At 40.8% G+C, this 144,179-nt stretch overlaps 2 protein-coding genes across 2 annotated transcripts in view; both read left to right on the top strand.

Moving 5' to 3' along the window:
• LOC134568847 (probable peptidyl-tRNA hydrolase 2) overlaps nt 1–15,189 on the top strand; it is a 17,012-nt gene extending 1,823 nt beyond the window's left edge. The window contains exons 2-7 of the mRNA XM_063427534.1: nt 3,266–3,384; nt 3,517–3,594; nt 7,721–7,795; nt 10,203–10,300; nt 13,414–13,528; nt 13,959–15,189. Coding sequence (XP_063283604.1) covers nt 3,271–3,384; nt 3,517–3,594; nt 7,721–7,795; nt 10,203–10,300; nt 13,414–13,528; nt 13,959–14,048 — 570 coding nt within the window. The 5' untranslated portion in view covers nt 3,266–3,270 and the 3' untranslated portion in view covers nt 14,049–15,189. The remainder of the gene's footprint in view (nt 1–3,265; nt 3,385–3,516; nt 3,595–7,720; nt 7,796–10,202; nt 10,301–13,413; nt 13,529–13,958) is intronic.
• A 28,023-nt stretch (nt 15,190–43,212) lies between these two features.
• Nucleotides 43,213–136,225, top strand: SETD5 (SET domain containing 5). Its single transcript, XM_063426740.1, has 24 exons — nt 43,213–43,504; nt 86,718–86,779; nt 97,495–97,678; nt 99,966–100,071; nt 100,704–100,921; nt 101,661–101,719; nt 106,475–106,662; nt 107,791–107,829; nt 108,713–108,955; nt 109,834–109,982; nt 112,236–112,353; nt 115,204–115,313; nt 115,568–115,817; nt 116,239–116,490; nt 117,177–117,497; nt 117,745–117,987; nt 118,183–118,306; nt 118,794–119,050; nt 120,331–120,387; nt 122,363–122,839; nt 124,559–124,857; nt 124,938–125,071; nt 131,647–131,723; nt 132,570–136,225. The coding sequence occupies exons 3-24, from the start codon at nt 97,608–97,610 to the stop codon at nt 133,143–133,145; spliced, it is 4,368 nt and encodes a 1,455-aa protein (XP_063282810.1). The 5' UTR covers nt 43,213–43,504; nt 86,718–86,779; nt 97,495–97,607; the 3' UTR covers nt 133,146–136,225.
• The last annotated feature ends 7,954 nt before the right edge of the window (nt 136,226–144,179 follow it).

The raw sequence follows: 144,179 nt of genomic DNA, 5'->3' as shown, positions 1-144,179 counted from the left end.
ATAGTGCAGGAGGTAGAGGTGGCATGAATAGTGAAGGAAATAAAGGGGGCAAGCATAGTGCAGGAGGTACAGGTGGCATGCATGGTGCAGGATGTAGATGTGGTATGCATAGTGCAAGAGGTAGATGAGACAGGTTGCATTCATAGTGCAGGAGTTACATGTATACTGCATGGATGTAAGGAGGTACAGGTGATACAGATAACATACATGCATGGTACAGGTATAGATAACCTGCATGCATGGTGCTGGAATGGGAGAAGATAGAGTTGCATTCATAGTGCAAAAGTTAGAAAGGTAGAGTTGGCATTATAATGTAGGACAAGCATGTCAAACTGAAAGGCTAGCACGGGCCACATAAACAAGGTTTATGCTTACGTGGGCCGCAAAAAACAAAACCTTACATTTTCATAGAAACATGGGTTTGTTTTGAAAAGCTGCATCCCCCTCTGTACTAAATCCCAGTCCCACCCCCTCTGTACTAAATCCCAGTCCCACCCCCTCTGTACTAAATCCCAGTCCCACCCCCTCTGTACTAAATCCCAGTCCCACCCCCTCTGTACTAAATCCCCTTTCCCCCTCCCTCTGTACTAAATCCCCTTTCCCCCTCCCTCTGTACTAAATCCCCTTTCCCCCTCCCTCTGTACTAAATCCCCTTTCCCCCTCCCTCTGTACTAAATCCCCTTTCCCCCTCCCTCTGTACTAAATCCCCTTTCCCCCTCCCTCTGTACTAAATCCCCTTTCCCCCTCCCTCTGTACTAAATCCCCTTTCCCCCTCCCTCTGTACTAAATCCCCTTTCCCCCTCCCTCTGTACTAAATCCCCTTTCCCCCTCCCTCTGTACTAAATCCCCTTTCCCCCTCCCTCTGTACTAAATCCCCTTTCCCCCTCCCTCTGTACTAAATCCCATTTCCCCCTCCCTCTGTACTAAATCCCCTTTCCCCTTCCCTCTGTACTAAATCCCATTTCCCCCTCCCTCTGTACTAAATCCCATTTCCCCCTCCCTCTGTACTAAATCCCATTTCCCCCTCCCTCTGTACTAAATCCCATTTCCCCCTCCCTCTGTACTAAATCCCATTTCCCCCTCCCTCTGTACTAAATCCCCTTTCCCCCTCCCTCTGTACTAAATCCCATTTCCCCCTCCCTCTGTACTAAATCCCATTTCCCCCTCCCTCTGTACTAAATCCCATTTCCCCCTCCCTCTGTACTAAATCCCATTTCCCCCTCCCTCTGTACTAAATCCCATTTCCCCCTCCCTCTGTACTAAATCCCCTTTCCCCCTCCCTCTGTACTAAATCCCCTTTCCCCCTCCCTCTGTACTAAATCCCCTTTCCCCCTCCCTCTGTACTAAATCCCCTTTCCCCCTCCCTCTGTACTAAATCCCCTTTCCCCCTCCCTCTGTACTAAATCCCAGTCTCCCCCTCCCTCTGTACTAAATCCCAGTCTCCCCCTCCCTCTGTACTAAATCCCAGTCTCCCCCTCCCTCTGTACTAAATCCCAGTCTCCCCCTCCCTCTGTACTAAATCCCAGTCTCCCCCTCCCTCTGTACTAAATCCCAGTCTCCCCCGACCCCGTACTAAATCCCAGTCTCCCCCCCCGTACTAAATCCCAGTCTCCCCCTCCCCCTGTACTAAATCCCAGTCTCCCCCTCCCCCTGTACTAAATCCCAGTCTCCCCCTCCCCCTGTACTAAATCCCAGTCTCCCCCCGTACTAAATCTGTCCCCCCCTGTACTAAATCTGCCCCCCCCTGTACTAAATCTGCCCCCCCTGTACTAAATCCCAGTCTCCCCCCCCTGTACTAAATCCCAGTCTCCCCCCCCCCCCCGTACTAAATCCCAGTCTCCCCCCCCGTACTAAATCCCAGTCTCCCCCCCCGTACTAAATCCCAGTCTCCCCCCCCCGTACTAAATCCCAGTCTCCCCCCCCCGTACTAAATCCCAGTCTCCCCCCCCGTACTAAATCCCAGTCTCCCCCCCCGTACTAAATCCCAGTCTCCCCCCCCGTACTAAATCCCAGTCTCCCCCCCCCCCCCCCGTACTAAATCCCAGTCTCCCCCCCCCCCGTACTAAATCCCAGTCTCCCCCCCCTGTACTAAATCCCAGTCTCCCCCCCATGTACTAAATCCCAGTCTCCCCCCCCCCCATGTACTAAATCCCAGTCTCCCCCCCCCCTCTGTACTAAATCCCAGTCTCCCCCCCTCTGTACTAATCCCAGTCTCCCCCCCTCTGTACTAAATCCCAGTCTCCCCCCCCCCTGTACTAATCCCAGTCTCCCCCCCCCCCTCCTCTGTACTAAATCCCAGTCTCCCCCCCTCCTCTGTACTAAATCCCAGTCTCCCCCCCCCCCTCCTCTTTACTAAATCCCAGTCTCCCCCCCTCCTCTGTACTAAATCCCAGTCTCCCCCCCCCCCCGTACCAGATACCAGTCTCCCCCCCTGTACTAAATCTTAGTCTCTCCCCCCCCCGTACTAAATCCCAGTCTCTCCCCCCCCCCTGTACGAAATCCCAGTCCTGTCCCCCCCCCTCTGTACTAATTCAGCCGTCCCCCCGTCCCCCTCCATACTAAATCCCAGCACCTCCCTGTATTAGGGATCAACCAATAGTGATTTTTAGAGCTGATACCGAAAATCTGTGAACTTTCAGGCGGATAGACGATAGCTCACCGATATTCTGTACATTTACTGTTTTGAGGGGGGAATTTTTTTTTGCAAATCTTTCTTTTTTTTATTTTTTATTAAGTGGTAAATGTACAAAATACACATGCCAGTCAGATTTTTTGGATGTTTTCAAGAATATTTCTGTGTGTGTGTGTAGTTGATGTAGTGTGTGTGTAAATATGTGCGGTAGGAACCCCCCATTCCCAGGGACTTCTCCTCTCGGGCTGAGTAATTTTGGCTTTAGTAAGCATGGCAAACTTGGGGCTCGCTCGGCCGCAAAAATATTCATCGTGGACCGCGAGTTTGACATGCTTGATGTAGGAGGTGATATGCATGTACACGTGAATCCTACATACGGCAGTCCATTTTTTATTTTCATGCACTATCTCGCATCACATTGGAGGGATATTTGTTGAGCAAAACAGTAGATCTGACTACCACCGATACTAGAGAGAAAGCAAATTAATATTAACTATGTCTTAATGGGGTGTTTGTTTAGTTTGCTGTTTACTTTTTACTATGTAGAAAATATATTATCAACAAATTGCATTCAAAACGTATATACCAAGCAATACTGAGAAATGTAAACATTTTTTTTCTTCTTCGTTGGAGATCTAATGGAGACATGCGATCAGGAAAGCTCGGAGACGGCAGAGGGAACAATGAATGTTAATGTAGACTATTTACAGCAGCTTAAAGATCTTGATATTCCTGAAGAAGAGGCCAAAAAGGTAAAATATTTATTCACTTTTTTTTTTATATATATATATATATAATTGTTGTGTATTGAATCATTTGTATGTTCAAGACAGACTAAGCTGTATTATCTGATCACCCTTCATTCCTTTCTTTCTTCTGTTTAGGCACTTATTCTAACTGGAAATGTCTCTGCAGAAGAGGCTGCCATATTTTATTTTGACAGTCTAGAGGACCAGAATCCAGTAAGTAATTTAATTTACACATAATAAACTAAATGGGCTTACTCAAACCAGTAACTGGGGGATAATTAAAGGTGAATTGCATATTTTAGGCTAAAGGTTAAAAAAAAAAAAAAAAAAAAACAACTGGACCCAGTATGTGCATTTATTTTTAATTTTCACCTTGTCTTTGTGTGTAGAGGAAAAAACAAAGAATAGTGTAAATTAGGGTTACCGGTAATTCGATTAATTTAAGAGGAAGATGCACTCCACTGTATTTGTAAAACAAAATATTACATCTCATTGAGAAGGGTGGAAGGTATCTTAACATACCTGCCACTTCTTTTTTTTATTTATTTTTTTATTCTTTATTTTTGTGGTGCATTCAATGGGTACAAACTCTTGTAATGCCACAACAGCAGTAACAAGAAAGGTGGAGAACATAGTTTTACATACATATGGCATAGATGATTACTGCACACATTTTTATAGGAATTAGCATAGTCACAGGCTTATCTACCGTGTCTAGAGTATATGCAAAGGTGTGTCACCGTTGGCGAACTAGACATAATGGTAATCATACTTAAGTGCGTTACATAACAGGTATTTAACTAGCATGCTTTTGTACTTAGGAGAGGTTTATAAAACATATATACATATACAGTGCCCCTTAGACGAGACAGCGGGTCCGGGTGTAAGCCGACCAAGTGTGTTGTGATAAAGCAATTAGGTGAGCATTTAAAGCTATTTATCTGGTATACAGGCTCAGAAAGTATTGTACTGAACTGGAGATCTAAGAGGGTGTGATCTAATCTGCTCAAAGTTTAAGATGGTTAGGTTAAGACATTTCAAAACTCTAATGCAGCAAGACATACTAATAGGTTTGAGTAGTCTCATGAGCCAACTCGAGATGCTACCCTCAACTTTTAGGTGGTAGTCCCCCCACATCTATATGCAGAAACACTTCTGCCCCCTTAACTTGCAGCGTCCATGTTTATCAGGAGGACCGGAGTGTCCGTGCCGATATCAGCCGATGCCCTGCGGGGGGGATCCAGAGTCCCGTGGTACTATCTGGGATGTGCTCAGGGGTATACCCGAGTGGGGGTCTGCCTCTGTACAGTGCTGGCATAAAGGATTCGATGCGGTCTGTTCAGGCCCCCTCAGCCGTGTCCAGTTCTGTAGACGCCTCAGAGTTGCTTTTTCATGCCGTGTAAGTTGGTCTAAGTTTGCCGGGCGGTTTCTGTGGCTTCTCGCTGTCGGCAATTTCAGTCGCTTGGGCTTGCGGACTCTTCGTCTCTGCCTTTCGCGGCTCGGTTTGTGAGTTCTGGTTGCTCGTGGGGGTGCACGCTCTTGTTGGGAGATTACCGGCAATTCTGCAGCAGGTTTATATGCCCCAGCCTGTTGCTCCCTAGATGTTATTGTCATCCAGAACTTGGCGATTACTTTGTCTAGCTTGGCCTCGAGGTCAGGCTTCTCCATGTTCAGGACGCACGTGGCGGCCATGTTGCCTAGCTTTGATTCTTCCCGCTGCTCACAGGGTTTCACCGTAGGGGTACATGCGGGAAGGTTGCCTCTCTGGGTTGGACCGGGATAACCCCTGTCGGTCCGGGGGGGGGGAGCAGGGCATCGGTGGGACCGTCCCTCCAGTGCATGGGCGAGGAGAACGGCCGCCTCTCCCCGCTCCCACCATGGGCTTCCGACCTTACACACACTCAGTAAGGGTATCAGGCTTGTCACCAGTTCGCCCCTGATGTAGGTGGCGCACCCCGGTATCGTTTTTATCTCGATTGTGGCAAGTATTTGTCGAAAAGTGGCAAGTATAGCGGGAGCCCAGCTTACATGCGACTTCTCAGCTTGCTGGCTTGGCCCCGCCCCTCATACCTGCCACTTCTGTTAGCTCTGATATGAAAATCTTACTCTATCTAGCAGGTATTTTATAATATAGGTTAACTAAATTACGAAATTAATATTCACAAAAATGTCAATTTGAAATTATAACCTTAAATACCAAGTATAAAATAGACTTTACACTCATTGCTTCCTTTTTATTAATTATCAAAATAATTTATTTAATGAGGCTGAACAAACTAGTTTAGTACAATGAAAAGTTACATTGATTAAATGAAAAGATGACCCTTTCTAATGTAATAGAAATGGCACCTCTTATATGTATATCATGTTGCCAATCCTTTATTTGAAGATGTGGTGTCCTGCAGAGTGTTCCAATAAGAGAGAGAAGACGACATTTTACAAAGACTTAACTAGTCTTCTATTCTCTACCTTTGATACTCAGTCCATCCCATCTCATGTGATGTTGCTTAAGACCACATGGCTTCCTCCAGGGTAAAAGGGGTATGGGGTAGAGAGGGGGTAATATGTTTCAGTTGGTATCTCCATACTGACCAGTTGCTTCTTACTAGGGCATTACATAAAACTACAATCCTGTAACTGATCACAGGGTAACTAGCCATTGCAGTCCTTCTACAATGTGCTAATCAAATAGAATGTATGCAGAAAGCTTGTTCTCTTCTTGTCATATTTATAGTTAAATCCCCCCTCTCATAATATTGTAAAGCGCTACGGAATCTGTTGGCGCTATATAAATGGCAATAATAATAATGACTATAGCAGAATTTGAGGTGCTTGCATTGGTTTTACTAACTCTGTGAAGCTTACTGAAATAGAAGCAAACCTCACTGGCTGTCAGTTTCTGTCTCCAATTCTAAAAGTGCAGATTTCTATTGAAGTCAGCACATTTTTTCTAAATGGTCAAAACAAGAGACTCCAAGTTTTTTGTGTGTCTGGAGTTTTTCTGTAAGGCTAAAATATATGAACATTCTCCAACTTGGTTTTATTTGCAGCCATGATGTTTGACCTAAAATGTGAATATCGCTGTCAATTCTAAAGAATTCATAATGAATCATGCTTGTGGTTTGTACGTATGTTTTGCATTTAATTTCCTAAACTAAAAATTACAAATGTCACATGGATCTAATCGTTAAAGGGACACTATAGTCACCTGAACAACGTTAGCTTAATGAAGCAGTTTTGGTGTATAGAACATGCCCCTGCAGCCTCACTGCTCAATCCTCTGCCATTTAGGAGTTAAATCCCTTTGTTTATGAGCCCTAGTCACACCTCCCTACATGTGACTTGCACAGCCTTCCATAAACACTTCCTGTAAAGAGAGCCCTATTTAGGCTTTCTTTATTGCAAGTTTTGTTTAATTAAGATTTTCTTATCCCCTGCTATGTTAATAGCTTTCTAGACCCTGCAAGAGTCTCCTGTATGTGATTAAAGTTCAATTTAGAGATTGAGATACAATTATTTAAGGTAAATTACATCTGTTTGAAAGTGAAACCCGTTTTTGTTTTTTTCATGCAGGCTCTGTCAATCATAGCCAGGGGAGGTGTGGCTAGGGCTGCATAAACAGAAACAAAGTGATTTAATTCCTAAATGACAGTGAATTGAGCAGTGAAATTGCAGGGGAATGATCTATACACTAAAACTGCTTTATTTAGGTAAAGTAATTTAGGTGACTATAGTGTTCCTTTAAACGCTGAATTTGATTGTGCAGAATTGGCTGATCAAATGAATCCTGTTGCTGCCGTTCATTTAAAAATATCTCAACTGTAAAACAAACTCGTTTTCCTGGCACTATAGTGCCCTGAGGGTGCCCCCACACTAAGGGTCCCATTCCTGTGGAGCTGAAGGAGGAGGAAGGGGTTAATCCCTTACCTTTTTTCCAGCGCCGGGCTCCCTCGGCGCTGGGACTCTCCTCCCTCTTCTGACGTCACCGTCTGAATGCGCATGCACGGCAAGAGCATTCTCAATGCTTTCCTATGGACGCTGGCGTCTTCTCACTGTGAAAATCAGTGAGAAGCGCCTCTAGCGGCTGTCAATGAGACAGCCACTAGAGCCTGGATTAACCCATAGGTAAACAAGTGGGTAAAAGGATTAATTTAACTGCCTAATGCTAGAATTTTATTTCAAGACGTGGAGGCTTAAATTGTGCGTAACTCTCTTTACTTAAACACAGCAGCAAAGAAAAAACTCAATAAAACGTGGTTTAGTCAAGAATAGAAAAATATCATTACATGTGTAATATTTCTATTTGTTTTGCTCTTTTAATGCATTGTACATTTTTTAGGAAGGGGATGAAGATCAAAACTATTACAAAATGGTGTTTGTGGTGAATATGGAGCTGCCAATGGGCGTGGGAAAGGTAACTCTTTTTTATTTTGCTGTTCTGTTAATACACAATACAGAGTATATAGATATAGGATCCTTCTACTTTGGAATTACATGATCCCTGGTTTCCTAAGCCGTAAGAAACAGCTGACAGCCACACATTACCGTTCCCAGTTATACAGGAACTAAGCATTAGAACCCTCCCCCCCCCCCCGTTGTTGTTTTTGTATACATTACTATTATTGTTGTTAACCATATTTGAATTGGTGTTTACAGCAAATCATAGATTGTACAACGACTATCCACCATACTGCATAATCTGGTGTTTCAACAGATATTGCTACATTTGGTGGTTCAGCACACAGATAATCAGTGTGCTATAACACATTCTTGAGAACATGTACTAAAACCACACGTTATTAGTTTGTAAAGGCAGATCAAGCACATTCATTACCCAGTAGTTCACCTGATAATCCAAAATGGAAGCAGGTTTTACGAGTCAGCTCAATGGTGACTTACTGTATAATTTTATTTATAATTTATAAATGATTTGTTTAAAGACCCACTAGTCTTTGTTCTTCAATAAAAATCTTTCTGGTACAAGCAAATTTTATCTTGCCTTCAAAGTCTGGAATAAGCACTAAATACCATTTAGCCACTGATTTGTATTTTTTTTTTCTTTCAATCACCAATTAAGTTGGGAAAAACAATGGAGGAAATACAGTATTAATCATTTAGAGGTGTCTGCCACAGTAGAAATGCTTAAGTTAAAAATAGCATATGAGGATCTAATTCTGTTTATGGCTGAGCTCAAACACATGTTCTCAGATCCTTCCCACTGACAAAAAAAAAATAGATTGTGTTGACAAGCTACAGTGTGAGAGATGCATAGAGGGGAGCAGTGGTGTTGCCATGGTAACTGGCATAGCACTGCTTTTTTTTTTTTTTTCCTCTGTTTCTACATTATTAGTGAAACAGAGAAAACGGATTCCTGAATATTGTAAATGCCAATGCAGGAAAATAACAATAATACAAAACCTGGTTTATTCACCATTATGCATCCTATAGTTTGGCTATTTTAGTGTAGGGGCAATTGTTCTTGAAGAATGGCAGCACACTGTGTTTTGGGGCTGTGAGGTATGAGATGTAAGTGCCTCACTAAAAATGGTATGAAATGTCCGTGGTGTTCTATTTTAAATTTGTAACCATAGAAGACATTGCCAATCTCATCGAACCATTAAAATATGTTAAAGAGGGAAAAACATTGTATTTCTCTCGCCAATTCTATATCATTTTGTGGAGAAAACTCTCACTTGCTGATGGGCTTCCCGACACAGTGCTGCAGTTAAAAGCACTAATGATGAGAGGAATGACATGGTGGGCTAGTGCCAGGGAAATAGCAGATTCACAGCTGTTACAGAATTCTAACTGTTAATGTAACGTCACCAACTGTGAGATTGTAAAGCATTGTGGGAGTTGTAGTTATTCAACAGATGGGATCCCTGTTCTTTCCACCCCCATATTAGTACATTTATTTGATTTTGATATACATGAGATGTAACTGTTATGTATGTTATAGACCAAAACATGTGTGACACGTCATGATTCCCTTTTATTCCAGAAGTTTGGTCCTTAAGGGGTTAAGGTTAAGCATATATTTTTTTTTACAATTATGATATCAAGCTTGTTATATGTTTACAAAAAAAAAAAAATTGTTTTGTTTCCCTTATAAATGCATGATTTTGAGGTATTACAAAGATTCTGTATACAATTAAAAGGTGAATACTGCTCCCCGGTGGAGGTGGATGTAGCAATTAATTTGCAGTCCCAGAGCTCTCTTATGTGAGGAACTGCAAGTGTTCAATACCGTATATATTAAAATTAACAGGCTACCAACATAGCAATCATAAACGTTTTATATGGGACATAAATCCAAATACTAGATTTCAACCTCAATGTACGACTGAGGATATTGGGGCCAAAACACATGTCCTATCCCTGTAGGCCCAAATAAAGATATTTTTCTGCAATATACATTTTGGCTTATTGAGTCCATCTTTCTAAATGATACAGTATAATTGGTAATATTTTTACTCCCTCTGGATATTTCTACAATCGATGAATTTTAGGGAAAGATTTATTAAAGCAAAAACATATGCTGTTCTGGATCAAAGTGCTATATCAGAGCAATCACCATGGAAACCTATAGAATCATTTTCAACATTTAGCAATTTGCACCCAAAAGAACATCTGTTTTTTGTTCTTAAATTTCACCGTATATGTCTTCACTTAACGTACGTGCCCAATAATCCAGCACATTAAACGGTTCATTGCTTACTTCACATGTACTAAGCTGAAAATTAATTCAATTGAAAAAAAAAATGTCATTTGGTTTTGTGATTTTGCAAATAAAGATTGTGAAATCGATGTTACTCTCCCAGGTCGCGGCACAGGTGGGACATGCAGCAGTTGGTTTATATCAGCTCCTACTAAAGGAATCAAAGACGAGGGATGTGGCCTGCAAATGGGATGAATATGGGTATGTTTACTAGGAAACCTCACAGAATAAGTGTTTGGGGTTTTTTTTTTCCCCTCTTTTTAAAGGAAAACTTATTTTTGCTCTTTTTAAAAAGCATCAAATTGTGTGTGTGTGTGTGTGCTAGCAAATGTATAGATTGGTAGTAATGCCAATTTAAAAATGTGTATTTATCTCTCCTGTCTATCAATTCTTAGCCATAGACTATGGTAAAGAATTGATAAAGGATAGCAGAACATACCACCCACAGACGGTCCTTCTGCTCACCTTGCATATTAACCACAATGCAGGCTGTGAATGAAATGAATCCGTACACATTTGGAATTTAAAACATGAATACATATGGTCATGTCATGTATAGCCTTTCACTTTGTCACAGAACACTATTTCTCATAAATCCTGACCCTAATACTATCGCTTACTGTAAACTTTATTACTGACAGTTTTATGGACCTCCTCGTACACTGGTAATGGGGCAAAGGTGTGTGGGTAGGGGTAATGCAAAGTTCAGAAACGTGATTACATATATATATATATATATATATATCCCCCCCCCCAAAAAACGTGCTTTATCAAAAATATTATCTGAGAGCAACATATAATATACAATAGGGGGTAATGGGGAGAACTCATGAACCAGAGCCCTATCACCCCTGGTTCTGGGTTTGAAAAGCTCCACCGCAGAAGGAAGTATTCCACACTGTGCTGACTGTGCAAGATCTGGATGGTATACTCCCAATAAGCAGATGATTCTATGCACTACAGGACAGAGAGAGGCAGAAACCACTAGTATTGTTCTCAATTATTATAAAAAAAAAAGGTTAGAATCTCTTACTTTGCAATTGGTGGGTATGCCAGTAAAAAATACCAACATACAAGCATTTAAGGACAGTGTAAAATGGCTTCCACCATTCAATACAGTCACTTCCGGGTTTGCCAGTCTCGATCATGTGGTCTCTTCCAGGTCCGCCTCTCCTGTGATGTCACACGTGACGCGTTTCGATCGCGTGGGCTTCTTCTGACCTCGTCACGTGTGATGTCACAGGAGAGGCGTACCTAGAAGAGACCACGTGATCGAGACTGGCAAACCCGGAAGTGACTGTATTGAATGGTGGAAGCAGTTTTACTCTGTCCTTACATGCTTGTATGTGGGTAGTTTTTACTGGCATAGCCACCAATTTTTTTTTGTTTAGAACTATTTTGTGGTCAGTTCAAGCGTGCTCAATTTTGGTAATATTATTCTTATTTGCGTATACATTTTTGTGTCCCTGTGGTACAGTGCAGCTGAACGGAGTGCCTCATCACCTCTATAGCGCTTAAACACTTTTTGGTTTCTATTGAAAGCAACATGTATCCACAATGTGTAAAGAAAATGTAAATGTCTTGCTTTAACATTTATTTCTAATGTTGATATATCTTATTATGTGTTGTTTTCTAATGTATAGATCATAGGGAGATAAAGTGGGGATACCCAGAATTGGCTACATTTCATAGACCTAGATTGTCACCTCATTTTCAACAGCCGTAACTCCCACTGCAATGGAGAAAATTACTCCACGGATTTACTAATTTCTCATCAGTCAAGAATTAAAAGTTAAAGACAATTGTTACCGCATATCCAATTTTTTTTTTTTTTTTAATAAGTTTATGAAAAAAAAAAAGATTAGGAAAACCTCATCCCTACCTTAGTATTTAACAGGAGATACCGATATTGCCGATAATATATAGCAGGACCGCCAGGTCGATGTCAAGCCAGGCAGTCCTGGAGGGCCCGCAGCAAGCTCTTACTTACCTTCCCAGCAGCTGCCTTCAGCTCCCCTGTGTATACACACTACACAAACAAACACACTCTGCATTCATTATATACACACTCTGCATTCATTATATACACACTACACAAACACACATTCTGCATTCACTATACACACACTCTGCATTCATTTTATGCACACTACACACTGCATTCACTTTACGCACACTACACAAACACACACTCTGCATTCATTATATACACATACTACACAGACTGCATTCACTATCCGCACACACTGCATTCACTATACGCACACTAAACACACATACTGCATTCACTAATCAAATACTCTCACTGCATCCACTACACACATTCTTGAAAACTTAAATTCTGACTGGCGTGTATATTTTGTGCATTTACCTTAATAAATAATAAACCTGTTCAGTTAACAGTAGATTTGTGTAGAAATAGTTTGTTTATTTTTTTTAAACGGTACAGAATATCGGTAAGTTCTCAGCTATCGGCCTGAAAGTTCAGAGTATCGGTATTGGCTCTAAAAAACAGAACCCTCAGACTCACATGCCTGTGGGAGGACCCGGGAATATAATATATAATATATTTTCAAAGACTGATGAAAGGATTATTATATTTAAAAAAAGAAGAATTATTTTTCGGTGACAGCTGTCCTTTAATTTCAAATCATAGGAGTCAAATTAGCCAGACATAAAACATAGCTGACTACTTAATGACACTATCAGGATTTCAGTGCCAGCTGTTTGTCTTGATAACCTCCTCGTGGATTGTAAGAGGCCCAGTCCTTCTGGGACACTCTTATCCTTTTGATATAACTTTAATAGGGATTGTTTATAATGTATGTCTCTAAGTTGACCCTATAAAAATGCCAATATTGCTTCAGTCATTAATGCACTGAAATTCAGAAAAACCTTGCTCATAAAAGGTTTCCTTTATCTTTTTCTTCGTATTCATCTATTACTGCTTATTTCATTACTGCTTACATGAATTCCATTATGTCACATAAGCAGTTTATCTGATAAACTGCTTACGCATATTGTTGCCTTAAAAAAAAACCATGACATTTACCTGGCTATCCTCATATTAGTAATTCTTAGATCTTTTTCTTCTGTATGCTTTATTAGACCTGCACCTGTTTAACATGTATGTAACATGAGACATCAGTGTTTTGCTGAGACTTCTTTTTTTACTCTACTCTAATTCATTTAATTAACAAGTGAAAGATGGATTTCTGCTTATCATGTGAAAACATGATATACTGTATATTATTATTATTATTATATTATAACTAAATCACCTGTTTTTTATTTATTTTTTCCCCTCCGTGTAGGGCGAAGAAGGTTGTCCTTCAAGGTTCTAACACCACTCACCTATTGGAACTGCAGGCTTTGGCACTTAGTATGAATTTACCAACGTATATGGTGCAGGATGCAGGCAGAACCCAGGTACGTGGATAAGACAGCTGAAATACAAGTCATGACCCATTACGCCCAACAGCTGTGGGTGTGTCAAAGCTGCACTCACGTTTTACTGGTTTCTTGTGATCTGATATGAGCTCTTGATGTGTGGCCCAGACTAAAGATTAATTGTGCAGCCTGCATCATATTATTCATATTCGGTAACAAGAGAGCAGCGAGAGTTTTGTGCAGCAGTTAAATGAACACACTTACTGCTCCACAACTTGCACACAGGAGGACTGAACTTACTCTCCCTATTAAGTGGAGTGGGTTAGTTTAGATTTAGAACTTTAGATAAGCAATTGATGTAAATATGGTAAAAATAAATTCCAACCGTTTAATTTTGTGCATGAATCCTGTTCACGTCCATTTAGTGATGGTGATTCTCAGAGACTGCTAACATTACATTTCACATCAGATTGCAGCTGGGTCATATACGGTCCTTTCCGTCATCGGTGAAGAAGAATGTGTAAATAAAGTGACAGGAAAACTCAAGTTGCTGAACTGAATATGTGTAGGTACCTGAATGGGATCGACCCTGCAAGACCAGTGGAACTGGTGGAAGGAATACTGGCACAACCATCCCCAACACTTCGCCAGACCACATGTGCATAGCCTATGTCTGCATGGGCAAGTGTGATGGGGCTGTAGTCATCGGATCCTGCACATGATCCTTTATGTTCCAAAGCCCTCTTAAGCAAGTCAGAAATCAAAACACAGGGCTGGCAGAAAATCCATAGCCATTGGTGCAAGCAAAGATCACTAGTGAATACAGTTAAGCACCTCTTCAGCCAATCTAACTTTGTATTAGTGCTGTATAAACTATATTGTCTGGTAACAAACAGCTGTACATTAACACTAAATCAATTTGTATTCCATGGACAAGTATATAAATCCATCTTAAACCCCTCCACCCATCCTTAAATGTATGGGGCTGTTGTGTTGTTGTTTTTTTCATATATTTTTTGGGGGGCTTTTTTATGCCTCTTGACATTTTCCTGCTTCACGTTTGTAAAAATTGCCACAAACTATTGAGGCCACAAAATATTAAGGACAAAATTGTAGCCACAGTTGCCAACAATTATGCACTTTCTCTTTCATATAAACTGTTGAGTATGCATTGAACTTGGCAGCGCTGATAGATGTTTTATCGTAATAATTGTCTGACCTGCTCGCAGCCTAAAGAAAACTTGCTATGCATACTCAAAAAAACTATTTTATTTTTTTATTTTTTTTTGCCAACACTTTTCTGACAAGGTTTTGGCGCAATTTATTTCCTCACCAATTTAACTCATTTGTGAATATTTCTGCCACCTTTTTCCAGTAGAAAAGTGTCAGACGTTTTCAGCCACTATAAATTTGGCGGTCTTCTGAGAAATGGAAATTTCTGTCAAAACTAGCAGAATTTAATATGAAGAAAAGCATCATGTTTCAGATAACTAATGTGATCACAATAATAAGAGAAATTAGCTGCCTTTTTTCAGGACACTTTGATAAATATCCCCAATCTTGTTTTTCCTCCTCCAATGCAATGCATCACTTTCTGGCTGTGCTAGGAATGAACTGGATGCTGATGTCCGTGGCTAAATCTATTTGTACAATCTAATGTACATTTAAAATAAATCCTGTGACAAATGGGTGAATTTCAACTCTTTTTCAGTGATATTATTTCTAGAACAGTGAGTTACCTTTTAAGTTGTTTACGGTAGTTCACAGTATTGCCAATGATATAGTTATATTTTCCCATAACTACCTATAAAGTTATGTTTTCTCTATAAGTACCTTAAAGCAAATTCTTAGAGTAGAAATGCTACTATTTTGATAACATGCAACTGGGTCTAATACAAGTCTTGGAAGTATTTTAATTTTGTTTCCTCCCTGCAGAAAGCTTTTGAACATGCCCCCCTTCATAAATGTTTGGTGCTGAAACGTATACAAATGTAATGACCAATTCTGAGCATTCCTGATTCTCAGAAGGGTTTGTAATGAGGTTGACTTTGGTCTCAGAACGATGGCCGTTGACATTTTTAAGCCTCCGGTTGATCCTCCTTTGTAGGATGTTTCTGGGCAGATTTTAAAAACAAGTCTGCAAATGCTTGTGCTTCATTTGGGTCTCTTAAAAAAAATAAACATAGAAAAAATAGCACGCCTGTAACACGTTGTTTAGTCTAGTCTAAAAATGTTTATTACAACTGGTCAAATAACTTGGGAGGGAGGTAGTGAGGGGGAGGGTGGGGGGGGGGGGGGGAGTGTTTTGTGCTGTCATTTTGTATAGAAAAGCTAAAGTAAACTGTTCCTGCTTTTTGATTAAATTTTTCCAGTTGTGTGATACTTGTGTGAATTTTTCTGTTTTTTTTTTTGTTTTTGTTTTTTATGCAAACAATTTAAATTTGTTCTAATAATCTCATAAGAAGCACTGTTTACATACCCATGAATGGTATTGCACATTTTATTTACATGAACACCCTAAGCAACCTAACCATTAGTGTGCTTTTGTGGTTATGAGGCTGGGAGTCAAACCATTTGCAAACAATGGACACTCAGCCAGTGAGCCAGCACTGCACAACTAAGCCAGGGAACTCATGGGAGCTTGTGGCTCTCCTGGAGGCTGTGACCAGCAAACTGTGGACCACAAACCAAATGGTTTAACTACTTACCCTGGGAGGGAGGCAGAACACATAACTACTGTAGTGTACTGTTCCTTTAACAATATGTTTTGTTGTTCACTTAACAGCCGACTTGGAAAATTTACTCAGAAGAAGTTGGATTAAAGCAGTTTTATGAATGTGTTTTTTTTGTTTGTGCATGCATACTTATATAAATGTGGTGATGGCCAGATTGCAAACATATTGCTTAGATTAGAAATGATCTCTAATATTGGACCTCCTTGGTCTCTACTGCTATTTATTCCCGATGTTGCTGATTTTCAGGCTGGCACATATTTTTAAGCTGTATATTTGCTGGCATTTTTAATGTGGAACTTTGGAAGGTCTCTTTGTTGCTTGACTATCAAATGGCAGCATCAAGAGTGTGGTTGAGTCACTGTCTGTTCTGTATAGAACTCATTGCAAAGCCTAGTTTTGTGGGGGGTTTTGCAAAAAAAATGCAAGAACTTCAGCTCTATAGAATCCATCAAAATGTGGGTCAACTCCAGCCTCCAGTGCCTCTTTAAATCTATGGATACCATGACAGTCGAGGTGGGATTTATCAAATTGTTGTCATCTAAAGTGGGGTAGTAACCATGGAAACCATTGGATACATTATATGGTGAGCCTTCCTCCCTTTATATTTTTCACCACTGTGATTAATCTCCCCTATTGAGTTTAAACAGCTGATCACTACAGGGGGTGTGAAAGTTGTGTGAGTTTTGGTTGGTTTTTTTTTCCCCCACTGAAAACAAATTGCAATTTGCTGCTGCAGATGAGAAATAAAACTTTAAGGAACAGGCTAGGAAAATATTTCAACAAATGAATCGAAATGATATTTCAATTGTTTTCCATGGAGCTATATAATTACTGAGAATTGTCATGCAAGTCATAAGGCCACATGTTCACAACGAATAGTTTTTAGTCTTTTTTTACCTGGGAACCGCATTATGGCCATAAGATAAGCTTTGAAACCTATTATTCAGTTAGAAAACTGGAACAGTGGCTAATTTTTAAATTGTAATTTAATATATGACAAAAGTGCAACTTCATTAAACTATTGTGGGCACTTACCTGCTGTCAGGTAAATATTACCAACTAAATATAACCTAGAGGACACCAACCTATTTTTTTAGGAAACCACTTTTTATTTTCTGTGATCACAAGACGTGAATAAGCTTTAAGCAAAACATAAAGGCAATATTAGAGAAAGCAGCCCTATCATTGATAACCAATAAATCGTGTAGGGACAATGGTAGTAGTCGACCATCTCTTAAAGTAATGAAATATGCTTATCTGCCCAATTATAAGGAGATCCTGTAACATCCTTCAAGTATTGCAGTTCTGAGTGATTGGGTATGAGGGTAGCACGTATGTGTTTAACCAATAGAGTCACAATGCATTCACTTTCCATTACCCCATTTTTATTACAGACTAATAGAGTGCAATGCTTTATACATGAGCAGATCTACAAGGATTCTGTTTTGACAAAAACAACCTGCTGATAAATCTAAAAATCTCTGGTAACGTTTATAGCTAATTCAGACTAGTTCAGGTGAGGTTGCAGGGTGAAGAAGGGTACATCCTGCTGTAAATTCAACGCTCTGTGGTTTAATTACTATAAAGTGAATTTTGAAGAATCAAAAATGAATTTAGGTTAAAATACCGAGTTGAACACTTCTTGAATGCCTCCAAAACTCTGATTCAGGCGCTCTAGAGGAGCACTCGCCCTCTGACATGCCAACAATGTCCTCCTAAGGTCAAGAAAATTAGAACTATGAAGGATATGATGGCGTCCTTATAATAGAGACAGGAGCGTTATTGCTCCAATTAAGCCCCATGGATGGATACCCTGGATGGGGGCCGCAGAGGGGGGTAGGTAATACCCTCTGTGTCATTTGATCCCTTCTATCCTTTGCTTTTTCTGTCTTTTCCCCCTGTTTCTCTTCTCTATTCCCATTTCTCTCCCATGTGGAGTGTCTGCCCTTTACCCTTCCTTGCTCTCTTGTTCATAATTCTTAGTTCCCTACTGAAACACATCAGCCTCGGGTTTAGTCCATTGCTGCCTTTGCTCTACCCGAGTCACATTATCTTGCAATTTAAGACGGCAGAATATTGTGCACCACTTGTTTATCATTCACATGTTCTTTTCGTTACGTCTTTCTCTTGCTGTGTTTTTTGTCTTTGATTAAGCAAAAAAATCTTAATTAAAGACTGACAAAAAAAAAAAACACCCACGTTGTAAAAACCGTTGCATTACAGAATTTCTCCCCCACCCCTCCACATACTTACACACATTTGTTTTCCAGAAATTGTGCCTCAATGTGCAAGTGAGAGGCTTTTTTTTTTGGAAACCTTAGTGTAATAATGCAGTAATCAGGTTTTCAAATGTCCCCTTATAAAGAGGAAGTCATCCACCAGAGGGAGTGCTTGCCTACTTCAACGACAAAACAGACTTCCTGCTCTCTTTTTTTTTTTATAATAATAAAAAGCTTAAAAAATGTACACTCCTTTTATAACAAAAAAAGGGAACTGCAAGATTTGTTTGCATTGCACTTTTAATAGGCATTTTGCTGAATGTTCCCTAAGAAGATTATTCTGCTAAAATACTGTATGTTGATTGTCTGCCTGCAAAGGGCCTGAATGAATTCACAAAGAGATAGTTTAGCCACGTCAACAGGAAAGGGAGAAGAAAAAAAAAAATCGTCCCGCCTGCATTCCTTGCTATTTAAGGATGACTCTGCAAAAGTAAGGCTCTCACGGCTTGGAACAAAGGGTTTCTTATGTAAGACACAATCTACCTAGGAAATAAACACAGAAAATCAGGCCTGGCGTTGTTTGCATCTCGGAACTGATTAAAGTAGTTGACAGTGAGACCTACATTATTTATTCAATATTTAAAAGGATTCTGAATCGTGGATTTACCATGCACTTTTCCTACGTTATAAACAATATATATATATATATATACACACACACACACACGTATACTCTTAAAGACCCGCCTCTAATTGTCTCCCCCATCCCCCCCCCCCCATGCTCAGACAGTGACATCATCTTCAGCCAGGAAGTAGCATTGTTCGCTCAACCAATCTGTTGTCTTGCATGCATTATCATGACGGATTTAGTGAGTGGGCAAAGATACTGTGATACATTATTCCTCCTAGTGTGCATGGCAAGTGCAGATACTTCCTGGATCAAATTTAATTTAAATAAAGTTGATCTGCTTATGCGAGTGAATATAAACAGCTGGTGCATGTGACCAATTGTTGACCAGTGGGTGAGCTGCCATGAGCAATTGTACAGGCGGCCACTGCAAAGGGCTTTATAGGGACAAGCTGACTTCTTGTCATGATCTCTTATTCCTGTTACAAGAGGTTTTGGTGTTAGGCTGCACTTATTTGGGGATTTTGCACAGCTGATGTTACAAAAATGATTTTTATTTTTTTTAATTGAAACCGTGCAAGTTGCAGACACGTCACTCCCTCTCACTTGCAATAAGTTACTCAAATTTAGATGGATTTCAACATCAAAATTACTAAGTCCCGGAAATGATTTCATACCTAAACACAGCTCTGTGTCTGCCTTGACTATTACAGAAATGAATTGCACAATGGCTTTTTCACAGGCTTTGCAGCAAAGATGTATGCTGGTGTTACGTCTCTCAGAATTTTAAATGCACACTTTTTATACCCCAGCTCCTATAGATTGTAAGCTCTTTTGAGCAGGGTTCTTTTGAACCTATTTTTGCTGTCAAAATATGTAATAAATTGTCTTATTTGTTGTTAAATTCCCCCTTAATAAAATTGTAAACCTTTAAAAATACCAATAATGATGATAATAGTCCATGGGTGGACAGAGTCACAATTCATAATGCAAAAGTGAAATGTGGATCTGCCTATAGGTGCTAGGCAGAGACCCATTTTGTTATAATGAGCTTCAGTCCTTATGGTGCCAATTAAACGTTTGCTTTGTGGAAGTTTCAGTTCCCAGCAATATTCAATATAAAACAAACATAAAAATCATCTTAAGCCAAAATTCTATTTTTCATTTGTTAAAGGAGGTGGAACATTGATTTTTATTTATGAAGTGCTTTGTGTTCTTTGATTTGTACATCCTTAGCAGACTCCTTAATTACCAGAACCTATAAGATTGTGATCTTAAAGTTTTGTACCAACAGACAATACCATGATTCATTCTTTAAACCCATTAGGATATTTTTTATATGTTCTGCATCATGATTTATTGCAGATGCAAACTAAACCTTAGTAAATGGGTAACTATGCAATGGTCGGCATGTGTAAAGTTCACACAGCGAAGATAACAGATAAAATAGACGATTATGAACCTGGAAATATTTAGGCAAGCCTACAAATGTACTTTGAGTTACCAAAATGAAGGTCAGTCATCGTGTCCAGTCTACTGCCATGTGTATATATAGTTCAATCAACAGGGTATGCATATACATTATTAGAGTTATTCAATAAAGTAAAAATTGCTGGGAATTCAAAGTGAATTTCAAAATTAAAGGATCACTATCGCGTTAGTAATACAAATGTGTATTCCTAACTCTATTGTGCCCTAGTGGTGACTGGCCCCCATCGGCATTGTTTACTTTCCTTTTATCCTTTGCAAAGCTGGTCCCTGTGTTTCTGCTCCACCTCTTTGGCTGAGATCATCGAGCTTGATGATCTCAACCAATCCAATGAGGTTAGTGCGCATGAGATGAAGTGGTGACTATGGCGTCCCTTTAAGGCCAAAATAGCTGCATTGGAAGAAAAAAAAAATAAGTGAGCTATGCTTCCAGTTCAGCTACTTAGGCCTTTAATCTAAAATTCAATTTGTATTCCAGACAATCGTCACTTTAGTGAATAAACCTTTATGCCTTCCAGGATTATTGAAAGGAACATTAAACCATTCAGGACCAGCTAGGTAACCCCCTTGCTATTTTAACAGTCCTCACATGGCATTGGCGATCAAGGTTTAAGCATGGAGACGTGTGAGGCAGGCAGAAAACAGGCTAAGCATAAGGTTTTCTTTAACCTAATCAAGGGCTGGGCAAATACAGTCCTTTGGCTTCTATCAAACTGCAGACTTTGACTTCTAACACACTTCTCTAAAATGATATAAATATAACACTATAACCTATTAGTAAGTTGTCCAAAAGCAATCTTCCAGTCCTCACTAAGCTTCCAAGGCTAGCTGAGGATTAAAGGAGTTGTATTCCACCAAGCTGATCAGTACTAATACAGTCTATAGCGCAACAGTTCTGAGCCTCATAAATAACCACTACAGCCCAACGTAATGCTTGTGGTGCGAGGGAGGATTTACTTGCTGCCACCCCCAGTTCTATTTCAGACAATATTTGGAGGGTTGACACCAACCAAAGCTCACCAAGAGGTACTAGCAATATAAGTGATGTTCATGTTTAGACGATATTCATTGCCATACAAATATGGATGCGATTGATATTGCTAAATTAAAAGTGGAACTTCAACATTAGCAATATACCAAGCTTGGGTCTGTCCTGGGCACCCAGGGTACCCTTGGTTTGTTGAAAACCACTCAAAACCAATTTGACACAGAATAGTGCCAGGGGCATGCTGGCACTAGGACTACTGTAACAGACTATTGTTGTGCTTAGAATGTCCCTTTACATTGTACTTTAAATGTATTTATTTTACAAAATCCAACTACAAAAGTTTGATTAATGTATAAGAGTAAGCATGCTCAAAGAAGAACGTAATCTAAATGAGATTTACTTGCTGCTGATACCACCGACTAATCTATGCAAGTGGTAACCTTTGTTGACACAATCTCAGTGACGTTCACATTTGTCTGCCTAGAATATCAGGGACCACTGGCTGTTTTGTGGAGGCAAATGGGAGGGTTTACCAGGGGTTCACGAGCATCAAAATTACAAGTACACTCAAAGCACTTTAACAACATATGCTAAATGAACATGGTGCATGTCCCTAGGTCCAGGCACCCAGTTGCTCATGACTACAACAATTTAAGTAGCCTTATCCTATTATAACAGGGGTACATGTCCTAGGCAAACATAGCATTTTGTATCTATTCAGTCGTGATCTTAGCCATTTGTCGAAGAATCACATTAGAAAAGTCTTCTTGAGGAATGATTCAGAATCACATGAAGATTAATTAGTATCAGAAGTCAGGGTTTGCCTTGTCTGCTATCTCCTCCCGCTTTCTGAAACTCAATCTCTCTAAAACTGAGCTCTTTGTCTTTCCTCCTCCTAATACTGATCCTCCTCTTTTGCTCTCCCTTCAGGTTAGTGGTATCCACATAAGTCCATCCTTGCAAGTGCGCTGTCTTGGCGTCATACTTGATTCTGGCCTCACCTTTGAGCCTCACATCCAGTATGTTGCCAAATCCTGTAGATTCCATCTTAAAAGCATAGCCCGCAACCGCCCCTTTCTTACGCAAGATGTTACCAAGGAGCTTGTCCATGCTCTACTAATTTTCTGCATGGATTATTGTAACATCTCCTAATTGGTCTCCCAAAAGCCGTATTGCCCAGCTACAGTCTGTAAGGAATGCTGCCACCAGACTGATTTTCCTCTCTAGACGATCCTCTCACACCTCACCCCTCTGTCAGTCCTTACATTGGCTTCCTGTATCCTATATGATTAAATTCAAAGTGCTAACCCATACATATAAAGCACTGAACAATTCTAGCCCCTCTTATATCTCTCCACAGATTCTTAGGTATGCCCCTTCTCAGTCTCTCCGCTCTGCCCGTGACCTTCTCCTGTCCACTGCTCGCACCCGTACTGCCAATTCACGCTTGCAGGACTTCTCGCTGGTGGCTCCCTTCCTATGGAATAGCCTGCCTACCGCCATCAGACTCTCCCCTAGTCTTCAATCGTTTAAGAAGTGCCTTAACCCCTTAAGGACACATGACATGTGTGACATGTCATGATTCCCTTTTATTCCAGAAGTTTGGTCCTTAAGGGGTTAAAACCCATCTCTTTAGGAAAGCTTATGGACTCCCAGAGTAACCTCTACCTTACATACCTGTCTCTTGCTCTCTCCTAAAGGGCAGCACTCTACTCTCTCCCCCAGCTCTGCTTCACTCCCACCTTATTTGATTGCTATTTCCTGTCCTGTTGTGTTTTATACCCCACCTCCTATAGACTGTAAGCTCGTTTGAGCAGGGTCCTCTTCAACCTATCGTTCCTGTGAGTTTTCTTGTAATTGTCCTACTTATAGTTAAATCCCCCCTCTCATAATATTGTAAAACGCTACGGAATCTGTTGGTGCTATATAAATGGCAATAATAATAATAATTAAACTGTGAACAGCTTTCTCTCCCTGCACCCTGATTCCTCTCCTGAAACTGTCATCAAAACAAAACACTAAGCCCTCAGTGAATGCTATCCTGGCAACCTACTTTTCTACCCTACCCTTGCCTTTTGTGTCATATTACCCCACTCCTTCTAGCATGTAAGCTCATTGAGCAGTGCCATCAATCCCTCTGTTCCTGTGTGTCCAACTTGTCAGGTTGCGAATACGTGTCTGTTAGTACACCCATTGTACAGCGCTGCGGAACTTGTTGGCGCTATATAAATAATAATAATCATTTGAAATCTTTGAAAGTATAAAAGTGTTATCTAGCATTATTTGCTTTTTTTTTTTTTTTTTGCCTGTACAAGATATCATTGTTCTTGCTTTCTCACATGTGTAGTGATTAAATGGACACACGAAAATATAAAAGAGAATTTTGTGACCTGCACAAATATGTGTGTTCCAAAAACAGCTTTAATGTTGTATTAACCTTTGCTTGAACGCAGCTTTATTTAAAAAATCTTGCAAAACAGGTCTGCTAAAAAAAAAAGAAAAGGTAAAAATTAACAAACACAGAACATGACGCTGGAGACAGTGCATTCAGTAGGTGAGTGACCAATCTCAGAATGTTGTGTCACCACAATAGCATTTGCGATAAAGCACGAGGGTGAAAATGTTACTTTTTTTTTTTTTTTCAATAGTTTTTTTCCAGTGAAGGCTATTTATACCTGGATAGATTAGCCAGTGTGTTGATTGGGAACTTGACAGGTGATTTCATCAGATCGTATTCAACATATTTCGATGCAGCTGTACCTGCAAGGAACCATGGGAGAAAGATCCCTTACATAGGCTGCGTTAGACTGGCATATGTTACAGCAGATCATTACTATCCATATACATTGCACAGATTTGCACAGATAATGTGGGAGTGAAACTTCTGTATTATCTTGGCATCGGTGGCAAAGCAACCAGGCCTTGCGTGCCAGTAGATCTGGTTTTGTCAAACAGCTTTTCATTTTACACTGTTAGCAGTACAACTATCACAATAAGCAGAAAATAAAAAATAATCTTATATTATACACACGAAAAGAATGCTTTTTGTGCACAACTTGCAGTGGTTATGGAGCTTGGCAAAATTCAAGCTTGACAAAATTCACCAGTACCGCGATGACCATCTGAAATTTAATTCCATCATCTGAGTTTAGCTGCAGTCTCCCCGGTTGTAATGGCTTCCAGATCACAATAGTTCAACTCCCCAAAGCACAAGCGCAACTTAAACACAATGCTAAAGATGGATGTACTTGAGGCTGCGGCCTGTAGACAGATTTGTGAGTGTAGCAGCTGTAGCAGCTGTAGCAGTTAACACAATATACACACCTCCCAGGTTCAGTAAACAAACAAGCTCAATAGTCTATCCACACATACGCATGCATTGGAGGAATACATGAACATGTACCTTAAACAATTGAGTTGTTTGAATGTTGGGCCCTATCATCGCCTCTGGCAAGATATCCTGCTAGACAGGCTAAGGTGCAACATCATCATAAGGGCACTATTGTTCTCTTGTCACGTGCAATAAACATTTTATTCATTAGTACTTTTCCTTCACAATGCTATCAGGTTTTTCACTAAACTCATTGTGGAAAAGTTACAAGAGAATAGAATTTTTTTTTACAATTTTAGAGTTGGAGAATAGCTGAGATGAAATAGAAGTGTGAGTATTGTGGGCTAAAAATTGTAAATTCTTCATATCCTTTTTAAGTTAAAGGACCACTATAGTCACCCAGACCACTTCAGCTCAATTAAGTGGTCTGGGTGCCAGGTCCCCCCAGGTTTTAATGCTGCAGCTGTAATCATAGCAGTTTCAGAGAAACTGCTATGTTTACATTGCAGGGTTAATCCAGCCTCTAGTGGCTATCTTCCTGACAACCGCTAGAGGCGCTTCCGCGACGCTCAAAGCGAAAATCGCATTGAGCACGCAGAACGTCCATAGGAAAGCATTAAGTAATGCTTTTCTATGGGTGGTTTGAAGCGCGCGGCCAACGCATTCGGCTCCACTCGGGAGCTGACGTCGGAGGGGGAGGAGAGGTCACCAGCGCCGAGGGAGCCTGGTGCTGGATTAAGATAAGTGGCTTATGGGGTTTTAACCGCTTTAGCCCAGCCGGAGGGGGCCCCTGAGGGTGGGGGTGACCCCCCCCCCTAAGGTCTATATTGTGCCAGGAAAACGACTATAGTGGTCCTTTAACACACCTCACCTGTTCATTCTTGGAACTGTGCAAACTGTGCAAATAAAAATATTTAATAAAAATATACATACACGATGCAGTGGGATGCTGTGAGGCTTTCCACTGAAGTGATAATTGTTGGGAATTCAAATTAAAGGCCAAAATATTCAAACAGAAAGCTAAGCTGTCTTCTCAAGCTTGGATATTTTGACCTTAAAATACTGTTTTAGAAACAAACAAAACATTGTTATTGGATAGAGCAACCCAGCAAAACTCACCTTAATCTACCGCTGAGGGAGTTCTCCCAACTGTAGGACATGCTCAGCATTCTCTGCGTGGTGATGACAGACACCAGATATGCACAGAATTAACACGAGGCTCTGCTGGCAGCACAGTGCTTTAACTGACATACAGACTCAAAGCACCATAACTACTTCAGATTAATGTTATGGTCATGATGCTTGGAGTAACCCTTTCAATACGAAATTCACTTTGAATCCATGTGTGCATAAGCCGGTTTGTTATACAGGTGCAGGTGGTCGGTAATAATTTTAGGCAAGTGAATTCCAACGTTCCTGAAGGGAGAAAAGTATTTACTGTGACCCAGTAAATGCCAGCATCCAGCTGATAGTGTCCACAGAGCTTCACATCAGTAGTTTGAAACGTTAAACACACGCCTGCTGTCTGCAGCTGTAACTCTACCACAGATCATAAAATATTCAAGGGAATGAATCTTCTTTGCTAATCTTTTATTTCTATGGACACCAGGAAAAGGCGTAACTTCCATTCACTGTCTAGCTTCAGCATGAACAATCAGAGAATATACTTAGGCGAGGCTATGTACTAAAGTGTGAACTGAGGGGAATTCAAAACAATTGTAAAATTTTAGGCCAGAAGACTGAACTGTAAACATTTGTGATTTTTCTGAGAATTTTCTGAAAATTTTCTCGGTTCGGTGTTGTGGTCTAAACCCCTGATAATGTTAAACCATCTGATAAATTAGTAGATTGTTTTTCAGTTTTACAGATTGGGCAATAAATTGTATGAGTTATAAATAATAAAAGTACACTTTCTGGTCACAACATTTATGTCCACTGTCCTATTTAAAAAGGACTCATCACAGGATAGAAAGTTGAGTCCAAATTTACAAACACTGCTTCTTCTTCAGTTGGGCTATCTCTCAAGGTACGTGGGCAAGATCTACCATGTTCTCCATGAAGCAAATAATGTTTCCATTCTGGTGGTTTGCAAATTAAAAGTGTTGCACCCTTATCACAAACACGTTCAGATGGGGATGTTTGAGATTGAAGTAATCTCTATATATACGCATGCAAACATGTATGTATCACTAAATCCAAAGGCCACTACTCCATACTAATTCTTCTTGACCTCTCAGCGGCCTTTGACACCGTTGATCATGCTCTCCTTCTTCAAACTCTTCAATCGCTTGGTCTCTGTGACTCTGTCCTCTCGTGGTTTTCCTCTTATCTCTCCCAACGCTCATTCAGTGTCTCCTTTTCTAATGATACCTCCTCCCCTCGCCCTGTCTCGGTTGGAGTCCCCCAAGGCTCCGTCCTTGGTCCCCTTCTATTTTCTCTTTATACTGCCTCTCTTGGCAAACTTATTACCTCTTTTGGATTCCACTACCACCTGTACGCTGATGACACCCAGCTATATCTCTCCTCCCCGGACCTCTCCCCTGCTGTCCTGCAACGTGTCACTGCTTGCCTTTCTTCCATCTCTGACTGGATGTCCTCCCGCTTTCTGAAACTCAATCTCTCAAAAACTGAGCTCCTTGTCTTTCCTCCTCCTAATACTGATCCTCCTCTTTCGCTCTCCCTTCAAGTTTGTGGTACCAACATCAGTCCATCCTTGCAAGCGCGCTGTCTTGGCGTCATACTTGACTCTGGTCTCACCTTTGAGCCTCACATCCAGCATGTTGCCAAATCATGTAGATTCCATCTTAAAAACATAGCCCGCATCCGCCCCTTTCTTGCACCAGATACTACCAAGGAGCTTGTCCATGCTCTAGTAATTTCCCGCATGGATTACTGTAACCCTCTCCTGATTGGTCTTCCCAAAAGCCGTACTGCACCCCTACAGTCCGTAATGAATGCTGCTGCTAGACTGATTTTCCTCTCTAGTCGTTTCTCTCACACCTCACCCCTCTGCCAGTCCTTACATTGGCTTCCTGTATGCTATAGGAGTCAATTCAAAGTACTAACTCACACCTATAAAGCACTGAACAACTCTAGCCCCTCTTATATCTCCTCACAGATCCATAGGTATGTCCCTTCTCGGTCTCTCCGCTCTGCCCGTGACCACCTCCTGTCCGTTGTCCGCACTCGTACGGCCAACTCGCGCTTGCAGGACTTCTCGCGGGCAGCTCCCTTCCTATGGAATAGCCTGCCTACCCCATCAGACTCTCCCCTAGTCTTGCATCTTTTAAGAAGTGCCTTAAAACCCATCTCTTTAGGAAAGCTTATGGCCTCCAAGACTAACCAATACCTCACATACCTGTCTCTTGCCCTCTCCTAAAGGGCAGTCCACCTTATTTATTGGAAATTCCTGTCCTAATGTGTTTTACACCCCACCTCCTATAGAATGTAAGCTCGATCGAGCAGGGTCCTGTTCAACCTATTGTTTCCTGTAAGTTTATTTGTAATTGTCCTATTTATAGTTAAATCCCCTCTCATAATATTGTAAAGCGCTACGGAATCTGTTGGCGCTATATAAATTGCAATAATAATAATAATAATAATCACTTCTAAAGAGTACAAAAACAAAGAATATGAGAACTCTAACAATGGACAAAAGCTTAGAGAAACTCTGTAGCTTACCCTTTGGCAAATCCCTGTTCAGGTCTCAAAATAGTTTTTGCTCACTTGTGCCATTACAGATAGAATATGGTCCGAAGCATATCAGACTGATCTCACCTGTAATGGTAGTCCAGAACCGAAATGCCGGCAAGTTCTCTCTGCACGAGAGATACAGCAACCTCTGAACATCGTTTCAGCCTTCTTTGGGCCTCATCAGTGAGGTGTAGCTGATACCCCTCTGGGCACAGTGAATACGGGGTGCACGTCTGGATTATCCTTTTAATTTAGGGAGTGCCAGGTTAATGTATTGCAACACAAAAAAACAGAGAATATGAGAACTCTGAAAACTGACTAAAGCTTAGAGGAACTCACTTCTGCCATTACAGAGAGAACATGTTCCGAAGCATATCAGACTATTCCCACCCGTAATGGCAGACAAGAAAGAAAAAACAAGCAAGTCTTCTCTGCACAAGAGATACAGCAATCCCAGACGATTGTTTCAGCCTTTGGCCTCATCAGTGAGGTGTAGCTGATACCCCGATAAGGCACAGTGAGCTTGGGGTCCACTCGAGAGTATTCTGCACAAAGACTCTTTGTTATATAGCCCTGTGGTTACATTAAAAGTAATGTTAGTACTTAAATCGTCGTTTATTCTCACATAATCCGCCTGATTTGGGATATAGTCAATCTCTTTGGGGGAAAAAAGTCTCAGACTTTAAGGAAGCCTGTGAGATCCAAACTTATTTATTGTAACCTTATGACAGTCTGCATCTCCAGGCTGTGTAGGCAACTAAACAATATATTTCCTGTCAGTCTCAAAGATCAGCAGTTTGATATTTGTCCATGACCTTTATTAAGTAGCATCACTTGTATGATGATTTTAAGATAATAATAAAATTAACAAAGTATTTAACGAGGAAAGATGATTAGAATCTTACTGAAATTAACTCAGTGATTTTGATAGATTAACAGAGATCCATACAGAAAAATAATTCAACATTATATATCATTTAACAAAAAAAAAATCTAAATTTTATTTTTAATGGTTGTAATTTCTAGCTACTGAACACCAGTGATTAACAGCGACGTGTAATTTCTTGGTATCCTGATATAAACATTTCAATGTCTCTGCTGTGAAAATACATATACTTTTTATTTTTTCCAAATAGGGGAAGCATTTGTATGCAGAGCATGTACAGACAGATACTGCAATGTCGTAGACAGCAGAGCTGCCTCCTCTGTACTGCAAGAGAAATGCACACATCAATGGCTGGAATCCCCACCAATTAACTCTGTTACCATCCAAGCGTAAATACATTATTTATTTTCGATGGTGGTCTGGTTCCCTTAATATAATTAATGTATTGATTTATGATAAGGGTGGAAAAAAAATACTAAATTATTTCACATGATTAACCTATTTGAGAAGGTAATTGTGTCAGTGTTTGTAAAAAAAATTAGGGTTTTAAAAATTAACTGAAATAGCAAGAAATTGAGTGTGAATCAGTAATTTGGAATTTTATAACAAGACACGGAGGCTCATATTGCATATCCCTTTCTTTACTGTTGACAAATAGCAGCAAAGGAAACATACAGAATGAAAAAAGAATGAACATGTGATAACATAGGCCCCTCCCCCTCAGGTCCCAGTATAACAGGCAGCACTTCCCTTCCATTTCCCTCTTTCTTTGCTGCTCTGACACAAAGATAAGTACATGCCATATTTTCTCTTATATACTATTCATTGATATTTTAATGGATTTTTATTTAATTTGTATTTATTTAGTCTTTTATTTCTAAGGTTAGTAATTGTGTCGTTATACACTAGCCTCAGGGCCCAGACCTCCCCTGCTTATGTAACCTTGTCTGTTTCTTCTGCTCGAGCGCCTCTCTGCGCACTTCTTCTTGTTTCATTATTCCTCCGCGTAGCTTGCGGGTGCCGCGAATCCCGCGAGATTCCCGGCGGCCATTTTCTGTCATTCTGTCCCTACCTCTTAGTGTGTCGCTGGTCTGGGCCCTGGTGAGAGCGTTTTTTCCTTTGCTTAGATTGTTTGGGTGACTAACCCATACGTCCTTGATCATGCCTAAACCCAGACTATCTACTGGGTCCGCTCACTCTGGGGAGTCGGATTCCCCAGTAATCAGAACTGAGGCCCCTGTCACCTCAGATATTTCGCCTTCTATGGTGGATGGGACTACCCAACCCGATGGACCACAGTTTCTGGCGCTACAGCGCTCAGTGACAGACGCCATTATGGCTGCTATGGGGTCTATGTCCTCCACCCTCTCCCACACCATTTCACAAGCCCTCTTGCCCCGTCCTTCAGACGAGCAACTCTCGGGCACCTCGACACCCCAGGGAGAGGTATCTAAAGGGGACTTCAAAAAGGCTGCCCGTAAATCTAAACACTCCTCTGCCTCCAGAAACACCATGACTGGCGTACCTTCGGTCGCCCCAGAAAGCGTGTCCCATCCACGCAAAAGAGCCTTTCCGCGCCAGGCAGAACGGGCGCGGCTTTGGAAATGTGCTAGAGCACAGATTGAGAGCGGCACCGACTCAGAAATCGGGTCAAATGAGGAGGCTATGAACGAGTCAGATTCCGACTCTGATGCGGATTCCGCCGATGGCGCTCTCGACCTCCTTTCCTCTGCTCAGGCAGAGATGCCCGGAGGCGAGACGGGGACCAGGAACCCTGCGGCTGCGGGGCCATCCCTCGTGGATCCTTCGGGGGTCCCACTCTTCGACCCGGATGACCTTCATCATCCGAGGTCGGCGGAGTGGCTCCCAGCCGACCACGTTGCCACATATCTGGAAAATTGGGTCAGAAAACCCTTAAGCAAGGCGGCCCGCAACAAATTGAGGGCGGAGTGTCCTAGGCCTCTGGTGCCCAACAAGGTGTGTGACACCCCAGAGGTTGATCCAAAAATGACCCAGTTCCTCACTAAACTGGGCTGGAACCCCCGTAAAGGACTAGAGTCCGCTTTGAAGTCCTGCCAGGACAAGCACCTGGACATATTCGGGCCTTTGGCCAAATTATTTGACTTGGCGGAAGACGCCAGAGCGGAGAACCGCATGGTCGACCCTGAAGACCTTAGAGGTTGGGTCCAGAGAGCAATTTGTATTGCTGGGAGCGTAAATACCTCCCTGTCTATTGAAAGGCGTAAAGCCATATTGTTCAAAATTGAGCCAAAACTAGCCAACCTCGCCCTTACGGAGGCGGGCAAAGACGCCCAAGGACTCCTCTTCGGAGACTCCTTCATCAAAGACTTGGGGCGTTTTGTGGGGGCATTCACGGCTCTAGACAAGGCCCAGGCCTCCATGAGGCGAGTATTCCAGGGGCGGGTCTCTACCAGGGCCGGCAGAAGCAGGAGCCGTCTGTCCGGCCGCAACTATCCCCAATCCCGTGGCACGGGAAGAGGCTCCTTTCAACAGTATCACCAATACCAGGAGACCTCCCGCCCCATGTTTTTTCCATCCCGTGGACGTCAATGGCGATCCAGAGGCCTTCGGAGTAACCCAAACTCCAGACGACCATACGGTGAGTTGCCTTCTACCACACATTTCTTCTCCGGGTTACATAGGGGGCAGACTCCAACATTTTTTCCCAGCCTGGTCACAAATCACTTCAGATCCCTGGGTACTGGCCACTATTCAGGGCTTCCATATAGAACTCACCTGCCGCCCTACACACATTCCCCCTCCTCGACCGATCCGCTTTTCCATCCAGGATCGCGGTCGGATCGACGAAGAACTTTCATCCCTCCAGTTCAAAGGGGCTATCGAACTAGCACCCCCCAGCCCTGCGGGCGTAATAAGCAATATCTTCCTAGTGGAAAAGAAAGGCGGCCAATCGAGGCCAGTCATAAATTTGCGCCCCCTCAATGCCGTAGTCAGGTACCGCCATTTCAAGATGGAGGGTATTCACCTGCTAAGGGATCTCCTCCTCCACGGAGACTGGCTAGCGAAACTGGACCTAAAAGACGCGTACCTGACAGTGCCAATAGCGGAGGCCTCTCGGGACCTCCTACGCTTTTACTGGCGACACGAAATATGGCGATTCACCTGTCTGCCCTTTGGCCTATCCTCAGCCCCGTGGTGTTTCACAAAACTTCTACGGCCCGTTATGGCCTGGCTACGCAGTCGAGGAGTTCGGCTAATCGTCTACCTAGACGATATTCTACTCATGGCTCAGGAGCGCTCCACCCTCCTCTCACACCTACGACTAGCCATAAACCTCCTGTCACGCTTAGGTTTCATAATCAACTGGGAGAAGTCATGCCTGACCCCCGCCACCCGCTTGGAATTCCTAGGTTTCCAAGTGGATTCGGGGGCAGCGACGCTGAGTCTCCCGATATCCAAGATTCGTTCCATCCGCAAAGAATTGCGCAGGGCCCTTATCCGACCCCAGCTCACCTTACGCCAATTGGCACGCCTCATAGGCCTACTGGCCTCTTCAATCCAGGCCGTGTTCCCAGGCCCACTCCACTACCGAGCGCTACAGCGCCTAAAAATCGCTCACCTAAGAGCCGGGGCATCCTACGCAGACCTAGTCTCCCTGGACAACGAGACGAAAGACGAGTTGCGATGGTGGATTCTCAACCTGTCTGCGTGGAATGGCAAAGCCATCTTCGGCTTAACGCCGGAATTCACGATCGACTCGGATGCGAGTCTACACGGTTGGGGAGCCCACTGCGAGGGCATCTCAACTGGGGGCCGGTGGTCGGAGTCCGAAGCCCGACTACATATCAATGCCCTGGAGCTTCTGGCAGGCTCCTTCGCCATCCGCAGCTTCGCCAAGGACCGTGCCCTATCATGTATTCGGCTCCGCATGGACAATGTTTCGGCGGTGAGATATGTCAACCACCTGGGTGGTACACAGTCGGCGGTCCTGGCCAGGTTGGCGAAAGATTTTTGGGAATTCTGCCTGGAACGGAACCTGATGGTCTACGCAGAGTACTTACCTGGCCTGCACAACGTCCAAGCGGACTGGGGTTCACGTTATCTTTCAGACACCAGCGACTGGAGATTAGCCAGGAAGGTGTTCTCCAACATATCATCTCTTTGGGGACCATTTACCATAGACCTTTTCGCCTCCCGGCTCAATACTCAACTCCCACGCTTCTTCAGCTGGAGGCCGGACCCAATGGCGGAGGCAGTGGATGCCTTCCTACAAGAGTGGAAGGGAGGCCTCCTCTATGCCTTTCCCCCATTTTCCATGATCCCTCGCTCACTCCTGCAGACCCGCAAACACCGGGCGGAGCTAGTCATGGTCACCCCATTCTGGGAGACGCAGTCTTGGTTTCCCCAAATGCTCGAGATGACGTTGGACTATCCTCGACTCCTGCCGGGTCGCCACGACCTGCTACAAGACCCGACGGGTCGCTATCATCCCCTCCGGCTGGAGGGCTCTCTCCCACTTCTGGCGTGGCGAATCTCCGGGGACCCTGGGAAATCCAAGGAGTTTCGGACGCAACTAGACTCTTATTGGCTGCAGCATGGGCTCCCGGCACTAGACGGGCATATGGGTCAGCTTGGCGAGCTTGGGCTAGCTGGTGCATGGCTCGGAACGAGGATCCCGTTTCGGCCCCTGTAACAACGATCCTGCAGTTCCTGACGTCTCTCTTCGAAGCCGGTAAGGCTTACAGGACCATTAACCTTTACCGTTCCGCTATCTCGGCGATTCACCAAGGCTTCGAGGGCCGCCCCGCGGGACAACACCCTCTAGTGTGCCGACTCGTCAAGGGCTCTAGATTTTCAAGGCCACCCAGGCCCCGCTACTCCACGACCTGGGATGTTTCAGTTGTATTGGCTTTCCTCTCATCCTGGCCCGCTAACGCAGGACTCTCCCTCAAACAGCTGTCGGCCAAATTGGTGTGCCTGCTCTGTCTCATCTCATGCAAGAGAGTCTCGGATGTCAGTGCACTGGACGTCGATGCCAAGTCATACACCCCGGACGGGGTAACTTTTAACATCAGCAGACGCACTAAGACTTCCATCAAGGCGGTATCCTACCCTAGTTTCCCTGCCTCTCCTTCGCTATGCCCAGTGACCTGCCTTCGTGAATACGAATCTCGCACCGAACCACACCGATCTACTGCCTCCCGTCAGTTGTTCTTATCTTTCCGCCCCCCTTTTCACCCAGTTTCCAGCACTACCTTATCACGCTGGGTGAAATGGCTGCTGGCCCAAGCGGGCATTGACACTACAGTGTTCGGCGCCCACTCAATACGAGGGGCTTCGGCCTCTTCTATGATGTCTGCGGGCGCCCGCCTAGAAGACATTATGAGAACAGCTGATTGGTCTAGGGAATCTACCTTCCGAGAATTCTACTTTCGGCCGGCCCCACACACATTCGCTGTAATAATGGATCAGCTTTAAACTTGCAATATGAGCCTCCGTGTCTTGTTATAAAATTGCATGATTTTGCTATTACATGACGAAAAGTCATGATTTTATTAAAGACACGGAGGCGAGTATTGCCCCACCCTTTTTTGTTACTCTCACGCTGGTAAGTATATATCTCCCCACCCATATTACTCATACCACGATACACCACATGTTATAGTTTGGGACGGTAAGTGGGGCCGTCCTTATACTTGTTGTTTTCAATATTACTGGATATGTTAACATTGATTGTTTTGTGGGATTGTATATACAAGGGTCTTTGTTCTCACTGGTGTAACCTTGTACTAGTTACAAGTATCGACTTTAACCTGTTGGCTCCTGCCCTTTATGTCTCCACAGCTTAATCTGGCAAGACGTCTAGCAAGGGTCCGGTTTATTGGTCTCCTCCCGCTGTCCTCCATCGGTCCTATGGATTCTACGGCCACACTTCCCAGTTTGTGATGTTATACCTCCTCGGTTTTTTCTGTTATTACCTTGGGACTTTATTCTCGCATTACTCTAGTTATGGACATTGTTCTTTGGTCGCATCTGCAGAAAGAGGGAAATGGAAGGGAAGTGCTGCCTGTTATACTGGGACCTGAGGGGGAGGGGCCTATGTTATCACATGTTCATTCTTTTTTCATTCTGTATGTTTCCTTTGCTGCTATTTGTCAACAGTAAAGAAAGGGATATGCAATACTCGCCTCCGTGTCTTTAATAAAATCATGACTTTTCGTCATGTAATAGCAAAATCATGCAATTAAAATATGTATGAGATAGGCATGACTAAAAGCTCCTCCCCTGCTAGAAGTACAGAGCTATTCCGATCAGATTACTAAACAAATACCATATATCTGGTTTATTACTGCATACCTCCTCCTAACATTTCAGATTGACAAAGAGGGACCCTTTCATTTTAAGGATGTCGGTGCAGCCAGGGGCAGGGCTGTTCTGGGGAATTTTAGGTGACTTATTTATAACAAATAATGCAACTAAAATGTAATTTGTAACAAGAGCAATGTGTTTTATTTGCACAGACTGGTTTCTAAACACATGTATTGTAGTCTAAAGACACATTAATGGGAGAATTATTGCTGTTGAGCTCTGTTATACACTCAGACACACCAACAATGTGAAGCACCTAGAAAAGATGGACACTAGGCTAGCAAAAGACAGGGGAATTTGGGCCCAAAATAGGGACTGTCCCTACTACATAGGGACACTTGGGAGGTATTGTGTGTAGTGTGTGTGTATTGCATACCACTCCCATCATAAGATATGTCCTGCTGTTAATATTCCCTTCCATCCCATACAAACAAACAACTAGTCACCCATTATAGCACTTTGTGAAGGACATCTCAGTGCTTAGAAAGGCATGGAACCATTACAGTACATTTATTATAGAATGGCAATATGTGTGCAAAGGTTGCTATCCTGACTACCTGCAGTAGCAGTGTCATAAAAACCCTTGTCACAGTATGGTTGGGGCCCTGAATAAGAATACAATACAGTATTGATTCTGCATAGTGTATAGATTGATATCATTTATATTGTATTGCGTCTGGATATTTTCAAGCAGAGAGCTGAACCAAATCAGTTTAAATGTATCCTATCTGATGTGACTGTAGTGGCATAGAACCCCTGACTCAAAAATGTGCCTAGAGTTTTTCCTTATTAATATTCTATCAGCTGTTCAGAAACACTGTACAGATTGAAACGTGCAAGATCCTGTACAGTGTAAGAGGAAGGAAAGAGCTACTGTTATTTAGAGGCCCTCTCTGCAAAGCAGATAAAAAAAAACAGACCAAAGCCCTGGTGGAACAATCTGTTTTTCTGCTGGGTAAGAACCAGAGGGGGAGCTCTAAACAGAGCCTCATGAGCACCATGAGGTATGGCCGACAGGAAGATCTCTAGCTCTTACAGCACAGAACTACAAATCCCATGATGCTTTGCCAGCTTCTAGGCCAAGACCTGCTGTAGTTTAGTTTTCCAACATATCCCCAGAAAAATAATTGCCCCCAGATTTTTCTGGAGAAAGGCAAAAGATGCAAAAAAACACACACCTCACAGTTGTTTGTGTTCAGGGAAATCCAAACAAGAAAATGTGCTTGTTTTACACACATGAGCACATAAACAACATTTTTCAGATTCAGAACATGAATACAACTTAGCATTGAAAGATAGGGGTCATCACTTATTTGAGGGGTTATATAAATGAGTAGAGGCTGGGAGCTCTAAAGAGGAATATAATAGCAAATTAATTAGCAATATTGTGAAAACAGGCACAATGGCCTTACAGAGGTTGGCTGGACAGTCCTATTAACATTGCCAAGCACCTGTCTCTGTTTGATGGGCTAATGTCTTCGATGCACCTTCGATTATTTACCCTCTATGGATCAATTCTCAAGCTTTCCTCCAAAGACTGCAAGCTCCATGGATCAAAGTACTCTCTCTTGACCTCACCCCAAGCTGGAATGTTTGTTTTTTTCTCAAAATTCTTGAAAACGAGAGAAATCTCAATGTATCCTTCCTGGTAAAACATTTTATAAATAAAGATTCCATTTGGGTTTATTCAAACTGCCTGCTGTGTTTTTTCTGATAACCAACTTCCTAAATTTTAGTTGACATTAGCTAAGATGGAACAAAGTGACCTTTTATTCAGAAGTCATCAGAGATTTTTTTTCGTGCTGTTTTTTTGCCCTAAGTATTTGACCTGCAACTTTTTTTTTTTTAAATAAACCCATAGTGTTGTATATAAATAAAATGATAGTTTTACAAGTGATTGTTACTGAATCTAAATGTTGTACAAAATGAATCTATATAGCAATCAAACACAATATTTGCATTATACTGAGAGAAAACGGTAGTATAATCTTGCATTTCCATAGAGGTCAAATAACAATGAATACAACAGACAGAGCTACCATGTTTAACCCCTTAAGGACCAAACTTCTGGAATAAAAGGAAATCATGACATGTCACACGTCATGTGTCCTTAAGGGGTTAAACATGTTGCCTGTGAAACTACAGCGTCACCTTAAAAAAAATAGATTAAAAAAAGCATTTATAGACGTTCTAGTGGTGAATAACTTGTGGGCCTCAATGTTCTGCCTCTATCCCCACAGCCCCGGACCGGTACACAAAATATTTTGTACAGTTTTGCCTCAAGTTAATTTTGGCCTGAAAAGCCTTACATTCTTTACAAAGCTACAGCTGTCCAAGAATGATTGGAGTTACAATATCAGTAAGGAAGTACATAATTGCGACTCCTTATTCACAGGGATAGTGTCAACACATTAATAATTAGTTGATTATTTGTTTATTGGGACATTTTTTTTTACTCATGAAAAAAAAACCAAACACTGCACTTTATTAACACAGTAATGTAATTTGTACTACATACATTTAAAATGTGTAATTTATATATATATATATTTTTTTTTTTTTAACAGAGCAAGACAGTCTTTTAAAATGGTCAAGGGAAGGCAGTGGTATTCTCTCATGCAGAGCCCCTGCAATACAGTCTGTGAACGCCCACACAACCACAAATGCTGTGATATTCCCAATGGGGTCGCACACATCTGTAAAATTAAAGCACCCCAGCCAGCATTAGCTGGGTTTAACCAAATACTCTAAGAATTAATGCATTGAGTTTAATTCCTTTTTTAATATACAATGTCATGAAATGATAACGGAATAAGACTAGGTAGCGAATTATGTTAACTGTGGCCTGCACTGTATACAATTGTGTATATTTTTAAGATGTCAACGTGCTCTGCATATCAGACAACTAATGGCACTAGAAGCATATCACTGCCCTCTGTAATTCCCTGATACATAAAAAAAGATCCATGTGTACCTGTGGACTATAGAAAAAATATATATATTTTTTTAAATGAAAGAAAATTATATTGTCAGTTTTATAGAGGTCGGAAATAACAAATTATATTATAAACCTCTTAGAATTGTAATAATGTATCAAGATCTACGTGTTAACTAGCAAACCACCATATTTGCAACAAGCTGAATCTTATATATGCCATCATAAATATGTATTCATTCTATCTATCTATATGTAATAAAACAGGAATCCCTTGTTTAATTTCAAAACACGTTTTTATTTTTTTATTTTTAATTATTTGTCAACTATCAATGATAACAAATACAGCATTGATTTTGCAATCATTTTTAATTTTTTAAATAAAAAAAAAAAACTGCATGTGATATCAGGTTACATTTGTAACTATTTGTAACGGATCACTTTTGGGTTTGGGGAATCTTATCTTAATAAATCAATTATATGTTGAGAAATCAAAATCAAAGGCCCCCCAACACGTAATAAAATATTTTTTTAAACCTAGATAAAGTTGATATTTAAAAAAAAAGAAGCAAAACAAAACTATAAATGTACAAGGGAACCTTTGGGTGTGTTAGTTTGTTATGTATACAATTCATTCCAAAACAGAATAGATTGTCATTGACAACCATATAAACTTGTATCCTGGCATGTCCCCTTTCTATATCTGCAGACTGCTTGTGTGATCCCTCTACAAAGAGCTGAGTATTGAAGGTGTCTCTAAGCTACAGAGTAAAATCAGAAGAAAAAAAAAGCAATGAAGCTGGTAGAAATCGAATAATATAGTGGGATGAGGGGGACACCTTAAGGTAGTCCGGCTGCGGTCTGTATCCAACTCTCAGCATCCTCTCGCTTTCTGAGGATGATGGGAGTGGGAGAACATTAGCTCCTGGACACTGTAAGGAAGGAGGTGACTAGGGTTAAAGTGTGCCTCACCCGGTAGAAGCCAAACCTCTTCCTGCCACGCAGAGCTTCTTGTGTCATCAGATCTCCAACACCCCAACAGGGGAGCCAGCTATAGGTTAATAATAATAAATATAGGCAATGTATATATATATATATATAAATAAATAAATATATATATATATATATATATTTATATTAATTATATATATATATATATTTGTGGAAAAAAATGCAGAAATCCAGACGTGAGTTGGGAAAAAAAAGAAGCATCCAGAGAGAAGGGAGGAGGCTGAGCTCCACTGAGTGATCAGGGAGGGCATGCAGCTCCTCCTAGCCCTGTGACAGAGGCTCTGCATGACACACAGGGCGCTGGGCATTCTAGAACTCCTACCAGGCGCAGAGCATGTGGCACGTAGTGATGCCTTCTAGTGGACCTGGCACCCACAGAACGCACAGCACTGCTCTGCTCATCCCAGTGACAACAACCTCACAAGCCAGCGATGACCAAGCAGCCAACCCCTCCCTCCCCCTACTACCCCTGCTGGGCTGCCCAAGAAGCCCCGTGTTTGTTGTTGAAGGTTCCTGGAGAAGACAGGCCAAGTTCAAAGACCATAGAGCTCCAGTAAGGTCCTCATTTGAGATGGATGTCCACCTACAGCCTCCTCCCCAAGGAGAGGGGAGGGGGTCCCAGTGACCCTCTCACAACCTATTTAGCCTTGCAGATCCATCCTGTTGTTGTCGTCCCCCCCCCCTTTCAGAGCCCCCACTCATGTCTGCACGTGGGAGGAGAGCTGCAAGGAAATGTAAAGGGGAAAGAAGATTAGGAGAAGGAGGAGCTGATATCTCAGGCCATCCTTTCCAGAGACTCTCAGGACCCACCTCCTCCTCCATGTAAATAGGGTAGAGGTGGGCAGAAGACTGCAGTTTGTTGTGCTTGGTGGGGGCTCATCATGAAACCCAGCTCTCTGGCTAATCTGCATTTTGGGCACTCACTGTAACCCTTCCCTTTCATCATACAGATTATTTTGAACACTCAATATTATGTTGTGAAATAATAAACTCTCTGAATTTCAAAATCCCTGACATATGTCTGCTGTGTATGGAAGAAGCAGAATACATTGTTCTAGAATGCTCCCCCTCTATGAAATATAAACCTTCTTATCCAGCCCTGGGCTATAATTAAAAAAAAAAAAAAAAAAAAAGAAACCTTTGCAAAATGTGTACGCTTGCCCTGCCTCGCTGTCACCTTTCACTTTTATTTACGCAGATGAAATATGGTAAAATTTGAAAACAGGAAATATAAAAAAAAAAGTTATCAAGCCACAGCCCTTGGCTTTTAAACCTAGAAAAAAATGATATAGTCATACAGTGTTGCACAATATGCCAGTGTCTAAAAATGACAATATTTGCAAGATTCTAAGAGGAGCACATGGCACCGGAGATGTTGTCTGGGTTAAACTGCTGTGGAGAACTGTGAAACAGTCAGATTGGAAACATTTTGAAACCCAAAAGCTATTTATTTCAACTACTCTAATTTCCCACCGAGTGTTCAAAAAAAAAAAAAAAAAAAAAGAACACAAAGCTCACATTTCAGTGAGAAACCCTCCAAATGACCACTGTTCAGATCTTAATTTGCTAAACAGTAATCAGTGATGAATGGACAAAGGAAGTGGGAAATTTAAGGTTAAATAACCAACTGGAAAAATTCTCACATTGTCCCATCTTGGCCTAAATTTTGCAATGCCATTTTCAACACGCTGTTTAGTAGTTAAATCCCTAAGTACAGAAGAGTGGCATGATTCCTTGTAGGAGGAAGACAAGAAATAGGATAAGGTGGGTGATGGGTACAAGAAAAAGTCGCTGAAGTGGAGAAAAAAAAAATAGAAAAGGTGGTGTGGAGAGAAACAGAATTCAAGAATAATTATCTGTACAAATACATAAACATATAAAAATATGGAAGATTATTACCATATTAAGTATTTTTTCTGCTGTTTTATATTGATAAAATTGAAAACAAAACCGTAAGATCTTTTTTTGTTTTTTTTATATAGGGGTGGTTAAAGATATTGTAAACAGATACATAATTAGATAGATGATGACAGACAGATGGGCTGCAAATTATTCGTTTATTTTTACTTTATTCTGGATCGTAACAGAACCAGTGCTTAGCATGTACAGCTCAGTTCCTTGTCTCGACTTGCCACATCAACGCTCTAATGAAGGACGAATGTAAAATGTGCATTCAAGGCTTCTTTTGGTAAACATTTCACCCACAGCAGTGCAGGAGCATGCATTGTTTTGTGTCCTTCATTAAAACAATAATTATTTAGGCCTGTGCTGAGTGCCTGCCTAAGACGACCTGCGAATAATGGAAAATAATGCAAAATAGCCATCATTATCAATTTTTTCCATGATAATATCTACCCATTACCAGTCACATTATTCGTCTTTTAAACAAATGTTAAAATTGAGGTTAAAATGGCTGCGCTGAGAGTATAAGCAGAATAGATTTGATTCCTCACTCCCCCAAATGAGCTCTTTTGGCCTAAATATTGATAATTCAGTTTTTAGTTTAGTTTGCTGCTAAGCGAGTAACCGTAGCTGCGTGGGCTGCTTTTCTGGGCCCAGTTTTTAAACCGAGGTTAACGTTCGGAGCCACAATAACCCTTTCCTGTCTTTTTGTTCCCTCTAAGCCTTTTCTGAAACGGAAGATTGGGCTGGATCTAAGCTCTACAATAGAACTGTATTCACTTTAAAACAAATCATGTAGGTCACTCACTCGCCTGCAAGAGGACTGGCCGAGAGGGCTACTATAATACAGAAGGGTCTATAATACAGAATTGTTATGTAGTGGGTTAAAACAAATGCAGAGCGACGGAGCTTTAAATAATAATAACTGAGCTAAGGTTGCTTATCAAGGAGTATATTATCAGAAATTAAAAATAGGAGAACTGGAAAAATTCTCTAAGTCAGCTATGCTTTCACTTAATTAATTTTGTATAAAAATGTTAAATATTTGAGTACACAATAAATTCTTGTCAATTCACACTAATAAGCCAGGATTGTTTATTCACTATAAATATGGCAAATATATAATAATAATTTAAAAAAAAAAAAAGATCCAGGATGGCTAAAATGATTGTGATTTATGTTATTTTCTATAATTCCTCATTAAGGAACGACACGTCCCATATAGAGCTGCTAAACACTAGGCAGGGTTTATATAACATCCTCTCCCCTCGGCTTCTCTCCTCCGACTGTGGGAAAAACAGCTCAGAGCGCGGGTGTCACTGCGTCTCGTGACTGCCTCGCCTTGACGGACACCACTAGCCGCCCAGTAGGCGTGAGGGTGGCGGTCGGCCATCCAATGGCACGGCAGCTGGTGGGCGTGGTCACGACGCCCCTCCTTCAGTTCCCGCCGCCCCTGCCGCCGGAGCCGGGGATCCCCGTGTGGTCAGTTGAGTTTCCGCCCGTGGAGGTAGAGAGTGTGCGGGGGGAGGGGAGGCGGTGTGTGGATCGGCTGTCTATGCGGATTGGGGGGGTGGGGGAGCTGGCTTGTTGGGGGAGCCCCCCCAAAATTACACAAACTAAGCAACGGAGAGCTACGGCTGGCAGGCCTCTCATCCACTGGAGCCCAAAGGATATACAAAGCCTGGGAGCCCTCGAACGCTGGCCCGCTGGAGCTGGAGCTGCTCCCGGGCTGAGGCTTTCAGGAAACACCGCGGCTTCACTAGAGGCCTAGTAGCTTTTTGGACCCTGGGAAAGTGTAAAGCGGGATTTTGCTGTGGGACCGAGGTGGACATACTGTGGGAGGGACGGGTAAGTGACTTTGACATTCTCCCAGGCATATTCTATCTGATTTTTACACAAAAAGTAGGTTGTTTCCTTCAAACCTGTCAGGGTCAGCGCTTTGTAGAGCCAGGTACTCTGTGTGGCTGGGTATGTGTCAGGAATGCAGTGTGAACTTGTTTGTGGTTGTTTTTCAGTTACTTTTGCAGCTTTTAACCACATTCTCACAGCAGTGAATGATTTCCTGAGGTGCTGTGTGGGACCCTGATATGGCAATGCCAGGGTGCCATGGACTCTGTGTAACCCTAAAATGGCAATGCTAAGGTGCCCTGTGCTGTGTGGGACCCTGAGATGGCAATGCTAAGGTGCCCTGTCCTGTGTGGGACCCTGAGATGGCAATGCTAAGGTGCCTTGTGCTGTTTGGGACCCTGAGATGGCAATGCTAAGGTGCCCTGTGCTGTGTGGGACCCTGAGATGGCAATGCTAAGGTGCCCTGTCCTGTGTGGGACCCTGAGATGGCAATGCTAAGGTGCCCTGTGCTGTGTGGGACCCTGAGATGGCAATGCTAAGGTTCCCTGTGCTGTGTGGGACCCTGAGATGGCAATGCTAAGGTGCCCTGTGCTGTGTGGGACCCTGAAATGGCAATGCTAAGGTGCCCTGTGCTGTGTGGGACCCTGAAATGGCAATGCTAAGGTGCCCTGTGCTGTGTGGGACCCTGAGATGGCAATGCTAGGGTGCCTTGTGCTGTGTGGGACCCTGAGATGGCAATGCTAGGGTGCCTTGTGCTGTGTGGGACCCTGAGATGGCAATGCTAGGGTGCCTTGTGCTGTGTGGGACCCTGAGATGGCAATGCTAGGGTGCCTTGTGCTGTGTGGGACCCTGAGATGGCAATGCTAGGGTGCCTTGTGCTGTGTGGGACCCTGAGATGGCAATGCTAGGGTGCCTTGTGCTGTGTGGGACCCTGAGATGGCAATGCTAGGGTGCCTTGTGCTGTGTGGGACCCCGAGATGGCAATGCTAGGGTGCCTTGTGCTGTGTGGGACCCCGAGATGGCAATGCTAGGGTGCCTTGTGCTGTGTGGGACCCCGCGATGGCAATGCTAGGGTGCCTTGTGCTGTGTGGGACCCTGCGATGGCAATGCTAGGGTGCCTTGTGCTGTGTGGGACCCTGCGATGGCAATGCTAGGGTGCCTTGTGCTGTGTGGGACCCTGCGATGGCAATGCTAGGGTGCCTTGTGCTGTGTGGGACCCTGCGATGGCAATGCTAGGGTGCCTTGTGCTGTGTGGGACCCTGCGATGGCAATGCTAAGGTGCCTTGTGCTGTGTGGGACCCTGAGATGGCAATGCTAGGGTGCCTTGTGCTGTGTGGGACCCTGAGATGGCAATGCTAGGGTGCCTTGTGCTGTGTGGGACCCTGAGATGGCAATGCTAGGGTGCCTTGTGCTGTGTGGGACCCTGAGATGGCAATGCTAGGGTGCCTTGTGCTGTGTGGGACCCTGAGATGGCAATGCTAGGGTGCCTTGTGCTGTGTGGGACCCTGAGATGGCAATGCTAGGGTGCCTTGTGCTGTGTGGGACCCTGAGATGGCAATGCTAGGGTGCCTTGTGCTGTGTGGGACCCTGCGATGGCAATGCTAAGGTGCCTTGTGCTGTGTGGGACCCTGCGATGGCAATGCTAAGGTGCCTTGTTCTGTGTGGGACCTTGAGCTGGCAATGTCTGGGTGTCTTGAGCTCTGTGGGACCCTGGCCTGGCAATATCAGGGTACTCTGGACTGTCTGTGAGCCTGATATGGCAATATCAGGGTACTCTGGACTGTCTGTGAGCCTGATATGGCAATATCAGGGTACTCTGGACTGTCTGTGAGCCTGATATGGCAATATCAGGGTACTCTGGACTGTCTGTGAGCCTGATATGGCAATATCAGGGTACTCTGGACTGTCTGTGAGCCTGATATGGCAATGCCTGGGTGCCCTGTGCTGTGTGTGTGACCCTGAGATGGCAATGCAAGGCCCTGAGGAGCTTTGTGTGCCCTGTACCTTATACTGGGTAATGTGAACCTCTGGACTGGCAATTAAACTCTAATGGACTTTCTTTGGACAGCCCCACTCACCTGGATCCCAGTGTTAGCAGTTTTATTTTTTATATTAAGTGTGAACCCCAGTACTGGTAGTCCTATCTTCTAATGGGACATGTGAATCCTGGTATGTATTCCCTGTTCTGGCAATCTCATCCTCTAATGGGCTCTGTTAAATTCATGTGCTGGTAAACACGCAAATTAACTGTTTGTACCCTTGTGCTTGCAACCTTTCTCTGTGTATAAGAACCCCTGTACTGGCTATACCACACTCTTAAGCTTTGTGAATCTTTGTATGTATCTTTGCACTCCCAAGCACTCTCTTAAATGGGTTCTGTGAATCCTTGGATTTTTCAAATGGGCTGTGTAAACCCATGTACACCTTTGTTGGCAAATCTATTCTCTGGTTGTGTGATCCTGTAAGCTGTGCTTCCATATGTTTTAATACCATTCTGTTTGATCTACGTCAGTGATCTGTGTTGATAGTTTTTTTCTTATAATTATGTATATATTTTTTAATCACGTTTTGATTGGGGCTACAATCAAGAGTTAAGACTTAGGAAAGCAGGATCATTTAATAGTCAAAGAGGACTTCAATTGACTGTGGTGGTATTGCTGTGCTGGTAGTCCTATTTTCTAAACTCTGTGCTGCCAGTCTTACTCTGTATGGTTATTTGAATTTCACTGTGTATCAGGTTTTTCTGGGGATCCAGAAAACCTGATGCAGCCAGCCCCATAAATCTCTTTGCTGCTTAGTATACCCCTGTGTGTTTCCTTGTCCTGGCAATCAGTGGCAAGCACTCTGTTTTTATCCTTGTTGAATTCGTACTAATCTGGGTCTCTGTGTACCCCTGTGCTTGCACTTATATTTTCTGTGGGGCTATATTTACTCGTGCTGGTGATTGCAGTCTCTGTGGGGGTTTTCTATCCATGTGTTGGTGCTTCCTCTCTGCGGAACTGTTTCTACTCTGTGCTGGCAGTCCATGCATGTATACATGTGATAGCAATTCCCTGTTTCTGCAGGGCTGTGTGTATCATCCATGTGCTAGCAGTTCCACTCGTTGTGGGACCTTAATAATGGTTGTGCTTCAAGTACTCCCCTTTGTGGCTCTGTGTCCATGTGCTACCAATTCCAGTTTCTGATGTTGTGCATTCCTATGCTAACAATATGTTTTCTAGAGCTCTCTGTACCCCCATGTTTAGAAACCTTTTTTGTTACAGATACCCCTGTTTATCGGTTTGTGTGCCTCTCTCATGGCAGACTTATACTCTACGGTCTGCATGTACCTATGTTCCTTGTGCTTCTAGTCTCCATTTTTACAAAGCTGTATGGTACCATGCTTTGGCAGTCATACTCTCCATACATTTATTATTTTCCTTCTTCTGGTGCCCCCACTCTCTGTGAGACTGTATGTACCCCTATTCTTTTAATACGATTTTTTAACAAGGCTTTCGCACTGCTGACCATACCATTCTCTAGGGAGGTTGGTGCATATCCATACAATACATATTATACTTTCTGTGGGACTGTGTTTGGCCTAAATTAGTACCCTGTGTTTTGGGATTAGTCTTTCTGGTGTAAATGTGCCCCCGTGTGTATGTTCTATGGGATGGTATGTACCTCTCTGTCATGCATTGCCATTATCACACTTTTGGACAGTTTATCCCTTTATTCCTGGTTGAAGTCTCTATGGTTCTGTGTGTACCCATTTGCCTTACATGGCTGTTCTCAATGCCATTGTGTCTACCATTGTTCTGATAATCCTTATCTGTTATTTGTACTGTTGGTGCGATTTGCAGCCTATCCCAGTCTCTCTGATGCTGCTTGTACTATTATGTTAGGTTTACCAAGCCATACAAGGTTGTTTTTCTGTTCCCAGTCTCTGTTGGAAGTGTATACTCATGCTGGCAATTGCAGCATTCTCTCTGTACTCCTTTGTAGGCAGTCCCAATCTGTTGTGGCCCTGTGTAATCCCACATGTGCAGCCCCAGTCTCTTGGAGTCCTGGGTACCCTCATGTTGGCAATCTTAGTTTCTGTGGGGACATGGGTAACCCCGTTTGGCAATCCATGTCTCTGTTGAGCTCTTCATACCCCTATGTTGGGAATCCCAGTCTCTGTGGGGCCCTGTGTACCCTTTTGGCAGTCCCAATCTCCATGGTGCCATGTGTACACCGATTGGCAGTCCTAGTCTCTGTAAAGACATGTGTGTCCCTGTGTAGGCAATCCCAGTCTCTGTGGGGGCAATGTGCAGCCTATTCCAGTCTTGATCAGTCTATTTGTACTCCATAATGTTCAGTGAATAATATCCTGTGTGTGTCAGCCTTCATCCAGTTCTGGTCTCTGGATAGTTTTATGTATCCTTGTGCTTTCAGTATTGGGACCTTTTCATGGAGTTAAAATTAATATTATTGACATACATAGCGCCAACTTATTCCACATCCCTGTACAATTTTGTTTGTTTATGTATTTGGGGTGCAAGGAGTAGACCTTGATGTTATTGAAGACATGCTGTGCTGAATGCTCGTAAGATTTAATTGATTGATTTATTTTAGACAATTTTGGGGGCAAGGATGGATTTCCTTCTGTAAAGATTCCTGGCACTCACAGTGGTGCCTAATATGGGGTTCTGCGTTACTGCAGTAAACCTAGATTCGCACAGCCACCTTCCATACTTCCCAGTCTGTACTGTGAGGCTGTTCAAAATGCACCCTCCCCCGCCCCCTCGCACAAGTGTCCAGGAGGAAGGAGTATCTGCTGGTTTAGTTTAACCTCCATTTCTTTTGTAATGCCGATAAAGCTGAAAAGTGGTTTGCGGGGCCTTGGGTTCTGCTCAAAATTCTATTTTGAGACCTGCTTTGCGCTAACAAACTATAGTATAAAGCATTTTATTTAACGTAATCTTGCTATCATGTTATAAACTTTATTAGTGATGTAGCCTCAAAAGACGAGGTGCTTGCTGGCAGTCTATTTGCATGTTTTCTTACCACTTAGATGAGATCTAGCTTATTATTTTTTTGACAAACTGAGAACTGTTCTAGGCTTTTGTAAGAGTAGTTTGTTATAATTGGACCTACCATATCAATGCTAATTTCCGTTCAGTGTTTTCACATGTACAACCAACCTTTACACCTCCCCCCTCCACAGTGCTAAAGCCAGTCTTTTGGAATTCCTTTCATGATCCTTATTCTTTTCGTCTCCATTTACATGGAACAATCCTCAATGCGATGTGATGCAGTGTATCTGTTACTGCAAACACAGGGTACTTTGTATTTTGGGTTACCCTTTTTGCTGTTCAGTATAGCTCTCTTCGAGGTATCTTGGTTCATGGGTTTATTGAGACTGTAGAGGTGGTCTCCTCAAATGTGACTTCAATTATTTAAAATAATACCGCGTAAAAATATTACCATTATTATTTATTGGTGGATTAAGCGGGTGTATTTTAATTCTTGCTGCATTTTAATATATCTTGCAGTTGTTTGGGCTCTTGTGTATTACTGGTAGTTTGGCTGCTCAAAGATGTTTTTGTCTGTTCAAGGTCACCAAGACATGCACCAAAGTTTTTAATTCACAGACTGGTATTATCACCCATTATGGGAACCAATACTGAGGCAGAACAACCAGCATATGTTTTCCCAGGAGTAGTTGAGAGTTGTATAGACACCCATTTAGCTGTTTTGACATTGCTTACAAGCTTGTTACTGTATTCATTATATACTTCTTGATAGCTTGATTTGCTATTTGTTATTTCCATGTATTTTATATTGCTTGCCCCCCATACTTATTTTGTAAAAGTTGAGGCAAAGTAATTTCAATGTCTTGGGACCCTCTGGTACTTAACTGCACCAAAAGGTACACAAGTAATCCCCTAAGAAGGTTTTTCTTTATGTAATCTAGACTGGAACAAGAATATGTATTTAATATGATTGAACCATGTTATTTGTGTCTGTGTAACAGATTTTCTGTCTGTTATTAAAATGCCGTATTTAAAGTTTGCAGGACAAATCTACTGCAGTGTGCTAAATTTAAAGCATTCATTTTTCTCCCTCAGATTTCGCAAGGGGTATGTGATTAACAGTTTGCTTGCTGGCAGCAAGGCTGTGCCAAATGGATACAGAGACATTTTAACAGTCTTAATTGTAATGTTAGTTCTATATTGCATGCAGTGTGGCTCCAGTCGTTAAGCAAATGTTATTACTACGTGCGTTTTTGGAATATGTTGCACAATATTGCTTTGATTTAACCCCTTGAGTGCTTTGATTTCGGTGTTTTGGGTTGACAATGACTTTGGTTTCAAAAGTGTTAATACGATACTCCAGGAGCTTTTGGGGAGGAGAGTTTAGGTATAAGCCCACCCCACTGAAGAGCTATTTTTTTTTCTTTTTTTCTCCATATATGTGTTTTTCACACTCAGAGTATTGTGGGGTGATGGGTGTTGCTGAGTTAGATCATGTGCAGGAGATTCAGAGCACGGCCCTGGAGCTGCTGTTGCTATGTGAGAATCTCAAGTGGCTGTCAGTCTCTAGGGAAAAACACAGCGTCCATTAGCACTGCTGGTCCAGAAAAGGGTTGGCAGCGCTGTAATTTGGTGATGGCTGGTTTGTTTTAGCCATCTGTGTGGGTTTTTTGCTTGTTTGTATGCCCGCCCCCCCCCCCCCTTCCAATAGCAGCATCTCTATAGTTAACAGCCTAGCTATGGTATACAATTATTTATATAGCGCCAACATAGTCTGTAGCATGGCACAATAGTAAACAAGACAATACTTACAAAACATGATTGACATACTGGAACAGTAGGGCCCTTCCTATACAGCCTTCCAATCTAAAATATGAAGGTATAACGTTTAATGTCGGTTTCACCATTTACTTATTTGAGTGCAAAAAAATATAAAAATCTGCCGTACTTTCTGTATGTAGAGCTTTTTTTGCTCACAGATTTGGTTACTGAAATATTGACCTATAAAGCTTCCACTGAGCACCACACTGGCAATCATCACTTTCTTTTTCTTTAACCCCTTAAGGACACATGACATGTGTGACATGTCATGATTCCCTTTTATTCCAGAAGTTTGGTCCTTAAGGGGTTAAAGGGACACTATAGTCACCTGAACAACTTTAGCTTCATGAAGCATTTTTGGTGTATAGAACATGCCCCTGTAGCCTCACTGCTCAATCCTCTGCCATTTAGGAGTTAAATCCCGTTGTTTATGAACCCTAGTCACGCCTTCCTGCATGTGACTTGCACAGCGTTCCATAAACACTTCCTGTAAAGAGAGCCCTATTTAGGCTTTCTTATTGCAAGTTCTGTTTAATAAAGATTTTCTTATCCCCTGCTATGTTAATAGCTTGCTAGACCCTGCAAGAGCCTCCTGTATGCGATTAAAGTTCAATTTAGAGATTGAGATACAATTATTTAAGGTAAATTACATCTGTTTGAAAGTGAAACCAGCTTTTTTTTTTTTCAAGCAGGCTCTGTCAGTCATAGCCAGGGGAGGTGTGGCTAGGGCTGCATAAACAGAAGTGATTTAACTCCTAAATGACAGTGAAATTGCAGGGGAATGATCTATACACTAAAACTGCTTTATTTAGCTAAAGTAATTTAGGTGACTATAGTGTTCCTTTAACCAAGAGATGCTTGCAGCTGTTTTCCATTGCTACAGTGTTTGGTGGAAAGTTTGTGAGCTGTTATCGGAATATCAGCCCCCTAAAATATAATGCTTTTGTACTGATCACTGCCTGCTTCTGTATGCTTGTTCAACCCCTGGTTTTGTCCTGTTCCTTGGGAACTATGCTTGCTTGTCATATTTGTACTTTATATATTGTTTTATGGAATGGGTGTGTGAGGGCTAGGTCATGTTTGTGGCTTGTATTGTTGCGGAGGACTTTTTTTTTTTTAATGTTCTTTTATTTCCATTTTATAGCAAATTATGCTGTAAATATATATAAGGGCTCTGAAATTAACACAAAGTATTTTAATTTCAGTCACTAAAATGTTCTGGGAATTTAAAGTCCCTTTCAAATATGAATAATCTAACAGTTATATACCAGTGCAAAAGAAAGCCTCTGCATAATGACTATTATGTACAGGATTTGTAGGCAATCTAGCATGTGATTGTGGAAAATTGTCATCTCTTTACTAGTCTCTGACAAGTGCAAACTAGCGAGAACACATTGTTTTCCATATTTGTTACGTGAGGGTGGGTTATGTATTAAAAGCTTTTCGGACACTTTGTAATGCAGTCATTTTGCGTTGCGACTAACCCAGCTGTGTTGAACTGTGTTATGACAAACAGATGAGATCCATAGTGTTCTGTCCCCAAACATCTGGCTGCACAGGAAGCACTCTAAAACATGCTTTCTGTTTCTTTGCAATTTTAATGTGGATAGAGAAGGGACTGGCTACAGATAGCTTGATTCATTAGAATTTAGTTCTATGTCTTTATATATCCGTCTATTTACAGATCTTCCAAGGCTTGGCCTTTTTATAGTTTTCGTGCTGTGGCTGCCATTTTTCCTCTTGCATCATCTCTGTAATTTTCTCTCACGCTCACTGTCTGCCCAAGCCTGTACTGTCTATCTCTTCTCTTCTCCTACTCTCTGGTATTCAGACCCTCCCTCCTAACCTAGCCAGCAGTGCTATTGCGTGCTTCCCTGTGTGTAAGTGTAGGTTATATGCCTCCAGTGTATTTCCTCTGCCTCGCCTCGCCTGTGCTGTCTTTCTCCCTTCCCTTTTTGTAACAAGAGCAGTCTGATGAGATGACCAGTATTGAGTCCTGCGAGAGACCTGCAGACTGGGTGAAGGGAGGTGTTTTTTTTTTTTTCTTCTTCTAACACAGGGCACAATACTGTTCTACCTTTCAGCACATTGTCCCATTGGTTAAATGGGGTATGAAGTACTAATTTTCTATTTAAGGAAATATTTTTTTTTTTATGGCGATACCTCCAGAACTGTCATCTAAGACAGGGTTTTTTTTCCGCTCTTCTTTAATGACATAAATACTTTTTTTTATTTTTTACTTCCTCCCTTTGGTTTAAATGCACATTGGCCGGTTTCTCTAAGTATATGAATGACTCAGCACAGTGCTATGTAGGCTTTTTTTTTTCTTTTCCCCCTCTCTCTTTCTGTCCTCTTATTAATGGATAAAATTGTAGTTACATTTTTTTCCCTTTAGGTAGCCTTGCTTCCTTTTGACACAAGTTTCTGAACTGATTTTGTGCTAATTATGCAGTAAAACCTGGCTAGAGACATAAACATAGAAACGTATATTCATACAGAACAGTATGCCTTCTAATTATACATAAGTGTGCACCAAAGAAAAGTTACCTGCACTCTTCACAAATGCATATTTAAACAAATGGAGGTGCTTTAGTTTCTCCAATGGCTATGAGAGACTTTAGCCCACCTGCCACGTCCAGGCAAATCTCTCCAGCGGGTCCTATACTAGCCTTTTACCTTGCTTCCTTGAGCTTCTGGCAAACATATATGTGTGTGTCTTTATCACTTTTGGTATATTGTATATGGCTGGTTGGAGCAATGGCAAAATCTATGTAGTAGAACTGGGAAACCCAGGCTCAAATCCTAGTCAGACCACCTATGTCATTGGGAAATACACCCTTCCTCCCTCCCTCCCTCCTCCCCTCCCCCCTCCCCCTTCCCCCCTTCCTTCCCCTTCCCCTTCCCCTCCCCCCCCCCTTCCTCTTCTCCCTCCCCTCCTCAGACAAGAGTGACAAGAAGTGTCAGGCATAGGAGAAATACTGAGACAAAGTAGTTCTTACTTTGTCTCAGTATATCTCTTGACTGGGTTGAAATTTCTGTCATATGTGTTTCTATGTTTATTACATATTTTTTTTCGTGGGCGTGGGGTGACAATGCTGCTTAATGGAGCAGCCTTTTTATAAGCTAAATGGGGTTCAGAAACCCATTGCAGGCCATCTTCTAAAGTGGTATATAGGGATGTCATTTATTTGAGATAGAAGCTGTGCAGCCCCTTGGTTTAAGATAAGGTTAGCTGTTTTAAAACTAAAAATCTCTTGGGATAGTTGCTGACAATTTTTAGATTGCAAGAGACAGACATATTGAGGACACAGTTTTTCTTTCCCCTCTTACTAGTAGTTGAGGAGAAGTAACTCTAACATTTTTACACAATATCCAAATAAAAAGACAGCAGTAACCTTTTCGGGAGCCCATGGCCCTATCTCTTGGGGTTTGTCGAGCCCAAGCCCTTTTTTGTATGGCATATCAAAACAAAGCACTTTTGTAGTATGGTCTGTAATTACTGTAATATAAATGCTGACTATCAGAATATGAAGCTTCATTCTCTTTGCGTGCTCGCTCCCTTGTGGAAATAATATGCCCTTGATATTTTCAATCATTGTGTTGCTTGGTGCTTTCATTTCTCTAGAGCGGTCATGTCATATTTTTTTCTTTTTTTGTCCCCAACCCCCACCGCCACCCCTCATGAGGTCCTATTGTATTGTTTTTTGTTTTTTGATTTTTAACTGTAGATCTTATTTAAATGCATGGGCATTGCATCCTGGTTGAAAATAAAATGTAAATACACAGTCTATATTAGAAGAAGTGGAAGGGAGCAAGTTACAGTTAATGTGTACCGTTTTTTTTTATCTCTACCTCTTGTGTACACAACTTCATCAAGCTCACCTGCTCATTCACATTTTTTGTGGACCGCATGTTAAATTTCTAAATTGTCTTGTAAATTTGCCCTTGTGTTTCATAAATTGGTTATAAATCGCCTACATTTAGAATTTTGATAAAGCAACTGTTTTTATTATTTCCGGGCATTGTCAATGCTTTGTGTGTTCCAGTTGTTTTTTTTTGCGCCTAAGAAACCAAATTCCCTGTAGATGATAATAGATGGCATGGTGACAGAACTGCCAATCATTAAGCCTGGTCTCAGGTTTCTCCCCACAGTGCACGTGACCTAAGTACTCAAGCACAAAACCCTTCTGAGAACCTTCACAACTGCGCTAATTCTTTGATATGATACAATCTGGAATGTTCGTTTTCAGCAGCCCACTCTAATGTGTTTAGACTGAAGTCTTGAGACCTGTATAAAAGGGAGAAATTGTAACTCTGTAAAGCAATATATGCGTGTGTATGTATGTATATATGTGTGCGCACACACACACACACACACACACACACACACACACCGGCACTCCGAGGATTTATAAAAAGAATCTTCTATTATTCCAAAAAATACATCAATGTTTCAGCTCCTTCATGGAGCTTTCATCAGGTGTCCTGATGAAAGCTCCATGAAGGAGCTGAAACGTTGATGTATTTTTTGGAATAAAAGAAGATTCTTTTTATAAATCCTTGGAATGCCGGTAGATTCTTTTGTTTATATATGTTAGCAACTAGAGCACCAGGTACCATTGAATTTTGTTGGAGTGCAGGAGTTTCCTATATATATATATATATATATATATATATATATATATATATATATATATATATATATATATATATATATATATATATATATATATATATATATATATATATATATATATATATATATATATATATATATCTATATATATATATCTCTTGAAGCAAAATTGGCATTCATTCAGACATATCAACCTCCCGGTATTTGGCACAATAACCAAATGGCAGGTGTTCAGGGCGTAATTGGTTCCACCTGTGACATGACTGAAACATCATTAGGGGTAGACCGATTATTGGTTCTGCCAATTATTAGAGGTGATATTCATCATTTCACCAATAATTGGTATCTGCCTTGTAACATACCGATTATTACTGATAACTTACCTCTCCCAGTCACCATACGCTGTCTTATGGTATCTGGAAACTCTAGCCTGCCAGGTAATGAAGTGCTACATTGTGACCTCACATCACCCATTTCTGTGAGTCCCCACATGCAGAGCTCAGCTGAAGGCAGGGAGGTGAGCCAGTGAATAATCTTTTATTGGGCTGGCTGACCATGATAGGTGAGTGATTGCAGACAACAATCACACTCCTATCAGTAAATGCACTGTACATGCTGGGATCTCATAGATCCCAGCATGTACTTGCTGCCTGAGATTGATAGGGGTGTGATTGCTGTCAGCATGTTCAGTTAATATCAAATTTGTGTAGAATATGTTACTTTTTCAAAACTTTAAATGTGCAGAATAGTGGTACCAGCTATCAGCACTTGGCCCAAAAGGCAACCAATAAGCTGTATCTCCATCGACTCTGGAAAAATTACCACAGTAATAATGTTGAAGCCAGATGTTGCTATTGGTTTAGGACTGGGTTTAAAGGGAGTCTCAGCACAATTTAAAGGAACAGTATAGTGTCATAAATACAAACCTGTCTTTCCAGATATTAAAGAGGACTCAACTTTTCTCCCGCGCCAATCTCACCTTGGCTTGCTCCACCTTCATGGCTGAGATGATCAATTTTTATATCAGCCAATCCAGTGCTTTCCCATAGAAAAGCTTTAGGAGGCTATTGTGCTTGCACGGCACAACGAGAAGCTATACCAATCAGCATCTCCTCATAGATATACGTTAAATCAGTGCATCTCTATGGGGCATGTTCAGCGCCTCCATGCAAAGCGTGGAGACAGAAGCACCTCTAGTGGCAGTCTGTGTGAGATCCACTATTGGTGTAACTAGCCAACAATGTAAACATTACCTTTTCTCTGAAATGGAAATGTTTACAGTTCTAAGGCTGCAAGACATGCTAGAGACACCAGAATCACTACATTACGCTTTAGTGGTTCTGGTGACTATAATGTCCCTTTAAGTGCATTTAGTAGGTTCTAGCCTCATGTTCATGCTCTGGTGTTTTTATTTTATTTATTTATTTATATATTTTTTCCTTGTCAATTTTCTGTAGTTTTGATAACACAAAATTCATCCCCATTAGCAACACATCCTCTTTTCACAAAATATTTTCCCAATCGAAAAGTACGCAATGTAGCCTAGCCATGTCAGATAGTAGTGAGCTGAGCTGCTGGTGTCACAATGCCCACAGCCAATTATAATCATTTTTATCTGTTTAATATCTTTCATCAAAGTTGTGCAAAGGGACAGGTGGCAGATCATAGGAGGACAATGACTGTGGGGTGTAGTTATGTCAGCAGATCAGCTCATCCTAAAATGTCCTTTTAACACCACTCATCAGCGTTAATCATGCAAACTCCCGTATTGCTTGTTTAAAAACAAACAAAATGGAGCCATCTTGAAATTATCAGGCCTGTTGTAATTTTACCCCCATTTTATAGTTCAATTGTGTCATTAGCTTGTTTTTTTTTCCAAAAAGACATTAACATGCGTTTATATTTATTTAAGGGGAAACTCCAGTGCCAGGAAAACAATCAGTTTTCCTGGCACTGGAGGTTCCCTCTCCCTCCCACCCCCCAATCCCTGGTTATTGAAGGGGTGAAAACCCCTTCAGTCACTTACCAGAGGCAGCGACGATGTCCCTCGTCGCTGTCTCCTCCTCCGCGCCGCTCCTCCTTCTGATTCCGTCAGCCGGTAGGCGAGACTGATTCCGCCCACCAGCCGAGGAGACCTAATGCGCATGCGGGGCAATGCCGCGCGCATTAGGTCTCCCCATACGAAAGCATTGAAAACGAATTTCAATGCTTTCCTATGGGGAAATGAGTGACGCTGGAGGTCCTCACACAGCGTGAAGACGTCCAGCGACACTCTAGCACAGGTTTCCTGTGCTAGAAATCAGGAAGTGACCTCTAGTGGCTGTCTAGTAGTATAATTACAGTTGCAGGGTTAGGAGTAGTGGAAGTTGGCACCCAGATCACTCCAATGGGCAGAAGTGGTCTGGGTGCCTGGAGTGTCCCTTTAAGCATGTTTAAACTAGACATTTTAGGTACAGTATATGTGTGTTGTATTATCAATTTCACTTTTATTTTTGTTACAGTCAGGGCCAGATTTAGCTGAAAAGAGGCCCCAGGCTATTCCACTTATGAGGCCCTTTCACCTCCCATTTTCAAGCTTGTAAATTACATGAGAGACAATAAAATAAATCATTACTGTGATATATATCAATATATTAAATGAAACATGTTGTGATTGGTACTAACCTTTATAAAAAATGTGGCACGGATAATAAATAAAAAAAAAAAGTCGAGATGAGGAGGAGGAGGGGGGGTGATTTGTGAGAGGAGGGGGGGGGGTGATGAAGAGAGGGGGTTGACTAAAACAATCACCTTAAATCCCTGGTGGTCCAGTGGGTGCTGCCTGGTGGTCCGGTGTCCCTCATTTCCGGTCTGCAGCTCCGCAGAGCTGCAGACCATGGATCTCGCGAGACCCAATCAGAGCGTTGCCGTGGTAACCCGCGGCAGTGCACACGAGATCCATGGTCTGCAGCTCTGCACATTGCGGAGCTGCAGACCGCCGGTCTCGGCGATCGCGGCAGGAGGGGCATTGCAGTCTGCCCTGGGCACCCCCCTAGTAAGTGGCACCCGGGGCGGACCCCCTCCGCCCCCTTTTAGTACGCCACTGGTCATATCATATGCGTAGAATTTCTCCTTATTTTTGGTTCAGTGTGTTAGTGTTCACTGTTTTTAGAATAGTGTAATTTTAATTTTGCTAACAAGTTGAATGTAGGCCCCTCTTGATCTTGAGGCCCTAGGCTGAAGCCTAGTTAGCCTATAGGAAAATCCGGCCCTGGTTACATTGCTTATATTTACGTGATTTGTTTTAACTGATTAAGGAAGAATCATTAGTGTAAGCTTTTCTTGAAATCCTCATAAACTAAGGAGAGTTGTTTGTGGTGGTGTTCTCATGTTCAAACACTTTTTTGGGGGGTATATGAAAAGTGTCTTCTCTGATTTATCAAGTTCTTTAGTTGATGGATTCTCACGCTCTCTCTTTCTTACATTTCTTTTTATGTGTGTGTGTATATGTATATATATATATATATATATATATATATATATATATATATATATGTATATATATGTGTGTGTGTATATTATATATGTATTTTATACTGAACTAATAATGGGAAAGTGTTTTTGAAAAGTATCAAAACAATAAGATTGTGTTGATATTGACTGCTCATCGTCAGCTGTGTTCATGGATATCAAGCGATAGATTAAAAAAAAAAAAAAAGGCCATACCTGTCCACCCCTTTTCATGTGCAGCACTAACATCCTAGTTGGTGCCGTGCATCATCCATTCAAATGCTTCTTGTAGATGAGCATTAAGGATGAAGTGTGCTTATGCGATTATCAAATTCTCTTCTTACTCATTCAGAAATGGCAAGATGAGCAACGACTCCTTTCTCTGTTCATGCCTCACCCACCTGCTATAATGTGCTGTCACCCCTCCTTCTCGTCTTCATTTTGCAATCCCCAGCCAGAAGTAAAGGCTTGGTGCACATGTGCCAAAGGTGTTCAGAATAGCCCGTCCGTGCATGCGTGTCAGTTTAAACAGTCTATTCAGATGAAAGGAAGTGTTTACATTGCGGCCTAGTAATACCTCTAGTGGCAGTCACTCAAACTGCCTCTAGAGGTTCTTACTTTCTTTCAATGCCTCCACCATGCAATGCATGTCTATAAGGGGGAAGCATTGGATTGGCTAAGATCGTCAAGGTTGACGAACTCCGCCGTTGTGGTGGGGCCTGCATTCTTTTGCTCAACCAGCTGCCTCCCTCAGCTCTTCATGCTCCATGAGCCTCCCATCGCAGTCAGTAGCTAACCTTGGAGCTGAACTGGCTCACAAATCCCAGGCGCAAGGACAAATATCCTAGTCACCATGGCGACCTGTCCTTTCGTGACTTGCCCAGGGACAATTACTTGTGAAGTGGTCTGACTGAGATTCGAACCTGGGTTTTCTGCTTGTTTTACCTCTGCTCTAATTAGCCAATAATGTTCCATTACCTTTTTTACTTACTGTTACTCTGTGTGCTACTTATATACTATACTATATATATATTTTATTTTTTATATCAAGTAAATGGTGACGCAAAGTTAACCAAAGTAAAGTTACTGGTTGGTTAAAAAACAAACAAAAAACGCAGTGTTTCCACTAGGGGTCGACCGATTATCTGTTGTACCGATATCAGCCGATATTCAGTATTTTCGGCAATATTGGTATCGATCAATAAAGATGCTTATATTTCGCGATAATACATAACAGGACCGCCGGGCCCATTACAAGCCTGCAACAAGCTGTTACTTACCTTCTCAGCAGCTCCCTGTGTAAGTCTCGCAGCCGCAGAGCGTTGCCACGGGTTACCATGGCAACACTCCGCGCAGCACGCAGACCGCGAGATTTACACAGGGAGCTGAAGGAGCTGCTGGGAAGGTAAGTAAGAGTGTGCTGTGGGCCCCCCACTGCTCAATACATGCCACTGGACCACCAGGGAATGCCATATACCCCTTCAGAAACACACACTGCATTTTTTTTCCCAATATATCTATGTATTTATGTGTGTGTGTGTGTGTGTGTGTGTGTGTGTGTGTGTGTGTGTGTATATATACACACTCTGCATTCACTATACTCCCACTACACAAACACTGAATTCACTATACTCCCACTACACAAACACTGAATTCACTATACTCCCACTACACAAACACTGCATTCACTATACTCACACTACACAAACACACTGCATTCACTATACTCACGCTACACAAACACACTGCATTCACTATACTCACGCTACACAAACACACTGCATTCACTATACGCACGCTACACACACTGCATTCACTATACGCACGCTACGCACACTGCATTCACTATACGCACACTGCATTCACTATACTCACACTACACACACTGCATTCACTATATATACACACTACACAAACACTCACTGCATTCACTATACACATCACACACCCTGCATTCATTATATACACACTGCATCCACTACACGCACAGACACACAGCTCCCCTGTCTAAACACTGCATGTATATTTTGTGCATTTACCGTTAGAAATAATTTATTTTTTCAAAATGGTAAATGTACAGAATATCGGCAAGTTATCGACTATCGGTCTGAAAGTTCACAGATTATCGGTATCTGCTCTAAAAAAACAATAACTGTGGATCCCTAGATTCCACTGGCCATTCTGAACAAGTCAATAATTAAACACAATATGTAGGCATTATAATTAAACAGATTGTAATTTTATGCTTGCTGTTATTTAATAAATGTTCATCAGCCCCCTTTCCTACTTATATTTTTTAACTCTTATCGCTTTCTCCTCACGGTTTCTTTTTTCATTTTCATCTATAGCTAACTACAGACATTTGTTATGGTGCCCAAACAGAAAAGTTGCGAGTTCTCTCATTCAGGGCTCTCAAACTCCACTAGCCATTGGTGGTTAAAAATGTAGCCATGGTGAGTAGAAATCCATTCCTAAAGGGTATACTATGGCATGCAGTATTTTTGTTTGTTTTTAATCCTGTTCACTGTATGGTGTCTGTGAAGAGTTTGATAAGATTGTTCTGTCTGAACAGCCTGCCCCAATGTATATTTTTTTTTTTAATATACATTTTTTGTCCCCCCTCCCTGCTTGTTACCTGGCCAGGGAGGGGGGCTATGACAGTCCCTGGTGGTCAGGCGGCATGGATGTGCAGTGGGGGCCAGCAGCAAGCTTTGACTTACCTTTCCAGCAGCTCCCTTCTGCTCCCTGTGTAAATCTTGCGGCTCTGACGGCCGCGGGACTCGCGAGATTTAGACAGGGAGCTGCTGGAAAGGGAAGTCACAGCTGCCCCCTCCCCCCCCCCCCCAAGACCGCTGGGCTTGTAATGAGCACCGGCGGTCCTGTTATGTATTATCGGCAATATCGGTATCTATATTGTCCGGTACCGATATTGCAGAAAATACCGAATATCGGCTGATAATATCGGCAAAAACGATAATCGGTCGATCCCTATAAAGCAGGGTGGGCAATCTGCGGCCCTTCAGATGTTTTGGACTACATCTCCCTTTGATGCTTTGCTAGCATTATGGCCCTTAGAGCATTACGGGAGATGTAGTCAAAAACATCTGGAGGGCCGCAGATTGCCCACCCCTGTACTAAAGGATACTTATTTTAAGAGGTTTGTGCTGGTTTTTATTTCTCTCTCCACTATAGTAGAATTTTGGCACTAGTTTCCTTACATGCTCTTATACATTTTTCAGAGGATTTTACTTATTTTGTACTACACAAAATCCTTTAAGGTAGATCCCTAGAGTTTGGAGAACTATAACTCCCATTATGCTTTGTCAGGCTGCAGGTGGTAACTGGCAGATGTCTCTTTTTGGTCAGTTCCTGTGGACTTATGAACACCCTCTCTTTTGCTTCATGTTTGTATTGAATCTTACGTGTCTAGAGCTGCATTAAGTAATTTTATTTGTGTGTATTTATTATCTTAAGGGTACGCTGTAGGCACTGTAAATGCTTCATCTAATTCTAGTGGTTATATTGTCTGGAGTCCCTTGGCGCCATGCTTCCATTCAGCATTAAACCGTTTTTAATGTTTTAACCCCTTCTCAGTGTTAGGATGTGTGATCATATCCTGGAATGCATGGGCTTTAAACGGTTACTCGAGGCACCATGACCGATTCAGTGATTTGAAGTGGTCCTAGTGCTTGGATTCTGTATTTGCAGTTTTTACCATTGAATGTTTAACTCCTTTGCTGCCAAAGGTGTTAGTCCATCTGCTGCAGAGTCATTGCGGTGTCATTGGGCAGCCCGGAGCTAGAATTTTGATGCACAGAACCTTACTCAGCACCTGAGTGGTCATTTGACACTTTCAGCCAATGAATGAGTAGCATGTTTGACGTCTGGCTTCTGCAGCTTATAAACTGTGCTTCGTAGGAGAACTGGAGTTTTGCATGGCCAAATAAAAAAAGCTAACCATTTGTAAAACATTTTGCCCCATTACTGGAGAAAAACTCCAGGATACTACTAACTTACAGTGGGCTGTAGTGGTTATGATGGTTGGAGTAACCCTTTAACATGTCATTACATCCAAACACACTTGTCCTCCAAGTCTGATTGGGGGACTTGTCTGGCAATCAAAACAGTCCTCTAGGAGCCACGTGATTGTGCGGTCACCCTATGTCCCAACCAATGAATTCAAACATTTGCTGTACTCATTGACTGCCTCTCTCTTTCCTTACTATGATCTATGGATAGCAAAGCAGAGATCATTGCTACAGTGCCTCTAACATTCTAACAATGTTAAGGAAATACAAAACATGTAACAATATCACTGTTATAGTAGTAGGACTGTTTATATTTTTTGGGTGTCATCTTTTTGGCTTTTTAAAATGTATATATATATTTTTTTTTTGTGTGTTTTTTTTTGTTTTAAATCCTGTTCACTGTATGGTGTCTGTGAAGAGTTTGGTAAGATTGTTCTGTCTGAACAGCCTGCCCCAATGTATATTTTTTTTGTTTGTCTTTTTGTTAAACATTCTCTTGTGAATCAGAGAGTGACTCATTTTATATAGCAGATAGTGACACTTATCACCTCTAATGTAGAGCCATTGAGTGAGGCATCCAGCCTAACCATGTACAAAATGGTGCTCAGAACCAGTCCTCATGAAGATTTGGTACCCCCAAACTTAGCTGCTACTGCAAATAGTGTGGTATCTCCTCTTATCCATGAGGAAATGTATCTCTCCTCTGATTTCTCACCACCGCTCTTGACTCTTGACTCGTGTCTCAACTGGATGGCTGCTTATTTCCTTAAGCTGAACCTGTCCAAAACAGAACTTGTGCTGCACCGTTCCTATGGAACGCCCTTCCCCTCTATTAGACTTTCACCCAATCTCCACTCCTTCGAAAAAATCTTTAAAAAAGTACTTCTTTAGGAAAGCATATCAATTAAACTGTGAACAGCTTTCCCTCCCCACACCCCGATTCCTCTCCTGAAACTGTCATCGAAACAAAACACTAAGCCCTCCATGAACACTATCTTAGCAACCTACTTTTTTACTCTTACCTTTTGTGTCATATTACCCCACTCCCTCTAGCATGTAAGCTCATTGAGCTGGGCCCTCAATCCCTCTGTTCCTGTGTGTACAACTAGTTTGGTTACAAATACGTGTCTGTTGGTCCACTCATTGTACAGCGCTATGGAACTTGGCGCTTTATAAATAATGGTGATAAAGGCTACCACCTAGGGTTACAACTAAAACCTGTATAGGTTTACTAAATTAAATTCACATTATTTTGCCTGTGGCACAATGCACAAAACACAAAGGTTTACCCCAGAAACTGACATACGGCTAAAATGGTAAAGCACAACTGTTTTGCACCACAATGACCGAGAAAAGGCAGTATTTGCATTGCTGCCTAGTAACACTACTTGTGACAGTGACTCAGATGGCCACTAGAGGCGCTTCCTGTCTCAGTGTCTCCACGCTCTGCATGGAGGCACTGAGTGTTCCCCATAGAGATGAATTAATTGGTGCAGCTTGGCATTGGTGCAGCTTGGCATTTTGTCACCCATGTGCAATAATTGCCTCCCAATGCTTTCCCACCTCATTAAGAATGATTTCTCCACCACATCTCCAACAGTTATATATTTGATTGGGTTACATCTTGGATATTTTATAGGGCGTCAGGTACGATTTCTTCATTATCTTATATTGACATTCAACTAAGTTTAAAGTGAGTGTTTTCTTGTATAGCTTTAAATGAGCAACACCATTCCTTTTCAGTTATTTCTATATCTAATTCCTTGATCCATTTATTATCATGAAAGGTTTATTGTTGATGGAAAATATTAATTTGTTTGATTTTGATGTCACCTTTTTAACATCTTTTTTTATGAGAATATCGTTTCTATTGGGTTAGTAATTATATTCGAATTCCTCAATAAGGCTTTAGATAAAAAAAAAAAAAATCTTAAAAAGTTAAAAGTTCTTTATTAGGAAGTTGAAATTTGCCCATAATTTCTGCAAAGGGCAACATTTGCTCTCCTTGTGTAATGTCGGCTATTCCGATTTCATTTTTAAACAAGTTACTCAGAGAGAGATCTTGCATATCATCTTCTAAAGTACGGTAATTAGTTGACACGTTTTAGGAATCTTGCGTATTAAGTCCAAACATTTTTTATTACATCCCAGGCTTGAATAGTCTGAGCTTTAATGATTTGTTATATATTTTGTCTGTGTCTTTTTAACTACTGTTAAAACATAAATAAAATTCAAGTCTGTCCTCTAAAAAATAAATAAATAATTTCATAACCATGGAAGTGGGATCAGCCGCAGCAAAGCTGACACTGCACGGGGAAAAAGTGAGTAAAAATACCTCGTGTTCTGAGGGGGGGGGGGGGGGGTAGGTCACGCAGGCAGACTGACACACTTTCTCATATACTTACAAATTATTATTTTTATTTATTAAGTTCTACCTTTGGGAGAGCTGGATTGGATCCTTTCCTTGAGGTCCAGTGGAGCTGCTAATGATCCTGTAATCTTTAAACACTGCTCTTGCCTTTTAGTGATGCCGGTGCCAGGGTGAGGTCATATCTCAGCTCCTGACATCATAGCAGGGCACGTGAGGAAGCAGCGCAAAAAGAGCTTGAAGATTACAGCTCCGTCAACACTCTCTGAAGGTGCAGACAAACACCCAGGCGCCAGGAAGAAGTTCCTAGTCACCATGGAGACCTGGAACCTGGGATTTGTCGAGTCCTCCTCCCCCAAATAAGGATGATACTCTAAACCGTGAAAGTGCAGTGTTTGTGTTGAGAAAACACACAAAATATGAACTCTAAATTTGGCCAAGTTTTGTGACAAAGTGGCTACAAAAGAAGACTGGAAATATACAGTTTTTAAAATTACCCTGCATTTGTCTACTTTTGCAAATGGCATGCTATTATAGATGGTAATTTTCTTTCCTGGGATGCCATACTGTCTCAAAGCGACAGACATAAATAAAATCAATTTGTTAAATTTCTATGTATGAAGACTGAGGCCCAAATTCGACTTTATAACTTCCAAAAACTCCAGAAAGCCTGTACATGGGGGCATTTTTGACTTCATGGGACATCACAGTCCCATGCTGTAAAACCAGTACTGTGATATTCACTGTAAAGGGGAATTTTTTAGTGGAGGAGAGATTGGCTGCGATACCCAGGCTCATTCCTAGCTGAAGAACATCACTGATTCATGACTACAGAAAGCCTACAGAAAAAAAAAATTGTGCTGTAGATTGGCTAAAAAAAAATCTGGCATCTCTGATTTTTAATGCAATGGGTTAGGACTCCACAAATGCCAGTTCGCCATGGCGACTAAAAATTTTGCCCTGACGCCTTGGATTTGTCAGCTTTTTATCTAAAATACACGGTTGGGCAAATAATTGAGCCGGCCGTCCACCCACGGGAGCATGTAGGCGGCCGGCTGAGTGAGCGTTGTAGCCAGCTGCCCTGAGCTTCATGTAGTGTGCGTGTCTGTTTAGGTACCTGCGATCACATGATTGGTGTTTTTACTCACCCTTTTTCCCCCACGCTGTGCAGGTTTTGCTGTGGCTTGTCCCGCCTCCTTTGCCGAGTTCATCCATCTTAATGATCTCAGCTAAGCCACTAGGGGTCTTAGTATTCTCTGAAAATGCAGTGTTTACATTGAAAAGGCTATAAGCACCAGAACCACTACATTAAAGGGAAACTCCAGTGCCAGGAAAACAATCAGTTTTCCTGGCACTGGAGGGTCCCTCTCCCTCCCACCCCCCAATCCCGGTTACTGAAGGGGTGAAAACCCCTTCAGTGACTTACCCGAGGCAGCGGCGATGTCCCTCGTTGCTGTCTCCGCCTCCGCGACGTTCCTCATCTTCATTGCGTCGGCCGGTGGGCGAGACTGATCTCGCCCACCGGCTGAGGGGACCTAATGCGCATGCGCGGCAATGCTGCGCATGCGCATTACGTCTCCCCATAGGAAAGCATTGAAAAATCATTTCAATGCTTTCCTATGGGGTTTTGAGCGACGCTGGAGGTCCTCACACAGCGTGAGGACGTCCAGCGACGCTCTAGCACAGGTTTCCTGTGCTAGAACCCAGGAAGTGACCTCTAGTGGCTGTCTAGTAGACAGCCACTAGAGGTGCAGTTAACCCTGCAATGTAATTATTGCAGTTTATAAAAAACTGCAAAAATTACACTTGCAGGGTTAAGGGTAGTGGGTGTTGGCACGCAGACCACTCCAACGAGCAGAAGTGGTCTGGGTGCCTAGAGTGTCCCTTTAAGCTTTAGTGGTTCTGGTGACTATAGTTCCCCTTTAAAAAAAAACAAAACACAAAAAAAACTGGCTCCTAGATTCCAAACTAATTTGTCAAGCCCCGCAGTGGGTAATAACTTTTAGAACTCCCGATTATTATACTTTACTTTTTCCATTTTAAATGTATGTTACTGGCACACACCTTCATGGTTTGAAATAGATAGCAATCTATTTGCCAGAGGTAGTAGATACCTGGAATAGCCTCCAATTGTACTGCAAAACGCTGCAAAATTATTTTAGAACTCTTCATATGTGTAAATCTAGATTTAGTGTGTGTGTGTGTAGATGTTTATAGACCGTTTGAATTTGATATCATATTCATTTCCTTCGAATCCTTGCCTAACCATAATTTTAAGGTGAGTTTCATGATTTATTTTGCTTTTATTTCTTTAAAACTGTACCAGTATCAATTCACTGGTAGCAAATATAAAGACACTTCTTTTTTCTGTCTATCTATAAAATACTTAGAGAAGATATATATATATATATATATATATATATATATATATATATATATATATATATATATATATATATATATATATATATATATATATATATATATATATATATATATATATATATATATTTAGAAATGTATAGATCATGTAGGAAGTTACCAATAGTTAATTCACTGGTTGAATTCTCATCAGGATCAGCCTTTGATCCTTCTAAGGTTAATAAAATGTATATCATTAAGTTGGGTAAGACAAAGACCACAGTATGTATTTGAAAACAGGTGAAAGCTAATTGTTATCTGCTATAATTGATTTGTATGTGACAGAATACAGGCAATCACTCATTAAAATGTAAGATTAAAGGAACACTATAGTTTTAGGAACACACATGTATTGCTGACACTATAGTGGCAAAAAAATTATTTGAGTCCTGGGCCCCCTCTCCTTGCAGTAAAAAGGTGATTTTACTCACTTTTTTTTCTAGCACCGGTTTTGACGGCGCAAGCCCTGACTTTATCTGCCTTTATGGCTGAGATCAGCAAACTTGATGATCTCGACCAATCTTAGAATTTCTCATAGGAAAGCATTGGGAGCCTTTTGCGCATGGGTGGCAAAATACCTTGCTGCACCAATCCGCATCACCCAGAGATTCATTGAATCAGTGCATCTCTATGGGGTATGTTCAGCGTCTCCATGCAAAGCATGACACAGGAAGCACCTCTAGTGGCCGTCTGAGTGACTGCCACTAGAGGTGTTACTAACCAGTAATGTAAACACTGCCTTTTCTCTTAACTGTATGTAGTTGTTCTGGTGACTAGTGTCCCTTTGATATAATTGTGACTTTAATCCCCTCCTGTGCATTTTATCAGCTCATACCAACAACAAATTCAAATTTACCTGAGGGTTCTTTTAAAAGTAAGCGCAGTTTAACGATAACTCATTTGGTATTGCAATGTCACTGTAATAAACTGGTTAAGCTGCATAGTAGTAACATTTTATTGGATGAAACAGAGCTGGATTTAAAAAAAAATAAAAAAGTTAAATGGGACTTGTCATTTCTCATTATTTTCTTGTTTCCTATATTTAGCAAATAATTTTTTTAATTAAATGTAGAACGCCACACATCTTTCATAAAACAAAACAAACGTTAATTTCACTTCTCAATCAGGTTTTCATTTACAGGACTATACCAACAAAATAACATGTATGACAAGAGTTGATTTGAAGGAGAAGAGTAGGAGGACCTTCCTGCAGGTGTTTTTTTTTTCTCTCTTACACAATAGCCACAGTGCATGTGCTGTAGTTCCTGAGAAAAAATTTTTTTGGGGTGTGTATTCCCTTCATGTTCAAGACTACTAGCATCTTGCACTTTTCCAGAATGTAAGATTGAATTGACAGACCTCCCTCTGAAGCCACCATGTTCTTGTGAAGGAATTTTGAGTGCGTTGTGAAATTTTTAAATCGGCATTTACAACTTAAAGGTATGCGGTGGGTATGCAAATATGTGAACCCCTAAAGAGAAACTGTTACTTTGCATAACCCAATGGTTAACTAAAAAGCTTTGCCAGGTCATGGTTATTGGATCACTGTGGGGAAGGTCTGCCAGTCCATACAAGTTGATTAAATAAACAAGCAAAGGTATGTGTAGCACATGGGGTTTAGCCTTGAGGCTTGAAAAAGGCTTAATTGCCGAGGCAAAACATTGCTTACTTTAATCTGCAATAAAGTCTGCTGAAGAATAAACCTTTTCTTGTTTGGGTCGAATGCAGGTTCAACTCTCTGGGCTGGCAGCACAGAAGTACATCTGTCCACTAATTTATGTAGTCTCATATAGAACCATACCAGTGCATCAGCCTGTCCTTTTTAGCTCATGCTACTAGATTTATGAGCCTAAACATGCCTTTGGCTCATTGTGGAACAAACTTGCACATTTGTGCCTTTGGAACAATGTGGGGACAGTTTGCCAGTTCATTCTATTAGATCTTTCGAAAGATTCTGCCCACATTCATCAAGCTTCAATTTAAATATTTTAGACTTTGAAACTGTATTGTTCATCTAGTTTCTCTGATCTGATTTTCATATGGGGATATTTGTTTTGACTAATGCTAGTAATGTAATTATGAACTCAAGTCAGATACTTAAAAGGACACTATAGTCACCAGAACAACTACAGCTCAAGGTAGTTGTTCTGGTGTCTATTGCCTGTCCCTGCAGACTCTTTTTTTATGTAAACACGGCCGTTTCAGAGAAAAGGCCATGTGTTTACAATACTGTCTAGTTACACCTCTAGTGGCAATCACTCAGTCACTAGCTGTGCTTTCTGGGTGCAGCTCTGTAGTTCAATATCTCCACGCTCAACTTTCCCCATAGAGATCTATTTACTCAATACATCTCTATGAGATGAGGCTGATTGGCTCTGAGGGGACGTTTTACTGTGCATGCGCGATAGACTCCCAATGATTTCCTATGGGAAAGTATTAGACTGGCTGAGATCAATTTTGGTGATCTCAGCCAAGAGGGCGGAGCATGGTGGGGGCCAGCCGGGATAGGATCCGCTTGGCACTGGAAAAAGTTAAGTGTAAGTGGGGGATGGTCACCTAAACAGCTATTTAAACCTATGGTGTCAGGAATACATGTTTATATGGGTTCCTTGAATTTGCATTTGTGTTGCTCAAATGACAATGGTCTAGGTTAAAAAGCGAAACAATAAAAAATAAAAATTCTGCTAGGCAAATTGCTACAACATATTGATTCCTTTTTTTTTTTTATGTTGGGGCTAGTTGTGTGGGTTTACCGGAGTTGAAAAAATGTAGCGTTACTTACAAAGTTGTTTGCCTAACAGTATGTCTACGTGTCTGTCTATGGATAACAGGTCTGTACTAAGAAGTTATACATGTACAGTCTTAATTCCAGTAATGCCTGAGTGTGTGTAAATAATACATCAAACACACTCTACTGGCCGTGCTTATTGTGTGACCCTTTACAAAATGTCAGATTCAATCAGCATTGCCATCGTTACATATTTCTCTGTTGTTCCATTCCATCAAGATTGTGGCAACAAACCTCAGATGTGGAAAGCATCAATATTATCTGTAATTTTTCTTTTTATACAATGGAGACCTGTAGAGTGAGCAGAGCCAGTTAAATTGTCCTTGAAAATACACTGCTGGTCTGGATGTAATCACAATATTTGAATGCATTGTAAAAATAATGCCTTAAAAATGTGGAAATATAAAAAAAAAAGGCCAATTTAGACCTTGAAGAGGCACTGCCTCTTGGGTGTGTCTGATACAGGTCTATATGGTTTTCTTATCCTATAATCTCCATGCAGAGCTCCATGGTATATGTAGTTTAAACCACATCTGCTGATGAGTTAAACTGCTGAACGAGCTCATAGCAACAACTGTGCCTACCATTGATTCATTCTGATAACCTAAATGTACCCCACGTTTTGCCTGCATATTGTTATGTGTGCAGTCGGTGGTAAAGAGAGAACCTTTCATTAAAAGTCAGCTGAATATGATGAGTTTACTCTTTACTTGGTTTCTTTTATTTTTTTTGTTTGTGCATAGTTTCATGGATTGATCCTGAATAGGGGATTTTGTTGTTTGGACTTGCGCTGTAAAATGAGTGCTATATATGGCTATGGGTTTTATCTTCCTGTTGTAATGTCAGTGTCAAGCAATAATTCATGGCATGTTTCTTAACCCCTTAAGGACCACACTTCTGGAATAAAAGGGAATCATGACATGTCCCACATGTCATGTGTCCTTAAGGGGTTAAAAAGAAAAGCATACGCAAAAAAGGACTAGCAGTCTTTCGCTCTTTATTTTAATTTTTTTCCCTGCAATGACAATTTGGTAGGTGTCCATATTTGATCTATTCATTGTGCTAGTACAATTGCAAAGAAAATGTATAGATTAAAGCAAATGTTTTAAAATTGCATTTTCCATATGTGGCAGTGATACAGTGCTACATTAATAGTGTAAGGGCATTGGACTTGCCTTTCTTATGCAATCATCGTATCACTTGTGTACTCAAAATTGGTGGTGTATGAAAAATCCTGCAAGACATAAGGGTTCCTTCAGTCAGATTTTCACGCAAGTGAATTAAGATGCCCATAGGCTGTGGCAGGATGCTGCAGATGATGCCCCTCTCATTGCTACATTTAACCAAAGTTCAATTCATACATGATGCATAAGTAATACCTTTATCTCAAGTATTTCTAATTATTTAGCATTCATGAAAAACTGTGACAGTGCTGCTTTGCCAAATTTTTCTCTTTAAGGCGTGCATCCTGACCTAATCTATCTATTCCTCTGTTAAATTAATTTTGGCTTCTGCAGGATGAAGGGCAGTGACTAAAATATACAGTGGGATAATTCTGTAGCGTTTAGAATATAGGTGCAAGAGGACAGATGTTATATTACAACAAACCTAGAACAAATTATTACACCACTACTTAATGTAAGAAAAATTATTTGTGGGAACATTTAATTGAACAGTCTCAAAGGTGACGGTTTCACTCAGGTGTCGATAAAGGTTTTATAGACAATTTAAGGTATTCTAGGGTGGGGGATCCTGTCTAGAAGTCATGGTATAGATAGGTACTGTAATAATCTACAATACCCATTTGGCGTGTGGAGTATTTTACGAGCTCTGGCTTTCCTTGGCTTTGAATAGGATTGACGCAACTTATTTGTGGGGCAATATGTGACCTTTGTGTCCAGAAAACACGTTGCCAAAAGCTATAGAAAATAAACATTTACGGGTTGACTCCTTTCTATACAGATGGAAGAGTTGAATTATTGCAACATAAACTGTGTATAAAGGCTTTGCCAAGTAGGAAGGTTCACAAGCATGCCTTGTGAAGCTCAACAATAACAATAAAAAAATAAAAAATAAAAAAATTATATGGAACGAGGAGTAAAACTTAGAAGACTAGACTTATGATTTGATATTGGTTTCTCTTCATGAGTCCCATGAAATAAATATATATAGATATATAGATATATAGATATATAGAAAAGCTGTCAGTTTTAGGACTAGATATTCTTTTAAGCCATACACCAGCAAACGGCTATATTTTGCTATGACCATATGATTGCTATATACAATCAGATGGTGAAGGGCATATTACAGCTTGTCACAGACTGGTCCAACCTAACACATACATCATTATTAAGAACAGGTGCTCACAATTTGCTCAATTATTAAAGTATAAACTAGACTAGAGCTTAAAATATTTGTAGCTTCTAAATTTTGGACAGATATCTAGGAGATTATGGACAGCACAGCAGGGGGATCAACTGTGGTAAAATACTAAGGAAGCAACTTCTGAATGTTCAAAGACAAAGAGCGAGTCAGAGACATACTCAAACAGGAAGGAAAGAGTGCACACAGGAAGTACATAGAATGAAAACAGATATGACACATGGAGGTTATTCACTAAACTGCACTTTTAGCCCAAAGTCACAACTTTGCAGATGCACATGTTAACAAGGTGTCGAATTTTATTTTGTAGGAATCTCCCTATTTCTCACAGATTTTTAACTTCAGTTCTGGAATCATCCTTGAGTGGTACTAAGTCGATTAAGAACGAGACTAATATGAATCACAGTATTTGGATGTTTGTGAAATGTGTCCCGTTGGTTTGTTATTGATATTTAAATATGGTATTATTTTACCCTGATTAATCCTGATCTCATCCAACAAACCTTTTTAAATAAGGAGTTGTATTAGAAGAACCCAAATGAACTGCTGTGTTTAATGGAATATATTCCATAAACACTCCAATGCACTATAGAGGTTGACACTAAATGGTCTGACTTCTTTATTTATAAATTATTTTTCAAAGAAGGCTACATTGAGGTTTCTCTCATTTTCAAGTATGTCCTGGGCTTACTTGGATTCTGCCCGGTGCCAGTCCCCACCTCCTTTCAGCAGCTAGGAGAGCCGGATGTTCCTGCTTAGGAGATTCCATTTGCTCTCAGGAGCGTCCATTAGCTCTCCTGAGCTAAGCCCTGTGGACCAGCTCTTTGGCTGAGCGTGTCAGCTGATTGTGGTTATGGTGCTTAAGGTGTTCCTTAAAACTGCATGTTTACGTATGTTCAAACATGTTTAAAAATGACAGAACGTACATATTTTTTTACTTGCATTTGTTCATGAAGTCTACCCTTTACTGTGGATTGGGGCTCCATCAATTCTCATCAGCACCGTTTCTTGTCCCTACCATAATTTAAATGCTTTCTGTAATCTGATACATTCATCAGATTTAATTTTCATATTGTATGTTGGTTTATCTTATACAACAGTCTTAGGTATTGCTTATCCGATAAGAAGCAGAAGCTAATTAATGTTCTGACTGGGCCTTACTTGACCTTCAGAAAAAAGGACCATATGGTTAAACTGACCCTCCAGTTACACAACAATAACTTGAACATAGAACACATGAGAACGGGAATAACAAAGTACAATAAATATATAGAGCTTAATAAGTATTTTCTTTTTCTTTTTAAGTTCATAGATCCTTTTCCTGTCCCTCTAGACAACACACCTCTATAAAGTTTCATGATAACAAGAGATTTACTGGTCATGAGTCCTAATAGGGTAAATGTGTTCCTCTGTATAATGCAGAACTTTTTAACCTGTTGAGGAAAAAAAATGGAAATATTTATGTGTCCTCCTTAAATAATTGTTGTTTGGAGCGTGATCTTTGGAATCTCGTGCTCTGTGATGACTATCCTCGGATTCACAGCTGTTTGGTGGACTGCATTTCCTATGATTCTCAGCCAGCATCTAGGTACATTCCAGGTCATCATCCCAACTTCTACAGAGGCAGGCTTTTGTGTGTGTATATTTATTTATTTTGTAACCTTTCTAATGTAGAAAAGGCATGTTTTGTTAATTTATTTATTAGTACACAGCTTCTATTTTAAAAGCATATATCCTTTTTAAAAAAAAAAAATGTATTCTTGCCTTTATCACTCTGCATGTGAAGGTTAACTGAATTTCACGAGTTCAGTTTCAGCATCACTAATATGTTTGGTTTGTCTGTAGTGCAGCATCGTATGTATCCTAGATGATCATCTCCTCTTACATGCATACTAAAAGGTCTAATAACCCCCCTCCCCCATATCTCTTCGATGTGGCACGACCAGCCTTTAATTGGTTGGGGTAAAGATGCGGTGCAGCACCGTTGCAGAAACCGGTTGAAGTATTTAGCTCTGCGGGTTTTTCAGTAGAGATCCAATTGATCAAGACACCTCCTTCCACTCCTAAAATTGACAAGTTTTTTTTTTTTTGTTCAACTCCCCTCCTTCATTTCTCTCTGCATTACATAGAGGTCACGTATGTCGCAGAGCCTCTGTGGTGGGATAATCGGAAATGCCTTATTTTGGAAGTGCAGTGTGCAGAGGGGAGTGTATGCAGAGGGTGATCTGTTAGATGAGGCTGTGAAAGAGTGCTTGCTTGCTGCCTGTCTGTGCTGTGAGGTTTCTGCGTGTTCATGTAACTCCCTGATGAGAACAGCTTTCTGTGTCCTGTCTCCATGGTAACAGAGACCACATCTTGGCAATGTCTTCAGCTTGCACATCTTCCATTGATTGCGAAAGATAGATAACTCTCACCGCTCTGGCCTGTACTCTACCTAATTTATTTGAAATTGATTTCTGGGTAGGGGCTACTACCCTGTGATTGCTAGGGTGGCGAGTTGCTTCTGGAATAATAAAATACCTTATTTTATTCATTTGTTTTGTGTTACGTTATACTGTGTAGCAAGTGAAAAAGTATATAATCAGAATTATACATTATGTGTAGTACAATGTATTTGCCAGTTTGAATTGGCATTCTTGGGGTAAATCTGGTATTATTGACATGCCTTTTCTTTACCATCGTATCTCTCTCTCTGCAAGGACACCTTCCCCAGATGCAAAACGAATACATGGATGTGAGTGTCCCAAATCAATAAAATTGTTTAAAACCTCGTCAGTGACCTTGCACTTATCTGTTAGTGAGCCTAGTGCTGTGAAGTTGATAAACCCCAGATTAAAGAACTATGTATTTCATAAAGATTGCTTCTGAATATGCCATTCTATTATCTTAAACATAATGTACACTAAACAATGTGTTGAAAGCAGACTTTTTTGTAAGATCAGATTAATTTAAGGTGTGTGTATGTTTGTGTGCACACACATTTGGCATCTAATTATGTTCTAGCAGATAATCTTTAGTTGCTATGTTTGAGCTTTTAATATTTGTCTTCTGAGTGTGTATTTAGAATCTTTCCGTTACATACAGGCCCTACCATTGGCACCTAGGCAATAAGCCTTTGTTATGCAAGTGCTTCTGACATCCAGAGAGAGAGAGAATAAAGACTTTATAAATTCTAGGGGCCATGTGTCTAGAATGTGATTAATTTTATTTCTCTTGATGCATGTCTTAATAAAAGTTGTCTTGTTTTATAAAAATGGTTACCAAAATCTATGAATGCTTTCAAGTTATGTACTAAATATATATATATATATATATATATATATATATATATATATATATATATATATATATATATATATATATATATATATATATATATATATGATGCTGGGAGAAGTATGCATCCTGTTATAGTGCTATAGCCTTAGAGTCTACAGGGGGTGGATGATTTATTAGATTGAGGTCATTGGAGAGATCACCGGTGCAGTTATCCATTATATCTTTGTACGTGATTAGAACTGAAAGCAGTCCGGACGCTGGTAACGCACACTCTGCATTTTCCTTGAGAATAAGATGAATGATTATTAGGAGGAGATATAGGGCAGCACAAGGAGATGGGATTATTACAGAACCTGGCTGACCATGATCCATAAGCCAAGGGGCGTTTGCTACTTCACATTTACAGGATTTAAGGAACCAAAGACTGTCTGCTTTCCATAAATGAGGGGAGAGTTGTCTTCTTAAATCCCTAGCACAAGGTCAATCGTTATATCGCAACTATTGGTTCCATTTTGTCTACCCTCATTTGCTGTGGGGGAAAAAAAAGTAAAAGTTCACTCTCCTCGTTTTCAGCTCTGGGACTCCTCTGCTGCGGCTGCTCAGGAGGAAGCTCTTGGGGGGGGGGGGGGGGGGGGGGGGGGGGGAGAATAAGAGGGAATCATGACATGTCATGTGTCCTTAAGGGGTTAAAGGCTGTCTTTTTACGGATAGAGTAATGTAAAACAGAGTCCTTTCTAAACCGTTAAGAGGTAGGTTTTTGGTGCAGGGAGTCTCATGGCTTAATTTGCAATAAATGGTAGTGCTTAGGTTACTGTTAAGGTTAGGACAATTACAGTGCATAGGCTGATGCCTTGGAGTGGCATAGGCTGGCTTATGTAGCCATGAAAAGGTTTAACATCCACTGCTCTGCAGCAGAAAATCATGTGTTTACAAGTTAAAACAAAAAGTCCCATTTATATCTATTAAACAAAAAAATTGTAAAGTGAATTTGAGGACTGGATTTGGTTGTTATTGCTGCACATGCTTCCGGTCTCAGTGTTTTCTATGAGAGGCATTAGATTGGGGTTTGCAGCGTTCCTTAACATAGGAGTTACTTGATGGTGTAGAATACTTTCACAGGTGCTGACACAATAAATTAATTTATTTTGACAGTATTTTTCCAAGTATTTTTAAGCATACACACTTATAGCGATAGAAAATATCATAATTAATGCTATTTGTGATATGTTTATTATATCGCATATTATATGATATGTGCCAAGTTGACGTCTTATGATGCACCATCCATACTATGCACTATGTTCACTGATCTGGCTTGAAATTCACCCATCACTTTGTTCTCAAAGGGTTTCTCCAACAATCATAACCACCACTTCCAGATGTAGTGGTTATGTTGGTTGGAGAACACTGACATTGTTCCCCGCTTTTTTTAAAATGACTTGCCCTCTTGCACCAGTTTTCCTACGCAGCAGGATTACTACATCTGGCTTCTGCAGAACTGCTGGGCGCAGAATGCTGTTCCTGCTACTCGTTTATTGGCTGAGATGAAAATGTGGACAGAATTGACATTGGCCATCCCAGAACTCTTGTTATGGGTTAGCTAATGATGCTCCAGTTGCAAATGAGTTGAACTTACTATGTGCAGCGTTTTCTAGCAAAACGCAAAAACTCCAGGCACCACAACAACTTAAAATCACTGACGTAGTCATGGTGCTTGTAGTAACCTTTTATTGTTACTATTATATTATTATTGGTATTGTATCCCCTGTAAATGTTTAAAGGAAACTCCAGGCACCATAGTAACTTCATCAAAATAAAGTTGTAGTGCCAGGAGGCTTCCTGGCGCTCTCTTACCTTCAGGGGTTAAACTGTTAGAGAACCTAAGGATCGGCGCTTTAGGGACACATTGGGGTTAATTCGGATGAAGTTATGGTCCTTAAACTGTCCCTTTAAAGGTGGTTTGTTGAACACTGACTTTAAGATTAAATAATGTCCATTATGGTTTGAAACATTGCAGATTTATACTTTTGTTGGGCTGGATAAAGGCCCCTTTTGTGCAGCTTAGCTGAATTGAGGTATTTTATGCTGTTTTAAAACTGGGAGACTTTAACCCCTTAAGGACACATGACGTGTGACATGTCATGATTCCCTTTTATTCCAGAAGTTTGGTCCTTAATGGGCTAGACTTGGGGCATCTCCTTCCTTACCTGGATCATTATTCTGTGTACCAGTGTGGTTTGATAATTATAGAATAGGGATATTTAACCGCAAGTAATTTACATACAAAATATTAACAGAGACAAAGAGGAGAGACATTACAATACTCTTTTTAACAAAGTGACAAAAGAGAGAAGCTGTTTGAATATGAACTATGGTTTTCAAAAAAGAATATTTGACTTTTTTTCTTTCTTTTTTTTTTTTTTTTACTTTTATGGAAGTGAAGCAGTTTCTAAACAGTTTTTACTGGTATTTTTTTTTCTTTTGCCTACAATTATTCTTTGCCAGAAAACAGCCTGTTGTACCATCCTAAAGCAACACAAACAGGGTTATTTACTAAAATTGCTGGGAATTCTAAGTTAATATCAAATGTAAATTCAAATCGAACACAAACGTGATTTGGAGATTTTTATTTTTCTTCAAATTGCTGGTTTGTCTTAGATTTTGAAATTAATTTTAAATTTCCAGCAGTTCTCTCTTTGATCAGTAACCATTTTCATATGTAGCATGTCCCATGCTCTATGTGATATGATACATATAAAGCTTTGCATAACGTTTCTCCAAGTGTGCTTATTTGAGGAGGTGTTAAACCTCAAACGTCTTACTCTCTGCTTCCTACAAACTACAAACACTTGTTCAAACTCGTTTCCCTGAGACTATATAACCCCTAGGTGGTCCGTCTCCTCCTACCCCCCCCCCCCTGCCCCTCTAGGTCCCCCTCCCGCTGGGCTAAAGGGGTTAAAACCCCTTCAGCCACTTACCTTAATCCAGTGCCTGGCTCCCTCGGCGCTGGTGACCTCCTCCCCTGCCGACTTCCGCTCCCGAGTGGAGCGAAATGCGCATGCGCGGCAAGAGCCGTGCGCACATTAAAACAGTTTCTCAATGCTTTCCTATGGAGGTTCTGCACGCTGAATGCGATTTTTCGCATCGCAGAAACGCCTCTAGCGGCTGTCAGGAAGACAGCCACTAGAGGCTGGATTAACCCTGCAAAGTAAACATAGCAGTTTCTCTGAAGGGTTAAAACCTGGGGGACCAGGCACCCAGACCACTTCATTGAGCTGAAGTGGTCTGGGTAACTATAGTGTCCCTTTAAAGGACCACTAAAGTCACCTAGGCTACTTTGCCTCAATAAAGTGGCCTGGGTGCAGCGATCCTGCATATTGCAGAAATGGCCATGCTTACTTAGGGTTAAACACACCTTCAAGTAGCCTCGGTGCTGAAAAGGGTAACTAAAATGTTTTTTTCTTAGTTTTTTTTCCTTCTTATTTTTGTGGCACACGGGGAAGGGGGCGCACCTATATAAATAGGGACAGGGACACTAAAGCATTAGGAATACATGTTTGTATTCCTATTGCTTTAGTGCTCCTTTAACTTTATGTTGCAGCCTCATGATACATTTCTTTACATTTTTAATTTTTTCCACATCACTCAGCACTCCATACCCCGTAATTACAAAGCCAAAAATGGAATTTTCACACCATTGCTAATATAATTATGGAGGCCACTGTGCTCTTGGAAACCTTCAATGCAGCCGACCTTTATTTTATAGCCTTTACCAGATCTGTGCCTTAACACAATTCAGTCTCTGAGCTACGCAGCAGCTCCTTTGGCCTTGTTGCTTGGATTTTGCTCTGATGTGCAGTGCATATCACCAAATCATATCAAGTCAGTATAATTTGCCACAGGTGTAGGCTCATCTCTAAAATGATCAAGAGAAATGTGATGCATCTCTGCTAAATTTAAAGTGTCATAATAAAGGCTCTGAAATGAATGCTCTTGTTAATTAGATAATTTCAATTAATTTTTTTTAAGTTTAAGGTGTTTTTTTTTGTTTTTGTGCTTTGTGATTATAGGGTATTGCGTGCAGATTGAGTTAAAAAAACAAACAAAAAAACATTGATATAAGAAAATTTAAATGCACTCTGAATATTACACATAGAGAGCATTCACTCTTATATATGTAGAGCAAGAAAACAGCTGCAGCAATGTCTGTCCATCTGTGGCTGCAAGAATGCTTCATGAATAAAAGCTACTCGCCTTTGCAATCCTTATTATAAGTGTATAGATATGTATAATGTGTGAGTTATCTAGCACAGCTTATTGTACCGGGCTGACTAATAGGATTTCACCCTGAATGTGCAATGTTTCATAGCCAAGCACCATGACCATTACCGTTCCTGGCACTTTAGATAGCTAACTCTGCCACCCCCATTCCTCGCGCCTCCCTGCCGTTGTAAAAAAAAGGGTTAAAGCTCTTTATTACTTTCCTTATCCTAGCTGCGATATCCCTCGGTGATTGGTCGACGCAGGAAGCTAATATGCATGCGTGGCAAAGGCCGCACACGCATTAGACCTCCTCATAGAAAGCATTGATTTAATGCTTTGCTATGGGGAAAAAATCTGAACCTGGATGTCCTCACGTCAGATACTGGACCAAAGGTCCGTTACGATGCAGGAAGAACCTCCATTGGCTGTCTGATAGACAGCCACTGGAGGCAGACTTAGCGCTGCAATGTAAACATTGCAGTGTCTCTGGAACTGCAATGTTTAAAGGAACCCTATAGTCACCAGAACAGCTACAGCTTATTGTAATTGTTTGGGTGAGTATAATCACTCCCTTCAGGCCTTTTGCGGTAAACGCAATAATTTCAGAGAAAATGCAGTGTTTACATTACAGCCTAGTGATAACTCCACTGACCACTCCTCAGATGGTTACGCGAGGTGCTTCCCGGGGCACTGCCATTCAGTGTCTCCACCCTCTGCATGGAGACACTGAACTTTCCTCATAGAGATGCATTGATTCAATGCAGAGCCCTATATTATATATATTTTTTTACAGTATAGGGTCAGGAATACATGTTTATGTTCCTGACCCTATAGTGTTGAGTATGTGACCCTATAGTGTTGTTGAATATCCACACACACATTTTATTTATTTGTTTATCTTTTTAATAACCATTGGGTCTCATGCAGTGAGTTTTTATCAAGCTTTCACTGACCTGCCCTGTAGTGTGCATGGTTAGATTGTTGTACTGTTCTGTCTGCTCTCCTCCTCCACACGAAGATTGCATCATCCCAAGGAGAGCTGCCAACTCCTCAGCTTTGTACAGAGAGAGGCAGACAAGGCCCTGTCTCTTCGCTCTACATTTACTCCTGCCTCTTGCTGCAGCTTACGCAAGCCTGGCTTATCCTAAGTGTCACCTTTGTTCTGAAGTCGTTTCCTCTTTCAAGCCCCCTCCCCATCTGCTTCCTTGAAACCCAAACCCAACATTTATTAATATTGCATTTAGCCATTTATTTAGCATATTGCTCAGTTTTCTGCCTCTCCCCAGATTAGGTCTGTTTCTAACCTTACATGCAACATTCAATGTCTGCGTTTGCTGCATTATACAGTATATAATTGCCCACATGTTTTGATTTGCCATATATTTCAAATACACCAAAGTGTTACATAGGTTTGACTCCCTAATATCCCCCCCCCCCCAAAAAAATAATAATAATAAAAATAATCTTGCAATCAAGAGAAACATTGTCCACCTTTCATCATGTACTTTCTGTCAAAATATATAAAGAAAAAATATAAAGTATCCAAAGTTTAATTCTTCCTTGCAAAACCTATAGTAAAAATAGGTACAAAATATGCTAAAAATGTAGTGGGCAAAGCAGGTGAACGTGCTAAACTGATTGCTGTCTAACATGTTGGGAGCCCCTGCTATATGTTATATTTAAAAGATTTTCCTAAGTTTTTAGTTTTGCTATTTTTTCTCTTGAGTTGCTTTTCCTGTTTGTGTTGTTCTTTTAAATTTTTAGTAAACCCTTTTCAGTTTTTGCTTGTAATATTTTAACGTTGGTATTCCCCTTTCTGTAGGTAAACATTAACCCAAGGCTAGCTAGGAAAGGGAGGGGCACCCTAGTTGAACCATTGAATAGAGAGAAGCTTATAGAGCGGAAATCACTAATGGTCTCTGAAAAGTATTTGTGGGTCTCAGGATGTGGAACTAATACATGTAAATTAAGAGGGAAAAGTTTAGTGTATGTGAATGAATAGTGCAATGTTAGTGCATGGGAAACGAAGGATATTTGATTGAATTAAAAACAGCAAACAAAACAAAGGTAGATTTTTATTTTATTTTTTCTTTTAATGGTAAAATGATCTAATGTATGCAGAAAATTCTATGTATCCTGTTTATACTTTGATTTACGTTGGAAGGGGATGGGGTTGATAGGTTGTATAATGCACAGTTAATACCAGCTCTGAGTTCTGCTGTTTTTTTTTGTTTTTTTTTAGTCCACCCAATGTTGACTGCTCATACATGTAGCATACGTAATCACTAGCTCAGAGCCAATCCGAAACCCTTCTCCAGTAGCCTCATGAAGGGCCAGTGAGATCTCAATTACTGCAAGCTGTTTGCTGAAAGCATTTCACTGCCGCCCTGTATGCCAGTATCGGTCTGCATACCCACACTGGGAACAGTTTGCAGTGCTCTGTGGAACGAGGTCTTTCAAAAGGACTGCAGTATATATCGTGTCCAATAATATGTGGTCGGTCGGTCTATCAGTCTGTCTGAATAAACGTCCTGATTATCCACCAACGCATATTTAGCAAAGCCTCGAATCCCGCAGCCCTTGTGCTGTTCTATTTCTTTGCTTCCGGCTTTGACAGTCATGTGCAGAAGGTCACTGTTAACTATTCAAGGCACCCTGTCACTGCTAATGAATGCTGGTGACATAACTCTGACCTTCAGCATGACTGCTAAGCTTGTCTGTGCCATCTCTCTACACTACAGCATTCTCTTAGTTAGCAACCACTAATCTCTTTGCAGTGCATCAAAAGGACGTTAAAAAAAAAAAATAATGGACAGGTATCGTTATGGGAATTTCATGTCGTGTTTTTCTCTGGGCTCTTATTAAAGCATTTTTATCAATATGGTGGCCACACTAGCCCTTTTAAAGATCCTGCTGCTATTGGCATCATGCGGGAAGCAGAGAGGTTAATGGAGATAGTTTTAATTTGTCACATATTGGAGAGAGATATGGTCTCCAGAACTGCATTGTTAACCACTGTCCTAACAAAGCAGGAGGTAAAGGGGAATTCACTGTTTTTTGTCGTCCTCCCCTCTCACCCCCTCTTTTCGTTTTTTTTTAAGTAGACTTTTCACTTGCTCCTCTCCTGTACTTTATCACCATATTTTTGGATATAGAGTGCCTATGATTATGCTCTACATACTATTATCATTATATTTATTTTTTGAGGACTGAATAGTCTTCTATTAATCAGAAATAAAAAAACTTTCACTTTCTTGCAACCATCGATTAAATGAAGTTGGTGAGCTTTAGGTGTTTGTTGTCATATTCTACATGTGTTATTTATGGTTGCTGCAGTTGCTTTGTTGTATTTGTGTTTGGTATGTGTGTGTCTGCCTGTGGTATTGCATGGGAAAGGCTTTTTGAGGGGTTGTGTGCGTGTATGTAATTGTCAATAGTTTTGTGTGGGCTGTATGTGTGTTCATGTGTAGACTATTTGTGTGATGAGGAGACTTCTTCTGCAGCTCTGTGTATATCTAGCAGTGTGGGTGGCTTCCTTGGGGTCCTGTTGGGTCTAGGCTGACTAGGTACAGGTCAATGGCAGGAGCTGCAATAGCTGCTGTACTACAGCGTGGACTCCCTTTCACAAGTGCAGGGGAGAAGTGATCTGAGGATTTCCCTGATAGGCCAGAGCCTGTTTAGCTCTGGCAGCCTTTAGTGCTGTGCAAAGGCACCTCAGGTGTTTATGTATGGCACACGTGCCATAGGTTGCCGACTCCTGAACTAGGCCTTTAAAGTTACTTGCCACAGCAAGCCTGGATGATTAATATCAGCAGGGGTGAATTTCTGCTCACAAGCAGCAAGTGAAATTTATGAGGCCTGCTGTGTAGTGATTTTTGTTGCCTAACCAATTACCTTTTTACCTACTCCTGGCATTGTGTGTTTAGTGAATGAGTCAGATCAGATTGTATAAATAAATAAATGTGCTCTTCCAAAGCATTCTGCATGAGCCAATTTGGTTTAGACACTTTATATTTACTTTATGAATTAGGGAAGCGATTCTGTAAAATATACCAAAAATGTTGGTGTGCTTTAAAATGTTTAGGAAGAGTACTCTCAATCTTATTTTAATTGTATATAAGGCTAATTACTTTCATGTAGTATGTTCACATGTATTCTGCATCAAGTTGCCATTACAGGCAGCATGACTATATACAGTTCACTTAGAACTAAACAACACATGGGAACTTGGCAGTTCACAGTATTCATTGTGGGGCCACAGCAGGGATCATGACTGCACTTCATTTATTATGGGGAACATGTCTGTGCTGTCCACATTGCCTCCCCCACAGTCCCCACTAGTTATTATAGCATTTAGCTCAGCAACAGCAGGAAGCTTAAATGTTAAAGGAACACTATAGCAATAGAACAGCGCTGCGGAATCTGTTGGCACCTTAGAAGAAATAATAATCATGAAAAATAGAAATCTGTATTCCTAATGCTACAGTGCCCCGTCTCTTTAAATTGGTTCCACCCCTTCTCCCTATCCAATTCTGTGTGACTTTTGCACATTCTACATGCCCCTTCTTTCTCTCTCTTTTGTCTAGTCAAATCCTTCTCATTGAGTAGCACTGACGATACACAGCGCATATGTGGTAATTGCTGGGATTCTGCAATCCAATGGACGAAAACAGCGTATTTTGCATACTGATGCAGGATATCAAATAGATGTAGTATTTGAATCTTTCAGTCCGAAGCACCTAGTGGCTGTCTGATTGCCAGCCAATGTTAGTTGTGGAACCTGCAAAATGTAAACTCTGCTGTTTCCCAGAACCTGCACGTTTTTTGTATTTTTTTGTTTTTTGTTTTTCTTTTCTTTTCAATAGCAAGGCTACAGGGTATCATCTGTGTCCCAAAGTCACCAGAACCCCTACAGCTTAATGTAGTGGTTTTAGTGTCTATATCCTGTCCCTGCTGACTTTTTGTAATTTAAATGCTGCCTTTTCAGAGAAAAAAGCAGTGTTTATATTGCTGCCTAGTAACACCTCTAGGTGCAGTCATACAGACAACCACTAGAGGTGCTTCCTAGTTCAGTGCTGCACTGACTGCTCCCTATATAGATGCATTGATTCAGTGGCGTTTTGTTGTGCATGTACAATAGCTTCCCAATGCTTTCCTGTGGGTAAGCATTGGATTGGCTGATATTATCAAGATTGATGATTTCAGGCATGGAAGCCGCGGCGATGAAAAAAAGGCAATCTGTCGGGGTCGGGGGTGGGAATCTAAACCACCATTCCAGAACTATAGTGTTAGGAATACATGTTTATATTCCAAACACTATAGTGTTCCTTTAAGATTGTTATTTTGCTTGCAAGACTGTCCTTTTAACTAGTTGCTTTCCAACTGTGCAGAATGTAATTGCCTCGTTATTTCTAATGCATTTATTCTAAAATTAAATATTTCCATTTTTCTGGGTTCCCTGCAGTCAGTTATATTCATATTGAGCACTGGAGAAAAATACTTTTTTTTTTTTTTTTGCAGTGCCAATCTATAATTTGCTTTCAAAATAGGCCATGTGCAGAATGGTTTAAATCCCTTCTCCCTTTCATGCTCCCCTACATTGTAGTATATATGTTGTATGATTCTCATAGTGTCTTTTCATGTCTCTGTGCTTGTTATAGTCTGGAATGAAGCATATGCAGACTTTGTGCCCTGCATGTCTTCCTTCTGTAGTTGATTCACAGAGGGTTAAGTGAAATCCAATTTAAAATCGATTTAGATATATTTTTTGATCCTTTAAGAGGCAGGTAGGGTTGGGTATAGCAATGCCTTTAAACTACATTGTCCCATCTGGCATTTTATAAATTAAAATAAAAAATATAATGCTTGGATTTTAAAGTCCTAATTAAAACTGCCATTTTCTAGAATGCTACTTTAAAAACACTATTTTTAATATGAGTGAATATAAATAATGTGCAGAAATCGAAACTGCAGTGACATCCAGATACTAGCTTTTCATAGATTATAGCTTAAAGTCAACACGCCTCTTACCTTGATCACAGGGGGTGGCCTATTTATAAAAATAACCATGCCGCTGTATTCTTGCTGGGGAGTTTTATTACTGCCCTTTAGGAGGTAAAATTATTTTTATTAAATCATATCAAATATATTTGGATAACCTTAAGCCTTTCTCCTTCTCCCCAAAATATCAAGTGTTGCGGTAGTCCTTTCAGCCCTGTTTAAAGCTTATCACTCTTTCCTCCTGCTGTTACACATTCTTCAATTCTGACCGTCTATATTCTCCCCCAAACGATGAATGTATGAATGCATGTTTGTAGGCACTATACGCCACATTGTTTTTAAAAAAATATATATTTCTACACTCGGTTGGAAGATGAGATTGAGGCCGTTTGCCTATGTCTTGCCAGCAGCAGCTGGAAAAGAGGGTGTGACGGCATTTCTGGAGTTGCATCTTTACATGCTCAAATCCAAGCCATACTTGTGATGCCTGAAGTTAACTCCTTTAATGCCAGGTATCTCCTCCCTCAGGATAATATAATAATCTGTGTTAGGTATTTTAACAAGATTTAACTAATTAAATCACCTATTGACTTAATTTTTCAAAATGGGATGCAGATAGCATGAATGGAAAGTATGTATGTGTATATCTCCCACACCCCAATATATGTGATAAATTTATGAGAATGTGTGCTTCCTAATATTTGACGTTCAACATTCCATTATTTTATTCCCCCACAGATCTCCGGAAGACCGTGAGAAAATAGATTACTGGGACTTCACAGCCACAGGCCAGTATACAGGTAATAGTGTAACTAGTGTTTTTGACAGAAATCAACAATGTATTTGCCTGTATTTGTAGAACCCTTGTATGTGTTTTTTTGTTTTTCCTCCCCCCCCCCCCCCGTCTGTGGTGGAATGAAATATTCTGGCTAATTGAGCAGAACTGATGGAGTGAAGTCTATGTGGGAAAATGTTAGGGTCAGTAGCATCTCTTGCCACACGGAGGTGTCTGATAAATCTCCAACACCTCCTGGGGACAAGATAAAGGAGGCAGTCCAGCCTGTCTGCCATTAGCGCGGGCTTACAGCAGTGCTGCAAATCTCACTATTGATTTAGAAGTAGCTGGGAGGTTAGGACGTGCCTGCCTTGCTACTGCTTGGAGCCTTACTGCAGAATGCCAGCTGTGGACATAAGGAGAGGAGGGGAAATCAATACAGCGAGGGAGCAAGTGTTTTTGGTGCATATTCAAGGAGACGGCAATATCTTTGTATTATGCTATGCAGGTTGTGAGGTTTTTTTTTAATGGATAGGACATAAGTGGTTAACCTTTGGCACTGCAGCTGTTGTAGATTATTCTCTCTTTGGACTGGCTGGGCGTCAATTAGCTGTCTCTGGTAAAGAAGGTAGTGAAATGTTTTTGGTGAGGGGCTAGGTTCTTTAACCCTGTAATGGGAATGGTTGGAGAAGACCCCAGAAAACATTCTTACTTGAGAAGTTCCTGTATTTGCTGCAATTCCCAGGATTTGAGACGGCCTAGATCTGGACACGGCTCAGCCACTTGGCATGCTCTGTATTCAGTGAAACTGAGCATATGATGTAAATCCCTAACCAGTGAGGACTTCTGGGACACGTTTAACATAAGACTAGGGATAGACCGATTATCAGTTCCTCCAATTATTAAAGCAGATATTCAGTATATTTCTGATCTGTACTGGTCTGTAATTTACTACGATAATCAATAACATACTCTCCAGCTGCCAGCCAGTAAGGCTCTATGCCAGGGCTGTCCTGCTCTATGCTGTATGTACAGTGAGTAATCTACTGTAATGTCCTGGATGACTGAGAATAATAGGAGTGCGATTGCTGACAGCAGTCTTATTTCAATCGGTAACAGAGCTGTACATGCTTGGTCTAATTGTGTGGCTTTTTCAAAACTTTAAAAGTACAGAATATTGGCACCAGCTATCAACAATCAGCCCAAAAGCTGACAGAAAATTGGCCTTTGCTCTGGAAAACTGTTATCAGCCAATTTCTACATTAGACAGTATTTCCATTCATTCGATAAATTGAATGGGTCTGTTGCCTTAGCAGATATCTGTAGCACCTGTAGAACATGCAGAATGTACAGATATTTGGTTTCTTCCATTGATAAGCGAAGAGTGAGCATATAGCTACAGTAATTTGTTGCAGATTGCTGCAGTTTAAGCAATCTCGGAACTGGAATATGGGACCTCCTTGCATTATAGCATATGCAAAGGGCACAGGCTGTTATGGTTCTGCAGGGCCCCTAAATGCACAGTGAAGTTAACATCCCATCGTCCTTGGTAAATACAAGTATCAACGCTATTAAAATACAAGTATCAAAAGCTATCAACCATGATTTTTTGGTATTGTCAGCAGAAAGTCTGATTTCGTATTAACTTTTATCATTTAATTGAAGAAGGGGAAAGTTAATAAAAAAAAAAAAAAACATAATAATAATTCTTGGCATTCTGCAATACATTTATTTTTTGCATCTTGTCTACTGGACTACTGCGGCTAATTTTATATACATGTATGTTTGTGTGTATGTATGTATGTATGTATATATATGTGTGTGTATGTATATGTGTGTGTGTGTGTGTGTGTGTATACAAATGTTTTTATTATTTTTTTCATTTTTGTTATATATGACAAGCAGGTTTATTGCAGAATATTTTGATATATATGTACTAAGACTGGATGCATGTGCCAGGATCCACCCCCATTTTCTATAAACTATACCAGTGATCTCCTGCTCCACACTGCATATTTTTGATCTGAATTTCCCATCCCAAGATGCTAAGTCAGCCTTCAGACAAATGGAGTGCTGAAAAAACTGCAGCTCCAAGGTCAGCCTTCACTGCTACAGACTGTGCATGAAAACAAACAAACAAAAAAACAATTCTTTTAAAGAGACTGTGCTCTGTTTTTTTAATTTTTTTAATTTTTTATATAGTTGTCAATTCTAAAGCAGGGATATTAATGCTGCATGCTAACTGGGGCATGAAGCCCCTACATTAACTAAAGTAGAGTTTCTCAGCTAAGGTGCCTCTAACACTATAACACAGGTGCATCAAAACCTGCTTAATATTTTTGCTATTAGAGAGCTTGTAAAGTAAGAATACAGAGATTTTTCTTGACCTTTTCATTGCATAGTATTTATTGCACGTTCCGTTTTTAAAGAAGGGCTGGTATGTTTTTGTTTGTGGACTGGCAGCATTGTGACACGCTGGGTGTCTTTCTGAAGCCACCATCGTGAGAAAGACACCTATTGTGTGAAAACCTTGACTCTCTGCAATGACTGAATAAACCAACACTGCGCCATATTTTGCCAAGTGCTGAGGTTCTTTTTCAGTCTTTTTACTTTGCAGTCTTGTGGGACCAGGATCTTACCTACAACTCGGGTAGCCAAGATTCGAGAATTCATTTATTGCTCCACACATTACCTGCTTGTTTTTATGTCACAGTTGCTTTTTAATTCACTCCAATAAACACTAAAACCCCCTTCTTACCTCTTGTTCAATGTGAATAGAGATCATCACCTTTTGAGTACTATTCAGTGCTACCATGCAAGTTGTTAAACACATTTTATCACTTTCGCCTAAACTCCTGTCACTCTAGCCAGCTACATGAGCTATAGTTCTGGACCCCAAAGAATAAACAAACAAGGCCAAAAAAGTTACCTGCGCGCTATCTCAAATCAGAAATGCATATATCAGAAGCGTGGGGAGTTTAAATGCTTAAATTGTTTATATTTTTTCCTTTCCATTTATATTTTCTCTAAACTCACTGATGGTTTGGCTTTTTGTTTCCTATAAACTTTGCAATTTCTTTAAACGGTTATTGAACCTGTTTCAGGTTTACATAATGAAAGGAGCTCTCTTGCCCAGTTTCCCTCTAATATGTTCTTTGAAGCTTCAGCAATTTGCAACAATCTCTGCAGCTATGCCTATTGGCTGTCCTATGTATCATCACAGTGTACCGTACAGAGCTTCTGTAAATTGCTTCATTCGTGAGTAAGCATAACTATATGAAGACATTTTAAGTTTCTATCCTTCTGAATTTCAAGACATGCTGAAAAGCAGACTATGTGAATTCATATTTTTTTGCACTGCTTGTTATTTATTATTTAATACAGTTAAAGGATCACTATAGAGTCAGGAACACAAACATTTATTTCTGACCCTTTAGTGTTAAAACCACCATTTTGACCCCATGGCACCTCATGCCTCCATAAATATAGCAAAATCTTACTGTATTCAAGCCAGAAGCTGTGACTATGCATGCTGTTTGCCTCAAAAAACAAGCAGTCTGCTGACCTAATCAGAAGTGGTAGCCTGATCCAATCACAGTGCTTCCCCACAGGATTGGCTGAGACTGACAGAGGCAGAGCCAGCATGATTCAAACACAGCCCTGACCAATCAGCATCTCCTCATAGAGATGAATTGAATCAATGAATCTCTATGAGGAAAGTTCAGTGTCTGCATGCAGAGGGAGGAGACACTGAATGTTTGGATGCATTTTTGGCAGCCATGACCCAGGAAGGATCTCTAACAGCCATCTGAGGAGTGGCCAGTGAAGTTATCACTAGGCTGTAATGTAAACACTGCAGTTTCTCTGAAAATACAGTGTTTACAGCAAAAAGCCTGAAGGTAATGATTCTACTCACCAGAACAAATTCAATAAGATGTAGTTGTTATGATGACTATAGTGTCCCTTTAAGAACTACAGATGCGGCTGTCCAATTTCCTCCCAGAACTCTTAGCACAGTCCTTGCACTGGTTCTTGATTGGTGACAAAAGTTAAAGGATATCTCTGCCTATCAAATCACTTGTGTTCATGTACATTTTAGGCCAATCATAGAACCATTTAAATACATAAAGGGAATCAACACAGTAAAGGAGGAGACTATATTTAAAAGAAGAAAAACTACCACAACAAGAAGACATAGCCTTAAATTAGAGGGGCAAAGCTTTAAAAATATCAGGAAGTATTACTTTACTGAGAGGATAGTGGATGCATGGAATTGCCTTCCAGCTGAAGTGGTAGAGGTTAACACAGTGAGGAAGTTCAAGCATGCGTGGAATAGGCATAAGACTATCCTAGACTTAAGATAAGGCCAGGGACTAATTAAAAGTATTTCGAAATATTGGGCAGACTAGATGGGCCGAATGGTTCTTATCTGCCGTCACATTCTATGTTTCTATCCTACATTTGATATATCTGTTTTGTTAAACTGTTATTGCTGCTTAATTAAATGCCATATTTTCTGGAGTTTCTAAAACGTGGATTTTGTATAATGTTTTAAATTTATATTCTACTTGGAAATGCCATCTGTTTTATTTGGGGTTTTATTGCTAAAAGCTGCCTTGTACTGTCCCAGAAAATATTAGAACAGTGAATAAATGATGGTTTTTGGTCAGATCAATGTAGTGACAACGTTTGTGTGCTGATGAGATCAAAAATTTAACAGCAACAGTACCTAAAGGAAAACTCTCACATTTATGTATTTTTGTATGCATAATTTTATCTTCAACATACCATTTAAGATTAAATTAATCTTTTAGTGGGGGGCGGAGCCAGCAGCGCAACGGAGCAGTCGCATCTCCTGGAGCTCCGTCCTACTACCGACCTAAAATAACCATTTGTGGGTTAACCTGAACCCAAAAGTCCCGGCAAAGAACGCTGCAGTATACCAGCAGAAAATGGGCCGGAAAACAAAAAAGGCAAAGGCCGACAAAGGTCCCCAGAACAGACATAGGAGACATGTTGCGGAACACGCAGCAGGCCGCATGGTCTAAAATGGCGCTCATGGACGACTTCTCCTCTTACTCCTCTGAGGATTTCGCCACGGACCTCATGGAGGGAGCCTCCTTCCAGCACACACCTACCCGCAGCACTGAACCCACGAAAACAAGTGACCCGGTCACGGCAGAGCAATTAAAAAAAAATGCTTGCGGAGCTAAGGAAGGATCTAGGGGCAGACATGGCCTACTACAAGGAGGCAATGGAGAGAGCAACGGCCAAAATCACCCACTTAGAGGCTTGCATGAACACCCATGACTCCAGACTCACCAAGATTGAACAACGGGTGACAGACCTGGAGACACAGCAAGGCGCCACCACAGATCGACTGGATGCCTTAGAGGACCCGAGGAGACGGTACAATGTAAAAATCCGAGGGATACCGGAAACTGTCGACCTCACTGAACTACCCCACTGTGCTCGACGTCTCCTCGGAATCCTGCTACCTGCGAAACAGGTCAAAGCCATAAAACTGGACGGGCTCTTCCGACTGCCGAAACCAGTTAGAGCCCCGGCATCCGCGACGGCGGACCTTATAGTAAGGTTCCAGACGCTAGCAGACAAGACCTCCCTCCTGGCTGCATTAAAAGGGAAAACCCCTTTGATGTTCGAAGGCACCGAACTGAAAATATTTCCAGACCTCACTAAGAACACCCTTACCTGGCGAAAGTCAATGCAACCACTCCTGCAGAACCTCCGCGATAAGGGGATTTCATACCGCTGGGGAACACCACGTGCGGTATCCTTCACCCACGAAGGGACCACCCATAAGGCTAAAGACCACAAGGAGCTGGAGTCCATCTTGTCAGCAACAGGTATATTGCGAATGCCACCGATAAACAAACCAGGACTGTCCCTGATAAACCCTGCTAACATTCGAGAGTTCACCCCTAGAATGCACCAAGGAACACCGCCTACCAATGGCACCACTTGAAGTACCAGCAGTCAACCAGCTCCAGGGGACAACCTGCTCCACAACTCGAGATGGACTTTAAATTGCAAAGTTTGAGACTATAATTTACTCTTTTACCGTTTATATTGCTTTTAATTTTATATTTCCGCTGCAAGCCGCATTGAGTGCACCAATCTCGTACCTTACTCTCCTAGCTGACACTAACTTCCTCCTAGCAAGGCACCGCAAACACCTAGCAGACATTTACACACACACACACACACACCTCGGTTCTCACACCAGCCAACAAGGTGTATCACAGACCTACGGCTAGAAGCATCGTACCCTGAGATCACAGCTAGACTGATACCACTTCCACATGCCCTACCTCTGAGGAATAACCCCCCCCCCTCCCCGCCAGCCATCAGACGTACCCTCCACCCCGTACTTCTATGTCGGTAACCGGCAAAGGGAGATCCCCTATGTGGCTTAACACACATGAGGAACACATCACGAGCACTACCACAAGGGGTTAAAGAGTCGAACACCACATCTGCACATCCTAACATAAAAACATAAAATGTGTACTGTCCACAGATGCCAACTCTGTTCTTGAATGTTGTTCATTAAGCAGACATATGCTGTTGTGGCATTGCCTGTAACGTTGTTTTACCATGCACAAATAAATAAATAATTAAAAAAATAATAATTAATCTTTTAGTGAAACGTAGAGATATTATTTGTGCCTAATTGTGGTTATATTGAACTTTGGGCCAGTTATTGGTTTATTTTTTTTTTTTTTTTTTTTTTTAAATTCTTTATTTGTTGCAAGGCAAGGCACCAAAAAGCATAACAGTAGTGAAATACAATACAAATGTACATCAATATAAGGGCATGTCGTAATGATATGGTACTTAAATAAGCAAGTGGTCGAAGGAACGGTCAACTGCAGGAAAGTCCATCAAACATCTTGTTACAATAGTGAGTGCCTTTAAATCCATGGTGTCTTGCCGAGATTTTTTTTTTTTTTTTTTTCATATATATTCTTCGTTGTACATTTGACAAAGTTCACATGGACATGAATGTTGCACAAAAGGTATTGTGTGGGCTTATGCAAAAGCCAAGGTATAACCATTTCAAAAAGAAAAAAAACATTGTAATACTGAGAGGCATATATTAGTAGAGTAGTTATCTGGTGTTGCAGCGTTATGTTTTCGCTAGGGGCTCTGTCCAGACAATTTTTTAAACATTTTGAGCGAACAAAAAACAACAGTAAGTATGAACAAGCTTATATATACAGTTAGATTTCCTTGTTGCGGTACCAGGAACAGTAAATAAAACGTAAAGGATGTTGGGGGGTGAAGCCCATTTCGAGAGTGGGGTGTACTTCGGGGGCTCCCAACTTTGGAGTCTCCTGTGGGGTCGTCGGGGGGGGGGGGGGGGGGGAGGGATAGGCGTCCCTGACCTGTAGGTTGTGTAGTTTGTTAGTGTTGACTCAAAATGTGGGTCTACATTCAAGAACAACCAGGTCGTATGATTGTACAAAAGTAGGGGAGCGAGTTGACTAGTCTTACTGTCTAATGTTTAATTTTTTAATAACTATAGGTATATCCCCTAAATGGCGGTGGTAGGTTCCATGAGCCACAGGTCCCATATTTTATCACAGTGAGTTACGGTGTCATGAATGAGTGCTGATAGATTGTCCATGGATCTGGCTTCGTTCATTTTTTTTTTTATGTCGGTGAGTGATGGGGTTGTGGGTGCACCCCAGTGGGAGGCTATGGCTCTCCTAGTGGCTAAGGCTAGTTTGGCCAGTAGTTTGTTATGAGCTCGTGGTGTGCCCTCTAGTGGTTTGGATAGTAGCCACAGCCACGGGTCCCTTGGGATGGTGTCGTGTAGGACTCTTGAGGCCAGGGCCACTATGTCAGTCCAGATTTGTGCGATGTATGGGCATTCCCACCACATGTGATAGTACGTTCCTTGTTGGCCGCACCCCTTCCAGCATCTATCTGATGTGGAGAGTCCCATTTGTTTGTGTTTTAGTGGTGTGTGGTACCAGCGCATCATGGTTTTGTATGCCTGTTCTTTATGTGTTACACATATTGTTACTGTCGCTGTGGCTTCCCATATAGCGTTCCAGTCTGTAGGATCTGTGGGTGGTCCCAGATCCCTTTCCCATGCTATGACGTACCCTGGTGGTCGGGTCCTTGTCGTTTTGAGCAGTTGTGTGTATGTTGTGGAGATCTGGCTTTTATTTTTTTTATTTTTAATATCTAAATAATTAAAGATTCTTAGTGGTGTTTGTTTATTCAGCTACTCATTGAGTATCACATTTTCAGAATTTAGGTGACATAGGCCAGCCGGGGACTGTATGTTGGAGTATTTCCCTATTATGTCTTCTCTGTATCTGCACTATTTTGCTCTTATTTTCCTATTGAATTCCATTGTCAGTTGACTAGTTAATGATTGCTGTGTTTGTCTTACTTGGAGGTGGGAGTATTTGTTATGAAAACTGAATTTTAGTAGTGTTTCAAAAAAGAATTGTAGTTTAAAGTATGGCCTTATTCCCCCTCCCCACTCACACCCCATCCTACCTCTGAATCCTGTCTCTAAAACGAGGAAATTAGTTAAATTGCTAAATTTTGTTATAGAATGACATGCCCTTATTAGAATGCCCGTTCATTATTAAATCAAAACGCACTTTTATGTTGACCTTCCTGAATTGTGAAATTATCATGTGCTCTGGTGATAAACATTATATGTAACTCTGCTGAACCTTTACTACAACAGAATTGTTGAATATATATGTTAAATGGGAGTACTAGATATACTGTACTGTCTTGCTATCATAGGGGTTGTTTGTTAAAAGGGCTATGTCACATAAATAAGGGCTGCTTTGTCTTAGTATTTTTCAAAAGTGGTCAAGTTTTGTCATTTCCTCCAGCTGTCACCAGTGATGGCTGTAGGGGAAAAGACTCTGTCTATAGAGGATCAAGCGGAATCCTCCATAGACTTCAGTTATGTAGTCTCCCACATACGTGAGCTCCTGGCAGATGAAGCACCATGAGCAGAAGAGGACCGACATGAAGACCATGCCAGTGGTTACAAGGGACATTTTCAGGTAAATAAATTTCACCTTCCTGTGCACCCCACGACCAATTGGCACCCAGCGGAGTAGTCAACGTCAGGGGTCTTTGCAAATGATGCAAAGACCACAGCCAGTGACAGAGCGGTTTTAAACTGCAGCCAGTGTACAGCTCAGTGTGATTTTCATTTGTAGAGTCCAGGTAGACACAGGCAGTAAGAAAACTGACTTCTGTGTCCACAAATATTTAAACATAACCTGAAAGAAGGTTACTGGTGCTCAGAAGTGTACCCAAATAAAGCTTTTCTATTATTAGTAGGCCTGCGAATGGAACAATCCTTATATCTAGTGACACGACCTCTAGCTGGGTAACAATAGGCAGTGCACTTTCAAATGCAAGTTTGCTAAGAGAAACTCAATCTGATGTTCAGAAAAGGCACATGTAGTTATTTTGTGAATGTTTGCACTACCATTTGGCTCCAGTTCACGTACCTGTTATAATCTGCTGGCTAATTTGGCTTTTCACAAACAGCTGTATGACAAAAGAATTGCATTAAATCATCTGATCACTACAGGCCAAAGGAGTTGCTCCCTAACACTATCCCTATTCTGTCCTTACCCTGCATTAACTCAAAAATACCTCAAACATTCTGAGCACGAGTGTCTTTTTAAGAAACAAGCTGTGAGCTGTCAGAATTTGGTGAATGTGTGGTTGCAGTATGTTTTGAGGTTGGATTCTACATACATCTTGATTTACCATGGAAAAGGCTAGCAAACGTGTCCAGGAAGAGCAATAATGCCCAGGTTCCTGTGGGCAAGGTAGTTTGCAGATTTATGATGGCAACCAAACCAGCTTCCTCCCAGTTCTGAGCAGCTACTCCCTCTTTTAGGAATTCTTGATGTAAGCTTGAACTCTGCTCCTCGAGTTACAAATTGTTATATTGTTCTGCTGCAGGTAAAAGCTGTATAAATAAAACCCTGAGTCGTGTAAGACATACTTATTCTTGCATTGTTCTACAAGAGCTCATGGGGTACTTACACAATCCAAATAATGTTTTAAAACATTTCTGCCTTACTTTTTTTCCTCTTTTTTTTTTTTTTTTTTAAATCCATCCAGTTGATCACTGTATTGTTTGTACTTTATTGTATAGTTTCATGTTAGTCTTCAACTTCACAATGAAGTATTTGTTTTCTATAAAGCCAATAGAGCTGAAACCCACTAGCTTTTGAGTCTAGCTCTGTTTTAGAATTCTACACTAAGGAAGAAAGGTACAAAGAGTAGTTTGCGAGAATATGTTCTGTCTGCAGCAATCACCATAGAAAATACAAACCAGTACTTCACATTGAGCATTTTGCATTAGAATTGCTTCTTCTACATTAGTCTTAGTGCAAGTGATATTTGGACATCAAAATCTTAAAATGCCTGGCTGTAAAGGAAACCTATATATGCTAACTGGTAGCTTTTAATAAGCAGCTAAAATTAGTAAAATGGATGGGAGCTACTTTCCAAGCCATCATTTGTACGTAAATAAAGCATGCATAATTTTACATGATTCACAAAAGCAAGTCAAATTCTGTTGGGGTGTTATTTATTTTCTTTAAATTCTTCAAAAAAAGTTTTGTGTTTTTCTGTAGTTAAGCTGAAAACTACAAAAACAGGAGTCAACCTTATTTAATTTCTTTTTCTGTGTTTATTTTTTGTGTCCTGCAGGTTTCCTCATGTCCGTGAAGTGTCTCTCGTCGCTCTGCGGCTCCCCGCCCTCGGTGTGGTCAGTCGCTGCAATTCCGACCCCGTGATTCTCTCCGACCGCAGTGCCGGACGTCATGAGCATTGTAATCCCTCTGGGAGTCACCACACCAGATACATCCTACTCAGACATGGCCGCCGGATCAGAGTGAGTGTGCCATAGAACCAAAATAGGGGCTAAATGTCATCCAGATGTTTCTAGTTTTACCTCTGTATTCTATCAATCTTCAAGATTATATAGCCTGTATAAAAGCCAATATGATAATTTACCTGTCATTTTTATTTTATACAAACGGTGTTTCTCTAGAAGTTATTCCAACTGGTTGAAGTGACTCCTATTAAAGGGACACTATGGGCACATTGAAGTGGTCTGGATGCAGTGTCCCAAGCCCCTTAACCCTGCAAAGGTAATTATTGCAGTTTTTAAGAAACTGCAATAATTAGTTTCTTTGGTTAACTCCACCTCTAGCGGTTGTCTACCAGGCATCCAGTAGAGGGACTTCTGGTACGTTAGGCGATTTTTGACTGCCTGATACTGGACGTCCTCGCGATATGCATGGCGTTGTCCATAGTCACCCAAAACCCCATAGGAAAGCATTGTATAATATTTTTTCTTATGGGGTATGGGGAAATCCTAATGCGAGCACAGCCATTGTCATGCATTCGCATTAGGTCTCCCGCGCTTGGAGACAACGGGGGAGGGGGGGAGGGGGGAAGGGGGGGAAGGGGGGGAGCGAAGGGGTACCAGAGCCTGCGCCGAGGGACAGAAGGGAAACTTTTCCTGGCACTATAGTTTCCCTTTAACTTCAAGATTGAGTTGTTACTTAACCTAGTTTAGGAGTTTGCCTGAAATTCGACAATGTTCACTCCAGGCAGAGCTCCTCTCGAGAGTTTTTTGTTATATCAAAACAACTGTATATTGTGTATTTCTATAAACATCCCAACAACTCCCCCTCTTCTATACTCAAAAAATCTGTACAATAAAAAGCAAAAATTAAGAATTAGCATTTCTAAGCTCTTATCTTCTATGTTAAAGATGAAAAATCTAAAGCAAAAAGTAATCGGAACACAGAAAAATAATTACTCTTGCAAATTGGACTTTCCCACTCCAATCTGTTGTGAATGCTGCTGCCAAACTTATCTACTTCACTAACAGCACACATACTGTTGCCACACACTGCTAATCTTTTTCAAACCCCCCGCCCCCCCCCCCTCTTTTTTTTTTCTTCTAAAATGGAATCTAAGTTTGCTCAACACTCCACCAGCTTATTTTAAAATGCTGCTCCCTTGGCTGATTGTGTTGGTTTACCTGTAGATGCACTATACCTTCAGTGCCCCATGCTCAATTCTCTTCTTTACGAACTTTCATTGTTCTTTCTTTCCTGGATGTCATACTTGTTACAACTGAGTTGAATAATCACATGCCAAGTATGTCCCAGGGTGTAGAACTAGAGACAATCTCAACATTTCTTGAGTGCTTGAAGCTATTCCAGTGGCTCTGAAATAACGTGAATCTGTTGTCATTCAGAAAATGTTGGTTGGCTACTCCCAACCTTTTTTTGGACCATGACACGCTTCAGGGAAAATAAGTATACAAATATTTTTTATTTCTTTTAACTGTAAACAGCAGGTTAGAAATGTTGCATTTATTTGATGCAAACTCCTAGCCAAACTTAATAGTTTCAGTGTTCCTTTAATTTAAAGAAAGACCTCTTGCTACAGTGATTATTGTGCCTGGAGCGTGTCATGGTCCAAAAAAAGGCGCAGCAGCATAAGATATGAGACCATCAGTGACATGACCCAGGTAGTATCTGCCCCATCCAGAATGAGAGGATGATTATAGCTCTGTAGAGCAAAGCTGGTCCCCATAACTAGTGTTTAGTGGTTATGGTGCTTGAATTGTTGCTTTTTTTTGTCAGATAACTATTAAAAATAAAACAACAAAGCACAAAACATTTTACGAATTGCGTTCAACCTATTAATTTGTGTTGTGCCTCCATTATTCTAAACTTTAAGCTCTACTAATCAATTACAGATTCACCTTATGCCTTAACCTTCTCTTGGTCAAGATAATACTTATTCTCTTTTAGGACCTTTGCTGGAAAAATGGATAAAAAAAAAAACCAACAAATAAATATATAAATAAAAAAATAAGCCTTTTTAGTATGATCACGTACATCACCAGAAGTGCATTTCACAAATCTAATCTCCACAGTATAAAGGGCTGTGTCAATTCAGCCTAACTCAGAGATTGCCACCTAGTGGTTACCAGATATTATTATATATTAATTTGGGAACTTGTCATTCCCATAATTTTTACAATTCTGACACAACGTAGTATGGTGCTTACCAGATATTTGACCAAAACAAATTGGTATGTTAACATTACATTTTTTTTGTCTTTAATGATTTTATTATCCTCCTTTTTTCTTTAGTCCTGAATCAGTGGAAGCCAGCCCAGCTGTCAGTGGGAAGACAGTCTATGCAGCCCACAACTACCATGGCACACAGAGCCACAGTTACAGGGGTCTGCCATATGCAGTAAGTATGATGCATTACACAAATGCTCTTTGATCTGGCATGCATTGGTGTATACAATGATATCTCCTATTCAAAATTTCCAATCTTTCATTTGGCTGACAGAACACTAGAGCTCTGGATCGTTTCAGTATTTTTAATTGTTTATTTTGTGATATATTTAACTACTTCTGTGCTAGATGTTTGTACAAAACACCTCTGTCCCTAAACCACAGGCTTCTTCTCTAGAACTGCCTGATAAATGTAGAAGCATTTGCTTGAGCTGAAGAGACAGACGGAGTGTGTCAGCTGACCCTCTATCCTATCAATGGCTGCCTAAAATGATTAATGCTTCAAATTCATACGTACATTTAATGCATTGCTTGCAACAGGCAGCCAGTGATGGGTTGAGAGTAACATCTGATAGCTCCAGAGGAGAAGCATGATCAGCACGGGGGTCACCACCTCAGTGGAAAACTGTTCAAAAATAGTTTACCACTTAAAGGCGAGAAGGTTCTGGGCACCATAATCCCTGCATTGATATGGTTTAATGCAACTGGTGTATTATTTTTCTTTTTGTTTTTGAATGTGGAAGGGTTATTTTATTATTTGCTTAGTGCGTTTTTAGATGTCAACCTTGTTGCTACCATTTACAGGATCATAACTATGGCGCCCCTCCACCACCCACACCCCCTGCATCACCACCTGTCCAGGCTATTATACCAAGAGCATCAGCACCTAATGGCATTCACTCGCCGGACGAGGAAGAAAACTCTGGGGATAGCGAGAGCTCTTCAGAGGTAGAGCAGATTCCCAGTTGGTGCCAGTGTAGTCTTTCCCAGGACGGGATATTCATCAAGTGTGAGAAGTGCAGGTGAGTCAGGAATCTATAGATGTAGAGATGTTTGATCAGCTACTTGCATTCATATACTTTTTATCTCATCTGGGCCAATTGGTGTTAAACAGTTCCTGAATTTATATATAGTTTATTGATTTTTAAATTGTAACTATATATATATATATATATATATATATATATATATATATATATATATATATATATATATATATATATATATATATATATATATATATATATATTTATATTTAAGAAGATGATGGATAGCTATCCTAATATTGCATCTGTCCTACATTGTAAATATTACCAGATCCCAAGGTTATGTTTTTTTTATTTTATTTATTTATTTATTTTCAATATTGGGATGTTTGTACTGTACAGTTTATAGTAGGTCACTTGAATTGTTGATGTTTAATTCCCCAGTCCTCCTTTAGCATCTCAAGTTGTCAGAGGGCTATAGCACTTGAGGGGATTAATCAAGGTAAAACAGGTGCTATTTTGGGTACAATGTGCCATATGGTGTCAGACATTCTATTTGTTTCCATAGAGAAATTTCATTGTTTTACATAGCACTTTGGCCCAGAATATTACCTGTTTTTGTGTTGATTAATCTCCCTGATAGTTTCTAGAAGACTAGCTTGAGAATCAGTGAATTCAGGTCAAATGCATTTTATTTTGTCCAATGCAAAGAGTACACATGTACAGCAGTAAAGCATTCCATAATTACACGATTATTTTCTTTTGCATGTCATAGGGGTGTGAACAGAGGAAAAGTGATCCAGCTTAATCGAAGGAAGCAAGACAATGTGTCAGGTATGCAAACTAAACTGTTGGCGTGTAATGTATTTAGTGTTCTCTAGTTGGAATGGAATTAATATTGCAAATGTGTTCAAAGGAGTACTATAGGGTCAGCAACACAAACATGTATTCATGACTCTATAGTGTTAAAACCACGATCTAGCCACCCTGGTCCCCTCTTGCCTCCCTAAAATAGTAAAATCTTACTTGTATTCAAGTCTGCAGCTGCAGGCTTTGTCCATGTTTGCTGTAGACCTGCCCACTGCCTGCTGACATCATCAGAAGTGGTAGCCTGATCCAATCACAATGCTTCCCCATAGGATTGGCTGAGACTGACAGAGGCAGATCAGGGGCAGAGCCAGCACAAAACACAGCCCTGACCAATCGGCATCTCCTCATAGAGATGAATTGAATCTGTGCATCTCTATGAGGAAAGTTCAGTGTCTGCATACAGAGGGAGGAGATACTGAATGTTTGGATGCATTTTAGGCAGCCATGACCCAGGAAGGATCTCTAACAGCCATCTGAGGAGTGGCCAGTGAAGTTATCACTAGGCTGTAATGTAAACACTGCATTTTCTCTGAAAAGACAGTGTTTACAGCAAAAAGCCTGAAGGTAATGATTCTACTCACCAGAACAAATTCAATAAGATGTAGTTGTTCTGGTGACTATAGTGTCCCTTTAAATCCTTAAATTAGTGCATTAAAAGAACACTAGAGCATTAAAAATACAAATCTGTTTTCCTAACCCTATAGTGTTCTCTTTATTTAGATGCAGCCCCCACTGCTCCCCAAATCTTAATAACAACTGGAATAAAGGATCGTATTTGCAAATCCCTGCAACTGATCGATCTGCCTCCCACAATGTCACGTCTGTGTTTTCAAAAGTCCAATCCATTGCTCCTCAAAAAAGCACTATGCCAATGAAATTGAAGATAGCTGTGAGATCCTAAATTTGAGTCGGTTTTCACAGCGGAAGCGCCTCTAGTGACTGTCAAGACGACAGCCATTAGAGGTGTGTTTAACCCTCTAATGTAAACCTTGCCTTATTTACTAAACGGCAGTGTTTTACATTAACTCCTTAAGGACACATGACATGTGTGACATGTCATGATTCCCTTTTATTCCAGAAGCTTGGTCCTTAAGGGCTTAAAGAGCTCAAATATAAGTGGTTTGTGTGTTTTAGGTGTCCAGTAAAGACATTGTAGACCGGTTTGATTTAATTCACTGTACTTTGCTGATTATGATGTTTTTCTTTAAAAAAGGAAGAAAAAAAACCCCAAAAGGGATGTCTTTATATAAAGACCGCCCAGAGGGTAAATACCCAGTCCAATCTCAACAGTAGTGTAGTTGCCAAAAAATAAAAAGCCTTTATTGAAATCTATTAAAGACCTGGGTTATCAGTGATGGACAGAATAGTATAGGGAGAAATATGTATGGTAGGAACAGGGCTAATCAAGAGCCTAATAGCCAAAAGGAACCCTCACAAAAAAACAGAGAGGGTATAGAAGGCAATATGTACCCCCATACATAACTCTGGTAACAAAGCAGTAGGAGAGAACAGGGAAAGGGAGAAACACACACTCCCAACCAAACAGTAGTGCTATGCTAATACCCTATCTCCTATAAAACACCTTCGTGGGTGTTCTAATCATAAATGAAAAAGGTGCTCAGAGCAAAGTGCTCAAAGAGTATTAAAAACACAGAAGAACCCAGGGTTCTTCTGTGTTTTTTTTTTTTTTTATTACATTTTTTATTTTTGCAGTGCGATGAGTTGGTACAAACAGTCTTGAGGTGCCCCGACAGCATTCCTCAGGCATTTCCCTCGCTAAACATGCGGGGTTTTGATTTACAGGCACAATTTTATAATAATATAATATAAGTAGGCAGAAGTAGTTAAAGCATTACAGCAGCGACTTAAAGTGTAGTAATAACACGAGTTGTACAAGCTTATATTGCTGGTAAGTTACACAGGCTATTGCAGTGAAGCATGGTTACAGTAGTAATTTAGGTTAAGCTTAGAGGCGACCCATCATAGGGAGCTAGATGCTTACGACCGAGCTTATAGAAGAAACTCATGTCTTAATGTTTAAACCCTGCAGGTAAGTAGCCTCGGTGTGTGAATACTAAGCTTATATAGGTGGGTAAGCTTCCCAGGCAAGCCCAGAGATGTATCGGTTTTCTGGTATACAGGCTCAAACATGCTCAATCTTAAATTCAGACACAAAAATAGAAGGAAAAAAAAAAAAAAAAGAAGAAGAATCGTTACTGAAGAGGCTGACTAGGCAGTAAATCTGAGTGACATTCTGACTCTTGCGACTCACTATGCGCTTAACGGATATTATATAATCAATCTTAAAGTCTATACATGCAAATGCGATACAATTAACAGTGTGATTCTGCAGTGATAAAATTAAACCTCTAGCGTTCTAAGCTTGACTGATGGAAGGCTAATATAAACAAGCGTAAATAAGATATTCAATGGTTGGCATAAAGCATTCATCAGCACATGAGTTCAAACTGGTATGCAGCGGTCACAGACACCGGCACTTGCATCTGGACCCGTGGGTTAGCGTATGCGGGTCAGAGGAGAGATTGTGGGGAATCACCATTCATCCTATTCCTTCTGTGGGAATGCGGCTGAGGTTCTCTGGCTGGTCCTGAGGAGATGCTGCCGCTCTGGCGGGGTCCCTCCTACCCCAGGCTGGTGTGTAGGCCTGCGTCTTCTGGCCTGAGACTCGGTAGCATACCTTGCCCGAGTGTCTCCCCCTCGTGGGGTTGGCGGAAGGTCTGTAGGTTGATTGCCGCTTGTGTTTCCGCCCATTTTTCTGACGCCTGCGGGTCGAGGCCCGTTTGGCCTTCAGCCCGTGTGGGCTGGGGTAGGTGAGTATCAGCTTTTGGTCCGGTGCTGTGTCCGAGGGAGTTCCCCTCTCGCCCGGCTGCCCATAGCTCCTCTTTCTTGGGGTCAAGGGATCTTGTCGTTTTGCCTTGGCACGCTGTGCGCGGTGCTGGAGCTTCACCCAGAAATCGTGGAATAGTGCATCCAGACGCTGCATGAGGTCTGTGCCGCAGTCGGAGCTCTGCTCAGGTGCTGTAAGCTGAGTTTGCTGCAGCCGTGAATACTCCGCCGCCATTTTCGATGGGCCTCGTGTCGCCGGCCCTGATGCCCCCACGCTGTGTATAGGCTCAGTCTGGGCTCGCGGCGAGGACCGGGATATCCCCCACCGGTCCCGGGGGGGGGGGGGGGGGGGGGTAGGATGATTGAGCGTCGAGGTGGTCGTGGTACAGGTAGGAGGAAAGGTAAGCGGCCGTCTCCCCTCTGCCAGCCATTCCGTAGGCTTCGGTCACCGCAACTTGGGGTCTCGGGTGGGTAGGTCGTCGATTAGGGTGTCCAGAGGTGCACCCCGAGAATCCCCGTTCAATTGTGCCCCTTTAGAGTGGATCCGTGCCAGGTTTACGGGGTTTTCCCCTCAAAATCAGGCAGATATTGCAGGAGCTGGGTTTTGGCACGTCCAACCTGCTTGGCAGCTAGGCTCCGCCCCCGTTCTTCTGTGTTTTTAATACTCTTTGAGCACTTTGCTCTGAGCACCTTTTTCATTTATGTTTTTCTAGCATGTGTGTGTAACCTGGGGCTTCAGATGTTATGACAGCATTTAGATTAGAACACCCACGAAGGTGTTTTATAGGAGATAGGGTATTAGCATAGCATTACTGTTTGGTTGGGAGTGTGTGTTTCTCCCTTTCCCTGTTCTCTCCTACTGCTTTGTTACCGGAGTTATGTATGGGGGTACATATTGCCTTCTATCCCCTCTCTGTTTTTTGTGAGGGTTCCTTTTGGCTATTAGGCTCTTGATTAGCCCTGTTCCTACCATACATATTTCTCCCTATACTATTCTGTCCATCACTGATAACCCAGGTTTTTAATAGATTTCCATAAAGGCTTTTTTATTTTTTGGCAACTACACTACCGTTGAGATTGGACTGGGTATTTACCCTCTGGGCGGTCTTTATATAAGACATCCCTTTTTGGGTTTTTTTCTTCCTTTTTTCTACAATTTCCAGGGTTACCCCCTTTTAACCAGTCCAGGTGACCTCTATACTCTGGAGGCTCGGCAGTGGGATACGGGAGTGTCTTTTCCTCCCCTCCCCCCCCGCTTTCCAGCCTTTTGAGTTTCCTTTTTCTTGATGTTTTTCTTTACCTTCTGGTGATCAGTTATTAAATTGATCTCAGGGTTTTGCCACAAAGATTCACATTTTATACATTGTGTTATGTGTGAAACTATTTTCAAAAATGGCTGTTTTTCCAAGCAATCAAGATTTAGTATATTCTACGTGTGTCATTTAAAAAAAAAAAAACAAACACATTATTGCATTTGTCACATTTTTTTGGGACGGTAAAATGTAAAATGTTAACTGTCAAATTCTAGTTGTTCTGTGACAGGAATCAAACTATTTAACTACCTTTGCTTTAATTGCTTAAATGTCAGGAGCTGTATGGCCATCTCATTTGTTTGGGAACTGGCTTATGAAAGTCATACTTCAGCAGCCAGAAAGCTATAGACAGGCATTATATTTAAACTTAGTAATGTGAGGAGGACCGTTGATGTCCACATAGGTACATTTGACAGTCTTAATTTTGTATATTTTTGTGCACTTGCTTCAGACCGGTTGTTCTCCTGTTCATTCATGCAACAAGACTAACATTTTGTTCTGGATTTGAGTGATTGTTAGATTGAGGTTCATAGAACTCTTATCTCTGTTATCCGTGCAGGGGGCGAAAGCAGCGCCACTGAGAGCTGGGACGAGGAGCTGTCTCCATCTACTGTGCTCTACACCGCCACGCAACACACGCCAACCAGCATTACTCTCACTGTCAACAGGGTCCAGAGAAGCAAACCAAAAAAGAGGAAAAAGAATACAGAGAAAGCACGTAATGCTCCAAAAGCCAAGAAAATTAAGGTAGAGTGATGTTTCTGTCCTGATCAATTAAAAGACAAACCTTTGGCCAACCATTGCAGTAATTTGTTAGCTTTGCATGTCGTGGTAGAAGCAAACTATCAAGCACACATACTAAAGTAATCATCTGACCATAAATCATAGGATGTCTATTCTTTGATACATCTGTATGTTGCTGAAATATAATTCCTTAAGTTGATTTTACTTATATAAGAGTTATTGATATACCGTTAATAAAGTGCTTACAGGTATTGGTCTTCCTATAGATTCTATATAAGTCTTGGCTAGCCAAACATAAAGGATACCGCACTCTCACAGTGAAACAAGGTGCATCAAAGATTAGGTTGGCAAAACCCAATTTAGTAGAAAGTAGGTCCAGGTTTCTTCAAAGAGGCAGATTTATTGAAAACTGAATTTGCAAACTGTTGGTTAGCAAGGCATGAGTCAAGGTTACTACTACAACATGCAAAAAAAGAGGCAATCAGATTATTACCGGACCTTTGAGTGGCCCTGCTTAAGGTATATAGATTATAGCTTAGAGACTGTAAAACAAATATAACGAGAAACAGACCAAGGTCAAGGATTTAATAGAGTAGGTTATTAGAGTACACTGAGCCAGGGTCTAGGATTCTAGAGATAAGAGTAGTCAAATACACAGTCCAGACAAAACCAGAAAACACTCCAAACACTAGAACATCCTTCCGGTTAACTGAGATCACGAGAGGTCAAGGAAATTAGGACAAAGAAGGGCTAGGTAGGGATAAGTTGTGACCTAGCTTAATGACTCCCGTCAAATTGAGACACAGGCTTAGCCTACTTATGAGCAGACTTCCATGTGGGCATAAATATAGCGGAATGGCAGCATTCCACACCTGCATTGATGGCAGAGAAGCGTCCACTGTCAGCGTGCTTCCTGCTGAGCGCCTGCATTTGTAGTCAGCTGAATGCAAGAGAGTGGCACAGCAGCATTCAGTGTCAGCAAAATGTAGAGGAGTGGCACAGCGATATAGGGAAAGCATGTTCTCAAGCAGTTCAAGTTATTGATAAAATGAGAAGCAACGGGATACTTGAGGGTTGGGAGCTTGAAAGTACTCCCTGGTTTCATTGCTTTTTTTCCCATTGTTCGTACAGGCTTTTCGTGAAGGCTCTCGCAAGTCCTTACGGATGAAGGTGAGAACTTTTTAGAGGAGTTTTCCATCTTTAAAGTTTTTCATTATGGCAATATTTTGGCATTTAGGGAACTGCTCATTTTAAAGTGCTGGACATGCATGCTTATGTAGAAATGCCTCTATATCCTTTCACTGCAGTAAACATGCTAAATTCGGTGTAATCAGAGAACAGTCAAGTGATCTAAATCAGCAATAGCTTGCATATAAATGTTGCAGATAAGAACAAATTATTGTAAAAAATAAAATAAGGTTCGGGCACAAAATCTAATATATAAATGTGCAAAATGTATATTACAGTAATATGTTCAGCAACCATTTAAATATAGTGACAAAACAAAAACCTTAAAAATGATGAATAAATCTAAATTTAAAACATCTTTAATAAAGTGAAATTATGGTTTTAAGCAACCTTCAAAAACCTAGAAATTTATAGAGCAGTTCAGTTGCACCAACATTAATAAAAAAAAAAAAAAAACCTTAACAAAGACATACAAAGGTTTATCACTAACAAAGACACTGCTAATCACTACCTATGTGAGTGATGCTCCTTTGTGGGTTTTGATTTGTTTTGTACTATATATTTCTATTCCTGAAAACCAGAATTTTACTAGATGATTTAATTATTATTTTTTTTATTTTTTTTGTGCACTTCCTTTTTTTTTTTTTTACAATACATTTTGTTCCCAGATCTCTCTATTTAAAAAAAAAAAACAGAACAAGATAAAATTAGCAACGAATGGAATTAAAATCCTTAGTTTTCTGTGTCTTATGGTCTTTTTTTTCTTTGTTTGCTACGTGCCTGTGTGTTGTCTTCACTTCGTTGCATGTGAGAAACTGCTGTTAGTGTATTTTTCTTATTTTTATTTTTATCTTCGTAATTACAGAACTCTACTTCAGATGCACAGACATTGGATGAAAACACCACAGAGGGCTGGGAGAATCGGATCAGACTATGGACTGACCAATACGAGGAGGCCTTTACCAATCAGTACAGTGCAGACGTGCAAAGCCTTCTGGAACGGCATGTGCGCTCCTGCAAGGAGCTGATTGGTAAAGCTGCTGGTCTGGAAATCATTAAGAAGTCTGAGCTGAACTGTAACAATACAGTGGTTGGCTCCCAGATGCAGGTAAGAATTGGATTTACTGTGTATTCATATGTACATGTTTACCGTTTATTCCAATATTTTGTGTTACAAGAGAAAAACCAGAATATATAGTATTGGACTAATAAGTTATTTTTACCTGGATGTTCATGGTACAATTTATTTGTAACCCATTGACATCTAATATACCAGATGTTGCTGGGACCTTGGAAATAAGGTTCTGTTGAGTGCAGCCCTTGTCAAATGTATTAAAATTGCTTTAAAATTGGGGAAGAAATGATCCACAGGTAGACCTCTCAGAGATCTATTCCTATAGGTCAGTCATTGCTCTGTCTGTTTGTTGGAATGCCCCTCCCTTTGTCACTATAGCATTGCTGCCCTAAAATACCCTCTAGCAAAAACCATTAAAAAAAAAAAAGCACCCTCACCTACTTATATTGGCTCAATAGACACCTGAATGGATTACATGATTAGAGACTCTAAATAGATGTTATGGCATTTTAATCTGGTGTTTAAAGAAGCCGAGAGCATGTGCTGCTAACAGAAAGATCAGGTATTTTCTCAGTTGAGATGATACGAGCCCAGCATTCCACTGTGCAGGGGAGAGGAATTGCAGCATTGAAAATGCCAGATGATGCAGAATGACCCACCATGCCCATAGTGAGTCCAGGTTAGTTTGATGCAAATCTTTACTATAATAATTTTTTTATTTTTTTTTCTGATGAGCAAAATAAATTGCTGACCAGATAATCATGATATAGTTTATTTGATGATGCAAACAAAGCTGCAGATAACACGGCACAAAAAAATTAACCCTTGGATCACATTTATTTATTTATTTATTTTTTAAATCTCTTCTCAAAGTTGTTTTTTTGGCATAATCTGGTCTACCATTTTTGTAGTTTCAGCTGGGAAGAGTTGCTCGTGTGCAGAAACATCGCAAAATCCTGCGGGCAGCAAGGGACTTGGCACCCAACACCCTAGTAATAGAGTACCGCGGCAAGGTTATGTTACGGCAACAGTTCGAGGTGAATGGGCATTTCTTCAAAAAGTAAGTTCGTATCAGGTGAAAATTAGAGGGACTTTTAAAGGGACTGATGAATATTTAGCTTATGAACAGGCATTGACAAATGGTATTTTTTTTTTTATTTAATTTTAATGGTTCCCTTTTTAGATTTGTAGAAATGAATCTACATTTTGGTGAAATGGTTCTGGAACACTGATTAAAAAGTTAGCAGTCTTATTGTCTGTTTTTAAAATTATTTTTTATATATCTTGTTCTATTCTACACATCACCAATAGAAGAACGTCTGATGGCCCTTAATAGAATGTATTTATTTATTTAGTAGATCATTGTTTTTATCAAATGTCTTTAAAAAGGACGGGTTGTTGAGATACTGTTTTTGTTGAAAATGCATGTTTACTATTAGGATTCAGGAGTGCATATTAACGCTATGAATAGTTTGAATAAACTCCGTGTCAGTGTAGAGTCAATTTGTTTTACATTAAATGTATGTAAAATCAAATGTGTATGTCTGGGTGGTGGAGATGCCAGGTTTATATTTCTGCCAGTATGGGAAAAAGGGGACATCTGATTTTAAAGGATATAACTTCACTGTTGGTGGTGTTTCTAAGGTAGCTCAAAAGAATCCCTGAGTATTTTTGTATTGACTTATGTTTCTCGTGTCTTTTGAGCCTAATATATATTTAACCCCTTAAGGACACATGACATGTCATGATTCCCTTTTATTCCAGAAGTTTGGTCCTTAAGGGGTTAAAGGACCACTCCATACTTCCAAACCCCCACCAAAAAACAGTTTAGTAGATATACCCTCAATGAATACATACATGCATATTTTCATGTATGTGTTCATTGGGAATATAATTTAAAATAGCTTACAATAGCTGCAGTTCTTATGACTGCAGCCTTTGTAAGCCCCTCTCCCTTTCCCCCTGGAAGAGACTTTCAGTCTCTTCACAAGGAAATAATCAATAAGAAGCCTCTGACTTGGTCCCAACGTGCACGTGCACATCGGCTCGTGCATAATGTTGAGTGCACGTATATCAGACCATGCATGCGTGGCTGTTCAAGCACACGTGCGCTCCCGGTCGCATGTGCAGGGATGAAGCTGTTGAGCTGGTCTGAGGTCTGGGAAGCAGGCACACTCAAATAGTGTGCCTGCCACTTTCGTTAGCTCAGGGGAGCTAACGGAAGTAGGGAAGGAATACTCCCTGGCTGTTTGACAGCCGAGGGAGTTCCTTGGTGAATTTATAAAAGTGATGATTTCTCACAGATTCATGGTTCTTTAATCTATCAATCTCTGCTTTCAATTATATGTACCATATCTTAACACTTAAAGGACATAAGGTTGTGTCAGTATGTCATAACTATAATGGATTTTAATGCGTTTTGGTTGTACTGACACGTACTACAGTTTTAGTGTTAGACACTTGCTTACACCATAGAGTCCAAGGTTTAAATCAAACTTTTTGTTGAGCTCTGCATCGCTGGAAATCAGCAGTCCTTTTAACCCTATAAATGCATTCATTGCATTACAGCTGAGATCCCTCAGGCTGCTTCAGGGAGAGCCTCCAGGGTCTCCCTGCCTGTCCGCTGTCTTTGGTGATCGGCGCTGTGCTTTGCCTGCTGCTTGGCACCAATCACAGTTTAATCCACTTAGAATCCAGATCCAGTCATATTTACATTGAGTGTTATTATGAAAACAGTCACTAGATGCAACTAGGAAACCCTTTTTCTAAAATCAGAATTGATATTAGCAGAAATTTCCCTTAAGGTTGGGGTTAGTGATGGAGTTATAGTTGGATTTAGGGGTAAAAGTTGGGTATGGCTAGAGTTAGTGTTACGATAGATTTATGCAAAGGCTTATTGCTAGGGTAAGAGTGCACGGTTAAGTATAAGATTTGTGTAGGTATACGGATAGCATTACTGTAAGCATAGTGCTAGATGGGGTGTTTGTAAAGTGTTAACGTTAACTGCCAAAAATGTATTTAGATCCCGGACATATAAGGCATTGACAAATCAGGACTGATAGATTAACCTGTTTTGAGTTATTTTTCTGTCCATCCCATTTTTAAAATTGTATTCACACTTTTGTGTTGGGTATTAAAGTTAATTAAAAATATGTGATATGGGAGACACCCTTAAATTATGGTGGAACAAACGTTTGTTTATGCCATCAGTTTAATAGTTAAAATGCACAATCAAATGTAATAAATTCTCTTTAGATGTTAGTTCTACAGTTCGGCAAGGAGAAATTCATTTTGTGAACTTGTGTTCCCTCAGACCATACCCCTTCGTGCTGTTCTACTCCAAATTCAACGGTTTAGAAATGTGTGTGGATGCACGAACATTTGGCAATGATGCTCGTTTTATAAGGCGTTCATGTACACCTAATGCAGAGGTAATCTCAGAAATATTTCACATTTCTTTCCACTACCAACACCACAATATTTGCTCTCTTGCTTTTTTAGTGAATGTTCTTGATTTTAGTCAACTTAGTGGTGCACTTGAAGACATTTCCATTCCTGTATAATGCCATTTTTATTTTAAATCATTGTATTTCTTTTAAAACTTTGCTGTGACCCAAGCTCCTTTTAATTCCTTGTACCTTTGGTCATTGATAACAAAGTATATCCGTTTGAGTTTGTATTGCAATTTCACATGTACAGACACTGCCGTTAAATGACTGATAAATCTGGAGATCTGCTGATGTATCAGAAGGATCTGCAAGGGGAAATTTGTCTTGTATGTTTGATAGTTTAGTTTATGGGTACGTGTACACGTTTAGACGTCAATGATCTTATTTATCTGCCGTAATTATTTATGGTTTGCTTATTTTTTTGAAGCAAAGGTTTTTTTTTCAATAGTTTCCAAAATATAAAATGCTCTTGACTTCTCAAATTCCATTTTTTTGTATTCATTTACATTATTTCTTGTTACACTTTTGGTATGTAAGCAAAAATGGTTACATGCATGGTTTAGTACATTTATTCGTACTAAATATAAGGGAACTTTAGTGTGCATTTAGAAATAACTGCCTTTTTAATCTTTGTCACTTTTGAAATGTCTGTAATCTATTGTACATGTAAATGAGATATATATATATATATATATATATATATATATATATATATATATATAGGGATACACATTTGTACATTGAAAACATGAGCAGATTGATGAAATGATGATTGTCATAATGGATGCAACTAGAAGACACATAGTCAACCCTTCCTCAAGTTTCATTCCACAATGCATTGCTGGCGGCTGCACCTTTAAGAACTGGGGGATAGTTTTCTTTAAAACATAAGACAAAGTAGGGACTACGCTTGACCAGCTTTGACCCACTTCTCGCGGTCAAAGGAATTTTCCCACAATTCTCACCTGATCTCGCGATGCCTCCATTCACTATTCCCCAGCGTCCTGTCATATAGATAAGACAGAATTTTGTAGTTTCGCCGGCATCCTAACAGAATGGCATTCGGTAGTTTCTGTTCGTATCAGAATTTCATTAGAATTAATGAAATTGCGATCCTATTCGTGCCACGGTTGCATCTTGCAGACGCTTAGTAAATAACAATGTGTCGCTGTCCCACCCACCCGTGGTGCACGAGTCGGGAGCACTAAACTAAATGGGTGACCCTCACCCATGAGCTGCGGGTCAGGACCCTTAGATAAAACAAGAGGGGAGGGGGGAGACCTATTGTCCCATTAGCGGAAGGGGAGCCTAGTCCTGGTCCCAACCAATTAGCAGTGGGGGGGGCCCTAGTGACAATGACGGACGATATAGGTCCTCCCCCTGGCCCCCACCCATGAGCAGCGGGTGGGGTACCTAAATGACAATGGGGGGAGGACCTATTGTCTTTCCCCCGACCCCCAGCCACAAGTGGGGGGGTGGGCTCTAAATGTAAACCCCCACAAAAAAAATAAATGTATGCCTACCCCCCTCACCCTAAAAATAGTGATGTAAATAAAAATAAATACTTTTTTTCTAAAATCTTCATTATTCAGCCCCAAAAAAGGCCAAATTCCATAAAGTCCGTCGAATTTATAAAATTTAAAAAAAAATACCTGAGCGCCCCCAAACATATTCTGACACAAAAAAAAATAATCCATGTTTACCCAGCAAGGGCACCGCACAGACTGAGCTCCGTGGGCAGGGAAATGCTTATAAAGCCTTCCCACACCCTGCAATTTGACTCTGAGGGCTCCAATAAGAGCGCTCTGATAGGTAAATAGTGAGCTTTACCTGATTGGCTTACTATTTACCTATCAGAGCACTCTTATTGGTTGGCTTGGAATAGTGCACCGAGTAATTTTACACAGTGTGGGAAAGTTCTTTGGAATTGGTAGACTCAGTTGAGAGTTGCTTCCTTCAAAGAGGCTAATACCAGCAATGCTGAGCGTGGGCAAGTATGAAATGAACTTCACGTGACAGCTGTCATAATTGGAAGAAATAAAATCCCTGGAGAAAACGTTTTGTCGTCTAGTCGCCTTGACTTACCTCTAAAGCTAATAATTTTATTATTCTACCTTTCCATATTTTTATGGCCATATCTCTTCAATACGCTTGTCTTTTCAGTTCAGGGATGCTCAGGCAATTACTCACTAAAAAGTGAATTAAGAAATTACGTTAACATTTTTTACTCCTATAGTTTGTAATTCCAATGTTATCTCCACACCATACATTTACATAAATAGATATCATTGCATATGTCCATGAACTACAATTTCCTTGAAACTCGCTTAGTCTGATACCTGTCTGAGCTTCATAATGAATGTGGTCTTCAGAATCTGCTCTGCCAACACTAATGCTAAACGTATCATCACCTGAGATATTGGCCTTTCACTGCCATGAATCAGTGTATCATGAGTAATGGCAAGACATTGCATACGTGTAATTCTGTCGTTACTGGAGGTACAGGGAAAAAGATAAACCATCTTTTCTAAGTTATGTTAACATTTACACATGTTCCTGTAATAAAAAAGTAAATTAAAAAAATAACCCAAAATTCTTGTGATACCAATATTCTTTGCACTGGAATTCCTGAATAATTATTAAAAATATGTAAAAAAAAAATAATTTGAAAGCAGCCAGTAGGACATATCGTGTTCTCACTTATAATTGATGTGAAAACACTGGTATTTACAATTTTATACGCAAGCCATTCCTTCTGTTCTGATTTTTATAATGATTTCTGTGTTTACATGCAGTTCCTGAGGTAATCCTGCTACCTAATTGTTTTTGTAGGTTCGACACGTGATTGCAGATGGAATGGTTCATCTGTGTATTTATGCTGTAGCCGCTATTGCAAAAGATGCCGAAGTTACCACTGCCTTTGATTTTGATTACAGTAACTGGTAAGTATGATCAGTGGTGCAAGACCTCTTTTTTTAAACCTATTTTATAGTGGACAAATGTTTAGTCGAACTAAAATAATTTGCCTGTAACTATTGGAGAATTATATTTATTAATGTTTGTGTGTATGATATATGTATGTGTTTTTTGTGTGTATAGAATGTGTATATATAGATTTGGTTTAACAAAAAAACATGTTATTCACTGGCTGTGCACTTTTTAAAAAAAAAATTGTTTCTTATTTAACCATATCCAGTAACTATAAGGTGGACTGTGCATGCCACAAAGGGAATCGAAACTGTCCTGTCCAGAAGAGGAATCCTAATGCTTCAGATTTGCCACCCCCGGTAACTCCTGTGCTGTCTATCGGAGCAGAAACCAGGCGCAGGAAAGCAAGAAGGAGGGAGCTGGAGCTGCAAGGCTATGCTGTAGAGGAGAGCAACAACAATCATGTGGAGGAAGTACCCGAAGTGCCTCCTGCTGAGGCAGCTTCCAGTGATCAAGAGGTAAAACCAGCTTATACTGTGGAAGCTCTGTTTCCATCTAGATCAGAGATGTGGAAACCCACCCTTTCTGTCTCTCGATATACACATATAATTTTACATTGTCGTTTCATATATTTTAATGGTAGCTGCAAAGGAAAAAAAAAAAAAATCTCGGAAATTGTAAATCAAAAAGACGATCGATGGCCTACCATGAAGTTCCTTTTTAATATAAAATGTTTTCACATGACTGCATGTATGGATGTTTGTGTGTGTGCATGTAAATTTCCTATGTTCCTTTATTCAGCCAATCATCACATAGAGCAACACATTGCTTTTACTGTTCAAGACTAGCAGATAGGGGAAGAGTTAGTTAATGCAGTCTATTTTGTTGAGTTGTAATTTTCAGTTTTTTTTATTTTTTTTTTAAACTTATTACTTTCAGTCGAAGGACGAAAAGAAAGTGGATGTCCAAATAAATGCTTTTGAGAACCTGGACAAGAGAAGAAAGCGCAAAGACCAACTTTCAGAGCCAACTGTTGCTGAACCTGAGCCTCCTTCCATTGCTGAAGATATGAAGCCATTGGAGGAACCCACACCACAGGACGAACCCATAGAACCTGAAAGTCCTGCAGTAGCAGAGCCTACTGTGAATACCAGCCTTGGAATGAATACTAGGCGATCTTCACAGGCAGGGGTGAGGAGCTGCATGGTGCCATAGAAAGCGGTTATTCAGGGTTATTAAAGTCAAACTTAGGCTAATAAGACAGACATGTTCTGCTTTAGATACATTTTGTCTTCCTCTAAAGCTTGTCCCTGACCTTTCTGTTCTGTGAAGTCCTTTTAACGTGTACCATCTCTGCCTGTTGAGACACCAATTAAAATATATACAACCATTTTTTGTGCAGTGTCTGCGAGGAACCATTACCACTTTTCTTGGATGACAATGCTAAACATCTCCAAATGGGTATGAAGTGTGTTCTCACAGTCCAAGGACATTGCATTTTTGTAACTGTCAGCAGCTTACCACCTCCCCATTTTCTCCTACAGTTTGTTGCTTGACAGCTCATCTTTTAATACCAGATATTTTTGTGGCTGGCAAGTGAAGTAATGGGTTTTTACCTGTAAGCTAGATATTAGGTAGCATCACGTAATCTTGATCTCTATAGTCCATTTCTCAGCTAAAACTGAAGGTGCAAGTTAGTTGAACTATTTGAAGGAAAGAGAAAAAAAAAAAAGCGGAGGTTGATAAATTAAAGACTTTTAAAATGCAATGACCTCCCACCCCCTTATTTTCGTTTATGCAGTATAGGAACATTAGGATGGGAGAGGAAATGGGGCTGTGCTATTTGTATCTAGTCTTACATTATTTTTAAATTGCAGGAAGTCATTGCAGAGAAACCTGCTTCCAAGCCAATTCCACCCAAGTCCTCCAAGCACCGTCCCAAGAGCCGAATGTCCCGTTACCGGAGCAACTCGGCACAGAGACTGCGGAGGCAAAGGCAAGCAGTGTCACAGCAGGTTGAAGTGGTGCCAGTGGTGTCTGAGGAAGGGGCAGCAAATTCAGCCACAGCTCCAACAGAATCTGGGACCATTGAGGGCGCTGGAACAACTGTAACCCAACTGGTGTCGGAGTCTCCTACTGTTACTCAGAATGTGACCCAACCAACACGGGCCAGCCTTAAATACCACAAGAACAGAAAAGTATGTCCACTCTGTATTAATCTTTTTCTAGATTTTTTTTTTTTTTTTTTTTAAATCACCATATGGTGTTTGTGCATTAAAAAGAACAAGAGGAGCTGTACTGTTTTTTTTTGTTTGTTTGTTTGTTTTTAAATCTGGAAAAAAACCCATTTTATTGTCCTCATGTGCAATGCTTTTTTTTTTTTTTTTTTTGCTTGTGTCTGAATGTTTGTATTATTCATTAATAAAGGATTGTGTCTTCTATCAGTATGTGGTTACAGAATGGTTAAACGACAAGGTTGAGAAGCCAGAGTGCCCTATTGAACATCCCTTGCGGATTACTACAGATCCCACAGTTTTGGCGACCACGCTTAACATGCTACCAGGACTTTCGCATTCCACCTTTATCAGTACCACTCCCAAACACTACATCCGTTTTGTATCTCCGTTTATGCCTGACCGGCGAAGGCGGCCTCCGAAAGTGGATGGGACTTATGGATCATGTAAAAAAGTTAGTGCTCATGTTAAAATGTATTACTTTTGCCCAGTTTTGCAACATTTAACTTGTTTACTTTGGAATATCTTGCAAGCTTCCTGTTGCATGTTTAATGTTCTCGATCCCTATTCCTTATATATAAATACACATGTGGTGGCGTACTTGTTCTCTTACCTCAATTTTTTTTTTTTTTTTGTGTGTGTGTTTTAGCGCTGGATCAAGCAAGCTATGGAAGAAGTTGTAACGCAACCAGCTAACCCACCACAAGAGAAACCGCAACCTCTATACCAAAGCAACGAGAGCAGTAGCTCTTCTAACAATCTAATCAATACAGGTAAGAATTAGAAGTGAAGTAGTGGCTCATTCACTTTTGCTTCTCTACTACTATCACCAGCCGGCAGTTAGATTTAGAGTGAAATAATTCAAAGCTTTAGCATATGCTGTCATTTTATTGGTATGTGAATTCTAGTGTCGCTTTGAAGTTCTTTTCTGTGATCTTTTTAGTTCATCTAATTACATTTAGATCCCTATAGAAAGGCATGTGATATTTGGGTGCGCATTGATATTTTTCACAATAAAATTACAACTTTGGAAGAATTTACTGCAAAGCTAGGGTAAATATATGTGTAATACAACCTCGCTGAGGATGACATTTCTTCTGTTAATTGGTAATCTCACAAAGCAATTCTCTGCAGAGCTAAAATATAAAGTAACTGATACCACAAGAAAAGTACCAAATATTGGTCCTCACTTCTGTAGAGTGGCTGGATTCAGCTGTAGGAGATGATTCCCTAATAATTGTTTACTTCTTAAACCAACAGGAATTACCGCCCCTTTTAAAAAATGGAAGATGAAATATATTCTGGAGGAAAACCCTGCTAACTTAACAAGCCCGAACTCCTTTGTCACACCTCCCCCCTTGCCCAACTCTTTAACCACAGATTCCCTAAGCCCTTTGCAGACCACCCCAAGCTCTTCTCTGCCGGAGGTAGAAGAATCCCGATACAGTTATGGACTGGTGTTTTCGCCAATCCCTTCACTCGCTGCTAGCCGCTGCAATACTCCACTACAATTCGAGGTAAGGGAAGAAGAAGCCATGTCATATATATTTGTAACCAATTTGAAAGTTGGATACATTTTGCCTCTTTGCTAATGCTGTATTATGACTTTCTTTGGATGGTCAGTTGTATGAATTTACATTACATGCATAGGTACACCCATCTCAGTTTCATCTTTTGTTAGAAGACTGAAAGAAAGAACTTTGGTTAAAGAGGTAGCATGATGTAAAATGGAATAATGTACCTTTGATAGTTGCCTTTTGAAGATTAATTGTTAGATCACCTCTTTTCACCTGTAATAACCTAAGATATACATTTATATATATATATATTTGTTTTCTTTATTTATATTAAAGAACTTTTTTTTATAAACTTTTCAGCAGACATGCACTTTCTGCTAATGATCACTGCTTTATCCCTCACAATAGATTTATATTGCACATGTCTATACACTTTAATGGACTTTTTAGGCACTGTAATTGATTCATTGTGTCTGGAATCCCCTGGCGCCTTCCTTGCATTCAGTATTAAATTATTTTAAAGGAACACTAGTGTCAGGAACACAATTGTGTATTCCTGACAGTATAGATGTGAAAATACCGTTTAGGTGTTAGGCCCTTTTTACAATGCTGTACCAGTCTTGGTCAAGGACACTCATTCAGTGTTACACTGCTCATAAATGGTTTCACGCTGAATGCAGGGATAGTGCCTGGGGACTAATGAAATGAATGGTATGGTTGGAGTGCCCACTGTATCCATTTAAGTATTTAGGACAACATGTTAAAAGTGATTAAACTGAAAATGTAAGCTTGGTTGTATGTTGTTAGTGTTCCTCTAACTTGGATTTCATTTTATTTTGTCAGGGGAGGGTTATCTGCCTTAGAATACCTGCCTCCGAGCGGGGAGGGTTGTTTTTCTTTTTTTTTTTTCCCTCTCTTTCTTTCCCCTTTTATTTTAAATTTAGTTTGCTTCCATTTTATAAGAAATATATATAAATATACTTTTCATAACACTAGCTTTACTAGCATAACACTAGGTACAAGGTACGACTAGAATTATTAAGATGTTTATTTTGACATGTGGAATTGGAATGTTGTGTTTATCGGTAGCATATATGTAGCTTTTTTTTTTCCCAATTCCCTTAGTTTATGATCCATGCTTCTTGTCATACCTGATAGTAGTTTTACCTTAGAGAGTAGTGTTTAGCGAATTGCTTATTTTCTTATGAGTTTTTTTTTTCACTTTTATTCTTGTTTTGCTTCCTAAGTAGATGAATAACGAGTTGCTTTTCCTCCTCTAGAACATATCCTCCCCCGAGAGTTCCCCAGCGCATATGCCTGAGTCCCTGTCACCTGAGGTAGTTATCTACATCATGACAAATGCACAAAAGGGGTTGTGTATGTGTGTGTATGTATGTGGGGTTGGGAGACTGGATAAATCAGCAGCGTGTTGGCTGTATTTGTCTGCCTTTTTATACATGTAATAACCGGCTATCAAATAATAAAGTTCCTTTGCACTTATGGCTAGAGGATTGACCTTCCTATCCTTCTAGGCTTCTAATCATGCAATGTTAGATGCAAGTATTATATAATTCTGATTCTTGAGATTATATGTGAAATGTGGTACACACAAACCTTTCAGTAATTGCCTTTAAAAGGACTCTCAAGTTTAAAAGAAAAAGAACAATTGCTGCTCATTTTGATTGCCATGTAAAAAGTGCGTTATGTGAAATTGTACTGCATTCGCAAGCTGAAATGTAAATCATTCTCCAAAGCACTTCTTTAAATCCAGGGGAGCATGAATTATTTTCTTTGTACAATGAAATAAAGTTGATTTAGACATTAATTGCTACCTCTCATGGCAATACAACTTAATCTTAAATGATAGAGAATCAAAAAAACAATCAAACCGCCCCTCTATCCTCTTAGCCAGTCCAGCCTATGCCAATTGGCACACAGATAAGAAGGCTGTGCTCTGCATGTCAGTTACCAGGAAACGTTCCCCTGGGCTTGCCTTTTGCTTTAATGCAGTGTAAAGGAATGCAACGCCTGTCAGAGTACGTAGGGCGTAGGGGCAAGCTTTGTGTCAAGCCAGTAGCAAGCACAGATAGAAACAGTTAGGATGATTATTGCAGCAGCATTTGACAATGGAGAGATAATAGATAAGTTTTATTTACACTAACCCAACATGAAGTGTAGGAGACTTGTTAAAAGCTCATATTTTAATTAATTTCCATTACCCCATGCTTCCTCTAAGACCATAATTTATATTTCAGTGGGTGTTACACTTGCTGTAAGGCACACCCACTGATATACATTTTATAGTCTTGGCAGCAGACTGGGTAATGGAAATTAAGTAAAATATAAGGTTTTAATAGTGTTAATGGAAGAAACAATGGTATAACATGAGCAGAGCCCGATGGTTAGAACACTGCAAACCTATCTGTTATGACAGGTTCAGTTTTAGTGGTTCCTGCAGGTACCAATCTCCTCATTTCATTTCCAGGAGATTTGTATTCCCTCTAAAGCAGTTTATTTTGTTAGCGTTGCCTCATGAAATTTGAGTTGCTAAGACATGTGCACTTACATGTAGAAATAATCTCTTCCGGTTGCCTTGGCAGCAATCTCATTCGTGAAGCAGCATTGTGTCCATATTTATTTTGACTGTATTGCCTCTAACCTTTTTGAGTGACTGAGGAAGGCAATCCATTACATCCTGCCCTTTGATGTTCAGAAGCAAATTAGTATTAAGATTTCCACTGAGCATATTTTGATGGTTTCAAGATAGTTTCACAATTGCAGTCTCTCTTCTTACAGTGTCAAAATACTGTTATTAAACTAGGATGCTATAATGGGTTCTCCAGTGATCTAATCAAAAATCTTTCTTCTTCCTTAAACCCTTAAATAGAACCGTGTAATTACACTTGTGCTAATTTATCCCGATGAGATTTACCTGTGTAGTCTTCATCACTGAATAAGAATCCACAGGTAAATTTCAGATGAATTGATTCTTCTGGTTGTGCGTTCAAAGGAACTTTACTAGGATGAACCGCTCCAAACAACTTTTTGCACAAGCCTATTGTGTATTTTAATTTGTTTACCAGTTAGTGTTAAGTGGTGCTTGTAAATTTTTTTGAAATCTTAACCGCTTTCCTGGCAATCTCTGTTTGACTTAGTTTATATGATTTGCATGTGAGTATATATTTATATATGTGTATGCTTTCACTGTAACTAAGCTGTATCTTTCCTCTCTACCCCTTGTCAATTTTTTTTGTTTTTTGTATGTTCTGGATTATTTATCCTGACAAATTGACTCGTCTTCTGACTGGCCAGCCTTGCCTCCGCCCTGACATAGACCTTTCAAAGACAAATTTCTTGGATACCACCACGGAGAATTCCCAGGACCACCAAACACTGATTCACACCGGATTTGTTGAACAAGCTTCTCAATCCCCCAGCACCTCTTTGCAATACAGCAGCTTGCCAGAAAACATTTTTTTGGGCAAAGGAGGGGATGGGTCTTCGCTGCTAAGGACATCAGAACAAACTTTCCGGACAGAATTCAATTTAATGTATGCTTTCTCCCCTTTGAATGCTATGTCTCGAGCTGATGGCTCGTTGCGTGGGTCCCCTCATGTTGGGGATAGAAAATCTTCCCAGTCAGAGTGCTGTGGCTCTCCCGTGGAGAATTACCATGGCCGGCTGGGTCCTGGACTTAGAGAATCTGTGCTAGAGTCTATGTCTCCATCCAGCGAAAGAATGTGTGAAGGCGTCCGGTCGTCTCCTCAAAACCCACCACAGAGGAAAAAGGTATTAGCCCTTTATTAATACTTACACATATACACATATATTGTCCAGGTGGCTTAAGGTTTAAATATATACCGTATATAGTAAACCACTTCTGTCCCATCTGGATTATTATGTGACATGCACCGTTTGAAAGATTGAATCATTGCTGGCAATGGTAGATTAGAGTATCTGTTGTCCCTTTATTGACATTACTAAACATGTATGTTCTATGACAATAAGCTATGTCCTCTATAGACTAGGTGTTAGGAGTAGATGATTGGCGAGCTGTAATTATATGCCTCATCTGCCATAAAAGGGATGCTTTTTAGGCCGAATTTCTAACCAATAAATGTTTTCTGTAAATAAGGTCTCCGAAGACTGAGAACATTGCAGATTCTGTATAAACCGTGAAGCAAATACATCCACTGTACGGGATTATCTTAATTTGGATATGTAGGGACATTTTATTAATTTCTATCGCTCCCCCCCCCCCCCCCCAAATATTATATTGGCACATGGTTGTTTTTATGATTTGTGTGCAGAATGCATAAACCATGCTACTTCCAACAAAGAAATGTAACTGAAATGTAACTAAAAGAAACGGCAAAAAAAAAAGTCCCTGTTGTAATGTAGACTAATGCTTTTTATCTGTAACAGTTATCAATTTCAAGTGATTGTTAATTGTGCCAATAAAAAAAGCAGCAAAATACAATCTTTCTTGAATCCATAATGGGAATCTGATTTCTAAGTGGATGCTCTATTCAAGTTAACAAGGTAGCTGTCTATACGTCATGTGTATGTTTGTATAAAGCTATCATATCCCCTAAGATTTATTTTTCTGTTGAAAACAAATGCAGTGTTATAGCCTTTCTTTATAACATCTTCCATTCCCCTAATTAATTTTCTAACCCAACTGCGCGTTTTTAGAACTGTAAATTATTTGAAAGCATACTTTGGAACTGTGCCTGGGAACCCCTGGCACTATAACCACAACAGTTTAGGCATATCATTTCCTAAGTCATACTGCAATTCACATTTTGCAGTAATTAAAAGTTTAGCTATAGGGCATTCTACTTGTATTTCATCCTACTATCAATGGATCTTGGGACCAATTTGATCATAAAGATTCCTTCTGCACTACGTTAAAACAAACTGGAAATATTTGTGCAACCAGATAATAATTACTTGGAGAGAAAAATGCATTCTGAGATACATGTTTTAAGTGCAAGTATACAGAGAAAGCTGAAAATGTGGTGTTGCTGAATTGAAAGCTGTTAAGGTGTGCATCCCCAACTATTCAGCTGGCATTAGGGCATCTCACACCAGCATGGCCCCTTGGTCTGCTACTCTAGGGCACCTAATACTGCTAGTGTATTTTTCCTGCCTTCTCAACCCTCTGCCTGTGGGGGAGCTGGTGGGTTTTCTTTTTTGTTTTGGTTTCTTTTCAGCTCCAGAACTGGGGAGTAGTTTTCATGCTTTATTCCTCAGGTGGAACAGACCAAGAACATATTCCACGTTGGACCTCTGGGAAGTCCAGAAGTCTGTATGTGGTGGCAGAACTACCTTTCCCAGCCCCTGGTGGATTTCAGAGGCTGGGAAAGGCAGTTGACCCTGCAAGGGAAATAATCGAGCAATGCATGCCTGGAAGAAGTTAAAGTTCCAGAAAAGGGTCTTTGTTTTTTGGATATTGTTCTGCCTACCCCCTCTCATTGTTAAATTAGTTTAATTGCCTTTTCCCAGGTGTCTTTGCTAGAATATCGAAAGCGAAAACAGGAGGCCAAGGAGGTCACATCTTCACCGTGTAGTGACGTTATCCGCTGCACAGGGACACCCACCCGCCAGAGTAGCAATGGGTCAATGTCTGACACAGATCTCTCAAGTTTACTGCACATGCAAGCACCATCTTCTCCTCAGTGCGGCTTTTCTTCTCCAGCTCATCCCTCCATGCCACAATTAGAGGAAGTCAGCCCTCCTGAAACAAAGGCAACTGGATCCTCTTCATCCCATTGCAGGGTGTCTGAGAACATGAGCAGCCGGTGGTGAGTGTCCATCTTTAGTATGAGAAAAGAAAAAACAAACCTTTTTATCTGCAATTCTTATTTTATTTTATTTTTTTCAGGATGGTTCCAACCTCAGTGGAGCGGCTGCGGGAAGGACAAGGGATTTTGGAGAGGGTTCTACGGAGTGGGGTTAAAGTGTCCCACAGAGGGGATCCTTCTCCATCACGGGAAAGCAGTTTAGACAGAGAGTCAGGTACTCAATTCCTAGTTTTGTTTGTTGTAAGCTACACATGTATCCCTTTTGTTTATATGAAGGATTCATGTTTAACCCCTTAAGGACACATGACATGTGTGACATGTCATGATTCCCTTTAATTCCAGAAGTTTGGTCCTTAAGGGGTTAAGACCTTCTTGAGATTTGCTGAAATTAATGGTCTGAATTAATTGAACATACCCTAATTCAAGTAGATGATTTTCTCGAGACAGTTTTGTTTATATGAAGGATTCATGTTTAACCCCTTAAGGACACGTGACATGTCATGATTCCCTTTAATTCCAGAAGTTTGGTCCTTAAGGGGTTAAGACCTTCTTGAGATTTGCTGAAATTAATGGTCTGAATTAATTGAACATACCCTAATTCAAGTAGATGATTTTCTCTGTATAGTTAAGCTTACATTTAGTCTTTCTTTTCATCTGGAATCAGGATGTTGCTTGGTCGTAACAATATTTTTCCTTTCAGATTAGAGGCAGTGCTTACACCATAGGGGATATCCAATCTGGAGGGAAAAACAGGCAGGCAAATCTCCAAACATTTTAACCCCTCCCCTAATTACCTCCTTTCCAATAAGTAGCAGCTCCTCCTGATCATCCCCAGTTCTTTGCCTGCATTCGGCAGGGGAGGTTATGCAGGAAGGTTCTCCAGGAAGCGGGTGAGAAGGGCTGAGGCTCGGGAGGCTCTGCTTCCTTGATGTTCGGGTAAGTAGCGTTTAACACGCCGGACGGCGTGGTCCCTCAGAATTTATTCCGTCTCTTGCCGTGCCAGGTGCCGGTCTGACGAAGGACGCAGGCGTGCGTCGGCTGGGAGGTCCTGTCGGTGGAACGCACACACAGGTTGCGTTGCGTTCCACCAGGGAGTCGCAGAGCGCTATGCACATGCGCAATGCGAACCTGGATTCAGGCGCCAAATTTGAACTGGGCGTTTTTGTTTGGTTACAGGACTTAAAAGGAGCATCCCCAGCAGCAACCTCTGTTTGCCAGGAGCTCTCAGAACGGTTTGCAATGTGTGTTTCTCACCTGCCCTCCAACACACTCTCGGGCCATTTAAGGTAAGACTGATTAAGTTTTTATTTAAATGGTTCTAGCCTGAATCTTTAGGGAAAAATTTTGTTTATTTTCCCTTGTTTGTTTTCTGTTCCCAGTATATAATCCTGAAAATTTGGATAAAGTTGCTGAGAAGGGGCAATGTACATCTAGCCAAGCATTTAATGTGCTCTGTGTGTGGCCATCTTATGCCAGATGGTTGTAAAAAGAAAACTTTGCTCTGTGTGTTCAAAGAAGCTTCAGAGGAAGCACAAAGAACAGTAATGTCCACTTTATCAGCTGGTTGCAACAAAGTATGCAGCGAACAGTTGTGGATATGTGGTCAGCAGCATTACAGACAATCCAGGCTTCGGTTGCCCTGGATTCTCAGCTTGTAATACATGCTAACAAAAAGCCTAAGATCTTGGGAAGTTCCGATTCTAGTTTGGAACTAGTGGTTCTGAGTATGGCGATAATTCAGCAGTGCCTCATCAAATGAGGAATCTGCATTCCCAGTAGAATCCATTTGGGGAATTGATTAAAGAAGTGCAGTTGCATTTGAACTTGAAGAAACAGGGTAAAAGTCCTATAGGTTTCTTTTTCACCCACAGATTGGGGTATTGATTTAAAAGAATGGAAAATTCCCAGGTCACATGCTGTTTATTGGCTAGACAGTTTTTATTTCTCTCTTTCCATAGAAGCGGTACAAGACTGTATGCTGGATACTGTCCCTGTAGTGGGCGTTCCTATTGCTCAAATAGGTAAGAAACTACATTACCAATTGGAGTTTCAAGCGGCCTCAAGGAGGTCATGGTTGAACGCAGGGACTCCTCCTTAAAGATGTTGTTCATCTCTTCGGCAGCTCAAGCTAAAGCTTTGATTACGGGGTCATCCGTTGCCGAGGCCCATATTTCTTTGGTTGGAAGAACTAGAAAAGGAAGACCCGTTAAAGCTATTATAAAATATCAGTATGGCATCTGATTTTTAGTGGATGCCTCTGCAGAAAGCCTGAAATTATCGGCCAAGAATATAGGTATTTCAACAGTCGCCAGAAGAGCACTTTGGCTTAGAAATTGGTCAGCAGATGCGACACCTGATAATTCACTGTGTGAACTATCTTTTGAACCTGGAAGACTTTTCGGTTCAAAGCTGGTTGAGTTGTTGAAACAGGTGAAGGAAGGAAGGAATGCTTTACCAGTATCGTATGGGAAGCAGTTAGAAGCCGTAACGTAGAGACACTTCCCTCATTTAGAAGTTCCTCTCTTAGAAACTATTTCAAGGGTCAACAGAAAGAGCCTTTGATTATAGGAAGAAGTATCGACTCTGTTACTAAAAGAGTGGTGGAAGAAGTTCCTCTAAAGGAAGACATCAAGGCACCTATTCAAGACTTTTCTTGGTGCCAAAACCAGATGGTTCGTTCGGACCTATCCTAGACCTAAAGGCCATAAAAAAGCGGATTATCATAAAGAAATTCCTCATGGAAACAGTAAAGTCGGCTGCTCTGCTTATGCACCCATAAAATTGGTTTGCTTCCCTGGATTTGAAAGATGCCTATCTTCATGTACCCATAGCAGCATCCAGCAAAAGTTTTCTACGGATGCGGTGTGCTGCCAATTGGTATCCATACATTACCAATTCAGAGCACTACCTTTCGGCCTGGCATCAGCGCCCAGAGTATTCACATAGCTTCGAGTAGTAGTTCAAGCTTTCTAAGAAGTATGGGCATCGCTGTCATTCCATATTTGGACGTCTGGCTGTTGTTTGCAGAGTCCCAAGTTCAACTACAGTGAGACCTGGGGACAGCCATCAATTCGCTGGAAAAGCATGGCTGGCTAATAGATTTCAACATATCGGAACTAGTGCCAGTTCAAAGGATCCAGTTCTTGGGTCTATTTTTGGATTCTATCGCGATGAAGTTTTTCCTGCCAGAGGGGAAGATACTAAAAGATCAAGCGGTTAATCCGGAATCTCTGAGAAAAATGTATGTTTTCAATCAGAGATGCCAGGTGCTTGCTGGGTCTGTTTACAGCCTCAGTCGCTTGGGCAATAGCCAGAATGAGACCTCTACAAAGTTACATTCTGCAGGTCTGGTATCGACAGGAACTCGGCCTAGATAGGCTGATGAGGTTTAACGATCTAATTTTGAAAAGTCTGCAGTGGTGGACATTTTCTCGATTCCTCCACGGGGGTCTGTCTTTCCGGATGAAGTCCTTTACTATCATATCAACAGACGCCTCTGCGCTGGGCTGGGGGGCCCATCTGGAAGACGTATAGAAGCAGGGGTCCTGGCAAGAGAAGGATATGAGAAGTTCCTCGAACTTCAGGGAATTAAAGGCCGTATGGATGGCACTCTTGGCGTTTCAGTTTCTCATCTAAGTTAAACATATTCGAATTCGTTCAGACAATCGAACGACAGTGGCGTATTTGAACATACAGGGAGGTACGAGATCAACAAGATTAGAAAGCCTTTGTTCAATAATCATGCTGTGGGCAGAAGTGCACCTGATGTCAATCTCTGCAGTTCACATTTTAGGAAAGTTCAATGTGGTGGCAGATGCCCTGAGCAGGCATCATTTGAAACAAGCAGTTTTGGTCCCTGTCATGCAGAACTTTCAAGTTCAGCACAGTCCGCTTCGGTGTTCCGGAGATAGACCTGATGGCACCCAGAGTGAACAGGAAGACAAGACGTTTTGCATCCCTAACTCCAGCAGACAGGCCGGATTTCATAGATGCCCTGTCATTACCAGGGAAGTTCTACCTGGCATATAGCTTCCCGCCAGTAGTGATTATTCCCAGAATACTTCGAAAAAAGTAAGGCTGGGAAATGTAAGTATTATCCTAATCCGTCCAGGGTGGCCAAGAAGTAGTTGGTTCTCGGTTCTCCTGAACTTTCCGGGGGCCACCTTTTGGAAGCTTCCTCTTTTCAGGTGTAATTCTAGAGGACGCCATGGTGCCTCTTCCGGCCCTTCGGAGATTCCGATTGACGGCCTGGTTTCTGGACTCCAGATTTAGAGTGTAAAGGTCTGGATCCTGAAGTTATAAATTTTTTTTTTTTTTTTTGGCATCTACTTCAAGGTTCTACGTTAGGATTTGGAAGTTTCAGCGATGTTGTAGGTTTGAAGTCAAACCTGTTTCCGCGTCCATCCAGAAGATTCTATGCTTCCTTCAGATGAGATTGGCAAAGGTCTTAAACCTGCTTCATTTAGTTTACATGTTTCTGCTATCGGTTTCTTCTCCCTCAGATGTTTCACCTCGAATTTTCTGATTTCAAGGTTCTTCAGAGCTCTGACACGTTTGGTGCCCTTTGTTGGGGAAACCTGTCCTCCCTGGGATCTGAATTTGGTCCTTTCCGCGCTTTGAGTACCGCCTGTTGAACCATTGGAAGAAGTTCCCTGAAGATGTTTTCTTTGGATACCGTTTTCCTTTGATGGCTATTCGTCAGCTAAAAGAGTATGTGAGCTCCGAGCGCTTCGGGAGTACTTTCCCTTTTTGGTTTTCATCAGGACAAGGAGGTTCTGAAGCTCGATCCTTCAGGTATCACTAAAGTTTTTTCTGTTGCCAATGTCAACCGAGAAGTGGTTTTGCCGACCTTGTGTCGGAATCCGTCTAATGCCTGGGTATGTAATTTTCTCTGCTTAGACGTAACGATAGGTCTTTGGCAATATCTAAAGCTACGGAATCCTTCCGTTAGGATATCGGTATGTTTGTCTTGTTCGTAGGCACACAGAAAGGTATGTTGGTTTCGCAGAGTTCTCTGGCTAGATGACTGAAGGATTGTATTCTGTTATCTTATTCTAAGAGTGACTCGGAATTTGCAGGCCCTATAAAGGAACATTCTACTAGAGCTGTTTCGCCGTCAGGGGCTCTGCGTGCAGCTACTTCTCCGTCTCGAATTTGTTCAGCTGCTAATCGGTCCTCTCTCCATACGTTCTCAGGACACTACAAGTGGGACATACTGGCCTCGGAGTATGCAGCTTTTGGGCGCAGGGTGCTTCAAGCAGTAGTGAACTGAAACCCGCCCTCAGGATCTGCTTTATTATATCCCTATGGTGTAAGCACTGCCTCTAATCTGAAAGGAAAAACATAAATTTTACTTACCGAAAATTTCTTTTTCCTGAAGATTAGAGGCAGTGCTACAATTCCCGCCCCTTTTTCTAATAAACTAAGTAATTTTGCAGCTATTTGGCTTATGTATTGTCTGGGGATGATCAGGAGGAGCTGCTACTTATTGGAAAGGAGGTAATTAGGGGAGGGGTTAAAATGTTTGGAGATTTGCCTGCCTGTTTTTCCCTCCAGATTGGATATCCCCTATGGTGTAAGCACTGCCTCTAATCTTCAGGAAAAAGAAATTTTCGGTAAGTAAAATTTATGTTTTGTCTTTGTTATAAGGACAGTCTATTGAGGCTTTAACTAGAATTGTTAGCACTTTTCTGTGTTACAGTCCTTGTATTTTGCTTGTTTGGAATTTTATGTTCTTAGAAAAGCTACAAGCATATGCAGATTAAAGATATATATTGTATTAAAGGACCACTAAAGTCACTCAGATCACTATCATTTTAGCTCTTCAATGTAAAACATTGTTTTGTGGAAAGTGCAGTGTTTACATTGAAGGGATAAATATACTTTGAGTGGCTGTCTTCTATAGGCACTTCCTCCTCCAGAGCAGAGTCAAACTCTGTCCTGCGATCAAATGCTGCTCAGGGCTGCACATGCATATTTCATCCACCAAATGCTTCTCTATTAGAAGTATTGGATTTAACAAAATCGCAGAAGACGTGAGCAGGCGTGGGTGACAGCTGCAGAGGAGGAATCTCAGTGCTGAAAACGAGTTGAGTAAACTAACTTAAATTTTTATTGTAAAATTGAGCTGGAAAGTGGTCATAGTAACATTTGTTCTTTTCAGGTCTATAGGTTCCCTTTAAGAAACAGTTTGTGTTTATTTTAGGAAAGATTTTTAATGGTTATTCTGTAATCTAAATGGAGTTAATAGGAAACGATTTGGCAATTAACATGATGAATTTGATTTGCACTATATTGAATCATTACTGCCACAAAACAAACACATGAGGGGGAATGATTATTTCTTTACACATGTAACTTTACTCTTGTCACAACTATGTCTACACACCACACAGATGTCCTTGATGTCACATGAATTTAGTAGTGCTGCCCTGGGTATTTCTTGCTAGCGTTTTGCCCTTGTAATGAAATGTTAACAGCCCTAGCTCTCTGGCCCCCAGGGCTGCCTATCTGCCTAGTGTGCATCTGCACCTGTATGGCAATTACTGTTATGGCTTCCACTAATAGTCATTGCTTCACTGGCACACACCCTCCTCAATGAGAGGAATATTATCCAGGTTCACAAATCTTTTGATGGAATAGACGATTTCATTGTAGCTCATAAGTGGTTTGGAACTAGATGGCTTTAAAAAAAAAAAAAAACCTTTTTATAACATTATTCTTGAAATTATTTTTTGTGTGTAACTGTTTCACCTTTAATCCATTGTTATTTGTTTTCCCACAAAGAAGATGGTGATCCAGAAATGCCCGGTATGGCTGTTACCAAAGGATCCACTGTTTACAGTCCTTCCAGATACAACTACCAGGTAATTTGAGCAGTGCTTCATTTAGTGCTCCGTAACATCTTGTTTCTTTCCGTACAGTTCTAAAATTGTTAAGTTATAGAACCATATCTCTTATTGCTGTGAGAAGGAAGATAATGAAAGCAAACTTACTAATGTAAATCAAAGCTGTGTTCTCATTGGCTGCCAGTCAGTTAGCCAGTCAGAATACAGCTAGACTAGAAGCCCTAGTCCATTAACAGAATACTGTGTAAGAAAGTAATAATAGCTGCTCTCGCTAAGGGAAAAACTTGCTGGAACTATGAAACTTTAAATAGACCTGTTGCACTACCTTTGTTTATAAAAGATCTTTTTAAAAGTTAAGTTGTAACATTATTGTTTAAAGTTTTTCAAGTTTGTTGCTCCATCTTATATTTATGTGGTTAGTAGTTTGTGCTTGTTAGGAAGAACAATCTGCTCTGTCTTGTTTAAAGAGTCTGATGCTGTTACTTGCAGAGGCGTTAATATATTTTCTCAAGGTAACACTCGTACAGCAGCACTGTCATCCCCCCATCCAAAATGAGTATTTCATCAGGATAAAATCTTTATGAAATGCTCATATTGACTTAGTTGGAATTTCACTTTATTCCAACCCAGTAAAAAGATATACTGAGACAAAGCAGGTACTACTACTCCTGGCCACTGGACCCCTATCTGTGATGTCCGTGTGTTTGCAAATGTAACCATTCCGCTTTAATCGTGCCAATGCTAAAAAAAAAAGTGTTTTATTGATATCTCTGTACTACTTTGTGGGAATGAACCCTATATGTATGCCAATTTTGAATTCTACAAATAGTTATGCCTCAGTTTTGACTTTTGTTTCTCTCACAGTTTTTGCAGTGTGACAGTCCTCAGCCAGAGCCTCTCAACCTTCTCTCTCAAAGTTCATCCCCATTTCGAGGACCTGCTGCTCAGCCTGTTGGATATAACTATAGGACACCACAAAGGGGCGGACACACGGTCACAGACACGTCTGTAATTTCTGCCTCCTACTCTAGCCCTGCCCATGTGGCTTCCACAGACTCCCCTATAACCCAGTGTCCAGGGAGCTCTGGATTTTACAACAGCCAGCAACTGTATGGGAGCAGTGCTGGCAGCACTCAGCCCAGGAAGAGCTTCCATCATCGAGCCCCTAGCTGTGAGGCCAGTCCAGCCCAATTGCTCAGGACAGACTCTATCCCTTCAGACTCACAGCCCAGCTCTGGGGCTTCTAGCAATTCCTCCACTCCCCAAGCAACGCGATTAGACTCCCGAACTATAGCCACGTCTAGCACTGGGCACTCAGGTTCAAGGATATCTGCCGTGTCCAGCCCTCAACATTACCCACAACGTGGGACTGGTGTGCACCAATACAGGTTGCAGCAAATTCAAGGCTCAGGAGTGAAGACTCAGACTGGCCTTTCCTAGAAGTGCTAAAAAAAAAAAAAAGTGGGAGGGAGAACAGGATAGCACTATCCTATCAGCCATTCCGAATCCCATCCAGAGATTGGGTGGGTTTACTGGTGGCTCGGACCAGCACCTGATGGGCCAGGTTGCATGTGTCTAAGACTGAAGCAGGTAGAGACTATGACTTGCTGATAAATTCAGCCCCCACTCCCCACACTCACATGTTGCAAGAAAAGCAGATACTTTGGAAACATTGAGCAGGAATGATGCAAATATTTGACATCTTACAATCGATTTTTTTTTTTATTATTTTTTTTTCTCCTCTTTATCATCACAAAGCTCCTGTAGTCACTTGTGCAGTAAGAACAATTTTTATATAATTAAGGAATTTAAAAAAATGGTTCAAATTGAAGCTGAATTAAAAGGGTGGGAGAAGGGGTTTAAAGAAGCACCTATATTTGTAGCATCGGGTTATAACTGTACTGTTTTTTTTTGTGTGTTTTATGAATGTTGTGGGTGGGGCGATAGAAACTGGCCTGATTTGCACTATATGGCCAATCATTCCAGATACATAAATGGCCACCCATTGCTCTTCAGGCTTAATCACTGCCAGCTGGAATGGTTTTATTGGTAACAATTGTTGGAAAGCATCTCTGAAACAAGACTAGTTTTTGGTTTTATCGATTTTTTATTTTTTTTTAAACTTTATTATTAATGGCATGTTTTGAGGGACGGTTAAAAATACACAGTAAGCAGTGCAAATATTTTTTTTTGAGGAATATCCATCACATCGAAATTCAAAGGCCAACTTATAAATCAGGTTTTCATTGTCATCAAATGTTCCTCTGGCTTATAATGGTAAACCAGTAGTTTCCCTAATGCAGATAGTCTGTGCTTTTGGCGTATAAGCCTCCAGTGCATCTCAGTGGAAATTTAATGGCACTTTAAAATATAAAAATGTCACCTTGGCATAAGCACGTAAGAAATTGATTTTCTTTCCTACTAGATCTTGTATAAGGGGATGGGTGATTGCAGATTAGCAATATATGATATATTTTAAGGACTATCAATTTGACCTATTGGTGGGTGCATTTCAACAGCATAGGCCTCTTCTGAGCCCAGTGTTTGAGGCACTGAAACAAAGAAAACAAGCAGTTGTGTCCTTCCAAATTTCTCTTTTGGCCACCATGGTAACGTGGTTACTATGGCAAGTTGTATCCAGGAAAAATACATTCAGATACTGTAACTATTTATGTAGAGAACAGAACCATACAACCATTCAAGACCAACAATTTGATCAATAGGCCTGAGCTTTGGGTTTTAAGGGGCAGTGTATACACTTGATTCTGTGTAGTAAAGGCTCTTTTCACTCTAATAAAATCTCATTCGTATTTTATGGATATATATGTTTCTAGGGATGGAAAAATATTGCTTATTTTCAAAGTAAAATTGCTTACTGCTAGACAGTTATTCATACTGTGTGCAAGAAAAAAGAAATCAAGGTTGGCTAACTCTGCTTATCTACTTAATACGGTTCTGATGCATTGTAGTTTTTGTTGGTATAGTTTTTATTTTTATTTTATAGAGATGCACATCCTTCCTGTCCATTTTATTTTAATTTTCCAAGGCAAATTCAATTATTGTTTTTATTCAGGGACTTGTCTTTCTAGCTTTGACCAAATATGTTTGCCCAGATGACCATTTTGTAGAATGGTGCTTGTCAACTTTTGTTGGCAGAGCTTCCTTGTGCTGTCTCCTAGAATTCCCACTGGAACATTTTGGACAGATATGTTGCAGAGAACACAAGTAGTCCATTGGATGTGAAGGTTTTCAACTCTGAGAAGGAACAGTATTACTGCTACACTGACATCCCATCTTGCAAATTCTTAAACATGCCTTTAGCACCCTGTTAATTTAACGAAAGGTTGGCTTTAATTTCTTTTTAACTATGACTTAGTCTTTGTTCTATTATCACCATGAGATGGAAGTGGAAATTCTTCATTATGTGCTTGTGTTTTGTAGGGAATCAAGAATGGCAGAAGGTCCAACGTTTCATAATTGGGGGAACTTTGTAATTTCTTAAGATTTTGTGGATTTTTAGAGGCTAATCATGTAGCCAAAAAAAATCACCAGTCATTGCACACATTGGAAATGAACAATGTCTTACATTGCTGCTGTTATTTTTTTGTTTTTGATTTGTTTCCCCCCTGTACCCCAGGATGACCCATATTACTAGCACTGGTCATGTAAAAATAAGCTCTTTTGTTTTACGCTCTTATCGCTGGGGTGTCGTCCTTGCATAATATGCTATAACGGTTCACCCCAGCAACAAAACTTCAAGTATACTCTTCCTCTCACTCGTTTACTGTAATACTTGGTGGTTAAATATTTTAATTTAATTTTGTAATCATTTATAAGCATTGTAGGCTCGCTAATACAGACGTTATAATCCATGGTGCTACAATGACGTTCTCTGTTTCTTTACAGACAAGAAAATGCTGTGAGTCTTTACCTCTCCCTTTCCTCACTCTTTATCTCATTGATTTTTCTCTCGCTTTCCAGATCTCTAATGCACAGTTGTTCGTTCTTTCTTTCTTTTTTTCCCCTTCATTTCTCTTGGTGACTGTTACAGAGCTTTTCCTTTTGGAATAGGAATCAGGTGTCGCTTGGTTTAGGAGGGAGATATTTTATTATAAAATACTGAAAAAAAAAATTCATTTTTTTTTTTTTTTTTCTTTTTCTTTTAAGTTTAACTGCCTTTCCTTTCACAAAGCTGTACAACTGTGAGACTGGTTAGGGATGGAAATTACGTCACCCTCGTTTTGGGTTTTCTTGTATACTGTATATTATGTGTGTATAAACATCACAGGGTCTGTATCGCAGACTTCTCTTCCTGCTAGGCCTCACAACATGGCTGAATGCCTCAAAATGGCCGACACAGTTTACAGTTGTCGGTATAGTCAACCAGGCCCATAGAGCGGGGTCACGGGAAGTGAGGCCTGCAGTCATTATCACTCACGTGGAGTTTTTACACAATGATGTAACATTTGATCTTTCAGAAGAGATGTAATAATTTTGATAATAAAATACTTACCTTAAAACAAAAAGTGTGTTTCCTGTTCTTCAGATTGGATAGCACAATTTCCTCACAGAAATGTGGTTGTATTTTTATGTGTGTGCGCATATTTGTGTGTTTGTATATATAAATGATGTAGATACTGATATTTGTGTGGTTATAAAGCGGGGGAGTGATGATCTTTTATATCTCTGAGCTTAAATGCTGAAGAAAGACGAAAAACATTTTTTCCTCTCCCCATTGCGTATACGATTTTCCAAACAAGTAGTGCAACTAAAACAAAACAAAAACTGAAAGCCATTTAACTTGTCACCTTGTTTTGTTAAAATACTTGATATATCCAGAGCTTTTACTTGGTTCTTTTGATGGATGATACTGTGGTCTTGCGGGATCCTCTGTAGATATCAATGTTGTGTAGTCAGGCATGCATAAGCATATACAAGACTGTTGTCAGCTCCTGGCAGAAGAAGCACCAAGAGCTGAAGAGGACCCAGCAGAAAGAAAAGTGGCGTTCACGAAGGACAGATTCAGGTAAGTCAGGCTCACTTTTTCTTGCACCACGCGGCCTCACTGCAAAGGGTAAAATAAAAATATCAAGCCTTGACTTAATAGTATTTTATTCTCACAAACAAAGCTACATTTTGACCCGTGGATGAGGTCTTTTATCTAGACCCTATTTTCATCATTTATCAATCCAGCTGGCACTTAGTTGTCTCCATACTCACTCCAGAATAGCACAATAATTTAAAAGGGACATTATAGTCAGTTTCAGAGAAAAGGCAATATTTATAGTTAAGGGTTACGACTGCCTCTAGTTTTAACTCTGTCAAACAACGCTGGACGTCCTTATACTATGCATGAGGACACCCAGTATCTTCAAATCTCCCATAGGAAAGCATTGATTCAATGCTGGTTCATTGCATTCCTATAGGGAGGGCCTAATCCGCTCTTGCATTAGGTTCTCACTCAGCGCTGACGTCTGAGGAGGCGGAGAGGGAGCCAGTGCCGAGGGACCTTGGCGCTGAAATAACATGAGTGAATTCACGGGTTGTTTCACCCATTGAGTGCTGCTGCGTGGGGGTGGCAGAGGGACACAGTGTTAGGAAAAGCGCTTTGTATTCCTAACATTATAGTGTTCCTTTAAATTAGTGTGCTGGATAGGGTATGATATATTCTAAATGTCAATACCCACAAAATACAAATGCTGCTTTTAACATTTTAATAGAGATACTGGACTGATCCATGGGAGTTTTTTATTTGTCTGATATTCTCTTTTCTTGTTATAAGAAAACACACAGGTTTTTAGCTAAAGAACCAGAGGATAAAAATCGACTTACCACCTTCGTTGTTACGCAACAGGTAGCACTTTTCCTACACTGATGCAGGTTCAGAGTTGGTGATTTCATGCAGACTGCACAATACGATGTGTCTCAATAGTGCAGAGCAGCACTAACATCTTTATTGTGAAAGGTCACAGAGTATGAATGGTGTTGCTACCACTTGACCTCAATTGACCTACTGTACCTTTTAAAGTCTATCTCTCAATTATCAAATTAAAGGGACACTCCAGGCACTTCTGCCCATTGGAGTGGTCTGGGTGCCAACTCCCACTACCCTTAAGCCTGCAAGTGTAATTATTGCAGTTTTTATAAACGGCAATAATTAGCTTGCAGGGTTAACTCCTCCTCTAGTGGCTGTCTACTAGACAGCCACTAGAGGGCACTTCCTGGTTTCTAGCACAGGTTTTCTGTGCTAGAGCATCGCTGGACGTCCTCACGCTATGTGAGGACCTCCAGCGTCGCTAAAATCCCCATAAGAAAGCATTTGCCGCACATGCGCATTAGGTCTCATCCTGTCCGCGCATGCGCAATCGGTCTCCCCCGCCGAGCGTGGGCGGACCCTAAACCACCGCCGAGGGACATCGGCGGTGGTCTCAGTTAAGTCACTGAAGGGGTTTTCACCCCTTTAGCAACATGGGATGGGGGGTGGGAGGGAGAAGGGGACCTGCAGTGCCTGGAAAACTTTTTGTTTTCCTGGCACTGGAGTGTCCCTTTAATCCAATCTATATCTACAGACTCGTACAACAAGAATTGATAGATTTGTGCTTTCATTTTATTCGATTTCTGTTTACTTGCTACCTGCATAAAACCTACTAACAAAAACAAATATTTCTGGTTTTATATGTAACACGCGAGTCTGTAATTTGCATATACAGAGTGGGCCAAAATTCAGAGTAGGGTTTGAGGAGTCAATAACATTTTTATTAATGAACAAATTTTAATGATATTGCATACAATGAATGCTTAACGTATGGAGATTTATTTGACTAGTTATGGAAGATGACATCTTTTAAATTAACACACTTTCCCGCCTTGCAAAATCACTCTTTTGATTGCATTGTTCATAACATAAATTTTTGTTCCTCTAGCACTGAAATTTCTACTTGATAACTCCCTGCAAGGTCATCCTACACCGGACCGGGCATTTGGCAGGGTGCAATTGGAGTTGATGAATTATCCATGGATTTTCTGTACCCCAGAAATGACAGGTTTGCACATTGACAACGCCATTTAAATGAAAATGAACTTGGTCAGACATGAGTTGATGAATAAAATCATTGTTTTCTTTGGATAATTTGTTGTACCCATGATTAATCTCTCAAGACTCCGTTATAATATTTACCTACAACATACATTTTTAAATATTATCAAGTTATTTACATATCAAAAACTACTCTGGATTTTTGCCCATTCTGTATTCTGCTGCAGTATGCACAGTTGTCCCTTAGTGAGAATTTACTTACTAATGTTTATGGTTAGGATCTTTAATCTGACTGAAATCATGAAAAATACAAACAGACTTTCTCTTCTCAGTTAAAATTCAGGGGGAGTGGGCAGGACCAAACTGTCAAACATAGTGGATGTGAGCAAAAGAAGCTCCATGTATCTGGACATTAAATTACATTTTTCTACACGTTAAAGGGACACTGTAGGCACCCAGACCATTTCTGCCCTGGGTGCCAACTCCCACTACCCTTAACCATGCAAGTGTAATTATTGCAGTTTTTTTTTTTTTTTTTTTTTTTAAACTGCAATAATTACCTTGCAGGGTTAAGTCCTCCCCTAGTGGCTGTCTACTAGACAGCCACTAGAGGGAACTTCCTGCTCTATAGCACAGATTTTCTGTGCTAGAGTGTCGCTGGACGTCCTCACGCTGTGTGAGGACCTCCAGCGCCGCTCAATTCCCCATAGGAAAGCATTGAAATTCGCTTTCAATGCTTTCCTATGGGGTGCGCTAATGCGCATGCGCGGCATTGCCTCGGCCGGTGGGCGGGATCAGTCTCGCCCACCGGCCGACGTAGGCAGAAGGTGGAGCGACGTGGGACATGTCGATGCCTCAGGTAAGTCACTGAAGGGGTTTTCACCCCTTCAGCAACTGGGGATTGGGGGGTGGGAGGGAGAGGAATCCTGCAGTGCTGGCACTGGAGATTCCCTTTAAATACATTTGTGCAGCAAAATTGCTGTTATATGCTTAGGGCAAGGCGACACAGATTTGCATTTGATTTTCAGTTTATTACAATTCTCGTATCTAATTATTCAATCCAGTAATTTCCAAGGCCTAATCAGATTAATATGGAAGATGACACGGCGGCACTCCAGCGATACTATTGCTCTTTGACTTTCAAAGATTTTCTAAGATCCTGGAGCCTCCCATCACCGCTTTAGAAAATTGATATCCAAGCCTCAGAACAGGTAACTCAACTTGGGGTTCATACTAATTAGACCACTGATGGCTATCCTTGACACCATAAATTGTTTATGGACTACATTTCCCATGATGCTCAGCTAGCTTTTAGCATCATGGGAAATGTAGTCCAGAAACAATTTATCTCTAGAATGTAAGCTCATTGAGCAGGGCCCTCCACCTCTCTGTTCCTGTACGTCCAGTTGTCTGGTTACAATTACATGTCTGTTAGTCCACCAATTGTACAGTGCTACTGAATCTGATGGCGCCATATAAAATAAGTGTCCAGGTTAGCCATCACTGAATTAGACTGTGCCCACAAGCCTATCCGGAGCGAGCACATTGAGGCCATTATGGTGGTGGTGGTACTTACTTGGCCAAGACCAGCTTCTCTTTAAGAAATTCCCAGGCTAGATTTCTGAAAGGGCTACATTTTAACTTTCTGCCACCTCATCTACAGCAAAACACTGTATTTCTCCCAGCTTTACATAAGCGTTAAAATAGTAGGAGATATCAGGACAGAACTCAGGACAAAGTTCACATTGAAGTTCAGTTTGCAAACTCTAGCTGTCCAAAAGAAAGGATCCCTCAGTATTTTTTTTTAAATTGACGTTGTGGATATGTCTGTTCTTTTGCCAACTTGGCTGAGGTTTGCTGAAAACCCCCAATGAAATTCATCAATGTGTCTTCTACTTTTGAGACTACTGTTCTGTATATTGAACCTGTAAAAATTGTAAGAGTAACCTGTAAATGTGTCCATCTTCATAATATAGGTTCAAACATTTGGAAGGGAAATTTTATAAAGGTACATACCTTAAAAAGAAGAAATTTGACATAAACATTCTGGGATGATCCACTTCAGTCAAACTAAATATGTGTCGCATATCTGTGTACTAGAGGGACTGTCCCTAAAAGTGAGCAGTGTGCGACTATAATAGCACTTTAATGCACAAGCATCATGAAAAATAATAGTATGATAAAAGAAGACTCCCACCGCCACTTGCCTACGATCTGCACCCCCTTCATTAAAACCCAATTCAATTCCTCAGGGAGATTAGCCACAGACTCCATATACTCAGGTATGTATTTTTTTGATTAGAGTTTTTTTAGCTAGAGATTGGTAGTGCAGTACGGCCAAGAAGCATATCAGCTGGGTAAAAACCAACTCCTTAGCCGACTAGAGAAGACACAATCTCACTCGTCTCCAAAATAGTTCTGATTGGGGAGAGAATATCAAGGGTGTCTTGGTGTTATACACCTTCAGTAGTTGGGCCGCTGCTCCCTCACCCGGGTCGGAAGACATACCTTCTGAAAAACAGGATGATTCAACCTCTTTCTCCGCCATTTTGTCCCATGGTGATTTCTGGTTGCCTCTCAGCATTTCTCCTATGTCGCAGCCCATCAGGCTCTTGTCCGCTCTCATTTTTTTTTGTTTTTCCATCCCATTTCCGCTTTCCCCAGCTGTTGAGCCGGTTTTCAGCTAGTTGGGCACCCGTTTTTCACCGTAAATCCACCCTTTTCAGGTTTTGTAGCTCGTAGCTCTCAGGCTTGATTGGTAGTTTAAACACGATGTATGTGCAAAGCACTGTTGTGTTCTATGTAACATTCGGGCAAGGAGTCTACTGCATTTATTAGAATGCACATAAAAGAAACGTTTGGTTTTCTGAATCATAGTTGTTTTTATTTTTATTTTTTTTAAATGTGAGCAAAGAGGATAATTTCCTACGGGCGTCCAGCAATTCTCTGTAGTCTTTAACTAGTATCAATCTTTAATGGTGTTTTTCTAGGTTTGTCATTTTTTTTTTTTTTTTTTTTTAAGAATGCCCTCAGGGACGGACTGACAGCCTTCTGGGCCCTCGGGCAAAATTAGATCCTGGACTCTTCGAAAACCAAATTAAGTATTAAAGGGACACTATAGTTACCAGAACAACTACAGATTAATGTAGTTGTTCTGATGCCCATAGCTAGTTCCTGCAGGCTTTTTAACCGTAAACACTGGCTTTTAGAAAAGGAGGTGTTTACATTGCTGCCTAGGAACACCTTAAGTGGGAGTCATTCAGACAGCCACTAGAGTTGCTTGATAGGTCAGTGCTGCTGATGTTTAGTATCTCCACACTCTGCATGGAGACACAGAATGCTACCATAAGGATTGATTCATTGCATCTCAATGCAGAGGTGATAGTTGGTGTAGTGTGGCATTTTGCTGTGCATGTTTATCAATGAAAAATAATTTGTGTAGTGCCAGAGAGTATAAAATGCAGACGTCCATGTAGTGTAAATGCATTGTTCCATGAGTGAGTAGAGCAGCTGTTTGTAAAAGCAGGAGTGTATTTGTATGGAATGTTGTGTGAATGTAAGTCTGTATTTATGTTGAATGTGAATACAGGGGTGTAATTTGTGGAGGACTTGTGTGTTGGTGTATGAATGCCAGTGTGTATTAGTATGAAATGTCTGTGTAAGAATGTAAAGATAGATTTGTGTGTGAATGCAGTATGTTTGCACAGTATGAGAGGTGTATTTTAAACCTGTGTGTGAATGAGAAATGTATTTGAAACCTGGATCAGTGTGTGTGAATGAGAAATGTATTTGAAACCTGGGTCAGTGTGTGTGAATGAGAAATGTATTTTAAACCTGGGTCAGTATGTGTGAATGGGAGGTGTATTTTAAACCTGGGTAAGTGTGTGTGAATGGGAGGTGTATTTTAAACCCGGGTAAGTGTGTGTGAATGAGAGGTGTATTTTAAACCTGTGTGTGAATGAGAAATGTATTTTTAACCTGTGTCAGTGTGTGTGAATGAGAAATGTATTTTAAACCTGGGTCAGTGTGTGTGAATGAGAAATGTATTTTAAACCTGGATAAGTGTGTGTGAATGAGAAATGTATTTTAAACCTGGATAAGTGTGTGTGAATGGGAGGTGTATTTTAAACCTGGGTAAGTGTGTGTGTGAATGGGAGGTGTATTTTAAACCCGGGTAAGTGTGTGTGAATGAGAGGTGTATTTTAAACCTGTGTGTGAATGAGAAATGTATTTTAAACCTGTGTCAGTGTGTGTGAATGAGAAATGTATTTTAAACGTGGGCCAGTGTGTGTGAATGAGAGGTGTATTTTAAATTTATATTTTATTAGAGTTATAAGCATGTATATCTCTGTGCCATTATATGCGAGGAATAAACAAATAGAGAGTAAGGTTCAATATGGTCCAGCAAACACATTAATGTCAGCAAGAGATGAAGAACATGGACAAGGGACAAATGAAAGGGACAAAGGACAAATGGAAGGCGTCGGTCAAAAACAATAGCATTGGTCTATAGGTAAGGTGTAGCGATTGACCATATAGGTCATCAGAATTAGCTTATAGTCTGTCTAGTAGCAATCGCTATGGAGTGTCCGAACTGTCCCTGACGGTAGGTACGTGTTTTTTAGTCGAGCTGCTCCGCTGGTGCGCTCTTCCTGAGGTTCTTTTCTCACGTGGTGTATCTGCCCCGGTTGCTCCCTCTAATGCGTTGGTGGCTGATAGGCCTAATTTATGATAGAGCGTCTCTGGGTCATCCGAGGATGTCAGGGTGAGTGTTTCCACGCCTTGTGTGACGGCCAGGGAGCCTTCTGCATTCCAGCGGTACTTGACTGAGCAGTCTCACAACTTCTTAGCCACCGGTGCAAGCTGCCTCCTTTCTGCTAGGACAAGGAATGGGAGGTCACTGTAGATGGATAGGTTATGGCCCTCAAAATGCACTCGACCCATTGTTCTGGATTTATTCAGGATGGCGGACCGCACCGCAATGTCTTTGGTAGTTGCAATAATGTCTCTTGTTGCGTCCGCTGGTGCAGCTGCAGCTTTGCGCACCCGAAAAGCAGCTAGGATGCATGGGGTGTCTGTAGCCTTTTGTACTCCCATTGAGATAATCAGCTTTTGGACATATGACAGTATGTGTCCCCCCTCTACCTGTTCAGGTATGCCTCTCACGCGTACATTTCGTCGCCGGTGCCGGGACTCCAGTGTGGTCACCATTTTGTGCAGTTGCTTGACCTGTGAGGCGAGATCCTCCACCTGTTGTGTGTCCCGAGCTTGTTCTGTGACCTCAGCCGCTGATACTTTATGCTGCAGGGCCTTTATGTCAGCTTGCGTTTCTTGGAGGTCTGACTTCCACACTTCCCTTAGGTCCACTAATAACTTTTTAATGTCTCCCTTTGTGGATGGGGATGAATCTTCGTCTGAGTCAGCTTGCAGGTATACAC

Source organism: Pelobates fuscus, chromosome 7, assembly GCF_036172605.1.
Source record: "Pelobates fuscus isolate aPelFus1 chromosome 7, aPelFus1.pri, whole genome shotgun sequence".
NCBI lineage: Eukaryota > Metazoa > Chordata > Amphibia > Anura > Pelobatidae > Pelobates > Pelobates fuscus.
The sequence above is the reverse complement of the archived record's forward strand: the minus strand, read 5'-3'. Positions and strand labels throughout refer to the sequence as shown.

Excerpts from the sequence above, each read along its gene's own strand:
- SETD5 (XM_063426740.1), top strand. The coding sequence starts at position 97,608 with ATGAGCATTGTAATCCCTCTGGGAGTCACCACACCAGATACATCCTAC. Across the intron at positions 112,354-115,203 it reads CATGTACACCTAATGCAGAG|GTTCGACACGTGATTGCAGA; the intron begins GTAATCTCAGAA and ends TTGTTTTTGTAG. Across the intron at positions 117,988-118,182 it reads CTTATGGATCATGTAAAAAA|CGCTGGATCAAGCAAGCTAT; the intron begins GTTAGTGCTCAT and ends TGTGTGTTTTAG.